This window comes from Pristiophorus japonicus, chromosome 9 (assembly GCF_044704955.1).
Source record: "Pristiophorus japonicus isolate sPriJap1 chromosome 9, sPriJap1.hap1, whole genome shotgun sequence".
NCBI lineage: Eukaryota > Metazoa > Chordata > Chondrichthyes > Pristiophoridae > Pristiophorus > Pristiophorus japonicus.
This window is the reverse complement of record NC_091985.1, coordinates 118945657-119075319: the sequence shown is the minus strand read 5'-3', so window position 1 is coordinate 119075319 and position 129663 is coordinate 118945657. Positions and strand designations below refer to the sequence as shown.

The 129663-nt window shown below is 44.6% G+C and overlaps 1 protein-coding gene and 1 long non-coding RNA gene across 7 annotated transcripts; both read right to left on the bottom strand.

The window, feature by feature from the left end:
- Nucleotides 1-30293: 30293 nt before the first annotated feature.
- Nucleotides 30294-104436, bottom strand: LOC139273194 (aftiphilin-like). Of its 6 annotated transcripts, none has more exons than XM_070889769.1 (9): nucleotides 104276-104436; nucleotides 89741-91776; nucleotides 71721-71869; nucleotides 70923-71049; nucleotides 64447-64503; nucleotides 55866-55997; nucleotides 48144-48204; nucleotides 33355-33478; nucleotides 30294-31460 (listed from the first exon to the last, which is right to left on the bottom strand). In XM_070889769.1, exons 2-9 carry the CDS (start codon nucleotides 91745-91747, stop codon nucleotides 31316-31318), a joined length of 2802 nt encoding a protein of 933 aa, XP_070745870.1. In that variant the 5' UTR covers nucleotides 91748-91776; nucleotides 104276-104436; the 3' UTR covers nucleotides 30294-31315. The 6 variants fall into 6 exon arrangements, with proteins under 6 accessions (XP_070745870.1, XP_070745871.1, XP_070745875.1 ...); XM_070889770.1 differs by lacking the exon at nucleotides 104276-104436 and adding an exon at nucleotides 104205-104263; XM_070889771.1 differs by lacking the exons at nucleotides 30294-31460; nucleotides 33355-33478 and adding an exon at nucleotides 46338-46494.
- Nucleotides 84947-86033, bottom strand: LOC139273195 (uncharacterized). The gene is made up of 2 exons (XR_011595033.1): nucleotides 85367-86033; nucleotides 84947-85238 (listed from the first exon to the last, which is right to left on the bottom strand). It is a non-coding gene; the product is annotated as an uncharacterized lncRNA (long non-coding RNA).
- Nucleotides 104437-129663: the final 25227 nt, after the last annotated feature.

Sequence of the window (129663 nt, the reverse complement as noted above, 5' to 3'; positions counted from 1 at the left end):
TGAGGAGCTCAGTGTGTGTGAGTGTGTGTTTGAGGAGCTCAGTGTGTGTGTGTGTGTGTGTGTGTGTGTGAGGAGCTCTGTGTGTGTGTGTGTGTGTGAGGAGCTCTGTGTGTTTGTGTGTGATGAGCTCAGTGTGTGTGAGGGGCTCCAGTTGTAGGTTCATCAGGTCATTATATGCCTCTCTTCCATCTCATCCTATTCTACCCTGCATTACTGTGCCACCCAACTAGATGATGAAACGCTCATGTCAGTCTTCCTGAATGTGCTGTGTGTAACTGCGATCTTCACAGGTCTCTGGTACTGGAAACCTGCGTGGACCATCCAGCAATCACACTCCTATCGGCTGCTGATCGCCCATGTTTGAGCTGTGGCTCAGTGGCTAGCTCTCGCCTATGAGTCAGATGCCGTGGGTTCAAGGCTCACTTCAGAGACTTGAGCACAAAATTTCAGGCTGACGCTTTATCTTGTGCTCTCTTTCCGATGAGACGTTAAACCGAGGCCCCATCTGCTCTCTCAGGTGGACGTAAAAGATCCCATGGTACTATTTTGAAGAAGAGCAGAGAAGTTATTCCCGGTGTCCTGGCTAATATTTATCCCTCAATCAACATCACAAACATATTATCTGGTCATTATCACATTGCTGTTTGTGAGAGCTTGCTGTGCACAAATTGGCTGCTGTGTTTCCTACATTACAACAGTGACTACACTTCACAACATACTTCATTGGATGTAAAGCACTTTGGGACATATGGTGGTTGTGAAAGGCACTATGTAAATGTATGTCTTTGTCTTTGGAGACTCATCATCACCCTGAGGGTACAGACCCCTCAACTCCAGGCGAGCAGCGTTGAGAAGATGAAGCAGTGTGAGTGAGAACTTGCTGCGGCGATCACTGCACACTCTCCAAGTCTTTAACAAGGAAGTAGGGTCAGTAACCAGCGGACACAGATTTAAGGTGATTTGCAAAAGAATCATGGTGACATAAGAAGGTAAGAACATAAGAATTAGGAGCAGGAGTAGGCCATTCGGCCCCTCGAGCCTGCTCCGCCATTCAATAAGATCATGCCTGATCTGATTATGGACTCAGCTCCACTTCCCCGCCCACTCCCCATAACCCTTTAGAAACACAGGCCCTTCGAGCCTGCACCACCTTTCAATAAGATCATGGCTGATCATTCACCTCAGTACCCCTTTCCTGCTTTCTCTCCATACCCCTTGATCCCTTTAGCCATAAGGGCCATATCTAACTCCCTTATCGCTCAAAGATCTGTCAATCTCCGCCTGAAATATATTCAATGACATCGGGAAAAAAATGCTTTCACAGCGAGTTGTTGTGATCTGGCATGCACTGCCTGAAAGGGCGGTGGAAAGAGATTCAATGAATGGAATTGAGTAAATTTGGGGAAAGTGCAGGGCTAATTGGAAAGTTCTTTCAAAGACTCGGCACGGCTGTGATGGGCCGAATGGCCTCCTTCTGTGCTGTATCATTCTATGATTCTAAGCTGTGCATATTGGCAGTTTTCCTGGATATGGAAAATGCTGATAACAAGGATTGTTATAATATACCACCTCCCAGATTGTTATAATATACCATCTCCCAGCTCAACATTGCCAGCCAGCTGTTTCAATGTATATCAAATTTCCTGAGTCCATCTCACTCTCCAACCAGTATTGTGTTGTGAGTACTGGTGGGGCGATGGTTCCTCTGGGGAGCGCAGCTAGAGTCAAGACCACGGCACAGGGGGAGGGGAGGAAGAAGAATGGAAAATCTAGTGGTAGGGGATTCAATAGTCAGGGGAGCAGACAGGTGTTTCTGCGGCTGGAGATGTGACTCCAGGTATGTTGCCTCCCTGGTGCCAGGGTCAAGGAGGTCACCGAACGGCTGCAGGGAATTCTGGGGGGAGAGGGTGAACAGCCAGAGGTCGTGGTCCACATCGGTACCAATGACATAGGTAGAAAGAGGGATGAGGTCCTACAGGCAGATTTTAAAGAGCGAGGAGAGATTAAAAAGCAGGACCTCAAAGGTAGTAATCTCCGAGTTACTGCCGGTGCCATGTGCTTTAGATTCCTGAGGCATTGGGACCATTTCTGGGGGAGGTGGGACCTGTACAAGCCGGACGGGTTACTCCTCAACAGAGCCGGGACCAATATCCTCGCTGGGGGGGGCGGGGGGGGGAGGCAGGTTGCTAGTGCTGTTGGGGAGGATTTATTAGCTTGGCAGGGGAATGGGAGCCTGAGTATAGATTCAGTGGGGAGAGAAGCAAAGCTGGAATTGGAAAGCAAAAAATAGAAAGTGAATTTGGAAGACAGAGGAAACAAGGGCTAGAAAATAGACAATAAGGAAGTTTGGCAGTGCTAAATGGTATATAAACGGCAATATATCTTGGAGAGTGGTGGAGCCCAGTGAAGGGGTAGGGACCAAAAGCAGAAGCGAGAGAAGTGGAGGTCGGAAGCGAGGAGGAACGGAGGTCGGAAGTGGCGAGGAGTGGAGGTCGGAAGCGAGGAGGAACGGAGGTCGGAAGTGGCGAGGAGCGGAGGTCGGAAGTGGGGAGGATCAGAGATCGGAAGTGGGGAGGAGCGGAGGTCGGAAGTGGCGAGGAGCGGAGGTCGGAAGTGGCGAGAAGTGGAGGTCGGAAGTGGCGAGAAGTGGAGGTCGGAAGCGAGGAGGAACGGAGGTCGGAAGTGGCGAGGAGTGGAGGTCGGAAGCGAGGAGGAACGGAGGTCGGAAGTGGCGAGGAGCGGAGGTCGGAAGTGGGGAGGATCAGAGATCGGAAGTGGGGAGGAGCGGAGGTCGGAAGTGGCGAGGAGCGGAGGTCGGAAGTGGCGAGAAGTGGAGGTCGGAAGTGGCGAGGAGCGGAGGTCGGAAGTGGGGAGGATCAGAGATCGGAAGTGGGGAGGAGCGGAGGTCGGAAGTGGCGAGGAGCGGAGGTCGGAAGTGGGGAGGATCCGAGATCGGAAGTGGGGAGGATCAGAGATCGGAAGTGGGGAGGATCAGAGATCGGAAGTGGGGAGGATCAGAGATCGGAAGTGGGGAGGAGCGGAGGTCGGAAGCGAGGAGGAACGGAGGTCGGAAGTGGGGAGGATCAGAGATCGGAAGTGGGGAGGAGCGGAGGTCGGAAGTGGGGAGGAACGGAGGTCGGAAGTGGCGAGGAGCAGAGGTCGGAAGCGAGGAGGAACGGAGGTCGGAAGTGGGGAGGATCAGAGATCGGAAGTGGGGAGGAGCGGAGGTCGGAAGTGGGGAGGAGCGGAGGTCGGAAGTGGGGAGGAACGGAGGTCGGAAGTGGGGAGGATCAGAGATCGGAAGTGGGGAGGAGCGGAGGTCGGAAGTGGGGAGGAACGGAGGTCGGAAGTGGGGAGGATCAGAGATCGGAAGTGGGGAGGAGCGGAGGTCGGAAGTGGGGAGGATCAGAGATCGGAAGTGGCGAGGAGCAGAGGTCGGAAGCGAGGAGGAACGGAGGTCGGAAGTGGGGAGGATCAGAGATCGGAAGTGGGGAGGAGCGGAGGTCGGAAGTGGGGAGGAGCGGAGGTCGGAAGTGGGGAGGAGCGGAGGTCGGAAGTGGCGAGGAGCGGAGGTCGGAAGTGGCGAGGAGCGGAGGTCGGAAGCGAGGAGGAACGGAGGTCGGAAGTGGCGAGGAGCAGAGGTCGGAAGCGAGGAGGAACGGAGGTCGGAAGTGGCGAGGATCAGAGATCGGAAGTGGGGAGGAGCGGAGGTCGGAAGTGGGGAGGAGCAGAGGTCGGAAGTGGCGAGGATCAGAGATCGGAAGTGGCGAGGATCAGAGATCGGAAGTGGGGAGGAGCGGAGGTCGGAAGTGGCGAGGATCAGAGATCGGAAGTGGGGAGGAGCGGAGGTCGGAAGTGGCGAGGATCAGAGATCGGAAGTGGGGAGGAGCGGAGGTCGGAAGTGGCGAGGAGCAGAGGTCGGAAGTGGCGAGGATCAGAGATCGGAAGTGGCGAGGATCAGAGATCGGAAGTGGGGAGGAGCGGAGGTCGGAAGTGGCGAGGAGCAGAGGTCGGAAGTGGCGAGGATCAGAGATCGGAAGTGGCGAGGAGCAGAGGTCGGAAGCGAGGAGGAACGGAGGTCGGAAGTGGCGAGGATCAGAGATCGGAAGTGGGGAGGAGCGGAGGTCGGAAGTGGGGAGGAGCGGAGGTCGGAAGTGGGGAGGATCGGAGGTCGAAAGTGGCGAGGAGCGGAGGTCGGAAGTGGCGAGGATCGGAGGTCGGAAGTGGCGAGGATCGGAGGTCGGAAGTGGCGAGGAGCAGAGGTCGGAAGTGGCGAGGAGCAGAGGTCGGAAGCGAGGAGGAACGGAGGTCGGAAGTGGCGAGGAGCGGAGGTCGGAAGTGGCGAGGAGCGGAGGTCGGAAGTGGCGAGGATCAGAGATCGGAAGTGGCGAGGAGCAGAGGTCGAAAGCGAGGAGGAACGGAGGTCGGAAGTGGGGAGGAGCGGAGGTCGGAAGTGGCGAGGAGCAGAGGTCGGAAGCGAGGAGGAACGGAGGTCGGAAGTGGCGAGGAGCGGAGGTCGGAAGTGGGGAGGATCAGAGATCGGAAGTGGGGAGGAGCGGAGGTTGGAAGTGGGGAGGATCAGAGATTGGAAGTGGGGAGGAGCGGAGGTCGGAAGTGGGGAGGATCAGAGATCGGAAGTGGGGAGGAGCAGAGGTCGGAAGTGGGGAGGAGCGGAGGTCGGAAGTGGGGAGGATCAGAGATCGGAAGTGGGGAGGAGCGGAGGTCGGAAGTGGGGAGGATCAGAGATTGGAAGTGGGGAGGAGCGGAGGTTGGAAGTGGGGAGGAGCGGAGGTCGGAAGTGGCGAGGAGCGGAGGTCGGAAGTGGGGAGGATCAGAGATCGGAAGTGGGGAGGAGCGGAGGTCGGAAGTGGGGAGGATCAGAGATTGGAAGTGGGGAGGAGCGGAGGTTGGAAGTGGGGAGGAGCGGAGGTCGGAAGTGGGGAGGAGCGGAGGTCGGAAGCGGCGAAATGCGGAGAAAAGGACCAACGAGGAATGTCCTATGAATTCCAGGGAGAGAGTTCGTGTGGGAAGGAGGACAGTGGACAGTAGGAGTATATCTGTATTTGTATAAATGTACTAGACTAATGTAGCGGAGCATGGTCTCTAGTCGTCTTGGACCCCCTTGCCACTGGACCAAGACCTAGCTCTGTCAAGCCCGTGTGGTGGCTGGTGTGCAACGGCCACCCCATGTTAAAGAATTCACGCACAGGCATCTTCCACCGCTTAAAATGAAGTTCGGGACCTGGAATGTCAGGACACTCATGGACAATCCCAGTAGCAACAGAGCAAAACGTCATACTGCCATTGTTGCCTGGGAACTCAGACGTTTTGACGTAGACATTGCCGCCCTAAGCGAGACCCGGTGGGGAGGGGAAGGCCAGCTCAGGTTCAAGGTGGTGGTTACACCTTCTTCTGGAGAGGTAAACTAGAAGAAGAACGCTGCCTCCATGGGATAGGCTTTGCCATAAAAAAATGAGCTAGTTGGCTGGCTCATGGGACTCCCCTTGCATTCGGCTCACCCTAGCCCGGAAACAATGCGCTACAGTCATCAGTGCATAGGCCCCAACACTGGAAGCCACAGACGAGATCAAAGAGGAATTCTATTCTAACCTTGAACAATCCCTGTCCCGAGTACCAACGGCGACAAGCTGATCCTCCCTGGCGACTTTAACACCAGAAGTGGAAAGAACACTGACCTCTGGGGAGGTGTAATCGGCAGAGAACGGTAGGAAAAACCAACTTCAACTGTACCCTCCTGCTGACTAAATCCTTCGACCATGGCTTTGTCATAGCCAACACCGTGTTCCATCAGAAAAACAAGTACAAGGCTTCATGGCAACACCCTCGAGTGAAGGACTGCTCGACTATGTCTTCGTCTGAGCGAGGGACCGCAAGGACGTGCACAGCACCCGTGCCATGACAGGAGCTGACAACTGCTGGATGGATCGCCGCCTAATCCGCTCGGTGATGTCCATCAAAGTTGCCCAAAAACAGCGGCGGCAACAGAAACAAAAGTTCTCTATCAACCTGCTCCCGCCACACATCACTGCCCCACCGATTATCAAGATCCATGACGAGGCCATGGACAACGTGGATCATTTTCCATACCTCGGGAGCCTACTGTCAACAAGGGCAGACATCGATGACGAGTTCCAACGCTGCCCTCAGTGTGCCAGCGCAGGTTTTGGTCGCTTAAGGGATAGAGTGTTTGAAGACCAGAACCTTAACACCAGCACAAAGCTTATGGTGTACAGAGCAATAGTGATACCCACCCTCATATATGCTTCTGAGACAAGGACTATATACAGCAGGGACCTCAAAGTACTGGAGAAGTACTGTCAACGCTGCCTCAGGAAGATCCTGCAAATCCATTGGCAGGATAGGCACAGCAACATCAGTGTTCTCGCGCAGGCCAACACCAAAGCATTGACCACGCTCAACCAGCTCTGATGGATGAGCTATATTGTCCATATGCCCGATACGAGACTCCCAAAGCAAACTCTCTTCTCGGGGCTCCGACAGGGCAAACGAGCCCCAGGTGGGCCGAGGAAACACTTCAAGGACACCCTCAAGGCCTCCTTGAAGAGGTTCATCATCCCCACCGACACCTGGGAATCCCGGGCACAAGATCGCTCAAAATGGAAGAGGATAATCTGTGAGGACGTCGAACATTTCGAGTCTCTTCGCCGGGAGGAAGTGGACACCAAGTGCTTACAGTGGAAGGAGTGCACGACAACCCAAGCACTTCAACAAACCGGCCCTTCAACCAACGGACTTCAACCACCGTCTGTCCAAACTGTGACTGAGACTGTAGCTCCCGCATTGGACTTAGCAGTCATCTGAGAACTCATTTTTAATGTGGAAGCTAGTCATCCTCGACTCCGAGGGACTGCCTATGATGATGATGATATTTCAATGCAAATGGTATATACTTCGCCAGCAGACCCGACCTGGTGGGAAACACCAGCAGCAGCACCAGACATAAGAGGAGCCAGCCACCGCAGGGAGCAGCACGAGCCATCCTGAGAAGGTGACGGAATCAAAGAGGACAAAACCGGCGTCACAGGAACCCAGATCGCTGATTGGTGGCGTATCTTGGAGTGAGGTCGAGCCCAGCGGCGGGGTCAGGACCCAGGAGCGGGAGGCCCGGAGGCCAGCGAGGAGCGGGAGGAGCAGAGGTTGGCAAGGGGCGGGAGGAGTGGAGGTCGGCGAGGAGCGGGAGGAGCGGGAGCCGGTGAGGAGCGGGAGCCGGTGAGGACTTGAGGTCGGCGAGGAGCGGGAGGAGCGGAGGACGGGGAGGAGCGGGAGGAGCGGAGGACGGGGAGGAGCGGGAGGAGTGGAGGTCGGCGAGGAGCGGGAGGAGCGGAGGACGGGACCGGCGCGGAGCGGGAGAAGCGGAGGTCGGCGAGGAGCGGGAGCCGGTGAGGAGCGGGAGCCGGTGAGGACTTGAGGTCGGCGAGGAGTGGGAGGAGTGGAGGTCGGCGAGGAGTGGGAGGAGTGGAGGTCGGGGAGGAGTGGGAGGAGTGGAGGTCGGGGAGGAGCGGGAGGAGTGGAGGTCGGCGAGGAGCGGGAGGAGTGGAGGTCGGGGAGGAGCGGGAGCCGGTGAGGAGCGGGAGGAGTGGAGGTCGGCGAGGAGCGGGAGGAGTGGAGGTCGGCGAGGAGCGGGAGCCGGTGAGGAGCGGGAGCCGGTGAGGACTTGAGGTCGGGGAGGAGCGGGAGGAGTGGAGGTCGGGGAGGAGCGGGAGGAGTGGAGGTCGGCGAGGAGTGGGAGGAGTGGAGGTCGGGGAGGAGCGGGAGCCGGTGAGGAGCGGGAGCCGGTGAGGACTTGAGGTCGGGGAGGAGCGGGAGGAGTGGAGGTCGGGGAGGAGCGGGAGCCGGTGAGGAGCGGGAGGAGTGGAGGTCGGCGAGGAGCGGGAGCCGGTGAGGAGCGGGAGGAGTGGAGGTCGGCGAGGAGCGGGAGGAGTGGAGGTCGGCGAGGAGCGGGAGCCGGTGAGGAGCGGGAGCCGGTGAGGACTTGAGGTCGGGGAGGAGCGGGAGGAGTGGAGGTCGGGGAGGAGCGGGAGGAGTGGAGGTCGGCGAGGAGTGGGAGGAGTGGAGGTCGGGGAGGAGCGGGAGGAGTGGAGGTCGGCGAGGAGCGGGAGGAGTGGAGGTCGGCGAGGAGTGGGAGGAGTGGAGGTCGGCGAGGAGCGGGAGGAGTGGAGGTCGGCGAGGAGCGGGAGCCGGTGAGGAGCGGGAGGAGTGGAGGTCGGCGAGGAGCGGGAGGAGTGGAGGTCGGCGAGGAGCGGGAGGAGTGGAGGTCGGCGAGGAGCGGGAGGAGTGGAGGTCGGCGAGGAGCGGGAGGAGTGGAGGTCGGCGAGGAGCGGGAGGAGTGGAGGTCGGCGAGGAGCGGGAGCCGGTGAGGAGCGGGAGCCGGTGAGGACTTGAGGTCGGCGAGGAGCGGGAGGAGTGGAGGTCGGCGAGGAGTGGGAGCCGGTGAGGAGCGGGAGCCGGTGAGGAGCGGGAGCCGGTGAGGAGCGGGAGCCGGTGAGGACTTGAGGTCGGCGAGGAGCGGGAGGAGTGGAGGTCGGCGAGGAGTGGGAGCCGGTGAGGAGCGGGAGCCGGTGAGGAGCGGGAGCCGGTGAGGAGCGGGAGCCGGTGAGGACTTGAGGTCGGCGAGGAGCGGGAGGAGCGGAGGACGGGACCGGCGCGGAGCGGGAGAAGCGGAGGTCGGCGAGGAGCGGGAGCCGGTGAGGAGCGGGAGCCGGTGAGGACTTGAGGTCGGCGAGGAGCGGGAGGAGTGGAGGTCGGCGAGGAGTGGGAGCCGGTGAGGAGCGGGAGCCGGTGAGGAGCGGGAGCCGGTGAGGAGCGGGAGCCGGTGAGGACTTGAGGTCGGCGAGGAGCGGGAGGAGTGGAGGTCGGCGAGGAGTGGGAGCCGGTGAGGAGCGGGAGCCGGTGAGGAGCGGGAGCCGGTGAGGAGCGGGAGCCGGTGAGGACTTGAGGTCGGCGAGGAGCGGGAGGAGCGGAGGACGGGACCGGCGCGGAGCGGGAGAAGCGGAGGTCGGCGAGGAGCGGGAGCCGGTGAGGAGCGGGAGCCGGTGAGGAGCGGGAGCCGGTGAGGAGCGGGAGCCGGTGAGGACTTGAGGTCGGCGAGGAGCGGGAGGAGCGGAGGACGGGGAGGAGCGGGAGGAGTGGAGGTCGGCGAGGAGCGGGAGGAGCGGAGGACGGGACCGGCGCGGAGCGGGAGAAGCGGAGGACAGGACCGGCAAGGAACGGAGGTGGGAAGCGGCGAGGTCTGGGCCCAGGAGTGGCGGGTGCAGTGAGAACCAGCAGTGAGCTCGGGGCACAGAGATGGGGCAGCATGGGGCCACAGCGAGGTCATGAGGCTGCCACTGCGTCCTATGAATCCCAGAGAGGAGCTGTGGGAAGGAGAAAGGAGTATACATGTGTGTATGTACTAGGCCTATGCAGCGGAGCCTGGTCTCCAGTCGTCTTAGATCCCCTTGCCACTGGACCGACCGAGCTCTGCCAAGCCCGTGTGGTGGCTGCTGTGCAACAGCAACCCCACGGTAAGAGAATCCATGCACAGGCATCTTCCACTCCTTCTTCTTCCACTTCAATGCAAAGGGTATAGGGTATAAGGCAGATGAGCTGAGAGCACTTGGGAGAATGATATTATAGCTATTACTGAGACATGGCTGAAAGGGCAGGTATGGCAGCTCAACATTCCTGGTTACAGGGTTTTCAGACGGGATAGAGAGGGGGATAAAAAAGCAGTATTGATTAAAGAAACAATTACAGCTGTGAGGAGGGATGATATGTTAGAGGGATCATCAAATGAGGCCATATGTGTCAAATTGAAGAACAGAAAAGGGCTGATCACACTGCTGGGAATGTACTATAGATCCCCAAACAGCCCGAGGGAGATAGAGGAGCAAATATATAGGCACATTTCTGAGAAGGGCAGTAATAGTAATGGATTTCAACTACCCTAATATTAACTGGGATAAAATTAGTGTGAAAGGTATAGAGGGAGCGGAATTCCTAAAATGCATTCAGTAGAACATTTTTAGCCAGTATGTAGGAAGCCTAACAAGGGAGGGGGCGGTTCTGGATTTAGTTTTAGAGAATGAAGCTGGGCAGGTGGAAGGGATATCAGTGGGAGAGCAGTTTGGTATGAGTGACCATAATTCAGTTAGATTTAGGGTAGTTATGGAAATAGACAAAGATAGACCAGGAATAAAAGTGCTCAATTGGGGAAAAGCCAATTTTGATAAGCTGAAAGTTGATTTCACCATAGTGGACTGGAAACAACTACTCGATGGTAAATCAGTGTCAGAGCAGTGGGAGGCATTCAATAGGAGATCCTGAGGGTTCAGAGCAAGTATGTTCCCTTAAAGACAAAGGGTGGGACTAACAAATCTCGAGCCCCCTGGATGTCAAGGGACATACAGGGTAGGATAAAGAAAAAATGGGAGGCTTATGATAAGATACCGAGGGCTCAATACTGCAGAAACCCTAGAGGAGTATAGAAAGTGCAGGGGTGCAATTAAAAAGGAAATTAGGAAAGTAAAGAGGGAGCATGAAAAAATGTTGGCAAGGAAAAGCCAAAGATGTTTTATAAATACTTTAAGAGCAAGAGGATAACTAAAGAAAGAGTACGGCCTATTAGAGACCATAAAGGTAATGTGTGTGTGGAGGCGGAAGATGTGGGTATGGTTCTTAATGAATACTTTGCGTCTGTTTTCACAAAAGAGAGGGGCGATGCAGACATTGCAATCAGGGAGGAGGATTGTAAAATATTATATGAAATAAACATAGTGAGAGAGGGGGTATTAAGGGGTTTAGCAGCTTTGAAAGGGTATGTATCCCAGGCTGTTAAGTGAAGCAAAAGAGAAAATAGCAGAGGCCTTGACCATCATTTTCCAATCCTCTCTGTCTACAGGTGTGGTGCCGGAGGACTGCAAATGTGGTACCTTTGTTTTAAAAGGAAGAAAGGGATAGACCGAGTAATTACAGGCCAGTCAGCCAAACCTCAGTGGTGGGAAAATTATTGGGAAAAATTCTGAGGGACAGGATAAATCTTAATTTAGAAAGACATGAATTAATCAAGGACAGTCAGCATGGATTTGTTAAGGGAAGATCGTGTCTAACTTGATTGAATTTTTTGCGGAGGTAACAAGGAGGGTCGATGAGGGTAGTGCATTTGATGTAGTGTATATGGATTTTAGCAAGGCTTTTGATAAGGTTCCACATGGCAGACTGGTCACGAAAGTAAAAGCCCATGGGATCCAGGGCAAAGTATCAAATTGGATCCAAAATTGGCTCAAAGGCTGGAAGCAAAGGGTAATGGCTGATGGGTGTTTTTGTGACTGGAAGGCTGTTTCCAGTGAGGTTCCGCAGGGCTTAGTACTGGGTCCCTTGCTTTTTGTGGTATATATCAATGATTTAGACTTGAATGTAGTGGGTATGATTAAGAAGTTTGCAGATGATACTAAAATAGGCTGCGTGGTTGAATAAGCTGCAGACTGCAGGAAGATATCAATGAATTGGTCAGGTGGGCAGAACAGCGGCAAATGGAATTCAATCCGCAGAAGTGTGAGGTAATGCATTTGGGGAGGGCTAACAAGGCAAGAGAATATACATTAAATGGTAAGACACTGAGAAGTGTAGAGGAACAAAGGGACCTTGGAGTGCGGGTCCACAGATCCCTGAAGGTAGCAGGCCAGGTAGATAAGGTGGTTAAGAAGGCACACAGAATACTTTATTAGCTGAGGCATAGAATACAAGAGCAGGGTCATTATGCTTGAACTGTATAAAACACTAGTTAGGCCAAAGCTAGAATACTGTGTGAAGTTCTGATCACCACATTTCAGGAACCAAGTGATTTCACTAGAGAGGGTGCAGAGGAGATTTACGAGGATGTTGCCTGGACTGGAGAATTTTAGCTATGAGGAAAGATTGGATTAGCTAGGCTTGGTTTCTTTGGAACAGAGTAGGCTGAGGGGAGACCTGATTGAGATGTATAAAATTATGACGGGCCTGGATATAGTGGATAAGACAGACCTATTTCCCTTAGCAGAGGGGTCAACAACTAGGGGGCATGGATTTAAACTAATTGGTAGAAGGTTTAGAGGGGATTTGAGGGACAATTTCTTCACTCAGAGGGTAGTGGGGGTCTGGAACTCACTGCCTGAAAGGGTGGTAGAGGCAGAAACCCTCACCACATTTAAAAAGTACTTGGATCTGCACTTGAAGTGCTGGAACCTGCAGGGCTACGGACCTAGAGCTGGAAAGTGGGATTAGGCTGGATAGCCTCTTGTTGGCCGGCATGGAGACGATGGGCCGAAATGGCCTCCTTCCGTGCTGTAAATTTCAATGATTCTACGAGACCAACATTATGTCAGAGGGGGATTTTCCCATTGGCAGGAATTCCCAGGGCTCAGTTTTCAGTCCACTCCTGTTCCTCATTTATGTCGTTGACATTCCAACATCAGAGCAAAAGATTGGAGCTTGCTCACAGTGTGCCGGTGACATTGCCTTTTGGATATCCGTCACGAGTTGAGAAATAGCATCAGAATAGCTCCAGAGAACCCTGGATAATCCAGAGGAATGGGGCAACCAATAGCGAATTCTGGTGAACCCGCCCCGAAATTCACCGTGGCTGGCATTTTCCAAAAGTAGCACATCGCACAAGATGTGAGGCCTGTGCTGTGGTCAAGACAAATCAAGACCAGCAGACAGCAGAAAGCACTGGCCATAATTTCCCAGAGGAACATTGTTTGGACACGACACACTGACAGGATCACTCTCGGAGCATCAGCCAGGCTGGGTGGATTGAGAGTCCTCAGTGTAAAGAAGCATGGTGTGAGCCCCAGAACTGGCCTCTGACTGTACACAGTGTAAGTTCACCCAGTCCTGGAATAGGGCCATCCAGCCTGGTTCACTGCGAGTCACCCACAGATTTAAAAACTACAAACAATCCAGAATCGAACAACAACGGAAGCAAATCCACCCCCCTGCGCCTCCCACCCATCTCCATCCCGCATTATCTCCACAACTTACCTGCAGACTCCAGAAAATGGGAAAGATTTCGGAGAGTGGAGCTGAAACACCTGCAGAATGCAAGGACTAACCTGTCAGGGTCACTATTATAGAAACAGAAACATAGAAAATAGGTGCAGGAGTAGGCCATTCGGCCCTTCTAGCCTGCACCACCATTCAATGAGTTCATGACTGAACATGCAACTTCAGTACCCCATTCCTGCTTTCTCACCATACCCCTTGATTCCCCTAGTAGTAAGGACTTCATCTAACTCCTTTTTGAATATATTTAGTGAATTGGCCTCAACAACTTTCTGTGGTAGAGAATTACACAGGTTCACCACTCTCTGGGTGAAGAAATTCCTCCTCATCTCGGTCCTAAATGGCTTCCCCCTTATCCTTAGACTGTGTCCCCTGGTTCTGGACTTCCCCAACATTGGGAACATTCTTCCTGCATCTAACCTGTCTAACCCCGTCAGAATTTTAAATGTTTCTATGAGGTCCCCTCTCATTCTTCTGAACTCCAGTGAATACAAGCCCAGTTGATCCAGTCTTTCTTGATAGGTCAGTCCCGCCATCCCGGGAATCGGTCTGGTGAACCTTCGCTGCACTCCCTCAATAGTAAGAATGTCCTTCCTCAGGTTAGGAGACCAAAACTGTACACAATACTCCAGGTGTGGCCTCACCACTGCCCTGTACAATTGTAGCAACACCTCCCTGCCCCTGTACTCAAATTCCCTCGCTATGAAGGCCAACATGCCATTTGCTTTCTTAACCGCCTGCTGTACCTGCATGCCAACCTTCAATGACTGATGTACCATGACACCCAGGTCTCTTTGCACCTCCCCTTTTCCTAATCTGTCACCATTCAGATAATAGTCTGTCTCTCTGTTTTTACCACCAAAGTGGATAACCTCACATTTATCCACATTATACTTCATCTGCCATGCATTTGCCCACTCACCTAACCTATCCAAGTCGCTCTGCAGCCTCATAGCATCCTCCTCGCAGCTCACACTGCCACCCAACTTCGTGTCATCCGCAAATTTGGAGATACTACATTTAATCCCCTCGTCTAAATCATTAATGTACAGTGTAAACAGCTGGGGCCCCAGCACAGAACCTTGCGGTACCCCACTAGAATGCCTGCCATTCTGAAAAGTCCCCATTTACTCCTACTCTTTGCTTCCTGTCTGACAACCAGTTCTCAATCCATGTCAGCACACTACCCTCAATCACATGTGCTTTAACTTTGCACATTAATCTCTTGTGTGGGACCTTGTCGAAAGCCTTCTGAAAGTCCAAATATACCACATCAACTGGTTCTCCCTTGTCCACTCTACTGGAAACATCCTCAAAAAATTCCAGAAGATTTGTCAAGCATGATTTCCCTTTCACAAATCCATGCTGACTTGGACCTATCATATTACCTCTTTCCAAATGCACTGCTATGACATCCTTAATAATTGATTCCATCATTTTACCCACTACTGATGTCAGGCTGACCGGTCTATAATTCCGTTTTCTCTCTCCCTCCTTTTTTAAAAAGTGGGGTTACATTGGCTACCCTCCACTCCATAGGAACTGATCCAGAGTCAATGGAATGTTGGAAAATGACTGTCAATGCATCCACTATTTCCAAGGCCACCTCCTTAAGTACTCTGGGATGCAGTCCATCAGGCCCTGGGGATTTATCGGCCTTCAATCCCATCAATTTCCCCAACACAATTTCCCGACTAATAAGGATTTCCCTCAGTTCCTCCTCCTTACTAGACCCTCCGAACCCTTTTATATCCGGAAGGTTGTTTGTGTCCTCTTCAGTGAATACCGAACCAAAGTACTTGTTCAATTGGTCCGCCATTTCTTTGTTCCCCGTTATGACTTCCCCTGATTCTGACTGCAGGGGACCTACGTTTGTCTTTACTAACCTTTTTCTCTTTACATATCTATAGAAACTTTTGCAATCCTTCTTAATGTTCCCTGCAAGCTTCTTCTCGTACTCCATTTTCCCTGCCCTAATCATAGAAACATAGAAACATAGAAAATAGGTGCAGGAGTAGGCCATTCGGCCCTTCTAGCCTGCACCGCCATTCAATGAGTTCATGGCTGAACATTCAACTTCAGTACCCCATTCCTGCTTTCTCGCCATACCCCTTGATCCCCCTAGTAGTAAGGACCTCATCTAACTCCTTTTTGAATATATTTAGTGAATTGGCCTCAACAACTTTCTGTGGTAGAGAATTCCACAGGTTCACCACTCTCTGGGTGAAGAAGTTCCTCCGCATCTCGGTCCTAAATGGCTTACCCCTTATCCTTAGACTGTGACCTCTGGTTCTGGACTTCCCCAACATTGGGAACATTCTTCCTGCATCTAACCTGTCTAACCCCGTCAGAATTTTAAATGTTTCTATGAGGTCCCCTCTCATTCTTCTGAACTCCAGTGAATACAAGCCCAGTTGATCCAGTCTTTCTTGATAGATCAGTCCCGCCATCCCGGGAATCAGTCTGGTGAACCTTCGCTGCACTCCCTCAATAGCAAGAATGTCCTTCCTCAGGTTAGGAGACCAAAACTGTACACAATACTCCAGGTGTGGCCTCACCAATGCCCTGTACAACTGTAGCAACACCTCCCTGCCCCTGTACTCAAATCCCCTTGCTATGAAGGCCAACATGCCATTTGCTTTCTTAACCGCCTGCTGCACCTGCATGCCAACCTTCAATGACTGATGTACCATGACACCGAGGTCTCTTTGCACCTCCCCTTTTCCTAATCTGTCACCATTCAGATAATAGTCTGTCTCTCTGTTTTTACCACCAAAGTGGATAACCTCACATTTATCCACATTATACTTCATCTGCCATGCATTTGCCCACTCACCTAACCTATCCAAGTCGCTCTGCAGCCTCACAGCATCCTCCTCGCAGCTCACACTGTCACCCAACTTAGTGTCATCCGCAAATTTGGAGATACTACATTTAATCCCCTCATCTAACCCTTTGTCCTCCTCTGCTGAGTTCTAAATTTCTCCCAGTCCCCAGGTTCGCTGCTATTTCTGGCCAATTTGTATGCCACTTCCTTGGCTTTAATATATCCCTGATTTCGCTTGATAGCCACGGTTCAGCCACCTTCCCTTTTTTATTTTTATGCCAGACAGGAATGTACAATTGTCTCTAAATGTCTGCCATTGCCCATCCACAGTCAACCCCTTTAGTATCATTCGCCAATCTATCCTAGCCAATTCACTCCTCATACCTTCAAAGTTACCCTTCTTTAAGTTCTGGACCATGGTCTCTGAATTAACTGTTTCATTCTCCATCCTAATGCAGAATTCCACCATATTATGGTCACTCTTCCCCAAGGGGCCTTGCACAACGAGATTGCTAATTAATCCTCTCTCATTACACAACACCCAGTCTAAGATGGCCTCCCCCCTAGTTGGTTCCTCGACATATTGGTCTAAAAACCATCCCTTATCCTCCTTCACCGTATTGCTTCCAGTTTGGTTAACCCAATCTATGTGCATATTAAAGTCACCCATTATAACTGCTGCACCTTTATTGCACGCACCCCTAATTTCATGTTTGATGCCCTCCCCAACATCACTACTACTGTTTGGAGGTCTGTACACAACTCCCACTAACGTTTTTTGCCCTTTGGTATTCTGCAGCTCTACCCATATAGATTCCACATCATCCAAGCTAATGTCCTTCCGAACTATTGCCTTAATTTGCTCCTTAACCAGCAATGCTACCCCACCTCCTTTTCCTTTTATTCTATCTTTCCTGAATGTTGTATACCCCTGGATGTTGAGTTCCCAGCCCTGATCATCCTGGAGCCACGTCTCCGTAATCCCAATCACATCATATTTGTTAACATGTATTTGCACAGTTAATTCATCCACCTTATTGTGGATACTCCTTGCATTAAGATACAAAGCCTTCAGGCTTGTTTTTTTAACACCCTTTGTCCTTTTAGAATTTTGCTGTACAGTGGCCCTTTTTGTTCTTTGCCTTGGGTTTCTCTGCCCTCCACTTTTCCTCATCTCCTTTCTGTCTTTTGCTTTTGCCTCCTTTTTGTTTCCCTCTGTCTCCCTGCATTGGTTCCCATCCCCCTGCCATATTAGTTTAAATCCTCCCCAACAGCACTAGCAAACACTCCCCCTAGGACATTGGTTCCGGTCCTGCCCAGGTGCAGACCGTCCGGTTTGTACTGGTCCCACCTCCCCCAGAACCGGTTCCAATACCCCAGGAATTTGAATCCCTCCCTGCTGCACCACTGCTCAAGCCACGTATTCATCTGCGCTATCCTGCGATTCCTACTCTGACTATCACGTGGCACTGGTAGCAATACCGAGATTACTACTTTTGAGGTCCTACTTTTTAATTTAGCTCCTAGCTCCTCTCTCCATATCCCTTGTCCATATCCCTTGATTCCCTTAATATCCAAAAATCTATCGATCTCAGCCTTGAATATACTCTTCGACTGAGCATCCATAGTCCTCTGGGGTAGAGAATTCCAAAGATTCACAACCTCTGAGTGAGGAAATTCCTCCTCATCTCAATCCTAAATGGCCGACCCCTTATCCTGAGATTTTGCCCCAGTTCTAGACTCTCCAGCCAGGAGAAACAGCCTCTCAGCATCTACCCTGTCAAGCCTTGTAAGAATGATGTAAGTTTGAATGAGATCACCTCTCATTCTTCTAAACTCCAGAGAGTATAGGCCCATTCTACTCAATCTCTCCGTAGAAGTTAACCCTCTCATCCCAGGAATCAATCTGGTGAACCTTCATTGCACCCACTCTAAGGCAAGTATATCCTTCTTTAGGTAAGGAGACCAAAACTGTGCACAGTACTCACCAAAGCCCTGTACATTTGAAGCAGGACTTCCTTACTCTTGTACTCCAACCCACTTGCATTAAAGTCTAACATGCCAACATTTGTCTTCCTAATTTCTTGCTGTACTGCATGCTAACTCTCTGTGATTGATAAAGAAAGGACGGAACCAACCCTGGTACATCTGGCCAAGGTTAAAAGCAGATGTGGAAGGAATGGGGGGAGGGTTATTGGGATAGAGGCGAGGGGATTGGGAATGGGTGCAGTGTATCAGGAACAGAGGTGGAGGGGAATCACCATTACGGGCAAATTAGAGATCAGATTTTGAATTATAATAATGGTTTGTTTTGCTAATTAAAATGAAGTCAAAACCCCAATAACCAATTAATGCTGCCAGGCTGTGAGGCTACAACAGAAATTGAAAAAAATTGGGTTCGAAAAAAAGAAGCTAGCATTGTTCTCCTTGGAGCAGAGAAGGTTAAGGGGAGATTTAATAGAGGTGTTTAAAATCTGTTTCCAGTGGCAGAAGGGTCGATAATCAGCGGACACAGGTTTAATGTAATTGGCAAAAGAATCAGATGAGATGTGGAAAATATTTTTTACGCACGAGTTGTTGTGATCTGGATTGCACTGCCTGAAAGGCAAGAAGCAGCAGATTCAATGGGAACTTTCAAAAGGGAACTGGATCAATACTTGAAGTGGAGAAATTTGCAGGGCTCCGGGGAAAGGGCAGGGGAGTGGGACCAATTGGCCTCTTTCTGTGCTGTACCATCCTATGATTTGCAACACCGTACTGTCTGTAGGCCTGCAGTAGGTACAGACCTTACCAACACTCAGTCACCAAGAGAATGGTGGCACAGGATTCCTGTCGCACCAGTCAGTGTTACAAATTCCAGACTATCTGATATAAAAAAAGATGTGAAAAAGATAATAAATCCTGGGCCATCTTTAACCAGCTCCCTATATTACCTATTTCGTTAGTGAATACAACGACAGGACTGGAGCCATTTGCGACATTGTTCTGCTTTTTCTTGCATCAGTTTTGTTTTCTGAAGTAACTATTTGTACTATACTTTTCTTTGACAGACAGGCATCTGTCCAGCCCCGCCCTGACTGTACTCCACTTTTCTGACCGACAGGCGACAAGCTCCACCCACCCCCAGCCCGAATCATTCCCTGGTGCGAGAAGCAGGACCTGAGACCCGAGACTCTGCTGATTCCCTCGCCGACTCGCAGGACTCACTCCCTCGCGCCTCCCTCCAGGACTCACTCCCTAGGCCCGAGAACGGCTGCCGGAGATCCGATAGTGGCAGTCCTGGGCCCGATAGCAAGAGAGGCTGGAGGGGGAGGGGGTGGGGAGACGAGTGACAGGCTGGGGGAGAGTGAGAGGCGCTGGGGGAGAGAGAGAGGCTGGGGGGGGGCGGGGGGGGAAAGAGAGAGAGAGGCTGGGGGCGGGTGGGGGGGGGCGGGAGGGAAGGCTGAGGGAGAGAGAAAGAGGCTGGGGGGGATGTGGAGAAAGGCTGGAGGGGGTGGGGGTGTGGTTGGGGAGACGAGAGACAGGCTGGGAGGAGAGAGAGAGGCTGGGGCAGAGAGAGAGAGAGAGAGAGAGGCTGGAGGAGCGAGAGAGGCTGGGGGTGGGGGAGAGAGAGTGAGAGGCTGGGGTAGGGGTGGGGGGCGGGGATCGGAGGGGAGAGAGGGAACTCAGGGAAGACAGATCACGTTCTTCCAACCCCCTACACAGGACATCATTGGACTGGATGATATCCAGAAATCACGACACTGTCTCGATTCACTTCATACCCAATAAACCTGTTAACAATCCGTACACAATGTCCCATCTATGGTGGTGGGGGGGATGCACTTGCGCTGGGGTAAGGCACTTCGGCTGGGGGAGGCATGCAGTTGGACTGGGGTAAGGCACTTCGGCTGGGGGAGGCATGCAGTTGGACTGGGGTAATGCACTTGGGCTGGGGTACGGGGCTTTGGCTGGCCTTTGCTGTCTTCTGGGGAACTCTGTCCTTTGTTGCTTCAGGAAGTCAAAGTGGATTGAGTTAGAATTTGCAAAGTCAGTGAGACCTTGGGATGGGCCGTTCCAGTGACACATTGCTGTAAAACTTCAGGGTGTGGCTTATCCTGCAAGGGGACCAATCAGAAACAAAGGGTGGAGCACGTTGGCCATTTTGGCAGTACAAATAAATGTATCCTTATTTTTCTGAGCAGTCCAGGCTTTCTGCGCCTCTCCCCTTGAGCTCTGAACCTTGGGGCTTATCTGAAAGTATACAGAGAAGGTGATTGTCAGCAGGTGAAAGGGCTATTGTGCAATAGAGGCCATTGTGAAAGATTAATTTTTGAGTTATATTTAAGTACAAGTTTCAGTGAAGCTAAGAGTTAATGGTGTGACTGTTGTTACAGTGGAAGAATATAATGGGTGGCCAGTGGTGCTGGTGGAACTCGCAATTGACTTGGGAGTCGCAGCTTTGGGAACTTTTCTTTAATTTAAATGCTCGCAAGCCACATTGGAAATGTAAGCGTGTGGCTTTCTACATGTTAATCATTCTTGTGTGAAATGTGAGCAAATAAAAAGTGAAAATTGCAGAATTGCACAGTGAGTGAAGTGTGTTGGAAGAGCTGAGGCACAAATGATTCGGTAATATCATTTTGCATTCTGAAGCAAGAAATTTTGTAGATAAAGTGTTCCTGACTTGACTGCCGGTCAATTTGACTGAAATGTCAATAAGAAAGAAAATAAATAATGATTTATTAGTGGGATAAATGCTTTTCTAACAAATACAAAAAGATCTCTGCTCTAAACGTTTTTGTTGGGCATGAACGTGAATCCGGGTTTGGTAGGTTTACAAAGATTTTAATCATTGATGGCCCATTCACTAGTTGTGGTTCACAGCCCTTGTTTCAAAAGTTATGACACCCGAGTTCAACGGCCCACACTTGATCAGCTCCGCTGGGCAGGCCACATTGTTCGCATGGCAGACACGAGACTCCCAAAGCAAGCGTTCTACTCGGAGCTCCTTCACGACAAACGAGCCAAAGGTGGGCAGCGGAAACGCTACAAGATCACCCTCAAAGCCTCCCTGATAAAGTGCAACATCCCCACTGACACCTGGGAGTCCCTGGCCAAAGACCGCCCTAAGTGGAGGAAGTGCATCCGGGAGAGCGCTGAGCATCTCGAGTCACATCGCCGAGAGCATGCAGAAATCAAACGCAGGCAGCGGAAAGAGCATGCGGCAAACCTGTCCCACCCACCCTTTCCCTCAATGACTATCTGTCCCACCTGTGACGGGGACTGTGGCTCTCGTATTGGACTGTTCAGCCACCTAAGGACTCATTTTAAGAGTGGAAGCAAGTCTTCCTCGATTCCGAGGGACTATCTATGACTATGTTTTTATGAGCTTTTGTGGACAAACCTGCTGGAATGAAGCAGCACAGCAGAGGGCAGTGTTGTTTCATTGGATGAACAATGATTCACAGTCCCAGCATTCAAGGTTATCAGATTAGTGGAAAATGGGTCACAATACCACATTACGAATACACTATTATATTTCTAGCCACAAACCACTGCATGGAATTGGCACCAAACCATTGACTTCAGCGCCTTTCACGATCCAAATCACTTTACAGCCAATGAAGTACTTTTTGAAGTGTAGTTACTGCTGTAATGCAGGCCCTGACCTGCGAGGGAACATCAGTGGCAGGTCGGGGCCGTAAAAGGAGCGGCGAGCAGCGGCCATGGACAGCGTGTGGAGGCATGCCACTTCAAGGTACAGCGCGAATTGGTGCAGGAGGGCGACGGCTGTGAAGAGTGATGTCATCAAGATCCAGATCGGTGATTGGAGCATGGGCAGATACAGCAGGAGCGGCGAGGTCGGGGGCGAAGGAGCGGCGAGAGACTGTGGAGGGATGTGAGCGGGGCCCAGGGGAGGCACGAGTTCGAGGCCAGGGGCCCAGGGCCAGTATGGGCCAGCCCACACTGCGATATGTGTGGGCACTAGATCTGTGCAGCAGAGCTGGTCTCCAGTTGTCTTGGGTAATCCTTGCCACTGGACCAAGACCTAGCTCTGTCAAACCCGTGTGGTGGCTGGTGTGCAATGGCCACCACACGTTAAAAAAATCCACACACCCTTCCACCCTTCAGGATGTAGTTGAGGACCTGGAATATTAGGTCCTTCATTGAAACACCTGTGAACTTGTCCTTTTTTTGTCATGGAAGCAAGTCATCCTTGCTTCGAGTGACCGCCAATGATGATAATGAGGGTAGGAAACGCAGGTTCCCACTGATTCTATAGTTCAGTTCCACTCCAGCGAGGAGGTTGTTGAGTGTGAGATGGAGCATTGCAGTGAGGAAGATCGAGATGAGGGTTGGCGCGATGACACAGCCCTGCTTGACCCGGTCCGGACGTGGAATGGGTCTGCGTTGAATCCCTTGGTAAGGATCACGGCCTGCATGTCATCGTGAAGCAGGCAGAGGATGGTGACAAACTTTTGGGGGCAGCCGAAAGGGAGGAGGATGCTCCGTAGTCCCTCGCCTTTGTCAAAGGCCTTTGCAAGGTCAAAGGAGGCCATGTACAAGGGTTGGTGCTGTTCCCTGCATTTCTCTTGCAGTTGTCACGCCATAAAGATCATGTCCGTTGTACCTCCTAGTGTCTCCGCAAGATCCTGCAAATGTCCTGGGAGGACAGACGCACCAAAATCAGACCAGCATCGAAGCACTGATCGCACTCGACCAGCTCCGTTGGGCAGGCCACATTGCTCGCATGCCTGACACAAGACTCTCAAAGAAAACCTTCTACTCGAAACTCCTATATGGCAAGCGAACCTCAGGTGGGCAGAGGAAATGTTTCAAGGACACCTTTAAAGCCTCCTTGATAAAATGCAACATCCCCACCAACACCTGGGAGTCCCTGGCCAAAGACCGCCCTAAGTGGAGGAAGAGCATCTGGGAGGGCGCCGAGCACCTTGAGTCTTGTCGCCGAGAGCATGCAGAAAACAAGCACAGGCAGCTGAAGGAGCGTGCGGCAAACCAGACTCCCCACCCACCCTTTCCTTCAATCCCTGTCTGTCCCACCTGTGAGAGAGACTGTAATTCCCACATTGGACTGATCAGTCACCTGAGAACTCACTTTTAGAGTAGAAGCAAGTCTTCCTCGATTTCGAGGGACTGCCTATGACGATGATGAGGAAACGCAGCAGACAATTTGCGGACAGCAAGCTCCCACAAATGTGATAATGACCAGATAAACTGTTTTAGATGTTGATTGAGGGATAAATATTCGCCAGGACACTGGAGATATCTCCCCAATTCTTCTTTGAAATAGTGCCATAGGATCTTTTACATCCACCTGAGAGAGCAGACGGGGCCTCGGTTTAATATCTCATCTGAAAGAAGCTCCTATGACAATGCAGCACTCCATCAGTACTGCACTGGAGTGGCAGCTTCGGTTTTTGTGCTCAAATCCAATTATTCCTGACTCAGACAATGGTATTACCAACTGAGCCACAGCTGACAATCAGAGATTTGAGCACATAATCCAGGCTGACGATCTAATGCAGCATGAGGGACTAGTGCACTGTCGGAAGTGCTGTCTTTCAGGTGAGATGTTAAATCTCTCAACTAGATGTAATCAATCCCATGTGTAGGCGTCAGCTGTGGCTCAGTGGATAGCATTCTTGCCTCTGAGTCAGAAGGTTGTGGGTTTAAATCCCACTCCATGGACTTGAGCACAAAAATCTAGGCTGACAATCCAGTGCGGTGCTGAGGGAGTGCTACTTTGTTGGAGGTGCTGTCTTTCGGATGAGATGTTGAATTGAGGCCCTGTTTGCTCTCTCAAGTGGATGTAAAAGATCCCATGGCACTCTTTCTAAGAAGAGCAGGGGGGTTATCCCTGGTGTCCTGGCCAATATTTATCCCTCAATCAACATAACAAAAACAGATCATCTGGTCATTATCAGAAGCTTGTTTGTGCGCAAATTGTCTGCTGTGTTTCCCACATTACAACAGTGACTACACTCCCACAGTACTTAATTGGCTGTAAAGTGGTTTGAGATGTCCTGAGGTTATGAAAGGCGTTATATAAATACAAGTCTTTTGTTCTATTGCACCGGGTGAAAATACCGAGATTATTGGCTCAGTGGAGCACTCTTGCCTCTGAATCAGGTGGTTTCAGATTCATGACCCCATTGTAGCATGGGACAATCTAATCTAGGCCAACACTTCAGTGTAGCTTTAAGGCAGGGCTGCATTATCAGAGGTGCTGTCTTGCAGATGAAATATTAAATTGAGGTTCTTGACCAGATGGATGCAAAGATCCCGTAACATTGTTCAAAGAATGCAGAAATCCTCCTGGTGTCCTGGCCAACATTTATTGCTCCACCAAAAAAAGATTAACCAGTCATTAATCTCACTGCTGTTTGTGGGAGCTTGCTGTGCACAAATTAGCTGCCACGTTTCCTACATTATAACAGTGACTACACTTTAAAAGTACTTTATTGGCTGTAAAGCACTTTGGAATGCCCTGCGCATATGAAAAATGCTTTATAAACACAAGGTTTTTTTTTAATTCAAAAGGTTTCAATGAAAATCACCATCTCTTATGGTTTGTTTTGCAAATTCATTTGCAAAGATTGTAAAAAGGATTTTAAAATATGACAACAGTATTCTTTAGAGACAGGGCATTTCAACATCTTTCAATAGAGACACAATGAATGATTTAATAGAGCAATGGAATACCTTGGTCTCGGGTGTTTGGTATCATACCTACTTTCCAGGCGAATAGACACTGCATTCAGAAGTGAATGCGGGCAGCGTTGCAGAATCAGGTTTCTCAACACTGCATCGCATGGATGATACACAGGGAATTGGATGATGAAGAACAGAACACTTGGAATCACAAGCTGAAAACAGAAGTTACTGTTATCAAAAGGGTGCACAGCAGCTTAATGTTTTTGATGCTTGACTCGGACCCCCGAGGTTGTGAATTTAAATTCCAACATTGCAAACTGTGAAATTGAACTCAATAAATCTGCGAATGTGTGAGCTGGCAGCAACATGAAATTCTCTTTTGTTGTGTAAAAAGAAAAGCAATAGATTCATTAATGTCCCTCAGGTAGGCGATCAGCTGGCCCACGTGACTCCACTCCCACGCTCGAAGCCCGCAGGGCAATAAATACCACCCCATGCCCACATCAAAAACATTAAAAAATAAAAATAAGTAGGTATTTTTTCCAGTTATTTAGATTAAAATATGATTATGATTTGTCTATCAATTGGTACAATGTAGCTTTCTCGATGATTTTTTATTCGGAACATTATGCCTGTGCTTGGTCATGTTTATCTGCCCCTTTACTACCTATCTGACCAACCCCAAGCATTTGAACTTCTGCAGATAAGAGACACAATGCCCTTTCTTGATAGTCTGGGATGTGGGGCAGAGACAATCATTTTTTTTCCTTCCATTTCATCGTAGAGTAAAATCAACAGGTGTTCAGGTACAGCCTCCAGAACCTGTCTGGTTGTTGGTCTTACTATAGATGGATAGAAGGAACAATTCTGTAAAGATATATCTAACCGTCTGTTACGAGGCAAACATTCACTGCTGAAGTAAGGCTTATTAAAACAAAGGTGATTGGTTAGCAGTTAATAACTCCATGATGTGTTTCTGGTTATGTCCTAAACTATACCAACAAAACTGAGGCAATATCAGAATGGAATCGGAACCCACTAGAACTGGATTTTTCCAGTTCTACACTCCTATATTTCTAGACTGACTGAAAGTGTAAATTATTTAAATAGAATAGAACACAAGAACATAAGAAATAGGAGCAGGAGTAGGCCATTTGGCCCCTCGAGCCTGCTCTGCCATTTCATAAGATCATGGCTGATCTGATCATGGACTCAGCTCCACTTCCCTGCCCGCTCCTCATAACCCTTTACTCCCTTATCGCTCAAAAATCTGTCTATCTCAGCCTTAAATATATTCAACGACCCAGCCTCCACAGCTCTCTGGGGCAGAGAATTCCATAGATTTACAACCCTCAGAAGAAATTCTTCCTCATCTCAGTTTTAAGTGGGCGGCCCCTTATTCGGAGACTATGCCCCCTCGTTTTAGTTTTCCCCGAGTGGAAATATTCTCTCTGCATCCACTTTATCGAGCCCCCTCATTATCTTAAATGTTTCAAAATGTTTCATTCTTCTGAACTCCAATGAGTATAGGCCCAACCTATCTTCATAAGTCAACGCTCTCAAACCTTCTCTGAACAGCCTCCAATGCAAGTATATCTTTCCTTAGATACGGAGACCAAAACTGTACGCAGTACTCCAGGTGTGGCCTCACCAACACCCTGTACAGTTATAGCAGGACTTCTCTGCTTTTACACTCTATCCCCTTTGCAATGAGGACCAACATTCCATTTGCCTTCCTGATCACTTGCTGTACCTGCAAACTAACTTTGTGTTTCATGCACAAGGACCCCCAGGTCCCTCTGTCCTGCAGCACTTTGCAATTTTTCTCCATTTAAATTTGCTTTTCAATTTTTTTCTGCTAAAGTGGATAACCTCACATTTTCCCACATTATACTCCATCTGCAAAATTTTTGCCCACTCACTTAGCCTGTCTATATCCCTTTGCAGATTTTTTGTGTCCTCACAATTTGCTTTGCCATCCATCTTTGTATCATCAGCAAATAGTCTAGAGTATTCCTTCCAAAATCTTCATTTACCAATTTATTTGAGTTTTGTTTTTACTCTGTGGGACAGATTAATATTCAAAATCCACTGCATACTGATACGATTTCCCTTTATTGATGCTATCCATCTTCCACATTCTACATCTTGAAAAATAGCCACAGAAGGATCACTGCATTTGAAAAATGAAAAATGCTGAAAAACCTGCAATTTAATTAGCACCTTTAATGTAGAAAAATATCCGCAGACATTTCAGAGGCACAAGGTAAAAAAGATGACAAATCAAAGGAGGAGATATGAGGAGGAGTAACCAAAAACTTGGTCAAAGTGATAGGTGTCGGCCATGGCTTGGTGGACAGCACTCTCACCTGTGTCAGAAGGCTGTGGGTTCAAGTCCCAATTCAGAGACTTGACACAAACTCCAGGCCAACACTCAGTGCAGTGTTGAAAGAGGGCTGGATTGTCGGAGATGAGACGTTAAACCGAGGCCCCATCTGCTCAGTCGGACGTAAAAGATCCCATGTCCACTATTTCGAAGAAAAGCAAGGGCGTTCTCCCTGCTGTCCCGGCCAATATTTGTCCCTCAACCAACACTGCTAAAACAGGTTTTCTGGTCATCATCTCTTGGTTATTTGTAGGAGCTTGCTATGCGCAAATTGCCAGCCATATTTCCTACATTACAACAGCAACTACACTTCAAAAGTACTTAAATGACTGTAAAGCACTTTGGGATGTGCTGAGGTTGTGAAACACGCTATATAAATGCAAGTCTGTCTGTCTTTGTAAAAAAGGTGGGCGAATGAACTTGGTGCAGGTTAGGACATGAGCAGCCATAGTTTTGAATGAGCTGAAGTTTATGGAAAGTAGATGGGAGGCCTGGCAAGCATTAGAATAGTCCAGCCCGGAGGTGAAAAATATGAATGAGGGTTTCAGTACCAGATGGGCTGACTAGAGGTGGTGTAGGTAATGTTATGGAGGTAGGAGAAGTCGGTCGTTGTGATGGAGTTAGAGACTCTGGGTTGAATAGAAAGCCAAGGTGACAAACAATCTGGTTATGCCTGAAATAGTGGCTGAGGAAGGGGGTGGACAGACAGGGGAAGGGGAAAGCAGGGGACAGGTGAAGGGAGATGGAGTGGAGGGGGGGGGGCGGAGGAGAAGGGGGACGGAGTGTGGGGGGGGGGGGGCGCGTTGTGGTCGCGGTGAGGGGGGGGGGAGCAGCGGAGGCGCCGGGGAGGGGGGTTGTGGCGGAGAGGCTGGGGGGGAGGGGGGGGGGGGTGGGTGGGTTTCCAAAATTGGCCAAAGATGGCATCAATCCTTCAACTGATCAGCTGGAGGAAATTGCAGCTCATCCACGGACATTTGAATCAACATATTGAACCAGAGGATGGATCGACTGCCTCTAACTTCTAAAAGACACTTGCAGTGTCTTACACTTGCATCTAGTCTACGAGTGTCTATGGTTTCTACCTTTGTGAGCTCCTTGGAGGCCTCATGGGGCACATGAAGTGTCAATGAATGTTTCAATTAAACTGCAAATATTTCAAGCTACTGCCAGATCTTGACATGATTCCAGATTTATTTACTGATGAGGTAACAGCATTAAGAACAATCGTTTGCAAGCCTCCAAGGCCATGAAATTCAAACAGGACAAACAACACAGAGTAAGAAATAAGTGCAAATAGAACAGAGTAGTCAGGGCTCATGGGCTGCACGGGACCCACTGCCATTGGTTTGGATAACCCGTTCTAATCTGTCCACACATTAAAGAGCTCGTCTAAAACTTGGAAATTTAATGTTGGCAGTGACATGCCTTGCTAATGTACTACTGTGAGGGATGTCAGTACTGGCAATGGCACACTTATAACACTCTCCAGTCAGGTTTCTTCTTAGGCAGTGCCCCGGAATCGAGGATGACTTGCTTCCACACTAAGGTGACTGATGAGACCAATGCGGGATCTATAGACTCTGTCACAGGTGGGGCAGATGGTGGTTGGAGAGATGGGTGGATGGGATGCTTGATTTGTCGAACGCTCATTACGCTTTTTGTGCTTGGTTTCCACGTGTTCCTGGCGAAGAGACTCTAGTATTCGATGCCTTCTCAGATGCTCTTCCTTCACTTTGAACGGTCTTGGGCCAAGGATTCCCAAGAGTCGGTGGGGATGTTGCATTTTTTCAAGGAGACTTTGAGAAGTGTTTTCTCTGCCCTCCTGCGACTCGCCTGCCGTGACATAGCACGGAGCACTTGTTTCGGGAGTCTAGCATTGGGCAAGCGGACAATGTGTCCCGCCCACCAGAACTGGTCGAGCATGGTCAATGCCTCGACGCTGATGTTGCTGTGCCTATCCTGCCAATGAATTTGCAGGATTTTGCTGAGCAGCATTGGTGGTACTTCTCCAGTGCTTTGAGGTGCCTACCGTACGTAGTCCATGTCTCTGAAGCATATAGAAGGGTGGGTATCACTACTGTTCTGTAGACCACGAGCTTGGTGCCAGGTTTGAGATCCTGGTCTTTGAACACTTTTCCTCAGGCGGCCGAAGGCTGCAATGGCACACTGAAGGCGGTGTTGGACTTCGTCATCAAGTCAGATTTAGCAGTTAGATGGAGAGCAAAATCCTTCTTTGTATCAACAATCAGTCCAACTTCCATTTTATGTATTCAGAGGATGTCATGCTGTCACGCTTAAACTTTAGTGTGGTCAGGCTACACCTCACGAACCACCTCCGGTTATGGTCACCAAGACACCAGGGAAGCATCCAAGTTATAAAGAAGAGCCACGAGGGAGATCCCTGGCACCAGAGCATTGAGTTATAAAAAAAAAAGTCAAGAAAGAAAAAGAGAGACAGAGAGAGAGGATATACAGCAGTATTACAATCAATTAATTCAGCAATATTTAAGAAACCAATTGCTTGATAAAGCCAGGGATGACAGGCAACTACCTGTGTGTGACATAGGAGTGGGTGCTTGAAATTGTTTTGGTGGCATTGCAATCCTATTGACTTGTACTAAATCATATGGATATTATACAGATATACCAGAATATGTAACACATTTGGGTATTTCTGTATATTATATGACTTCTCTGATATTGTGGGCGAGATTATGGAACTTCTGACCACACACAGTAACTGGATTTTGAGAGGAATGTCTGTAATGATGTCTAACTTGTGTCTAATTACATAAACTGTCAGATTGTTGGGTGATGGGTAAATGAGACTTGGTGCAAGATAGAATATCTCTGCAGCAGAGATTTGGATGAGCTTAAGTCTGTGAAGGGTGGAAGGTGGGAGGCCGGCCAGGAGAGCGTTGGAATAGTCGAGTCTAGAGGTAACAAAAGCATGATTCAGTTGCAGATGGGCTTTACCATCAAATCAAAAGACACATGGAGCTAGTCTGGATAATGAAGTATTCAAATTAAAATAAGTTAGCATGTAATACAGTAATTAGTTGTGCTGGTTTTATAGCTAAAATTCAATCGCTCAGCATTTACATCTAAATAATAAATGATTTTCAAACAGATCAATGCCTTATTTCACAATCCTTCCTTAGTCATCAATGCCTCAAGAAACATGTAGGATTTTAAATACAAGTCTTGAGCTTCTGATCAGTTTGGAACAACGGAGAATTAGGTAAAAAGGTACTCTTGTTTTTTCACCCAAATTGTTCATTCTGGATATAGTTCATGATAAAACTGTAATCCCACCCAAAATGTCTCTTTTGGCACCAACAAAAAGCACAGAACAAGATATTTTCAAATCATTGCTCTTTATTTCTGTGTATTCTAAAAGTAAATTTACATACTACAGTTATAAAAGAACCTGGGCATGCACATCAACCTATTCAGGTTCTTCTTTTATCAGAGTTTTTCCATAGGAATTTCACCAACATTTACAATCCATAGTTATTACTGTACATACAGCCCAAATCACTGCAAACTATGATTATGTCCACCTTATCTTTACACTGTGCAAAATCCTCAATAAACATATAGGTATTAGTGGCAAAATAAAGCAGAAATCATCAGTGAAAGATCAGGTTCACCTTAAGGATCTGTGTAAGACATCTAGATATTGGTCCCTCATTCCCCAAATTAGCTCAGGCTTGCGAGATACAGTATCTTATTCACAAACGTGCTCAGCTGATGACTGTACTGTTATTAGATAGTGGTTTTCTAAATAAACAAGATGTTTTCATCTGAGTGATAGCTTTATTGGTATCTGCTTCTGGTCTATTTTGAGCCGATACTATGTCCGATAGACTACCGGCTACATGAAACATGGCAAACAGCAGTACCAGAAATGCTTACAACTGATGACGTTTCAGCAAGTGGGCTTTGAAATACCCCAAAAAGTGTTCGTGTGTATTAGAACAAATGAACTAGTAACAAACATAACGTGAAATGATTCACCAGTATTTCGCTGCGAGTGAGAATCTGAATATAGTTATCCCAGATTTCCAATGTTTTATGAAAGTCACTGCCAGATTAGCTGACGAAACAGAAATTTATACAACCCAGCGCAGCGAGAGAAAGAAATATAATCTGCAAAAAAAACCTTCCACCTGATATTTACAGATTTTTCTAATATAAACATACTTTAAGGACTTTAGTATAAATAAATATACAACACTATCGTATTAGCTGTACTAGAACTCTCCAGAACTGCCAACCAACAAATCATCTGAATGACTGATTAGTTTTATTTTATTTTGAGAAAGCCAAAATAAGTTTTTATTTTAAAATGTTCATAAAATAAAACTATGATCCACTGCTCAGTCGGCCTTTTCATGAGCGCTTAACAAAGGTGTTAATGTGACTGGAAACATCAGCACCTTGGCATGCATGAACGACAGGTCTGGAAGGCTCGCTATCACCTTGGCAGCTTCCTTACTAAGAACTTCCTCCTTTTTTGGTTTCCTAGAAGAAAAAAATAATTACTATTTTCTACTTTAAATCTGTAGTGTCAATGCAAGGATTACCATAAAAGGGCAACATTACACATTTAATCTGATTATTTAATAAATCCTACAAGAATCACATATTCCTCAACTTTTACTGAAGTTACCATGGTTCTAAAATAAAATAGGATAAAGGCATCACCAAAAAACAACTCTTATTTATCTAGTGCCTTTGATGTAGTAAAACATCTCAAGGCACTTTACAGGAGCGATTATCAAAATTTGGCAGCGAGCCACATAAGGAGATATTAGATCAGATGACCAAAAGCTTCATCAGAGGGGTAGGTTTTAAGGAGTGTCTTATAGGAGGAGAGCGAGGTAGAGAAGCAGAGAGGTTTACTGAGGGAATTCCAGAGCTCAGGGCCTAGGCAGCACAGCCGCCAATGGTGGAGCATTTAAAATCGGGGATGCACAAGTGGCCAGAATTGGAGGAGTGCAGAGATGCGACGGTTGCAGGGCTGGAGGAGGTTATACAGATAGAGTGGGGCGAGACTGTGGTGGAGGAGATTATACAGATAGGGTGGGGCGAGACTGTGGAACGATCTGAAAACAAGGGTGAGAATTTTAAAATTGAGGCATTACCGGATCGGGAGCCAATTTGGTCATTATGCATAGAGGTGATGGGTAAATGGGACTTGGTGTGAGCAGGATACAGGCAGCAGAGTTTTGGATGAGCTCAAGTTTACCGAGGGTTTAAAGTGGGAGCTGGCCAGGAAAGCATTGGAATAGTTGAGTCTAGCGGTAACAAGGGAATGATTGAGGGTTTCAGCAGCAGATCAGCTGATGCAGGGCCGGATTCAAGTGATATTATGGAGGTGAAAGTAGGCAGTCTTAGTAATGGAGAGGATATGGGGTCAGAAGTTCAGCTCAGCCAAACAGGAGGCCACAGTTGTGAATAGTCTGGTTCAGCCTCAAACAGGGATGGTTTGGTGGCTAGGAAAGGGAGTTTGTGGCACGGATAAGACGGCAATGGCTGCAGTCTTTCCAATATTTGGTTGGAGGAAATTGCTGCACATCCAGGACTAGATGCTGGACAAGCAGCATGACAAATCAGAGATAGCTGAGGGGGCAAGAAAGGTGGCAGTGAGGCAGCACTGGATGTCGTTGGTGTTTCCATGGCACTGTGAGGGAAGGACCATGGAAGGGAACTCGGAGGGGACATGATGGAAGAAGATGGTGTGGTGGATTGTGTTAAAGATCAGAGAGAACTCAAGGGTAAGGAGAAAGAATAGCGCACTATGGTCACGGTCGCACAGAACATTATTGGTGATTTTTGATCGTGGTGTTTGGTGGGGGGGGGGGGGCGGGGGGGAAGAGAGGGTGGAGAAGTAACAGAAACCTGATTGAAGGGTTTCAAACTGGAAGTGGCAAGAGGTGAGAGTTGGGTGCCAACAATGCTGTTCCAGTATCTTAGAAAGGAAAAGGAAGTTGGAAACAGAGCTGTGGATAGAAAAAACAGAAGGCAATAAAACAGACACCATCTTCAGTGCAGCTGCAAATACTGGAAATTCATTTGTCTCAATTAGATTTCAGTGGGATCAACTTTCACCCAATATCTGGCTGCTAAGATGGCCTTATAATGCATCAACATGGAATCCACGTTGAAATAAAATTACATTTTCAGACCAATCCTCATTTCAACTATTCACATACAAGATGATCTTCAGACATGAGAAAATAAAAGACACATTTTAAAGTAGCAATTCACTTAAGATTCTATTAAGTTAAGTAAAGTCACATAGATTTGTATGTTAAACATTAATGTGAAAGCATTTTTAATTTTTAATTAGATATCCAACAGATAGATGACAAACTACCTGCTATATAGGATTTCAAAGGATTGGATTTCTTACCTGGTGGATGTGCTTGTCTTCTCTGCTGTGGACATGAGGCGAGCAAATGCATCAGTCATTCGACTGACTGTACTAGAGCCTTCCAGTTTAGAAGTAGTCAATTCATACAATTCTGGGTCAACACCTAAAGAGATACGAAGGAACAAAATCAGCCCACTCCTCTAACAGCCACACAGAGCTCAACTACATGGTTACAAATATAGCTGGAAGCCCAAAGCTCAGATTTCTGTAAACATCTGAAATATTTATATAAAACCAGGGAATTGAGTCCATATTTCAATCCATATTGTATAGGTGGTAACATAATCTAGCTGATGTTTCCTATAGCACTAGCCAAGTCTTTATTGAGCATTTTAAATGACGACATTTCGCTGTGCATTACATAAAACAGATTCTCGGTAAAAGTGCCACAATTTTGGACAATGAAAGTTAAGATTGTCTTACAAGGAATCTCTTACAAAATCAAAGTTGTTCTTTTTCCTCTCTCTCGCCCCTATAAAGGTATAAACACTCCTGTTTATGTTAAATAGTTGTCATAATAAAATTTAAAGTTTTGGTGCAGCCATTTTATAATATCAGACATAACAGGAATTTACTAAATGTTTTAAAATTGGAGGGCTTGATGAATTTTTCACATTTTCCATATTCTCACTGCTGGGACTAACATGGACAAATGCATACTCTGGATAAATTTTACCTCTAGATTTCTGAAGTGACTAAAGAAAACTACAGAAAGTTAAAACGACTGCAGTCAGTGAAAACAAAATAGAATCGCTCATTAGAAAATGGGTCAACTAAGCTTAGAATAGTGAATCAGAAAGAATGTAAGGTGGTAACTTTTATAGGTTTGTCAAGGAAAATTAGAGTTATGGAGAAACCAGGATTGTACTGTCAGACTAATATGAAGAAAAGTCTAACAGTTGGAAACAGCAATGCTACAAACCACAATTACTCACATGAAACATGCCAAATCTCAGCCCATCCTATTGGCTAGGAAAGGATATAGAATGACCAAAAAACAAAATTTAAAAGCAGCAAAATATTCAGATCCACAGAATTCAATAACTGAATGCTAATAGCAGCAACTGGAAATAATCCGGCATTTGCAAATGTGACAGTCAAATGAAGTCATTGCAGACATTTTGTGCCATGTGTAGAAAATTAAAAACACAACTTAGTGTTTTAAACCTACAAAACTGCTGAGGTTCACAATATTTCAAATCATGTCGCCAAAATACTGCAAAACCTATTTTTTCTGGGACTTTACAAGCACAATTTGGCAAATGTACTAATCCACAGAATGCTGTCTAATTATATTCTTGAATATCTAAAAGTCTGTAGCTCTCATGTGTACAAATAATTTCACTAAATCTCAGTGCATTGAATGGCACAGCATGCTCGAGGGGCCATATGGCTACTCCTATTCCTTATGTTCTTATGAGTTACGGTTTCAGCTTCATTAAATCATCAAAGGGCAAACACAGGCAAACAAATGTGAAACTGACAAAAAAAAACATTTAGACTAAACCCTAAACTCGAAACGTACCCAAGATGTTCATTAGCAAAGTTGCAGAAATGCTTTTTAAAAAGTTAAAATAAGAACACAAGAACATAACAATTAGGAATAGCAGTAGGCCATAATATAATAGGAGCAGTAGGCCATACGGCCCCTCGAGCCTGCTCCGCCATTTAATACGATCATGACTGATCCGATCATGGGCTCGGGTCCACTTCCCTGCCCGCTCCCCGTAACCCCTTATCGGTTAAGGAACTGTATATCTCTGTCTTAAATTTATTCAATGACCCAGTTTCCACAGCTCTGAGGCAGCGAATTCCACAGATTTACAACCCTCAGAGACAGCCCCTTATTCTAAGATTATGCCCCCTAGTTCTAGTCTTCCCCATCAGTGGAAACATCCTCTCTGCATCCATACAGCCCCTTGAGCCTGCTCTGCCATTCAATATCATGGATGATCTTCAAACTCAACTCCACTTTCCTGCCTGTTCCCAAATCTCTCGATTCCTTTAAAGTCCAAAAAGCTAGCGATCTCAGTCTTGAATAAACTCATTGACTGAGCATCCACAGCCCTCTGGGATAGAGAATTCCAAAGATTCACAACCCAGGGTGAAGAAATTCCTCATCCCACTCTTAAAAAGCTGACCCCTTATCCTCTCCAGCCAAGGGAAACAGCCTCTTAGCATCTATTCCCCTCAGAATCTTATGTTTCAATGAGATCGCTTCTCATTCTTTGAAATGTTATTGGAAGAAAGCACTGAGGGCAAGGACACGTCTATCATTTAACAGACTCCAAACCAGCAAAGATCTTGTACAAGTAGCTTCTTTTAAAGAAGAAATTATGCAATGTATATTTCAACAGATTCTTTCAGTTCCTCAGCGAGTGAAGGCATCATTTGGTATTATACGGAGTCATATGGATCCAAAACGTCCCAGATTTTATCCTCAATATACAGTGAGTAAGTTGATCTAAGACAGGGTGCTTGCAGATATGTCCGGGTGCTAAGTAGGGGTGGATAGAGACATGTTTAAACTTTTACATTGGTGGAATGCGGTTTCTTTTGTGCCATACGCTTGCAAGTATTTGGCGTTATGTAAAGGAGGCCATATTAGGATCTGTGAAATTTAAAAGTTTCCCTCTTTCCTGATTTATGATCCACTAACTATTCCCCTGCCACGCACAATTTTCCTGCAATATACATGAAAAAATAACCTAATTATAATCCAGTTTATTTCTTCATGTGCTAGTTAATATAAGACCCAAAATTACCACCATGTTCAAAATGGTTATCAACCAACCCCACGTTATTAAATGTAGGAGGGGGTGTATGTCCAATAAAAAGATTGTAAACAGTGGCCAGTGCCACACAGTAATTGATCCCTGACCCACCTCATGGCAGTGGGCATTGCATTTTTAAATCAACTGGCAATTAAAGTTACCACTCAAAAGGCCAAAGATTAGCTTACTGACATGGCAATGTGTTGCTTATATACTAACACAAGTGGACAGTGCTATAACACCCAACAGAGATAAACTTTTGTTGACATCTAGAAAGGAATGTGGGTACGGTTTGGCTATATGACAGAGGTAAATGACCAAGCTAGAAGTTACTATCTCATATTGGCATCTCATTTACCAGTCAAGAGATCCGGAATTCAGACCAAGCAAATTATAGCTGACTAAAGTACCATGGTTGTTCAAGCAGGTAAATATTGGGCATTAATTCTCAGCTGTGGTTTAGTGGAAGCTGTGCTGTAGGATTAGCCCAAAAAAAGGCCAGGGAAGCTCAAGCCCAAAATTAGCAAGGCAGAAGCGGAACTTCAAGATCAACTCCAAAATTGCAGATTATGGCAAGACTGGTAGAAGATGGATAAACTTGCTTCAGCATTCGAAATCCAAGATCATTACAGCAACCTAATACACGAAGTCAAGTTCAGATAGAAAAAAGTTTAAATGTTTCCTTCAGAAGCTTGCAGTTGCTTCTAATTCGCCACAATTTCTATGAGTTCGACACAACTGCAGCATGAATAGCAGTCCATTGGCAGTGGGTTACTAGTCTGTAGTTTCTAGATTCTAATTTAATCCCTTATGGATCAGCAGAACGTGCTCTGCTTTCCATTTGGATAAGACTCGTTAAGTATAACTAGGAAATAAATTTGTAGATCTGAAGACACATCAAATTCAAGTGATGTGATATACTGCTTCAATTTTTCACTAGCAAAGTACATTTTAGTAGAGTTCCCAGACAGGCCACTTGACCTCCTGTAAACTTTTAGAACATTTTAGTGTTAGCAAATAGCTGACTGACTTGCTGGCTGTCAACATTAAAAAATTAAGGTGACATTTGAATACTCTTGAGCAGCACTCTGGTGCGTGCTTTCAGCAATGCAGCATCAGTGGAATCATTCAGCACTGCTAATTCACACCAGTTTCAAGCTTGCATCTGCAGTGTAATACTGTCATCAATCCCATTAGAACAGAATTACATATAGACATATCGTTCACAATCATGTGTGCTCAAACATTCAGCAGCTATTCATTTCAGCCTTCCGTCAACATTTTAATTTTTGTTTTTAAATTCATTCATGGAATGTGGTGTTGCTGGCAATGCTGGCATTTATTGCCCTATTCATAGTTGCCCTGAGATTTTGGTACAACTGAGTGGCTTGCTTAGTCACTTCAGGGGACAGGTAAGCATCAATGATGCTGGTGTGGGACTGGAGTCACATATAGGCTCAGGCTAGTTAAAGACAGGTTTCCTTCCCTAAAAGACATTAGAGCACCAGTTTGGTTATTACCACAAGCTGACAGCTTCATGGTCACTTTTGCCAATGCCAGCTTTTTAAAAAAACTGAACTCAAATTCTCAAACTGCCATGGTGTGACCTGATTAGTGCAGGTCTCTGAATTACTAGTCCTGTAACATAATCACTACAATTCCAAAATTTACAACAGTAACAGCTCGAAGAACAATTTGTCACAATCATTATTGCATTTAATGCATCCCAACATGAAGATAACTAACTGTATTTAATCATGCTGAATACCAATAATAATGTTTCAGCAAGTTAATAAATGAAGAAGAAACATTTGATCCACTGGAAATGGGATTCTGAAATGAATCTTGGATAACCATTTGCAGGGAATTTATCAGTGCAGTTGCAGGCTGGAGCCATTGCACTATTTCCAATATAAAGCACAAAATAATCCAAGCACCTCATTTTTGATCCTCATTTGAAGCATGGGTTCCAAGGTCATGTGGTATTTGAAGCAGTATAGAAAAACAATAAATACTGGTCCTACTTCTGGAAGTGAAGAGAAAGAGAAAGATTGTGCTTTTTCAATACCAGTATAGATTGTGTGGCCATCCATCAGGCACCTCAGCACTAGAATGGAAATGGTGCAAAGGCACAACAGATGTATAAGCACCGTAAAAAATTCATCCAGCAGTCAGACCGCTGAATAAATTATGTTTTTGCACCATGGCAAAAGCTAAATTAGTTTCGCTGTTGAACAACAGTATAATTCTACTCTTTAATTCCAATTATCTTTGTTAATAATTAATCAGCATGTCTGAAATCATTGCTGTTAATTTTTTTTTAAATCAACCAATTAAAAAATTTGAATCACATTTGAATTTATTTTTATCTCACAGTAGTTATATTTTAGTGCGAGTAGTGCTTTACTTCTGTAATCAGAGATTAAACAATGTTAATGATGGCGTCAATCATTGTACATTTAACTCCCTTGCATGGATCAAAAATCAGTAAATTCTCCAAAATGCTATCCCCATGGGAATTCACTATTGAAATATTATTCAAGAGAAGAGAAACAGGAAAGTAAAAATAAAAACAAAGACAGCATAAAATATTTGTTTACCATGGGTTGATTTTAAAAATGAGGGCTGAGTGATTAGACATGGTTTTATGAAAGGGAAATCATGTTTGACAAATTTGCTGGATTTCTTTGAGGATGTATCGAGCAGGGTGGATAAAGGGGAACCCAGTGGATGTGATGTATTTGGATTTCCAGAAGGTATTGATAAGGTGTCACATAAAAGGTTACTGCACAGGATAAAAGTTCACGGGGTTGGGGGTAATATATTAGTTAGCCAATCCTCTATCCATGCTAACAGAAAACAGAATGTCGGGATAAATGGGCAATTTTCAGGTTGGCAAACTGTAAGTAGTGGGGTGCTGCAGGGTTCGGTGTTGGGGCCTCAACTATTTACAATCGATATTAATGACTTGGATGAAGGGACAGAGTATAATGTAGCCAAGTTTGCTGATAAAGATGGGTGGGAGAGCAAATTGTGAGGACACAAGAAATCTGCAAAGGGATATAGACAGGCTGTGAATGGGCAAAAATTTGGCAGATGGAGTATAATGTGGGAAAATGTGAGGTTATCTACTTTGGCAGAAAAAATAGAAAATCAAATTATAATTTAAATGCAGAAAAATTGCAAAATGTTGCAATACAGAGGGACCTGGGTCCTTGTGCATGAAACACAAAGTTAGTATGCAGGTACAGCAAGTAATCAGGAAGGCAAATGGAATGTTTGGAATAAAAGCAGAGAAGTCCTGCTACAACTGTACAGGGTATTGGTGAGGCCACACCTAGAGTACTGCGTACAGTTTTGGTCACCGTATTTAAGGAAGGATATACTTGCATTGGAGGCTGTTCAGAGAAGGTTCACGAGGTTGATTCCAGAGATAAGGGGGTTAACTTAAGACAACCGATTGAGTAGGTTGGGCCTATACTCATTGGAGTTAAGAATGAGGTGTGATCTTATCGAAACATATAAGATAATGAGTGGGCTCGATAAGGTAGATGCAGAGAGGATGTTTCCACTGATAGGGGAAACTAAAACTAGGGGGCATAGTCAGTCTCAGAATAAGGGGCCGCCCATTTAAAACTGAGATGAGGAGGAATTTCCTCTGAGGGTTGTAAATCTGTGGAATTCTCTGCCCCAGAAAGCTGTGGAGGCTGGGTCACTGAATATATTTAAGGCGGAGATAGACAGATAAGGTAATAAAGGATTATGGGAGCGGGCGGGGAAGTGGAGCCGAGTCCATGATCAGATCAGCCATGGTCTTATTAAATGGCGGAGCAGGCGCGAGGGGCCAAATGGCCTACTCCTGCTCCTATTTCTTATGTTATGATTGCTTCTTTGAATTGTTAATCTTTCTTTTGCGACAGGAAAATCTGATAGCAATATTTTAAATAGTTTTACCTCGCTGCTACCTTTAATCATTTCTTTCAGTTAAAATCAGCAAACTAAAATTAGAAATGCTTCAAGGAACCACGAGGAAGATTGAATTTACAACCTTAATAAAAAAATGTTATTGAACTTTCTCCCTCCATAAAATTTCCTTACCTGAACTGTAATCAAACTAGACAATTCTAGCCCAGTCTAGTAGGATGTGTGTATGTTTTTTTTAATGTAACTGCTGGCATAGATCCAGAATGAATGAGGACTTGTAGTGCCCATGAGAAAGGACTCTAAAATTTCAAAGCAGCACAAGGAAGATACTGAAAGACTGGTGTACAGCAGGCAGTAGACCCGTGACTGATATGAATTCACCATTTGTACATAGCACCACTAGAAATAATTCATTACAGACTAGTCTACTGAAGTTTAGAAACAGTCACATTTTAAGATGATTAATAGTGAATGTACTAAACTTGTTTTATGTTGGAATAGGAACTGGGAACTAACTAAAACAGAAAGCTTTAAAATCAGTCTGAGGGCTCTCTTCCAGCATAACACACACTGAAATGTGAAGGAATCTTGGCTTTTGCCATTCATTAATATCCATAAAGAGAAAAATCTAAATCACAACTAACTTTTAAAGTAAATATCTAGTTCCAGTCGCTAGATATTCTGTAATTTTATCAGCAGTGAAGAAAAAACATATGTTGAGTGGAGGCTTTCCATTCACCCGATTGCAGCCATTAGTTCGTTTGGCGAGATAATTTCGAGCCACCAGGCATTATGTTTTGAGAAGCCAGTTAACTAAAAGGCATAGGGAGCTAGAAATAAACTTTTGAGCATCTTTTGATTTTGTTTTATAATTGATATTTGCTTTGATTGAACAGAATAGAAAAGTGTCAATCAGTATCTCTCATTCAGGTTTTAGAAACAGTTGGTGATACAAGTACAAAAGGGGACAGACTCCCCCGCTCCTGTATTTAATGGTAAATATTACAACCATCTCCTTAAAGCAGTTAGTGGCTTTGGTCCCTTGAAGACGCAGTGCATAAATGTATTAGATTACATGGCAATCAGCAATACAGAGCAAAAAGGTCCTCAGTTCAATCCAGGTCACTGGTGAGTTATTGGTTTCAACTGAGGGTGGTTGTGGGTAGTTACAATTTATCTCCATACTGGGCAGAAGAGGGGTGAAAAACACAGCCAGTTACTGCTACTGATTTGTTACCTGCTGGTGAAATAGTCAAGAAGAAAATCTGGCTTGACTAATGCTCCCCATGTGCATATAAACTGCCAGCACTCACTGTTTATATTCACACATGGGGAATGACTAAGTGATAGCGATAGTGAGCTGGTTTAGTGAAATTACTCAAACTTCTAATTTACTATCATATAATATTCCCTTAAACCAAGCACTGCAAAGAAACCAGAAATAAAGATGAACACATAATTTTGTTAAAAAAATCCACATTTTGTTTCGGTACTGAAGACCAATTTATCAATTTGCCACTTTGTACTAAGTAATTATATTGGACTATGTTTCCTAAACACGATAGGCTCAATTTTGGCCCACCACTTTTTTCGGCCGTTGTCGTGCCGCCCCAGCCCAGAATGAATGAGGACTTCTAGTGCCCATGAGAAAGGACTCTAAAATTTCAAAGCAGCACAAGGAAGATACTGAAAGACTGGTGTACAGCAGGCAGTAGACCCGTGACTGATATAAATTCACCATTTGTACATAGCACCACTAGAAATAATTCATTACAGACTAGCTACCTTCACGGGCCATGAAGGTAGGACTTACTTCAATTTTTTATTTGTTATTTAATTCTTAAAACTTTTTGTTTGCAAGGTTTGGTGGTTTGTAAGGCTTGGCACTTTAGGTGCAGGTCCTCTCCACTTCTTTTATTTTTGTAGTTTAAGCTTCCATGAATGCTTCTGTTGTGTAGTAAATTAACTTTACGAAGTTTGTCATATGATGTCCTGTATAGCTGATTGATCTTATTCACATTCTTTAGTCATTAAGTTTCTTTATTAGTGACCAAATTAAATTTTAGGGGCTTTTGAAACTCACTCGGCCAGGGCTAGGGGCAGACAGGAGAACTGATAGAAATCATCCAGGTAGGAGCACCATCAGTTCTCCTGCCCGCCCCTATCCCAGGTCGAATGGCCTCCGATGTACCTACCTGCACTGATTTCTTAACTCTCCACAAGGGTTTTCTAAAGTGGCCACGTACGCTAGCCTAAGTAGATTAGGAGTAACTGTTAGCTGGCCAAAGTTGCCTAAATGGCCAAAACTGGCCTAAGTGGCTGGTAACGCCCCCTTTTGAGAAAAAAAAACTAAACTAAAAAAATCGTAACTAACTCACTTACACTGGCGCAAACTAAATGTGCAAAATGGGGATTTTTAAGATACGCCAGAAAAATCAAGTTACTCCAAAAAAAAACGGAGCAACTCCTGACCAAAATTGAGCCCTATGATAGTAACTTCAGACATTGTGTGCTTATTTATGAAGAAACATTCCTTTAACATAAAAGGTTGAATTTTAAAAACATGTAAATATTGCTATACTGACATCATTGCCCACGACTTTGAAGTATCTGAATGCACTTCATTTCAACACTTATTTTATACATAACTCATATCTTCCCCACAGATGTTTACAGAATATTATGACCACCAACTAGAGCTGTAACAAAGCTTTAAGGCTTTTTTCCATTCTGCAGGACGTCAAAGCTGAAAGATCAGTTTCTAAACCCAATCTCAGTTTACACTGGATTATCACTGTCCAATATCTTCCAACCCCAGGATTACTTCCCTCATGGTCATCCTCCCACCCCACTTCTTCCATGTAAATATCTGGATTAAGAAGGGTGCTCTGAGGCTTGGAGATTTCACGGTTGTGGCAATTAAGCAACTTCAAGACCCTGCTTTGTTACAGCCCTATAGAAGTGATGATAAACCACCACTATTATTGCAAGCCATTGAACTGAATGCTGCAAGCCAAGCATTGCAGCATTGCACAAAAGGAAGCCCTTTTCTTTGAACAACAGTCCCCAGCATTTGAAACGTCCATATTTAAAACTGTCAGTCACTTTTATCGGTCAAAATGTGATAACCATTAACATTAATACATTAACGTCAGTGTCAGAGTTGTCGGTTACAGCGTCCCGAGAGCCCCCTTTATTTTGGGCAGAAGCAACTGTGTTTGCTCATTAGATCGCACCACGCGCACATCAGGTGCATTGAATGTAATAAAAGAGCCTTGAGGCAGAATTCACTTCCTTTAGGCTTCCAGTTTTTTGGTAATAGTCCAGATGAGAGCCAATACTTAAACAAATTCACTGAAAAGCGCTGAGACATTCCGATAAACTGACAAGTCACTACATAAATGCAGGAATATCTCTTCTTTCTTTAGATGTTTTTAAGCAAAACAGTGCTGCAGTCGTTGAAAATACAAATTGACTTTCTTGTAGTCATCGGCAGGTTAAGAATTGACAGTAAGAAATGCCTTACAAAATAGTACTAGAATTTAACTCAAATAATCTTAATTGAAAGGAAATGTACTGGGTAAATAATTTTAAATGTTATTAGTGCTGCCATACCGGCCATCACGTATAGCAGGAAAATCGTGTTTGCACAAACGCGCCCACTAGAAGTGGTGGGGACTGTATATCTAAAGATAAAGCAACCAGTGCAGAGGTTTGTAAAATAATAAAGAAAACTATTACATGCAAGCAGAGCCATACAAATCCGCAAGTTGTGGCAAACAGAGGTGTGACACATGACTTCCCATGAAACCACTGTGTATTGAAATTCCAAGATGCCAAAGTAGAATAAAAGATTAGATGTGTGCTCTCAGTTTTCCTTAAAGCAGACGGGTACAACATTACTGCACACAGCGTCTCAAAAAGGGAACGGGGGAACAAAATCTATTTAGCAGCCAAAATTACAAGATACATTAAGAATTAAAGGGGCTGGATGTGCCCCAAAGAGAGTGTGTGTACATTCATCAAATAGAAATTCTGATGTGGATTTCTTAGCAGTCACGAGTGGAGAGGGATACAGAAAAGTAATCAGAGATGGCATTAGCTGTGATTGAGACGATGGGAGTAGAGAGGCCACATGTTCAATGCAAAGTGCAAAAGAGACTGCCATGAGCAGCATCTTGAATCAGCTATGAAGCTATTACAAAAGACTACCTGCATGCTAAACACAAAAACAGCAGGCTATAGACAGAGCTATGTAGTCCCATAACCAACAGATCAGAGGAATGCTCTGTAGCCCTGCAATGTCCAGTCACAAATAGTGGTAGAAAACCAGGCAACTAACAGTAGGAGGCTCTATGAACATCCCCATTCTCAAATCAAGATGCAAATACAAGAGACAAGGCTGAAGTATTTTCAAGCATCCAGCCAAAAGCGCCAAGTGATGATCCTATTTGGCCTCCTGCTGTGTTCAGCCATTTTGGTTCACCTGGCAATAAGCTGCTCAATATACTGGACACAGCAACGGTTATGGGCCCTCAATGTCCTGACTATGGTGCTGTAGACCTGTGCACCAGAGCTAGCTGCTCTCCCTAGCCAAGCTATTGCAGTACAGCTAGGAGACTGGCATCTACCAGACAATGTGAAAGATTGTCCATATATGTCCTATCCACAAAATACCATAATTCTATCCTGGCTGATTAGTGCCCTATCAGCCCTTCTCAAACATCAGTCAAGTGGTGGAAGAAGTAATTAATATTGTCATCAAGCAACACAAACTCAGCAATAACCATTCACTGATGCTCAGTACCACCAGAACCATTGCAGATCTCATCACAGCCTTGATCCAGACAGTCTTCAGCATCAAGAGAGCATTTGACTCAATATGACCCAAGGAGGCTGAGCAAAGTTGGTCAATGGGGTGGGGTGGAGGGGGGAGGAGTTCAAAGGGAAACCCTCCAGTTGCTGAGACATACTTAACACAAAGGAAGATGGTTGTGTTTGTCAAAGATCAGTTATCAGAGTCCCTGGACATTACAGGAGTTCCTCGGGAAAACATCCTCAGATCACCCATCTTCAGCTGCTTTATCAATGACCTTTCCACTGTCATAAGGTCAGGAGTGGGGCTGTTCGCTGACAATTACTGTGTTCAGCTCCATTCACAACTCCCCCGATAATGAAGCAACTCATACCAGCCTACAGTAGGACCTAGATAATATCTAGGCTTGGGCTAATAAGTGAGAGATAACATTCACGCCACTTAGCTGCTGGATAATGTCTAGGTCAATAAGAGAAAGCCCAGCCATCTCACCGTAGACTTTCAATGGCACCATCAACATCTTGGCAGGTTACCAGTGACCAGAACCTGAAATGAATCGGCCGTATGCACGCCATGGTACCAAGAACCGGCAATGGTTGGGTAATGTGCAATGAGTGGCACACCACCTGACCCCTCCACCATCTAAAAGGCTCAAGTCAGGAATGTGATGAAATACTCACCACTCGCCTGGATAGGTGCAGCCACAACAACACTCAAGAAGCTCGTCACCATCCAGGACAGAGCAGTTTGCTTGATCGGTGCGCCTGCCACTGGACTCAGTATTCACCCTCCTCCGTCACTGTGGCTGCAGTATGTATGGTCTACAGGATACAATGCAGCAACTCATCAAGGTTACTTCGACAGCAAATCCCTCACCATTGATCTCTACCACCAAGGACAAGAATAGCAATGCCTGGCGACCACCATTACCTGCCAAATTCTCTCCCAAGTCACATACCATCCTGACTTGGACAGATATCCACAATCCTTAGATGTTTTATCAGCATCCTGGAATTCCCTACCTAACACTACTGTGGAAGCACCTTCACAACAAGAATTGCAGCAGTTCAAGGAGAAAGCCCATGATCATCTTTTCAGGACAACTGAGGATGGGCAATAAATGTGACCTAGCCAGCATCATCCATATAACGAGAACACAAATTTCCCACAGATTTGAAAGAAAGCTAAGTTTATCCAATTTCATTAGTCTTACATGAAATACATTTCCAGAGTGATTGGACTTTAGCTGCATGAAAATATTGCAACACACACAAACATGTACAAAGAGCTAAACACTATTCTTTTAGATAAAATGACTGCAGAAAATATTATGTAGGTTTTGATTTGAAAACTAGCAGCACTTTAAATCATTCTACTTTTTAAGTTGGAAGAAAGATATTGTTGCCTTAAATAAGAAGGTTCTGATGTCAATCAGACGAACATAGTTTTGTTCATGGGAGAAAAGTCATGTCACCACAATATTAGAAGTACAACAGGCTGCAGTTAAGACATTCTGCTGACCTGGAATTGTGGTACTGTTGCTAGAGCTAGTGTCATCCACGGGCCCAAAGAAATCGAGGTTCAGAACAGTGGAACCTCCGTTAGCTTGAGATTCAGTAACCATGTTGGTAGGCAGTCATACAGAGGATAAGCCAGGGGGAGGGGTTGATGTGTAAGAAGGGGGCAAGACACAAACTTCAACATGCAGGTTATCATTACTACATACTTTAAACATAAGCATCCAAAATAGTTTTAGGATTAATAAGCCAATAGCTAAATAAGTTAACAAGTCAAGCAGCTTTACAATCAATATTATTTACAATACACAGGTAATACACACTTAATTTTGTTGTTAAAAAAGATGAAGGAATGCCCTTTCTCCAACGATATAGTTGACAAAGAATTTTCATTTTAAAAAAAGGAAAATTATTTTCTACTTTATATGAGAGGTTGACAAACAAGTTACAAACACAAAGAATCAATTGTAAAAGTAAGCAGGAAGATTTGACTGGAGTAGTTAATGGACACCAAAACAATAGAGGCGCTCATCCAGGCTTCCCTTCTATGGTAGACAAGGAATTTGTGGGACTGGGCTTTGATCTGATGCACATGATTAACCCTTGGAGTACTGCAGGAAGGCTAATAAAATAATTTCTCATATGCTAACATACTCAATATACTAATTTAAGATTTCACGGATCTATATGTTCAGCTACACAATACTTAGAAACTTATAAAATGTCAGTTGTCATATAGTTGGTCATAGACAACCTATGAAATTCAGTATTCAAAGGGTTAAAAGCACAGTGCCAATTTCAGATGAACTTCATATGTAAAGTCAAGCCGAATGTTAGCATGCTTTTTTAAATTATATTTTATAATAAATACAATACACGCACAGAAAGCTCGTTAGCTTAAGTGTGCTAGATACTATAACTGATGTCGAGTATCATGCAACATTCAAAAGCAATCAACATTTTTATCAAATTAGTTAGTAGTCTTATTCCATTCGTTACAGTAAATGTAATCATAAATCATTGCTTGGGCAGCTGCGCAATTAAAAAGAAATGTAGATCATAAAATAGGAGTATCCTAGGGACATGAAACAAATTCTGACATGTTAATTTCAAAGATTTGATAAGTTAACACTGCACTTTCTGCAGTTAGAATAAATTTAATATATTATAAATTACAATTTAGTGCAATGCTAGAAATGTATCATTGAAATTGCCTTTGTTCAGTTAATTAATTGAGCTTTTCTATACATCTAAAAAATGCACTGCCTTTGAGGTAGGCAAAAGTTATTTTTAAAAACTGAATAAATATTGCAGCTCTCCACCTTAAAATATGAGGCTGTTAACAGGAAATAACACTTCAAAACTTGAGATAACACTGATCGTTAATGCAATTACAAAATCAGCTGTTTTAGGTCATACAATTTAGTACATCAATATTGTGTCGTTTTGTACGTTATTATAATCGAGTGAAAAAGTTAATAAATTGTGAAAGCCAGCCAGTAGACTTAGGGGTGCACTATTAGCCTTCTAATGCTCACCTATTACCATTTATATTTGTGTAGATGTACTTATGCAATTAAGACCAGTACAGGTTAGCAAAGCAAGGCTAAAAGGAAGCCTGGATTTCCAGTGAGAAAGAAATGGAAAGAAAAAATAATTAGCAGAGAGAAGTTTGTCTGAACTTGGTAGATTTCTTAACTCTAACTCTGGTGCTAGAGGCTCTACGCAGGGACGTACCATCAAGAGGATTAGTAAGGCCACTGCTACTCCAGTCAAACTGGACAGGCGGGACGTGTTCCTAGGGAGAAAAGAAAACATTACATTACATTACTCTAAAGTGTGACAATAGGAAAAAAATGTCTTCAGCTGCAAAATGAATATCAAAGCAGATAGTTTTGTTGAGTATTTCTTAACTCTACTGCAATTATCCATAATGTTTGACTCTCAAAAAAAGTTTACAATATGTTAAACTAAGATACTGCTCTCGAAAGCAGTGATGAAGGAGCCAGCTCAGTAAACAACTCCAGGTGAAGTCCCTGTCCATGAGTCGTCAGACCAAAAAAAAGTGGTAGGTTCTGCTCCTGGTTGGTAGTGAGTTAACTGATTTCAATCAGGGCACAGTAACTCTGTGGGGGAAAAAATCAAGATTCCTGCTCCTCGTCATTATGCAGTAACCTTTGCTGGGTGTGTGTGTGTGTGTGTGTGTGTGTGTGTGTGTGTGTGTGTGTGTATGGGTTCAGTTGTGATGCCCTTTACAATTGAATCGTTGCCACTCAGTGTCAAGACTAATACATGAATGATGGTCACTTGGCTGAGGTGCAAGAAAAGGGAGATTAAGAAAACTGATGGAAAAAGTTCTTCACAACCCCTTCTCAAAATACCTGGGGGCATATTACACATCGTTTTGGAATAGGAACCCTTTCGGCAACTCTAATTCCTGACTTCTAAAACAAAAACATAAATTGCTGGAAACATGCAGATGGTCAATTAGCATCTGTGGAGAGGACAGACAATGCAACGATTCAGATGCAGATTTTTCTTCAAAACTAAAAAAATAAGAGCTGGATAGAGGTATTTAAAGAAATTAATGGGATGTGGGTGTCACCATCAACGTCAGCATTTATTGCCCATCCCGAACTGCCCTTGAGAAGGTGGTGGTGAGCTGCCTTCTTCAATCGCTGAGTCTTCGTGGTATTACAATCATTTTGGATGCAGACAGATCCACACCCAAAACATTGAATTGTCGCTTTTCTCCACTGATGCTGACTGACCGGCTGCGTGTTTCCTGCATTTTGAGTTTTTGTTTCAGATTTCCAGCATTTAAAGTAGTTTTTAAACTCCTGCTGTCTCCCAGCTATATCTACTATACATATTACATGACTACTGTTTTCCATTGCTCACACTCACCAGCAGCAGAAATTATTTCTCTCATCAGTGACTGAATGCAAGAGAAATTTCTAAAGAATGGTGTGGACGATGCAGTCAAAATACATCTCCTTCAATCACTCAAGCAATGAAGCAAATGGAGATCATAAAACATCAGTAATGAAAGTCAATCTCAAGGTTTTATCTCGTGATCTTACAAAATTCGAGAAGAACAGTCACATCAAAATGAAAAAAAAACTTCTCGCCTGTGCTGGGTGTGATTACTGTAATATGGTGAAGTAGCTGGAAAAACAGCTAGGTGAAGTGGCTCAGATGGTACACTGATCAATGTGCTGGTGGAATAGTATGCAACTCTAATTCCCACACAAAAATGAAGAGTGAGAAGAGAAAGCAAGTCAAGTTGGGATTTCCCATGCACCCATCAGCCACTTGCAGGTTGTCTCCTTGTATAGGTTGGGTATAGACAGATTAGTTACTTTGATTGATCTTTATTCTTAGAATGCAAGCACTCTTAACACCGCAAGAATTCTATTGGTCCTGGAGAATCACATTAGGCAAACCTGTCTTGTTACTCGATGCCTTTTATACAGGGCAGGAACAGCCATGAGATGGGAATAGAGCATGCATTCAACCATCCATTTAATTAAACTTTAGTTGTTCAAAGACTTACCAAGGATCTTTGTTCCGTAGTAAATGAATAACTGGCTGGAGTTATGGTAGTGTTCGGTGTACTTGATAAAGCTTTTGAGCTCTGCGAGCATCTAGGCAATCCGGTAATTGCTAAAAATGACAGACAGTGATCTCGTCCTAAGAACTATCCAGAGAACTACACATTATGGGGTTGGTCTCTAATGAAGACGCACAATTCACCTGCTGATGCTACTAATAATCTTACCGAATTTTAAAATCATATGAACTCATTGGTTCAAACAAAAATATTCAATAATGTTTGTAAATCTAGATTACCATCCTAATTTGGGATTAACAGAGGTCCAGCTGGGCATAATTTCCACAAAATCCTATCCCTCCTCGTCCCTCCCGACCTGTCTGCAGCCTTTGACGTGGTTGACCACTCCACCTCCTCCAACGCCTCTCCACCATCGTCCAGCTGGGTGCGACTGCACTCGCCTGGTTACACATTCTTATCTATCTAATCGGAGCCAGAGAATCACCCACAATGGCTTCTCTTCCCACTCCCCCATCGTTACCTCTGGTATCCCCAAAGGATCTTTCCTTGGCCTCCTCCTAGTTCTCATCTATATGTTGCCCCTTGGCGACATAATCCGAAATCATGGCATCAGTTTCCACATGTATGCTGACTACACCCAGCTCTACCTCACCACCACTTCTCTGACCACCCCACGGTCTCTAAATTAACGCACTGCTCGTCAGACATCCAGTACTGGATGAGCAGAAATTTTCTCCAATTAAATATTGGGAAGACCGAAGCCATTGTCTTCGGACCTCACTACAAACTCCGTTCCCTAGCCAACGACTCCATCCCTCTCCCTAGCATCTGTTTGAGGCTGAACCAGACAGCTCGCAACCTTGGTGTCCTATTTGACCCGGAAATTAGCTTCCAAGCACATATCCGTGGCATGACTAAGACCGCCTATTTCCACCTCCGTAACATTGCTGGTCATTGCTCATCCGCTGCTGAAACCCTCATCCATACCTTTGATACCTCTAGACGTGACTACTCCAACGCACTTCTGGCTGGCTTCTCAAGTTCTATCCTACGTAAACTTGAGGTCATCCAAAAATCGGCTGCCCATGTCCTAACTCGCACCAAGTCCCGTTCACCCATCACCCTTGTTCTCGCTGACCTACATTGGCTCCTGGTTAAGCAACACCTCAATTTCAAAATTCTCATCCTTGCCCCTCCCTAGCTCTGTCATCTCCTTCAGCCCCACAACCCTGCCGCAAAATCTTTTTGATACTATAACCTTTGTTAGTCAATGTCCTTTGAGAGCCCACTAGAGTATTACTACTGAGAGGGACAGGTTCTTTACATTCATTGCCATTTCTCAATAACCAAGCAGAGTGGAACATTCCTGGATTTGGGTAAAAGACACTAGCTGAAACATCAGATCCTGTGTGTCGGGGAGTGAGAGATTTCAGGGCAAGGGATAGAATGACTGAGAATCATGTCCATCATGGCCTACATGTGTATTCATAATCACGATTTCTGAAACATGGGAGCAGGGAAAAAGAGAAAGGTATCGAGCAACCTCATTATGCATGAAATTTAAAGATCATCCAACTTCTAAGTTCGCTTTGCTTTCATCTTGGAACAAATGCATGGAAGCTGATTGTTGCCCAGAGGGGTAAATATGTCCATGTCCAAGTATCCCTAAATCTTGGAATATTTACTGAATGTTCTCCGGATAAATTTTCCACTTGCGAAGATGCATGCTGAAACGGCTGAGAGTGGCTGCAGTATTCTTGTATATTTCTGTCAAATATTGGGCAGAAAGTGCTATTTTCTGGTTGAGACACCAAAAGCCAAGTAAACTGCACCAAGGCACGGCCAAAAGCAAGTATATCTTCGCTTGTTTAAATAGAGAACAAAGCAGTATTGTCCATCTAGACATGCACGGACCTTTCTTAACCTTTTCCAAGTCACACACCATCCTGACGGCAATGTATGCCGTTCCTTCATTATCACCAAGTCAAAGTCCTGGAACTCCCTCCCAACAGCACTGTGGAAGCACCTTCCCACAAGGACCGCTGCAGTTCCAGGCAGCAGCTCACCACCACCTTCTCAAGGACAATTAGGGATGGGCAATAAATACTGGCCTTGCCAATGACACCCACGTCCCAGGAATGATTTTTTTTTTTTTTAAATAAAAGGAATTTTAGAAATGACTCCATCAAATCTACAAACCTCAGTTCAAGGGAGTGGATATGCCAGCTGGACTGCCACCTACATACTCTGCCTTGGACCAGATTCTCCTGGAGGTGGACATCCCAACCCACTAGAAAAGCATTTAAACTATAGAGGGCTAAGGAAAGACATCATTCTCTAGAATGCTATTTTCTTGCTTCCACCAGAAATTATCACAAACCAATGCTGCAGTGGTCCTTACTTGACTGGGGATGCTATAATTTCACTGAACATAAGAACATAAGAAATAGGAGCAGGAGTAGGCCATAGGGCCCCTCAAACCTGCTCCGTTATTTAATACGATCATGGCTGATCCGATCATGGACTCATGTCCACTTCTCTGCCCGCTCCCTTATTCTCTTATCGGTTAAGAAACTATCCATCTCTGCCTTAAATTTATTCAATGACCCAGCTTCCACAGATTTACAACCCTCAGAAGAAATTCCTCCTCATCTCAGTTTTAAATGGGCGGCCCTTATTCTAAGATTATGCCCCCTAGTTCTAGTTTCCCCAATCAATGGAAACATCCTCTCTGCATCCACCCTGTCAAGCCCCCTCATAATCATACTTTTCGATAAGATCACCTCTCATTCTTCTAAATTCCAATGCATAGAGGCCCAACCTACTCAACCTTTCCTCATAAGTCAACCCACTCCTCTCCGGAATCAACCTAACGAACCTTCTCTGAACTGCCTCCAAGGCAATTACAGTGGAGCATCCCGAATCCGCCAACCTCGGGACCGAGGCCGAGCCGGTTTTCCTGGACTTCATAACGTGTTTCTGACATCCGAAATACATGAGGACAAGTTAGGGTATTTCCAGATTTCGGAACGTCAGAAAAGGCCGTGGGTGGAGGGGTGGGGGGTTGCTCTCCGAGGAGCTGTTTGGGTTGCCGGCTCCGTCCAGGAGGTCGGTGGACAGGGCCCAGCCACCGTGGAGGTTGGGGTCCCGAGGTCGGGCAGCAGCAAATTTGCTAGAATTCTTCGAGGATGTTAACGAACAAGGTGGATAATGGGGAACCAGTGGGTGTGGTGTATTTGGACTTCCAGAAGGCATTTGACAAGGTGACACATAAAAGGTTACTGTACAAGATAAAAGTTCAGTGTTGGGGGTAATATATTAGCATGGAGAGAGGATTGGCTAACGAACAGAAAACAGTCGAGATAAATGGTTCATTCTCGGGTTGGCAATCAGTAACCAGTGGAGTGGCACAGGGATCAGTGCTGGGACCCCAACTATTTACAATCTATATTAACGGCTTGGAGGAAGGGACCGAGTGTAACATAGCCAAGTTTGCTGACGATACAAAGATGGGAGGAAAAGCAATGTGTGAGGAGGACACAAAAAATCTTCAAAAGGACATAGGCTAAGTGAGTGGGCAAAAATTTGGCAGATGGAGTATAATGTTGGAAAGTGTGAGGTCATGCACTTTGCCAGAAAAAAAATCAAAGAGCACGTTATTATTTAAATGGAGAAAGATTGCAAAGTGCTGCAGTACAGCAGGACCTGGGGGTACTTGTGCATGAAACACAAAAGGTCAGTATGCAGGTACAGCAAGTGATCAGGAAGGCCAATGGAATCTTGGCCTTTATTGTAAAGGGGATGGAGTATAAAAGCAGGGAAGTCTTGCTACAGTTGTACACGGTATTGGTGAGGCCACACCTGGAATACTGCGTGCAGTTTTGGTTTCCATATTTAAGAAAGAATATACTTGCTTTGGCAACAGTTCAGAGAAGGTTCACAAGGTTGATTCCAGAGATGAGGAGGTTGACTTATGAGGAAAGGTCGAGTAGGCTGGGCCTCTACTCATTGGAATTCAGAAGAATGAGAGGTGATCTTATCGAAACGTATAAGATTATGAGGGGGCTTGACAAGGTGGATGCAGAGAGGATGTTTCCACTGATAGGGGAGACAATAACTAGAGGGCATAATCTTAGAATAAGAGGACCACCCATTTAAAACTGAGATGAGAAATTTATTCTCTGAGGGTTGCGGATCTGTGGAATTTGCTGCCTCTGAGAGCTGTGGAAGCTGGGACATTGAATAAATTTAAGACAGAAATAGACAGTTTCTTAAATGATAAGGGAATAAGGGGTTATGGAGAGCGGGCAGGGAAGTGGACCCGAGTCCATGATTGAATCAGCCATGATCGTATTAAATGGCGGAGCAGGCTCGAGGGCCATATGGCCTACTCCTATTTCTTATGTTCATATGACCTCTGGAGCAGTCAAAGGATCTATCCTTGGCACCCTCCTCCTTCAACTACATGCTGCCCCTTGACCATATATATGCTGACAACACCCAACTTTACTCTCCACTCCCATTTCAATCCCTCCATTGCCTGTGTGTTAGATTGCTTGCTTGACATCCAGTTTTGGATAAGCCACAATTCTCTCCAGATAAACATTGGTAAGATCAACTAAGATTGTCTTTGGCATCTGCCACAAATTGTTACCTTCAAACTCCACTCTTCCAATGTTCTCTTGGTCAGCCTGCCAATATCCGTAAACTTCAGATCCAAAATTCTGCTGCGCTCCAAGTCACACACACTCATTACCCACAATCATTGATCCATTTGGCGCACAGGCAACCATGCAACAAATTTAAAATTCTCATCCTGATGTTTAAATTCCTTCATGACCTCTTGCCTCCCTATCTCTAACCTCCTCCGGCCCTACAAACATCCTTCCACCCCAAACTCTCTGTCCTTGGCTTTACCCTTTTATAATTGCCCCCTCCCCTTGCTCACCATTGACCATGCTGTCAGCTGTAGAATTCCTGGTACTAAACCCCTTCACTGTTCCACTTCCCTCTCCTCCTTTGAAATCCTTCTTAAAACTCACACCTTTGACCAATGGTTTGTTGGCCCTCCTAATATCTCCTCCTTTGGCTCAGCACCCATTTGTTTGATTACTCCTCTATAAAGCAGAGTTTGACATTAAAGGTGCTATATAAATGCAAGTTGTTGTAGTTCTGATAAAATTGAGACCATTATTCTACAATAATGCTAAAGCAATTGTATTTATAATGACCTCATTTTTAAAAATAAGGATCCTATATAGATTATTTAAAATAAACTTGAGAAACCATGCAGTTCAATTTAAGGTAAATCTTTCTGATATACTTTGTTCATGAATAGAATGAACTAGCACTCCATCTCCTCTGCCCTGTTATCCTTGATTCATAATGCAAATGAATTGTCATACAAGATTGGTATACAGCAAAAATTATTTACTTTCATCTTAATTGCTTTGTGGGGTGGCAAAAAGTGCCACCGGAATTTTTAATACATCACACAAGCTCTCCACATGTTCAGGTTTCCAACCTCTGCCTCATTACTATGCAGAGTTCTCAAATAAGCTATTTCCCCAAGAGGACAGAGAGTTGGATGATCAGTTACCCAAATCATTCTCGCCGTCGGCTACAAAAAACAGTTACTTTCTTACCAGGGGAAGTTTGTGATACAACAAAACTTCAGAAAAATGGTGAGATGGAAAGAATAGGAAGAGAACTTTACATATTTTTATTAAAAGCTAAGCAGCAGACAAGCTGTAGGGCAAAATGATCCTGGTCAATCTTTCTCCCTCAACTTACTAACTGGTAAATAGAGTTATTTACAAGCAAGAGGCTATAAATGGAGATATATATAATTTAATTGAGGAAACAGAATGGTGCTTTATCATTACCTGGGTTTGATCAGATGTAGAAGTACTCATCTCTGAGGGTGTAACACTTGCGGTTGGTGTCTGACCTATTGAAGCTATCTTCTCTGCAGCTGATATTGGTTTTACTGGTTCTTTGGTGGGTTCCAACATGCCCTGAATCAACACAAAATTAAGGTACATAAACAAAGTATACTTTGGCAAATACTGTGATTATATGCTCCTGGCAAGGAGCCTCACTTAGTGGAAGTGCATAATTGGGAAATTGTACATGCCCAAGCCCATGATTTTCTGTCCAGCAGCATAGATGCAAAGTAGCTGTGCAAACAATTTCCCAATTACGTGCTCCCTACATGTGAGAATCCATGGCCCCAAGTTTCGGCCCGCGCCGAAAACGGCACACCTCCGAGCTGGACGCCTGTTCTTCGCACCTAAAAGTGTACTAGAAAAAAACTTTGATATTCTCCAGTTCCTCGGAGCTCGATCTCAGCTTGGCACGGCGCGCTCTTCACAGCAGGGGGCGGAGCCAAACACTCGCGCCGATTCTGTAAGTAGTGGGGGGCGGGTCCAATTTAAATGAGCCAACGTGGTGCCGGCAACCCCGCGCGTGCGCGTTGGAGCGTGCGCGCAGTGTCAAACAAACATTGGCACTCGGCCATTTTTAAAAGGACTCGGCTGCCTTCGTGCCACTGACGCCTCCCCTTAAGAGTGGCCGAATGGCCTCAACCCCCTTGAAAAGCTGCGTGCCTCCGGTGTTGATCCTTCGGCTGCCGGCCAGCCACCAACAGAATGAAGGCCTGCCTGCAGCACTGCAGCTCAGCTCGAAGGCTGCTTGCTGCCGCTGTTGGGGCTGCCGTCGAGACACTGACGCCACACCCCTGCCTGTCTCCAACATGAAAGGCCTGCCTGAAGCACAGCAGCTCGAAGGCCGCTCGTGTTTCACACAGGTAGGAACATGGATTATTTAATCTTTTCTTTGCTTATAAATTTTTATTCAGGTTGGATTTATTTGTATAACATTTGTAGAAGTATAACTAAGGATTGATTGTAGAATTTAATGACTCTCTTCCCCCCCACCCCCCATTCCCTACGCCTGATTTTCTAAAGCGTAGACAAGGTTTTTTCGAGCGTACAAAAATCTTCACTTACTCCATTCTAAGTTAGTTTGGAGTAAGTTTTCACTGCCGAAACTTTGAAAACAGGTGTAAGTGGCTGGACACGCCCCCTTTTGAAAAAAAAATTCTGTTCCAAAGTGAAACTGTTCTAACTGACTAGAACTGGAGCAAATTAAATGCCAAGAATTTGAATTTCTAAGATATTCCGTTCCAAACCAGTTGCGCCAAAAAATCAGGTGCAACTGAGGCCGAAACTTGGGCCCCAAGTTAGCAGCGTGCAGTTGCAAGATTTACCTTTTAAGTTCTCACCAAATGAATACAAGTATTAGTAACAAATGAAAGATATACTGGGTTATCTGTAACACCTATGTAAACAATTTTCGATTTCCCCAACTACCGATTCCAGAAAATCCATTGAACACTGCACTCTTTAGATTGTAACACATTGGGCTCAATTTTCCCCAGTGATTTGCGCCGTTTTTTTTGGAGCAGGCTGCTTTTTTTGGCCTAAGTTAAAAATCCACAGTTTCCCCAATCAATTTGCACCAGGGCAACTCCATTACAGTTTTTTTGTTAGGCAAGTTTTTTTTTCAGCCAAAGGGGGCGAAACCTGCCACCCGCACCAATTCTGGCCAGTTAGGCAAGTTTGGCCAGCTGAGTGTTACTCCAGTTCTGTTAAGGCCAGCGTATGTGGTCTTTGCAGAAAAACCTTCCGGAGAATTAAAGAAATCGCGCAGGTAAGGAAATTGGCGCAGGTAAGTGCAGCAGATGCCCGGACAGCAGCAGCAGCAGCAGCAAAGGTAAGAGAGAGGGAAAGAGAGAGAGAGAGAGAGAGAGAGAGAGAGAGAGAGAGAGGTGGGGTGGAAGGAAAAGAGAGATGCTGAGGGGAAGCCTTGAGTGTAGTTAGATGCGGGGACTGGGAGGGAGGAGGCTAGTTGGCCTGGGATGGGGCGGGGTAGTGGATCGGCAAGCCCTTCGGCCTGGGTTAGGAGCGGGACCGGTAAGGCACTCGGGGCCAGGGATCGGACCAGCAAGGCACTCGGCCAGGGTTAGGAGCGGGTAGCGAAACCGGTAAGGCACTCGGGACTCCAGGGGAGGGGGAGAAGATCGGACCGGCAAGGCACTCGGGGGCTGGGGGGGGGGGGGGAGAAAGAGACTGGGACCAGCAAGCCCTTCGGCTAGGGCTAGGAGCGGGGACCAGCAAGACATTCGGGGCTGCAGGGGGGGCGGGAGCTGGACCGGCACAGGCAAGGGACTTGTGGTAGGCTAGGGAAGGGAAGGAGACCGGCAAACCCTTCGGCCAGGGCTAAGGGCAGGACCGGCTTTAATAATTGGAGGCCAGTTGCTGCAATATATTTTAATGTGTTTTTAACTCGAGCTCCTGACGGTCCGCATTGCGGAGTTGGAGCGGAGGGTGGATTCACTCTGGAGCATCCATGATGCTGAGAATGACGTGAGTAGCACGTGTAGCGAGTTGGTCTTACCGCAGGAGAAGGGTCCACAGCCAGATAGGGAATGGAAGACCAGCAGGAAGAGTAGTGCAAGGAAGGTAGTGCAGTGGTCCCCTGTGGTCATCCCCCTGCAAAACAGATACACCGCTTTGAGTACTGTTGGGGGGGGGGGGATGACGCATCAGGGGAGGGCAGCAGCAGCCAAGTTCATGGCACCGTGGCTGGCTCTGTTGCACAGAAGGGCAGGAAAAAGAGTGGGAGAGCGATAGTGATAGGGGATTCAATGGTGAGTGGAATAGATAGGCGTTTCTGCGGCCGCAACCGAGACTCCAGGATGGTATGTTGCCTCCCTGGTGCAAGGGTCAAGGATGTCTCGGAGCGGGTGCAGGACATTCTGAAAAGGGAGGGAGAACAGCCAGTTGTCGTGGTGCACATTGGTACCAACGACATAGGTAAAAAAAAAAAGGGATGAGGTCCTACGAAACGAATTTAAGGAGCTAGGAGCTAAATTAAAAAGTAGGACCTCAAAAGTAGTAATCTCGGGATTGCTACCAGTGCCACGTGCTAGTCAGAGTAGGAATTGCAGGATAGCGCAGATGTGCAGCAGGGAGGGATTCAAATTCCTGGGGCATTGGAACCGGTTCTGGGGGAGGTGGGACCAGTACAAACCAGACGGTCTGCACCTGGGCAGGACCGGAACCAATGTTCTAGGGGGAGTGTTGGCTAGTGCTGTTGGGGAGGAGTTAAACTAATATGGCAGGGGGATGGGAACCAATGCAGGGAGACAGAGGGAGACAAAAAGGAGACAAAAGCAAAAGACAGAAAGAAGATGAGGAAAAGTGGAGGGCAGAGAAACCCAAGGCAAAGAACAAAAAGGGCCACTGTACAGCAAAATTCTAAAAGGACAAAGGGTGTTAAAAAAACAAGCCTGAAGGCTTTGTGTCTTAATGCAAGGAGTATCTGCAATAAGGTGGATGAATTAACTGTGCAAATAGATGTTAACAAATATGATGTGATTGGGATTACGGAGACGTGGCTCCAGGATGATCAGGGCTGGGAACTCAACATCCAGGGGTATTCAACATTCAGGAAGGATAGAATAAAAGGAAAAGGAGGTGGGGTAGCATTGCTGGTTAAAGAGGAGATTAATGCAATAGTTAGGAAGGACATTAGCTTGGATGATGTGGAATTTATATGGGTAGAGCTGCAGAACACTAAAGGGCAAAAAACATTAGTGGGAGTTGTGTACAGACCTCCAAACAGTAGTAGTGCTGTTGGGGAGGGTATCAAACAGGAAATTAGGGGTGCATGCAATAAAGGTGCAGCAGTTATCATGGGTGACTTTAATATGCAGATAGATTGGGCTAACCAAACTGGAAGCAATACGGTGGAGGAGGATTTCCTGGAGTGCATAAGGGATGGTTTTCTAGACCAATATGTCGAGGAACCAACTAGGGGGGAGGCCATCTTAGACTGGGTGTTGTGTAATGAAAGAGGATTAATTAGCAATCTCATTCTGCGAGGCCCCTTGGGGAAGAGTGACCATAATATGGTGGAATTCTGCATTAGGATGGAGAATGAAACAGTTAATTCAGAGACCATGGTCCAGAACTTAAAGAAGGGTAACTTTGAAGGTATGAGGCGTGAATTGGCTAGGATAGATTGGCGAATGATACTTAAGGGGTTAACTGTGGATGGGCAATGGCAGACATTTAGAGACCGCATGGATGAACTACAACAATTGTACATTCCTGTCTGACGTAAAAATAAAAACGGGAAGGTGGCTCAACCGTGGCTATCAAGGGAAATCAGGGATAGTATTAAAGCCAAGGAAGTGGCATACAAATTGGCCAGAAATAGCAGCGAACCCGGGGACTGGGAGAAATTTAGAACTCAGCAGAGGAGGACAAAGGGTTTGATTAGGGCAGGGAAAATGGAGTACGAGAAGAAGCTTGCAGGGAACATTAAGGCGGATTGCAAAAGTTTCTATAGGTATGTAAAGAGAAAAAGGTTAGTAAAGACAAACGTAGGTCCCCTGCAGTCAGAATCAGGGGAAGTCATAACGGGAAACAAAGAAATGGCAGACCAATTGAACAAGTACTTTGGTTCGGTATTCACTAATGAGGACACCAACAACCTTCCGGATATAAAAGGGGTCAGAGGGTCTAGTAAGGAGGAGGAACTGAGGGAAATCTTTATTAGTCGGGAAATTGTGTTGGGGAAATTGATGAGATTGAAGGCCGATAAATCCCCAGGGCCTGATGGACTGCATCCCAGAGTACTTAAGGAGGTGGCCTTGGAAATAGTGGATGCATTGACAGTCATTTTCCAACATTCCATTGACTCTGAATCAGTTCCTATGGAGTGGAGGGTAGCCAATGTAACCCCACTTTTTAAAAAAGGAGGGAGAGAGAAAACAGGGAATTATAGACCGGTCAGCCTGACCTCAGTAGTGGGTAAAATGATGGAATCAATTATTAAGGATGTCATAGCAGTGCATTTGGAAAATGGTGACATGATAGGTCCAAGTCAGCATGGATTTGTGAAAGGGAAATCATGCTTGACAAAACCTTCTGGAATTTTGTGAGGATGTTTCCAGTAAAGTGGACAAGGGAGAACCAGTTGATGTGGTATATTTGGACTTTCAGAAGGCTTTCGACAATGTCCCACACAAGAGATTAATGTGCAAAGTTAAAGCACATGAGATTGGGGGTAGTGTGCTGACATGGATTGAGAACTGGTTATCAGACAGGAAGCAAAGAGTAGGAGTAAATGGGTACTTTTCAGAATAGCAGGCAGTGACTAGTGGGGTACCGCAAGGTTCTGTGCTGGGGCCCCAGCTGTTTACATTGTACATTAATGATTTAGACGAGGGGATTAAATGTAGTTGTGAATGTATGTGGAAGAATCATGAAAGGGTTAATAAAATGGTTCTAGGAATCAATAAGAAAATAACAGACAGACTTGGTTTCCCGTGAGAAAGTAGTGGACAAAGTAGCTTGTGTGACTATCACTGATAAACAAAGGTTTATGGCCATGACTTGATAAGGTGCACATTTGCTTCGCGTGATTAAGCCAAGCTATCCTAAAACGTAGGAGGTTTTGGTGTCCCTGAGCAATTCTGCTTGTTGCAATTCCGCTCGTAAAAGCATAAAGTGTTCTAAAGATAAACAGGCTGTCAATTCATGAAGCCCTAGTAACACACTGTGATTGATGAAGCAGGCCATACCTCCTTTGGTTTGTAAGAATAAAAGGGATGCGTCTGTGAGGATAGGCAGACCTTTTGTCTGCCTGCCCCGGAATCTGTAGACTCTGTGCTGGCAGTTTGGTAACAGGTCCGAAGCTGCTTCAATAAAGACGTAAAGATTGAAGGTATCTGACTCGATTATTGTCGAATGCAGCTGACCACCCGAACTAGGACTTAACATAGTATCTCCAAATTTGCGGATGACACTAAGTTGGGTGGCAGTGTGAGCTGCGAGGAGGATGCTATTAGGCTGCAGAGTGACTTGGATAGGTTAGGTGAGTGGGCAAATGCATGGTAGATGAAGTATAATGTGGATAAATGTGAGGTTATCCACTTTGGTGGTAAAAACAGAGACACAGACTATTATTTGAATGGTGACAGATTAGGAAAAGGGGAGGTGCAACGAGACCTGGGTGTCATGGTACATCAGTCACTGAAGGTTGGCATGCAGGTACAGCAAGCGGTTAAGAAAGCAAATGGCATGTTGGCCTTCATAGCGAGGGGATTTGAGTACAGGGGCAGGGAGGTGTTGCTACAGTTGTACAGGGCCTTGGTGAGGCCACACCTGGAGTATTGTGTACAGTTTTGGTCTCCTAACTTGAGGAAGGACATTCTTGCTATTGAGGGAGTGCAGCGAAGATTCACCAGACTGATTCCCGGGATGATGGGACTGACCTATCAAGAAAGACTGGATCAACTGGGCTTGTATTCACTGGAGTTCAGAAGAATGAGAGGGGACCTCATAGAAACGTTTAAAATTCTGACGGGTTTAGACAGGTTAGATGCAGGAAGAATGTTCCCAATGTTGGGGAAGTCCAGAACCAGGGGTCACAGTCTAAGGATAAGGGGTAAGCCATTTAGGACCGATATGAGGAGAAACTTCTTCACCCAGAGAGTGGTGAACCTGTGGAATTCTCTACCACAGAAAGTAGTTGAGACCAATTCACTAAATATATTCAAAAGGGAGTTAGATGAAGTCCTTACTACTCGGGGGATCAAGGAGTATGGCGAGAAAGCAGGAAGTGGGTACTAAAGTTGCATGTTCAGCCATGAACTCATTGAATGGCAGTGCAGGCTAGAAGGGCTGAATGGCCTACTCCTGCACCTTGTTTCTATGTTTCTATGATGCAATATGTTTTAATGTGTTGCGAGCTGGCTGTACGTTTCACTTTGCAGCCTCAGCTCGCATTGTGTCCCCGGTTACCATGGCAATGCGATCTTTTTGGCGCAGATCAAGACTCCAACTCCAAAACTAAAGGACAGGTTAGGCCACGCCAAAATTATGAAATCCAACGGGGAAACTTAGAACTTTTTTTTGGGGGCATACTTGGGCCCCCAAAAAACGGGCGTAACTCTTCAAGTACGCCAAAAAAAAGCTTTGGGGAAAATTGAGCTCATTCTTTGTAAAAAGCAGTAGCAGAATTATAAAAAAAACAATTTTAGCAGGCATCAAGTAGACCCATTTGTGCTGGTGTCGGAGAGTGGTCCAAGGATGGAGCACCATCACTGCAGATTGCAATGCTACCTGTATCGGCATGGATGATTTATAACCAATGGGCCAATTTCATTTCACTGTGTCGATGAGCTGGATGAATGTTTTTGGAATGATGAGTGACCTGTTTTAATTTACTGATAAGAACAGAGCTAATAACAATTTGGTCACAATCTATGAGCATTTAAGAATTGCAAACTGAATTTGAACAGAATTCAAACTGCAAACGTATTTTTTTTTGCTTTTCAAATATTAAGAATTTGGGAATCAAGCAATTCCAGAGCAAGAATGACAATCAATTTCCACCCATGCTTTACTGTGTGCATAGCTAAGTAAACCACAGAATCGGTTATCAATTATCATGAATATTCTGGAAATCAGCTCATATTAAATTGAAATCCACCGTAAAGAATGGATAGCTTTACATAAACATGGTAAGCAAATCTACTTTACACCAAGAAGCAATTTACACAATGTGATATTGGCACTTACTGTGCTGTTAGTTAAGTCATTTTCTTTGTTGACAGCAAATCTACCTTGAAGTTAGAGTGTTAAGAGGGTTTCTGCATTTGATTTATTTTAACACTAGCAGACACCCGTAAAACATTTGTGGTCAAATTATTATCTTTATTACAATAGTACTAGTTAGACCGTTATCATCTTTTGTCGATAGAATCACCACTGATGTCCATCCTCCCTCCGACCCGCACCCCCCCCCCTCGCCCGCCCTCCGCCTCTCCGACCCGCGCGCCCATCCCCCGACCCGCGCGCCCTCTCCCTCGCCTCCTTACCCACCCACTCTCTCTCTCTCTCTCTTTCCCATCCATCCCCTCCCCCTCTCCCCCCAGCAATGCACTGAGAGGCCCTGCCTCCCCCCCCATGCCCATTGGCCCTGCCACATCCACTGCTCCTCCTCACTGGAGCAGACCCAGCATTAAGCAAAGTGCTAAAATTTGTGCCATCGCTCACCATCCCGATTGGTTGCAAGGCCAGGCGGGACCCGATCGCCCATTGATCCCAACTCAGTCCATGTGCTCCCAGCCACCGGCCCCTTCCCCGCCTCAGGACAGACAAATGACAGGTATTATAGATTTGAAACACCAATCAGATGAAATTTGTTGCGTCTGCTGCAATATGTTTGCCAAAATGTTGTATTGTTTAGGAAATCAAAAATCATAGAAACGTATAACTATACAGCACAGAAGGAGGTCGTTCTGCCCATCGTGCCACCATGTATACAAGCTAAAATAAAGCTGAGTAAAATGAAATAGTAAAGCAACTGTACAAAAGTTGGACTTACCAGACCAGATGCATATGCAGGAACTATGACAGGCTGCTTCCTCTGCCCTGTAAACAACTTTTGAAACAGAAACAATTCTAATCATATGTGTCACTTTATTAATTATAGTATGAAGAGAAAATATCAAAATGTAAACATTTAGGAAAGGAAGTATATTGAATCTCATCAAGCTGATGCATAAACAGCTTTCCAATTCTATGACTGGCTATGTGAAAGCTTCACAGATTTCTTTTTAAAGTACAACCTTGCTCACCTATAAATTGCTAAATTGCATTAGCTCTGTGTCAGCTTGGCTCAGCTGATGGCAGTTTTTGCACTCAATTGTGGGTTAGAGCTCTATGCGGAGTTTGAGGTCATAATTGAAGCTGAAACTTCAGTGCAGTACTGATGAACTATTGTACTGTCAAAATGATCAAACTCCAAAAGAGATGTTAAACCTGAGTCATAACTACATGTTCTTCTGGTTAATGGCAGTTTTCAAAGACAAGAGAGCTTAGCTCAGAAACTGTAAATTTCTATAACTTTAATTTGCTATTACTTATTAAATTAGTACCTAAACCAATTAAGTAATAAAACTAAAATAATGAATAAAAAAATAGTTAATAAACTAATCAAATAAAGAGGGTTAGATAGACATGCAGGGCAGGTGGTGTGCTGTAACTGTGGCATCTGGGAGTTTGTAGATAGCAGTGATCCCCAGCAACCACATCTGCAGTAAGTGTCTGCAGCTCGAGGAACTTCGGCTCAGAGTGGTTGAGCTGGAGTACAAGATGCAGACATTGCAGGGCATAGGAAGGGGAAGAGTTACCTGGACACTTTGTTCCAGAAGGCAGTCACACCCTTTAGGTCAAATAGCACTTTAAAATTATTCAATGGTCAGGGACAGGAGGGTGTGACTGCGAGTGAGGCAGGTATGGGGCCCCAGGAGGTAGTGATGGAGGAGCCTCAGCCCTTGACTGTGTCCAACAGATAACAAGGACTTGCTGCCTGTATGGATGAGGGAAAAAACTGCAGGGAGGATGTGCAAACTGACCATGGCACCGTGGTACATGCCATTGAAGTGGGGGGAGTGAAAAGGAATGTGGTAGTGGTAGGCGACAGTATAGTCAGGGGGATAGAATCTGTTCTCTGCTGCTGTGACAGGGAGTTCCAGAGGTTGTGTTGCCTACCCGGTGCCAGGGTTAAAGATATCTCCTCGCGGCTGGAGATGAACTTGGAGTGGGAGGGAGAGGATCCAGTTGTCATGGTCCATGTAGGAACCAATGACATAGGTAGAACCAGGAATGAGATCCTGCTGAGGGAGTTTGAGAAGCTAGGATGCAAATTAAAAAGCAGAACCTCAAAGGTAATAATCCCTGGAGGAAGTGGTTTCAGTTCATGGGGCACTGGCACCAGTACTGGGAAAAGAAGGAGCTCTTCCGTTGGGAAACCAGGCGGGGACCAGCGAACTGAATAATGAGGGCAGTAGACAAGGCTTTAAACTAATGAAGCGGGGGGAGGGAGGTTTCAGGAAAGTAAATTTACAAGCAAGAGAAATGTCAAGACTCTAGAGCAGAGCAGAGTTTTAGGTAAAAATAAGCAGAGTGGGTCAGGAAGGGACAGAGAGAGTAACAAAGGTAATAAGGCATCAGTGACTACGATGACAAATAGAAATAAGTCAAAGCATATCAATACACGAAGCATTCGCAACAAATTAGATGAATTAAAATGCAGATAGAAATGAGTAAGTTTGATCTAATAACCATTACGGAGACGAGGTTGCAAAGTGGCCACTGTTGGGAACTAAATATTCCAGGACACTTAACTTTCAGAAGAGATATGGAAGCAAAATGGAAATGGAGGAAGGATAGCACTGATAATAAAGGATGGGATAAAGACTGTAGAGGGAAAGGATCTTAGCTCCAAAAATCAAGTAGTATAATCAGTTTGGATAGAGCTGAGAAACAGCAAGGGGCAGGAAACATTGCTGGGAGTTGTTTAAAGCCCCCAAACAGTAGTTTTGTAGAGGACAAATTTATGGAATGTATACAAGATTGTTTTCTAGATCAGTATGTTGAGGAACCAACTAGGGAACAGGCTATTTTAGATCTAGTATTGTGCAATGAGAAAAGGTTCATTAATAAGCTTGTAGTAAAGGGGCCTTTAGGGAAGAGTAATCATAATATAACAGAATTTTATGTTGAGTTTGAACATGATTTAGTTAAATCCGAAAGTAGGAACTTAAATCTAAATAATGCAAACTACATAGGTATGAGGGGTGGGTTGGCTAAGGTAGATTGGGAAACTACATTCAAAAGGTATGAGGGTAGACAAGCAGTGGATAGCATTTAAAGAATTAATACATAATTTACAACAAATATATTCTTTTAAGGAACAAAACCCCTCCACAGGAAAAGTGGTCCAAGAAGTTAAAGATAGTATTAGATCAAAAGGAAGAGGGCTTATAATATTGCCAAAAATAGTAAGCCTGAAGATTGGGAGGATTTTAGAATTCAGCAAAGGAGGACAAGAAATTGATAAAGGGGAAATAGAATGTGAGTAAACTGGCGAGAGACATTAAAAACAGACTGTAAAAGCTTCTATAGGTATGTAACGAAGAAAATTTTTTAAAAGTAAATGCGGATCCCTTACAAGCTGAGACAGGAGAAATTGTAATGAGGAATAAGGAACTGGCAGAGAAATTAAATGACTACTTTGTGTCGGTCTTCATGGAAGAAGGCGCAAAAAACTTGCTAGAAACCGTGCGAGAATGAGGAACCGAAAGAAATTAGTAAAAAACTGATACTGGAGAAATTAATGGGACTGAAAGCCGATAAATCCCCTGCACCTGATGGCCTACATCCTCAGGTTTTGAAAGAGGTGGCTATAGAGATAGTGGATCCATTGGTGGTCATCTTCCAAACTTCCATAGATTCTAGAATGGTACCTGCAGATTGGAAGGTAGCAAATGTAACCCCACTATTTAAGAAAGGAGGGAGAGAGAAAACAGGGATCTACAGACCAATTAGTAGTAGGGAAAATGCTAGAATCTATATCATCATCATCATCATAGGCAGTCCCTCGAAGCGAGGATGATTTGCTTCCACGCCAAAAAGGAATGAGTTCACAGGTGTTTCAATGAAGGACCGAATATTACAGATCCAGAACTACATCTTGGAGGGTGGAAGATGCCTGTGCATGGATTTTTTTTAAAAAAACGTGGTGACCGTTGCACACCAGCCACCACACGGGCTTGACAGAGCTAGGTCTTGGTCCAGTGGTAAGGATTACCAAAGACGACTGGAGACCAGCTCTGCTGCACGGACCGAGCGTGCACACATATTGCAGTGTGGGCTGGTTCGTGCTGCCCCTGGGCCCTCGCTTCTTCTGGGCCGCAGACTCACGCCTCTCCTGAGACCCGGTCACGTCCTTCTACAAACTCGTGCCGCTCCTTCGCCCCTCCTGCTGTGCCTGACCGCACTGCAATCAGTGACCTGGCTTCGCAGCCGTCGGCCTCCTGCGGTGGTATGCCGCCGCACGCTGCTCCCTCTGATGGTCCCGACGTGCTAATGGTCTTGCAGGCCGGGACATCGCCGGGCCGCCGCACGCTGCTCCCTCTAGTGCAGCTTTCAATCTATTATTAAGGATGTGGTAAAAGCCATTTAGAAAATAATAAGATTGGGTAGAGTCAACACGGATTTATAAGGGAAATCACGTTTGACAAATCTGTTTGTTTTTTGAGGTTGCAACTAACAGAATTGATAAGGGGGAAACCAGTGGATGTGGTGTATTTGGATTTTCAGAAGACATTCGATAAGGTGCCACACAAGAGCTTATTAAACAAAATTAGGGCTCATGAGATTGGGGGTAATATACTAGTATGGATTGAGGATTGGTTAACGGACAGAAAACAGAGAGTAGGAATAAACGGGTCATTTTCAGGTTGGCAAGCTGTAACTAGTGGGGTAGCGCAAAAATCAGTGCTTGGGCCCTAACTATTCACAATCTAGAACAATGATTTGGATGAGGGGGCCAAATATACTATATCCAAGTTTGCTGATGATACAAAGCTAGGTGGATGGGCAAGAACATGGCAAATTGAATATAATGTAGAGAAATGTGAAGTTATGGTAGGAAAAAAAGAGAAGCAGAGTATTTTTTAAATGGAGAGAGATTGGGAAAAGTTAATATGCAGGTATAACAAGCAATGGAGAGAGAAAATGGTATGTTGGCCTTTATTACAAGAGGATTTGAGTATAAGAGTAAAGACGTCTTACTGCAATTATATCCTTCCTGGGGAGACCACACCTGGAGCATTGTATATAGTTTTGGTCTCTTTCCCTAAGGAAGGATATACTTGCCATAGAGGGAGTGCAGCGAAGATTCACCAGATCGATTCCTGGGATGGAGGGAGGGGGGGATTGTCCTATGAGGAGGGATTGAATAGACTAGCCTATATTGCCTAGAGTTTAGAAGAGTGTGAGGTGATCTCATTGAAATGTACAAAATTCTTATAAGGTAGATGCAGGGAGGATGAATCCCCTGGCTGGTGAGTCTAGAACCAGGGGTCAGTCTCAGAATAAGGGTCGGCCATTTAGGACTGAGATAAAGAGAAATTTTTTCACTCAGTAGATTGTGAAACTTTGGAACTCTATACCCCACAGAGGGCTGTGAATGCTCAGTCATTGAGCATATTCATGACAAAGATCAATAGATTTTTGGATGTTAAGGGAATCAAGAGATACAGGGATAGAGCAGGCAAGTGGAGTTGAGGTAGATCAGCCATTCTCTCATTGAATGGCGGAGCAATCGAGGGGCCAAATGGCCTATTGCTGCTACTATGTACATAGGATATACGGCAAAGAAACAGGACATTTGGCTCAACCAGTTCACGCTGGCATTTATGCTCCACTCGAGCCTCCTCCTGTCTTTCATCAAATAAATGTATCAGCATAACTCTCGATTCCCTTTTCTCTCATATGCTTGTCTAGCCTCCCCTTAAATGCATCTATACTATTCACTTCAACGACTCCCTGTGGTAGCGATTTCCACATTCTCACCACTCTTTGGGTAAAGAAGTTTCTTCTGAATTCCCTTTTGGATTTCTTCGTTACTTTCTTATATTGAAAGGCTCTAGTTATGCTCTTCCACACAAGTGGCAACATATTCTCTGTATCCACTCTCTAAACATTTCATAATTTTAAAGACCTCCATTAGGTCAACCCTCAGCCTTCTTTTTTGAAAAGAGACCCAGCCTGTTCATCCTTTCCTGATATGTATATCCTCGCATTTCTGGTATCATCCTTGTAAATCTACTCTGCACACTCTCCAGTGTCTTAATATCCTTTTTATAGTATGGCGACCAGAACTTTACGCAGCACTCCAAGCGTGGTCTAACCAAGGTTCGATGCAGGTTTAGCATAACATCCCTACTTTTCAATTCTGTACCTCTAGAAATAAACCCTAGTGTGCTTGGTTTGCTTTTTTTAATAACCTGTTTCGCATTTTTTAGTGATGTGTATTTGTACTCCGATCGCTTCATTTCTCTACTCCACCTAGACTCGCACCCTCCAAGTAATGTGACCTCCCTATTCTTCCTACCAAAATGTAATACCTCACATTTATCTGTGTTAAACTTCATTTGCCAATTATATGCCCATTCTGCAAGTTTATTAATGTCCTCCTGTAATTTGTTGCAGTCCTCCTCAGTATAGACTACCTTCCCCCCCCCAAATTTGGTGTCGTCCGCAAATTTAGAAATTGTGTTTTTGATTCCAAAGTCTAGATTGTTAATGTACATTGTGAACAGTAGTCCCAGCACTGATCCTTGTGGAATATCAATACCCACCTTCTGCCACTGAGAATAGCTACCGTTTACCCCTACTCTCTGCTTTCTATCTTGAAGCCAGCTAGCTATCCATTCTGCTACTTGTCCCCTGACTCCGCATTCTCTGACCTTGTTCATCAGTCTATTATGGGGTACCTTATCGAAGGCCTTTTGAAAATCTAGATAAATTACATCTATTGCATTACCATTGTCTACTCTCTGTTACCTCTTCAAAAAATTCAATGAGGTTGGTCAAGCAAGACTTTCCCTTTTAAAATCCATGTTGACTATTCATTATTATATTTTTGGTTTCTAGAGGTTCTATTTTTTCCTTTAGTAGGGATCCCATTATTTTTCCCAACACCACCAAAAAAATATTAACCGATTGTTCTTCTCATTGCTGTTTGTGGGACATTGTTTGCAGAATTACTCATTTGCCCATAACAGTCAGGACACTTCATGGAATGAATCATATAAAACAAACAAAGAGTCATTTTAACACGAAAAGGAGCTTGCATAAACACAAACCTAATTTTTCAGCTGTTTACCTCAAAAGGAAACAATAGGTTCCAAGCAGGCCACAAATGATGTGTTATGCTGTGGTTTATTGCACAATAAACAATTCAATGAAATGCAATTCCTACTTTTCCCCCCAAACCCCATAACTTACTATGTTTCTGGTATCAATTCCCAGGGAAATCAGAAGCTTTTTGTTGCTGTGGGAACCGCCCCACTGGTACCTCAGGCCATGAGCATCTTCCACATCTTGCAGCTCAGTCCACACAGCCAACAACTCCCTGTACAACCCACAAGAAATCACAAGGCTGATATTCAGCACAACACAATACATGACTCAGCAGGTTAACCATTGCTTCTCTTAAGTATTGCATTTACAGTAGATCTCCAACATACTTGTGTTGCAGATTTTATTTTATATTCATTTTAGCGTAGATTATTGGATTATTCAAAACAGCATAGTTTTTGCTACAGTACACAAAGAACATTTTGGTTGACATACAATTATAAGAAATTTATCAGCTCAATTTATATCTAGCCTTTATTGGTACAGGTTGAACCTCCCTTATACCTGATGGCGCAAGCACAGAACTGCAACATGAACAAATTGAAGTCTTTCCTCGCTGCCAATTCCCGCAATCGCTGGCCTGACCCAGTGATCTACCCCCCCCACCCTGCTTCCCCCCCATCATGATCTCTCTGCCGCACTCCCAGCCCCAAGCCAGTCAGCCCCGATATCCCCTTGCTCAGTAGCTGTACCATCCAATTTAACATGACCACCCCTCATCCGGAAAAATCCCTTATCCAGAACAGGTCAGGTCCTGAAGGTTCCAGATAAGGGAGGTTCAACCTGTAACAAGATTAATCACCTTCAATGCATTTAGTGAAGTTTGTCCTAATTTATTCAAACCGAATCCTCAGCCTCATGCATATATACTGTCTGCAGCCTTACCCATTGTTTGCCTTGACCTGCTCTCCCTCCTCAAATCCAGACTGCAGCAATTGTCTCAGGGAAGAGATTTCTTCTTCTGTTACCTTGAGCACAGGCACTGGAGGAAAACATGTTTGGAAAACTCGCTCCAGACGGTTTAGCAGAGACACCTAACAGTAAACAGGCAACAGCAGGCATTAGTTTTAATTTTTCCTTTTTTCAGTTTTAAAAAGTGCAACAAAATACATCTAAATCCAATTGAGAAGACTGGCTACCTGTAGGTCCTCCAAGATTATACATCTGTGACCAAGACAGTATGATGAGTCACCATCAGTGCAACCCGTTTGGTTATCTCTTTCCCTCCCTTTCCTCCATTCCAAAATAAAAGCCTAGCCTACACTCAGTATTTTCTCAGCAGAGAGGACACTTCCAACAGGTTAACAGCCAACGAATTTGTCTCAGCATCCCTGGGCTACAATCAGTTCATATTAAAAAAAGACAAAATGATCAGCCACAATTTGTGTTGACTGCAGTGAAAATGACATTTTCTGGAAGTAGGTGAGGAAGGGTGCACAAGTGAGTGACAGTCTGCTTTGAATCTCTCCAGGCTCACACGTGAAGAATGGTTACTCGAGTGAGGTCCAAAGGACTACGGCCACCTGTAGCACTTTACCTCAGTATGCATCACCAACTCTAGGGTGGGTCTGGAACCGTACCCCAACATATGTCTCCGCCTCCAGGGTGGGGATGAGAAGGGGGGAAATTGTGGAGTTGAATAAGCAGAGTCAGACTCCACAATTCTTGTGCAACATTAGTTTCCCTTCTTCCCACTACATTCTGAGCAAACATCATTTTCATTACTTCAAACACAATCGAGGGCAGGCTTTATACAGCTACGATGAGGATGTAGTAGCATTCAGAAGCGCAACACCCAGCAGTAAAACACTGAGTGAGCACAAGCCACGCATCATGAAGTGAGCAAATAACCCATAAGCATATGCCAGTGAGTCAACATCTTCTACACACTACCTACATTTTTTTTTAAAATAATGATCTGCTGTACTCCAAATTGTACAAATAGCATTGTGTTACTGCAATACAAATACTTTGAATGCAGCAAGTTGGCAGAACTACAGAAGCATTGCTGATAACAGGTGTCAATTCACCCATGGTTATGATCCTCCCTTTCGATTCTTTTTAATTGTATTCACAAGTTAATTATGGTTGTGAAGGGAATCATTTGCCCATCTTAATTCATCCATCCAGATGATGTAATCCCCACACCACTTGCAGCCTGTTTCTTAAATGATTCCAGGGTTTACGGCTCCAATACTCTAGCAGGGTCCCTCTCTGATTTTTGCTGTATTAAGGGTTATGGCACCAAGGCGGATAGATGGAGTTAAGGTACAAGATCAGCCATGATCTAATTGGTGGAACAGACTCGAGGGGCTGAATGGCCTCCTCCTGTTGTGAAGAAATTTTTCCTAAATTTGCTTTTTACTAGTATCAACTATGTAAGTATAAGAACACAATATGGCATGTCGAAGCTGCTCCTCCATTCAATATCATGGCTGATCTTTGACCTCAACTCCACTTTCCCACCCAATACCCATATCCCTTTATTCCCTTAGAGTCCAAAAATCAATCGATTTCAGCCTTGAATATACTCAACGACTGAGCATTCACAACCCTCTGGGATAGAGAATTCCAAAGATTCACAACCCTTTAACTGAAGAAATTTCTCATCTCGGTCCTAAATGGCCAATCCCTTATCCTGAGACTATGACCCCTTAAGTTCTAGATTCTTCCCATGACATACTCACAATTCAAATATATTTAAACTTGAATTGTAATGAAAATAATACATTACATATATATTTACATCAATAAAGGGTGAAAACTACCTACCACATTATTTTTAACCAAAAGTTACATCAATTTTACAGTACAGAAACAGGCCATTTGGGCCAATTGGTCTATGCTAATGTTTATGCTCCACAAGAGCTTCCTCCCATCCCCTTCATCTAACCCTATAAACATACCACATTCTGACCACTTGGCAGTGTGATTTGTTCTCGCTCACTGACAGTCATCTGAATTAAGTGAACATGAAAGTACAGGGAAAATGAACGGTTTGTGACCTTGTGTGGTATATTATGGAATTTCAGACAAAGGTGAAACTGTTCATTCAGCAATACAACAGCCAAGACTTTACTCACGTCCCAAATTTGCAGTAATATGCAGCTGACCATGATTTTGAGAGATCACTATGCTGCTTGGCGTCAAAATTTGCAGGGGGAAAATACTGAGAAGAGATTTGTTAATTGCCACAGTTTTAGTCTGACCGTTCAGTTCAAGAAAGATCAATTCCACGTTGACATTGGGAACTTGCAAAATCTAGTGGACAGATGTGGACGGTAGATGGATCCACTAATGCAGAAGTGAATACATGGCCAAGACCCCGTCTACCCTGAAAATGTAGCAAAATGTGGTTAATATACAGTTTGTGAATTCCCAACGGGAGACTGTGTTCCGCATTTAGCTCAACTTGGTTGTGCGAATCAACATTCTCAGCAATCACTCTGATGAAGCCAGCTTACAACTGTTGGACATAAACCTAGGGCTCAATTTTTCCTAAGCCTGTTTTCCAGCATATTGTCAGTTAGGCCCATTTTTCTAGGCCAGAAACGCGGCAGAAATATTTTGCCAAAGTTTCCCCAATGTATAATTCAAATTTGGCGCCGTGCAGCGTGTCCAGTCACCTCACGGGGGGGGGGGGGGGGGGGGGGGGAAGAGCCTGCTGTCTGCGCTGAACAATGATACTGCACATGCGCAACAAAATAATTGACGTATTTGATGGTATATCAATGGACGCGTATGCACAGTACAGCTCCGGGTTGGCAATCGGCCATTTTTAAAGAGGCAGCTGTGTGTGTGAGAGAGAGAAGGAGTGGTGTGAGAGCATTGGAAAAATCGGATCTGCAGCAATACAAGATGCAACGTGGTGCAAAGACCAAGAATTTCTTGCAGGATGAAGTGGAGGCACTAGTTACTGTAATTGAGACCAGATGGCAGGAGCTGGCCACCAAAAGGGGTCACATAAAAGTTCCACCCAAAGAAATGAAGAAACGCTGGAACCAAGTTGCAGAAGATTACTGTGCAATGGTGATCACGAGATCTGGAGGCCAGTGTAAAAGTGGCAGGACCTTGGTCAAGTAGTTTGTGCAAGTAATATTTTCATTTATTCAATGGCAGGTAGAATGCTCTCATGCAGGATGAACACGACGCGATGCATGTCGTCACGAGCTGTACATTAATGGTGTGGAAGCCTTTTCTGTTCCTGTACATCTTGAAATCCTCCAAAGATGCTCGCAAGGCGATGTGGGTACAATCAATGCAGCCCTGTACCTTTGGGAAGCCAACAATCCTGGAGAAGCCCACAGTCCTGCCACACATTGCTTGGGCGGGCATGGGGAACTTTATGTAGTCATTCCTCCGTGCATATACTGCAGCTGTCATCTGCTGAATGCAGACATGTGTTGCATGTTGAGAGATAGCGCATTCATCCCCCAGTTGTAGCTTGAAATGATCCGGAGGCATAGAATGAAAGTGCAACTGTAACCTTCACTTCAACTGACAAAGCAGTCCTCCTGATGCTTCTAGGTTGCAGGTCTGCTTTCACCAACTCTCAGATCACAATTACAACTTCTTTGCAGAAACACAGCCTTCTGACACAGTCTGCATCACTCAGGTGCAGGTATGAATGCCTGTCGCGATATACCCAAAGTGGATAAGGCCTCCTGCCCAGCACCCTATGGGCTCTGATGTTCCTCATGCAATGACGTTGAATCAATTGTCTCCTAAGTAGTACCATCATGCAGAAGGCTCGCTCAAGGTATGGCATTATCAGTATTGCCCCAGAATTAAATGTTACCTTTGCAAGCTCAAAACGGTAGGAAGGCAGGCAGGACAGGTTCTTTGTTCTCTTTCCCCAAGGTCTATATGGATGGACCACACCCAGGTCTTGTGACTTCTCCCCTTCTCCCTGCCCCCCCCTCCCCCAACTAACTGCAGTCTTGTGACTGCTCCCCCACCCAAACTCATTGCAGTCTTGTGCCTAGTGCAGCAGCCTTCCGATCGTCACCTCCCTCCCCGGGCGCAGTGCAGAAGCCTTCTGATCGGCACATCCCTCATCCCTCCCCGGATTTCAGTGAAGAAGCCTTCTGATCGCGCGCCCCCCCCCACCCCGAGCCCGGGCATGGGGCCAATTCTGGCGGCCGGCACTACAACCCCCCTCCAGCCCTGCTTGAAGACGTTCGGTTATGGCGAGAGTTTAAAAAAAAATTAAAACTTCAGAAATCCAAGCAACTTCCATGTGCTCCGTTGAAAGGTTAAAAAAAAGTTGAACTTTAATTATTATGGATGTTTCAAGTGTTAGAGACTCCCTCCAGAAACTTTGATGAAAAACAATGGCATCTTTCAGCACCAATTTCAATGTGCGTTGCTTTCTGTTAACTCACCAGAAGGTTTTTCGGGAGTGGCCAGATACACCGACCTAGAATAAAAACATTTTGGGCAAACTGCGAAAAATGCTGAAAACTGGCGCAGATATGAGGGAACGTCAAAAATCGTTACTAAACCAGTTACGCAGGCGCAGATTCCAGGTGGAAACTTTGAATTAAATAATTCCGCCAGAAGAAAATGGCGCGCGCCAAATAAACAGCGCAAATGACCCGGGAAAATTGAGCCCCTAGAAGTTGCACTAAGATGTGCTGTGTCTGATAAATTAGTGCCGGAATTCCAAACGTTGAAAAAAAGATGCAAAATGATAGAGGTTGGTTAAGAAAATATACACATAAAGTACATTTATCTGTATTGTGTCAGCGCATGGTGCATGTGGCTAAAACAGTGTTACCAGAGTCACATCTGTGGCTAGTCAGTGATTTCTATTTGGCAACACTGCTCTAGGTAGCATCACAAGCTTCTAGAATCTATGTAATTAAGCCTGAAGTAAAGCATAGGGTATTACGATGGTGTGCCGAGGCTAGAAACAAACTGCTGCAAGGGATTACTGATTTTGTGCAATTTAGGTTTTAACATTAGTATTTAATTGCATCAGTGACATGGTTTAAATGTTTGTAAAGCTAAAATGATGTCTGATAATAATTCACTAGTAATGGAAAACTAACACACTGTACAATAAGTGAACATGCAGGTCAAATAAAGGACAAGGCTGCACAACATATTTTGTCAGCAACAATGGCCCAGAATTTGCAGTGGGTAATGACGGCGAACTGTCAAGCATTCACCATCATTACCCCTCTGAAACTGATCGCAACTTCAGGATTTATCGAATGTGCATCTAAACTCGAAAATCCTTAAGTTGGGGTCAATCATTCACAGCTCCGACACTACCTGCACTGTGAACCACCCCCCCCACCATCCCAACTCTCCTGCTTCCCACATGGCTGACAGTTTTGATTGTTCATGATATTTCAGCTTCCACCTTACCACGCTATGAAAGTCCCAATCTTTATTTTGTTCTCTAATATTTTTTTTTTATAAAAGTCCAAATAAAAGCTGCTTTTCATTTCCTGGTTTGCTGTGAGAAATCTTCAATGTGACTGGCTGCTTAGACAGTTTGTTAATGTCATGGAAATCCCCATGACAGAGCAATGCAATCAATTGAATGTCATAAAAGGCAAACTTCTTGCTACAAAAATTGAGATATCTCGGTGGCCACTTTCTTCAGGGCCAGCGGCAAGAGCCTTTGCTACGTCGCCGACTGCAAATTACAGGCCATAAAGTGTCAGAATTCCTTCAACCAACCAATTATCCTCAATTCCTAGATATAGCCCAGTCTTCATTACCAATCAATCACAGTTTCAACCAATGACAAAAACGATAGTCTACTATTGCATGCAGGTATATATATATTTTTTTTTTTAAATGAACCATTATAGATTATAAATTCTGGATCACCACTACAAGCTAACAAGTATAAACCTCTTAGTTTGCCCATAGTTGACATCATCGGAACATATTAACAGGGTTACGGATTTGTGCTACATATAGCAAGTCTCTTCAGTTTGTTTGTTTAAAAGGACCTTATTGATTTAGTCAGGTGTTCATTTACCACTTAAATGATCAAAGCAAGACTGCTCAAATTAGGAATAATAATGATCATCTTCAGGTCCTGCTCCAGGATTTAAGCACATATTCTAGGTCAGGGGTGTCTAACTCATTTTATATGGTGAGCCAAATCCAATACCTTGGCACTTGGTGCAGGTCACATTCAGCAAGTGTTTTTAAAATAGAGAGAGATAAAGCTAGACCATAGTGGTACTTACTTGCATTTAGATTTTATTTCCTACATTGCAGTAACTACAGTTCAAAAGTACTTCATTTTCTGTAAAGAGCTCTGGGACGTGCTTAAATCATGAAAAGTGCTATATATAAAATTCCAACAACCAGTGACTGCGCACTAAAGGTGAATGAGTGTCCATGCATGCACCCAATAAAAAAAAGGCACCAAGCAATCAATCATCGCTTTCAATGGCTGAGCAAACCTAGTCAGAACAGGGAAAAAGAGAAAAGGTGATAAAATAGCCATTTAAAAAAAAAGTAATGTACTGGTCCTTGGAACCTCCAGCAAGATGCTGGGCCAACAATCAGTTACTTATCACAATTAACAGAATTAGAAAATTTCGCATTCGCAGACAGCCCACTCCTAAAGGGAAAATCAGAGTTAGTTGGCTCCATGCACCACGCAGTCAGTGGCTTCTATTGAAGTTACAGCCAAGGAACAGTCCATCGGTCTCACTAATTTAAAGGGGTGTTGTACAAATGTTTTACTAATTATATACACATTATAAACAACTTATGAACAAAGCTGCAAGATCAACAAATTAGTTACATTTATAGCTGTATCTCCCTGGCCCCCTTCAAAATGGTGAAGTACATTCCAAACCTTGCTTGCAATCAGCCTGTGCAACAGTGAGAAGCTCGACTACAAATCCTCACTCACCACAGGTGAATGAGAAATTGACAGTCCATGCATCTAATTCGAGGTTTTCAACGGCTTGACGATATAGGTTAGCCAAACAGTGCTTCCTGTCCAAATTCAAATCCCATCAGCAGCAAGGACAGCCAGTAGGTTTGGTCTATAGGCTGGTTGAAAGTGGGCCATATGCTTGCCACCCCTTACCTAGGTTAATCTAGTACTGAGCAAGCACTGTCAGAAGTTCCAACTTTCAGATGATATATTAAATCAAGTCCTTTGAATGCCAGTTCAGTTGGATGTAAAAGATCCCACGGCACTATTTGAAGAGGAGCAGAGGAGTTCTCCTGGTGTCCTGGACAATTATGCCTCGACGAACAGCACCAGAAACAAATTAACTGGTTAATTTGTCTCATTGCTGTTTGTGAGACCTTGCTATGCACATATTGGCTGCAGTGTTCTCTACAAAACAGTGACTACACTGCAAAGGTAATTCATTGGGTGTGAAGCACCCGGACAAGGAGGAAGTAAAAGGGTAGGTATCTCCTTCCACGTTCAACGGATCATCCTCTGTCATTTCCCCCACCTCTGGCCTGATCCCATCAAACATCTTTCCCTCCCCTTTCAGCATTCCGAAGGAACCGTTCCCTTTGTCACACCCCGGTCCACTCCTCCATCACCTACGTGCCTGACAATACCCCCGCCCCCCCCCTATTTTCCCGTGCAAGAGATGCAACACCTGCCATTTTACTTACTCCCTTCCCACCGTCCAGGGCCCCAAACACTCCTTCCGGGTGAAACAGCCATTTACTTGTACTTCTTGCAACTTAGTATACTACATTAGCTGCTCGCTATTCAGGCTCCTCTACATTGGGGAGACCAAATGCAGATTGGGTGACTGCGTTGCAGAACACCTCCGTTCAGTCCACAAGCATGACCCCAAGCTTCCGGTCGCTTGTCACTTTAATTCTCTGCTGCACTGCCACTCTGATCGCTCCGTCCTCTGCCTCTTACACTGCTCCAACGAAGCTCAACGCAAGCTCGAGGAACAGCACTTCATCTTTCGTTTAGGCACTTTACAGTCTTCCAAACTCAGTACAGAATTCAACAATTTCAGATCATAATTTCTATCCCCATTTTATTGGACGGCAGCTGTTGATTTCACTATTCCTAGTTACAACTCTTCTAGACCCAACTTTTGTTTCTTTACTTGTCCCAATACCATCTCATTTTGTTTTGCACCATCATCCCTTTCGTCTTTTAAACTTTCCACCCTATCACAAACCTTCCTTTTTGTTCCTTGCTCCCCTCCCCCTTGCCCTGCACTTGCTTAAAACCGGTTATATAGCTGTCTTTTTCCAGTTCTGACGAAAGGTCATAGAGTTAATGTTTCAGGTCAGTTTCACTTCACACAGATACTGACTGACCTGCTGAGCATTTCCAGCATTTACTGTTTTTATTTTAGATTTCCAGAATCCACAGTATTAAAAATTCTGGAAGTTGTAGGTACAAATGCAGGCTGGAATCTGTATCGGTTACCTTGTTGAGTTTCTGCAGCCGAGATTGATGGTACAAAGAAGCACCATGAACTCAGCACAAATCAGATGGGAAAACATAACTGGAGACATTTTGAACACAATGTGCTGGTTAGGTACATTTAATCATTTTCTTTTAAATTTTGATGTCTATTATGTTACAAACCTCATTTGCAGTATGGAGTACTCAGCTTGGAGGACAAACAGATGGCAGGCAAAAGGAATGTTCAAAAAATGAGGCGATTTGATTTGGTTCTCCTTTCTGTTAACTGTAGATATGTCTGACTGCTCATTCTTTAAATTATCTTTATTAAATATCATTTTAGGTCCTTATTAGTAGTTTTTGTTTTTCTTCGTGCTTGATTCGTACATTCTCTACATCTTCCTTTGTTGCTATTTTGTGAATATGAAATTTGAGCCACACAGTTGTAAGAGACTTGCTATCAAAATGTGATACAGGAAGTGTGATGTAACGGACAGATTGCATGCTAAGTGCAACATTTGTATATAGTAGCAGATCTCTTGGGCATTACTCAGTCAAAGGATAAGTTCTCTCTTACCTGTCTATCACCTTTGTGCTGCTTCTCTCTGCCTGCCTCCCCTCCCTCCCTCCCTACTTCCTTCTTTCAGCTGGGAGGTGGTGGGTGGCATGAGGAAGGGAGCCGTGGAGGGCAGTAGGCCACAGTTCCCAGTGACAGGTGCAGGGCACTGACTGAGCAAATGATCAGACCAGCGCTATAGGCTGGTGAGTCAAAGTTATCTCACAAGCTGCCGGCAGCTGGGGGAAGGGAGAAGAGGGAAGTATGAAAGCCCTGTTTTATGTAATGCTGTTTAGTAACACAGGATTTTGTAAAGCAGGAATGTCTGCTATACCACCCCCAGGATTCCAAGCCCCCACAAGTTGCTGCACCCCTCCCCTGCTAAGACCCCAAGCTCTCATCTACCGCTACACTCTGCACAATGGTTGTTAATCCCTTCAGGCCAGCACTTTCCATGACCCGAGACCCAGCCCAAGTTCCTACACCCACACTACTAAAAGCGAGTTACTGCTGTGGGGAAGAACATCTTTACATTTGTTAAGTACTTTATGCAATTTAAAAATTGGTAATTAATTTTCCCCTCCGTGATTTTCCCTACTCTCCATCCCATCCCTCTACTTTCCATTACCCCACCTGACCCAACCCCTCCAACTCAATCTGCTATTTCACTTTTACTGCTTAGAACCAGGAAATCAGTGAACACAAGACAGTGGATCAAATGGAGAGGCACCATGGGTGATGGCAGAATCACTAGTGAGGAAAGGTATGGGCAAGACCCAATTGCCACTCAGATATAGCCAGGTTTTGGGGCAAAGAATGTTTCAGAAGGAGAAAAAGGAGATCATAAACTTGCAGGGTAGAGGGAAAACCTAACGGGCTATAAATGACTGGGGCAAGAGAGGAGACTGGAAACAGTGGGGATGAGAATGGTTTGTAAATGAGTAGAAAAGAGCAAGGGGATCACAGCAGATAGGGGGAACTAGTGGTGATGGAACACAACAACTCCACTGGATAGAACATTTCTTTAATTTTAAAAAAACTCACCTGAAGGCTGTAGTGACCCGCGCTTACTATGCAGACGGACATAGGTCTCAAAGATAAGTACAAAACAGCACCACCTACCTTGGAGACCAAGTAGTGCAGGACTCGATAAGAAGTAAAATCAGAAAAACATGACCAAAAACATTACAAGACCTAAGCAAAGGAAGTATAGACTTCTAATATACAATGGATGTATAATTAGTGGTTTTCCCATTACTCTCAGGAGTTGAAGGATATGCTATTTTATAACAATGAGTCAATCAGATTTAGTACAGACTATTGATATACAATGACAGAATTAAGTCAAATTGCAATTTTAATTGCTTGGCATTCTTGGTATTTTACTGCCGTTTTAGTGATAAGAGTTCTGCAATTCTGCTCATTTTTCCGTAACAACTATAAACCACTGGCCTTGATAATTATTGCATGTTCCATTACCTTTCTATTCAAGTTTTATCTTTGTTCAACAGCAAGATGATAGGCAAGGTGTAGCATACACATGGTCTTTAGGCCAAGGTGGCGGGGGCCCCTGAACTTTAGCAGTACTGCAAGGTGGAAGGGTTCTGCAGTTCATCAGCATAGAATGAAACAACATCTTGGCGTTTAACAGCATCGGAAGGGTCCTGGGTCTGGCAGCACAGATGATTGTTGCAAGGTTTTCCAGCACAGCGAGCAAGAGGTACACAAAGGTATGCTGAGATTTAGCAGTACAGGAGTCCTGGAGTTTTATGGCACTTGGATTTGGAAGCAATGGGGAAGGGTACCTGGTGTTGGCCAAACCGGGAGGGGTAATGCATAGTTTGACTCACAGGGCGATAGAACAACTTTGTTAGGAGTCTCAAAGCTTGATAGTCAGACTTTAAATTTGTAAAAAGATTTCCACAGACAGTGAATGACGTATTTTCCTTAATATAGATTAATTTCCTTAAACAAAAATTTTAACTTTCAAATCGGAACAATGTCAGCAATTTTTGCATCGTTTGGATTGGGGCCTGTAAACAACATCCTGCAGAATGTCCTGTATTGCTATCAAACATTTCCAGAATTTACCTAGAAAACATTTACCTCAGATAATTTAGTGTTTTTTTTAAAAAGGAGATTAAAATCTAACAAAATGGTTTATGCTACCAGATAGTTACAGATGCATTAAAAAAGTAATTATTTCACACGGTTACAGCAGGAAATTGAGGCTAACTAGAGGCCATCAATATAAGGTAGTCACCAAGAAATCCAATAGGGAATTCAGAAGAAACTTCTTTACCCAAAAAGTGAGAATGTGGAACTCGCTACTACAGGCAGTGGTTGAAGCAAATAGTATCGATGCGTTTAAAGGGAGGCTAGTCAAGCATATGAGGAAGATGGGAATAGACGGCTATGCTGATAGATTTAGATGAGGAAAGATGGTAGGAGGATTGAGTGGAGCATAAACCCTGGCATGGTCTGGTTGGGCCAAATGGCCTATTTCTGTGCTGTATATCCTATGTAACCCTTTGAATTGGCTCCAATTCCGCAGCCAAACAGTGTACTTAACAGTTGTGGATCAGCATGGAGGTGTGGATATCTGAACGGAATATATGGAATTAAGGACAGTAAAGTAAACGGGATATATGAAAATGTATAAGCCATGGAAGAATAGCTGGGAGAATGTCAGATTGCAAATAGTGCAACATCAGCATAGCTAACAGTCTGTCTCAAGGTTTCAAGTCACTAATCCTGCCAATAATATATAATTGTAACATGAAATACATCTGCAGAATTGCAAGGTCTCAGTAAATAGTCACACCATTAGATTGAAACATTTAGAGGCAATACTTGAGCTTTCAAGAAGAACATCTCGTATAGATTGACTAATGAGTGGCTGAGTTAGACTGTCAATCCATTTGTATTTTGTTATCTGATTTCAAAACTGCATAACTGTTAACGCTTTACGATGTAACTTCACCTATCCGTAGGGAGTGTGTACGCTCTATCCAGAGAGTATATCTTCTGTCTGATAGGTCTTACTGGCCGGTAATAAAGACTGCTTTGTTCAAAGCACAAGAGGTATTCGACTCAGTAATTTTACTGAACCAGATTGAAGTAAAAGAATCCAGGAATTAACAGAGGCAGGTTACCAATAGTGTTCCCCATGGATCAGTGTTAGGCCCACTACTTTTCACTGGTTTTATTAATGACCTGGTCAGTAGGTTTGCCGATGACAGTGATTTGTGCCAGGCTTAAAGACTATAGAAAGATTTAGATGCACTACAGGAGTGGGCTAAACAATGGCAAATGGCTTTTAACCTAAATAATTGCAGTGTCATGCACGTAGGTAGGACCAACACAGAATATGCCTATTTACAGGGAACGATACTGAAAGCAGTTGAGAGAGAAAAAGATCTAGGTGTTATTGTGCACAGATCACTGAAGGTTCACGACCAATAGAGAAGCCATAGCCAAAGCAGGATATCGGGCTCTGTTAATAAAACCCTTCAGTACAAATCAGAGGTCATCATTCAGTCATTGCACAGGTTGTTGGTTAGTCTGCATCTGGAGTACTGTATCCAATTTTGGTCACCTCATGGTGGGTTATATAATGGCCTTGCAAACAGTTCAGAGGAGAGCTATGTTAATAATTCCAAGCTTAAAGAACCTTAATTACTCAGACAGGCATAAAGAGCTGGGTCTAGTTACTTTAGGGCAGTGTAGACTTAAGAGGCAGCAATAGGTGGTCTTGGTTGAAGAGAATGAGGCATAGCAATGCTTGAAATGGTTATGCGACAGATGACTAGATGAATTGTACACCAGGTATCCTCAAGTTGTTGAGCTTCTGACCTGACAGGAAAGCGGTACAGAGGTAATGATCAGCCATGATCTTATTAATTGGTGGTGCAGGCTCAAAGGGCCGAATGGCCTACTCCTGCACCTATTTTCTATATTTCTATGAAGGTGGAGATTGCATCAGAACAACAACAGGGGTGGGAAACAGTGACTGATGGAAATTAGGGCATTAAAGACAGTGGCAAGGGAATAGTTTACACATGTTGGCAGCAGCAGAGATGTCGTGATGGATAAAGGTCTAGATGAGAAGGAGTTCGAAATTTGAGGGCAAATTCAGCACATAGCGGACGCAGGAATGAAAACCACCAATCATGAAATATAGGTTCAATTTAATCAATAAAGAAACAGGAGACACAGGAAAGTGTTACAGGAAGTAAATGTTACTAGATAGGAAGTGTGTACATACAATTTTTAATACAGATATATAAAAATATATCTATTATATATTAAAAACAGCAAGTGGTCTCAGGATGACAAAGGTATTGCACCAGTAGGTAGTATTGTCAACCGAACATTACGTGACAAATTGCAAACAATGGAGTACCACATCATTATGCAACAGCTCAAATGGTACTCAACATTTGGCATGGAAAGAAATCATCATCTGTGGAATCAAAAACAAAATGTCAAATGAAGCTGCTAGTATTTTTGATCCAACTGAACAATCGCAATATGTTAAGTCTTTAAATTAAAAGCAAAAGTTTAAAAAAAAAACACTGTGCTCACAAATACCTAAAGTATTTCAGTCCATGGAGGAAAAATCCTGAAGCGGCAGAAGCAGCTAAGAATCAAGGACAAGAACAAGGCTCAATGGAAATATACAGAAGACAAAAGTATAACAAAGCTGATTGTTGGAGGAAAATAGCATTTGCAGAAAGTGCTTAAACTATCGCAAATGGACTTAAGTGCTGAATTCCAGCAAACAAACAATTCATTGAGCAGGAGAGCCATTTCTCACCCAACCACAAGCAAGTTTTAAGCTCCATCACTTGGTAACTATTCACCCCCACCCCCAGCTGTGCAAGTAATTAGCCCTCCAACTCTTCCCTTCAAGAAAGTATTGGGTCCCATCCCCTGCTGAACAGGATTTTGGTCACCTCTCCCCCAGCTCCGGATGAACAAGATTTCAGCCCCCACCTTCACCCTCCTAATGAACAAGTTTTCAACCCCTTCTCTTTTCTCAGTCCTCGGGCAGAACCTATCCATCCCACAAAATAAACAGAAATGGAGCACCGTCACAAACTTTTAGAGGACGGAGGATGGACGATAGCAAGTTCCAGTAGCTAGCTGTGCAAAACTCATGGACCTCCCCATCGCACATTAAGTCATGGACTGTATTCATCTCCTCCCTCATGCCATCGCTGGCTCAAAATCCCATTCACCACAGGCTACACTTACAACTTACCCCTCCCCTTTGACTATTTCCCATTCCAACCCACCCACTAATCCATCCATTCCCCCCCCACCCCACACCACAGACTGCAGTTCCCTTTCTCAGGCTACCCCGGCCCTGCTTCAGTTCCTCTCTTGTAATCCTCCAACTACATTTTCCATCCACAGCCCTCCCCCATAGGCTAGATTTCCCCTCCTCCGATGGCTGGCTGTCCTATGTCTCAATCCCCTACCTCCACTGATCTTGGTTCCCCCTTCCTCAGGGCTCTTCGCATCTACCCCTCCCCTTCCTCATTCCTCACCTTGTTTGATCTGATTAATTCAAATTAACCTTGACAACCCATGCACACCACCAGGGCTGATCGACTGCTGTGTGCACACGCTCACAAAACAAATACACAATCGGTATTATCGAAGTGAATTTTAGAGTTTGACTTTTTAATTACTCTTTGATAAGAATGTCAAAAGCAAAGGTTTTGTAGAAATCACCTTTGGCAGATACAAAGTCATGCCAATTATTCTGCTTTACAGACACTAGATGTTGTCACTGTGATATACTACATCTGGTGACAGTAAAAAGACTTGGGCTTCCAATAAGGATGCTTATGCATTGACTTCTCCCTGGTCTCCAAAGATATAAATCACAATGTATGCTTTGACCTTGTTTAGATGAGGCACAGTGCAGCAAATTAACAAAACCATATGACAGGAGATTGAGAAATGTGATAAGTGATCCTGGATTGAATGGGCACAGAAAGGAATAGAATTATTAAAAAAATAAAAACACAAGAAAATTATACCATTCCCTGGAGTACATCATATTAATTCAGACCGTCATAAAATTATTAGGGTACAGTAGTGTACTAGTAACCCAGAAAGCATTAGTTGAAATCCCAGTTTGTGAATTTGAATTCATTTTTTAAAAATCTGGAACTAAAAAGCTGACGTCAGGAAAAGGTGCCCCGTCGGATTGTGTTTAAAAATCCAACTGATTCACTCATGTTCTTCAAGGAAGAAAACCTGCCGTTCTTACCTGGTCTGGCCCGTGTGTAACTCCAGTCCTACACCAACATATTTGACCTTGAAATGAGATTTCGGCCACAGAACTAAGACCGTCTATTTCAACCTCCGTAACATCGCCCGTCTCCGCCCCTGCCTCAGCTCATCTGCTGCTGAAACCCTCATCCATGCCATTGTTACCTCTGGACTTGACTATTCCAACGCACTCCTGGCTGGCCTCCTACATTATACCCTACGTAAACTAGAGGTGATCCAAAACTCGGCAGCCGGTGTCCTAACTCGCACCAAGTCCCGCTCTCCCATCACCCCTGTGCTCACTGATCTACATTGGCTTCCGGTTAAACAACGACTCGATATCAAGATTCTCATCCTTCTTTTCAAATCCCTCCATGGCCTCACCCCTCCCTATCTCTAATTTCCTCCAGCCCCCCTTTCTCCCCCCCCCCCACCCACCCCACCCCAGTGAAGCGCCTTGGGACATTTCACCACGTTAAAGGTGCCATATAAATACAAGTTGTTGTTGACTCTTAAACGCCCTCTGAACTTATTTGTACTGGATCAAACTGCTACGAAGAACAAGAATAAAAATGGAAGGGTCACTTGGCTGCTACCTAGGATCGAATCAGAAAATGAAGGAGGAACCACCACACAGTTCTCATGGAGATCAAATCTCATCTTCACATTGAGGGCACATTCCACCTTGCGATGAAGATCTAATCTAGCAACTCAAATCTGGGCAGCAATGGAGGCCTGTGGGTCATCAGCAGAATTATTTTCTACCACAATCTGTAACCTCATGGCATAGCATATCCCATACTCCTCAGTCACCTTCAAACCAGATAACCAACTCTGCTTCAATGAGTACAGAAGAGCATGCCAAGAGCAGTACCAGATATACGTGGAACCAAGGTGCCAACCTGGTGAAAATACAACACAGGACGACATGCATGCTAAACAGCAGTAACAGCTAAGCAATCCCATAATCAACGGATAAAGTCAAAGCTCTGCAGTCCTGCCACAGTGTGAATGGTGGTGAACAGTTAAGCAACTAACGGGAGGAAGTTCTTCCATGAACATTCCAACCAGCTTCAGCCAGAAGCACCGAGTGGATGATCCTTCCCTGCCTCCTCCTGAGGTCCCCACCATCATGGATGCAAATCTTCAACCAATTCAATCCACATGAAATCAAGAAACGGCTGAGTGCATTAGACACAGCCAAGTCTACGGGCCCCAACAACATCCCAGCTGTAGTTCTGAAGTCCTGTGCTCCAGAATTAGCCACGACTCGAACCAAACTGTTGCAGTACAGCTATGTCATGGGCATCTACCAGACGATGTAAAAAATTGCCTAGGTATGTCCTCTGTCCACAAAAAGCAGAACAAATCCAACCCAGCCAATTGCTGCCCCATCAGCCTACTCAGCAAGTGTTAAAAACAGCTGAATTCCAGAGATGAGGTGAGAGTGACTGCCACTGACATCAAGGTAGCATTCAATAGAGTGCGGCATCAAAAAGCCCCAGTAAAACTGAAGTCAATGGGAAAACTCTCCACTGGCAGGAGTCATACCTGACACAAAGGAAGATAGTTGTGAGTGCCAGAGGCCAATCACTTCAGCCCCAGGACATCGCTGCAGGAAGTCCTCAGGGCAGCCTAAGCCCAACCATCTTCAGTTGCTTCATTAATGACCTTCCCTCACACACAAGGTCAGAAACAGGGCTGTTTGCTGATGGTTGCAAGTGTTCAATCCATTCATAATTCCTCAGATAATGGGGCAGTCCATGCTACATGCAGCAAGACCTGGAAAACATCCGGGCTTGGGCTGACAAGTAACATGTGTGTTACTTGTTTAATTACCGCCCCATGACATTCAATGGCATTACCATCGCCAAGGCCCCCACCATGAACATCCTTGTGGTCACTATTGACCAGCAACTCAACTGGACCAGCCACATGAATTCCATGGCTACTAGAAGAGGTGGTCAGAGGCTGGGTATTCTGCTGCGAGTGGCTTAACTGACTCCCCAAAGCCAGGCAAGTACGATCTGCTAGACTGATAAATTCTACAAAAATGTTTGTGGTATAATCAGCATCATTTCCATAAGTTTAGAGTTACCAATTTGTAACATTTCAGAAGATTTCACCCACAAACATTACAAGCACAATGTTATATGTTGCCAAAATTCAGGAGATTTCTATTGGTTCAAATCGCAATTTGTATCACAATAAATTGAGTATCCACTGCACACAGGGAGCAACTTATCCATTCACAATTTTATAGCTTAAATAACTTGATAAAATTTAGCAATGAAGTTATAGATATAACATGTTGGCACTCCAATGTAGCGTCCCACTCAAACAGGCCAATCACTACTGTCAAGCAGAAGCCCAGCACTTTCCCACAGGTAGATAGATAAAACTGAAGAATGATCAGTTTTAGGTTTCTGTCAAACACTACCTTGCAGCCAGTTATAAAGCAAAGCTTTTAAAAGGTCTTGGGGCAGGTTGCTTCCCTACCCTCTTAACCCCCGCACTGCATTCAAAAGCTGAAAAAAGGTAAAGGCAGAAAATGCAAAATAAGTTTTAAAAGTTTAACATTTCTAGGGCGTATGGCTGTAATACTTTGAATCAAAAATTCTGTGAGTGGTTGATTAATGTATCATTTATGAACCAACATACAACATCATCAAGACTTACTTGTGACACAGTTTCTTCAAATGGACTTGTGCTCTTAATTCTAGTCATTTCTTCAATGGGTTGAACAGGAGTAGTGGCCTCCCAGCCAGTCAACTGTGTGCTACTGGAAAGGGCAGGTTCTGTCCTACTGCACTGATTCATTTCTTCTTCATAGGCACCAATAGACTGCTCTTCACCAAAAGCTGCCCATGACGTACTTTCAGCCACTGAATCCCCAAAAGCATTCCACTCAGTGTCTTGTCCATCAGATGAAAAGTCTTCATCACTTTTGAATCCTGCAAACTCAGTCCCATTTTTAGTTTGCTGAATAGACCCAAATTCTCCAAAATCCTCATCATCGGACTTTGTAACTGTTGCGGTAGTTCCATGCTCACTAAATCCCATGTCACCTTTGTGATGAACAAGTTCTGGCACCACATCTTTTTCTGCTGGAGATTCAGAAAAATTAGCAAATGTTTGTACCGAGTCAGTGCTCATGTGACCAAAGTCACCAAACTCATCTTGGACACCAGCTTCCTGAAACGTAGCAAATTCTTCTGTTGTCAACTTTGAGGCAATCTTGCTGTCAGAGTCTACAGGATGCACATCAATTGTGCCAAAATCATCTTCCGCAGCATTAGAATTCAACACTGGACTAAAAGTAGAAAAAGCACCATCTAGTGAACAATTGCTACTTGAAATTCCAAAATGATCAGAATCATTCTCCTCTGTCCTTTTCAGATCAGTGGCCTGAAGCTCTTCAATTACTGTATGGTCTTGTTCAAACGTAGACTCTCTACATACAATACTGTCTGTAAAAACACCAAACTCCTCTTCCTCACAGATGCACGTTTCCAAATCTGGTTCTAGTATATCTTGTTTTTTACATTTTGATAGATCTGTATCTAATCGGATCTCAGTACTTTCTGTGGTAGTGGTTTCTTTTACTATGTCCAAAGATTCATGAACTAACTGCTGAGCATTTTGATCCCTAGTTTCAATGTGTTCCATTGATTCTGACAAGTTCCAGTCATTATTAGGAATGCTTGCGTCAACTGCAGTACTAGGTTCAGAGGAGTGGCACTGGGTGTTGTCTACATCTGTGTTTGTACCATTCGCGTGTTTACAATCTGAAGCAACACATTTACCTTCTGTTGGTTCTCGTACAGCTTTCAGCTTATCACCATCCATTGCAACGTTCGAACTGAGCTGAATATCTGGCAGTTTCCCTAAAGCTGAATGATTGCCAGCATTATGCTCTGCTTTTGGTGGTGCTTTGCTGATAGTGGGCAGAGACCTACTTGTTTTTTCTTCTGTTAAATTGGTAGACACTTTAACATTTGAAAATGCAGAAAACTCAGAAAAGTCCTCAATTGAACTAGGCATGGAGTTTGAAAAGAGTTCAGTGATGTGAGCATTTATAACTTTTTGTCCCTTTTGATCACTTGTGTTGTCCATATTTTCTATTCCCCGAGAGTATGTTGAATCTATTGTTGGGTACCCATTTGTTAGAATCTCTGGGTTGGTCTTGCTGCCATTGCAGCACTCTTCCTGCTCTTCTGGTTCTAAATCTATTGTACCAATATCCTTGGTCAGGCTATCAAGTCTATCAGTTACTTCAGATTGTTTTATGGATTCTGTTGTTTGTTCTGTTGTTGTACAATCGAAAACACTCCTTGAAGATTTGGATCGAGTTACATCCTTATCGGTACTTATAGACATGTCATTTGACATTCCTTCTGCAGGTCTCGAGAAGTCTGAAAGAAAACCTTTGTCCTCACTGGCACCTGCTGAATGAAAGTCAGCAAACCCATCTGTATCACAGGAGTATTCATGGCCAGGCATAAAATGGTTCTGTGGCATAAAGTTCTCATCGTGATCTTCCAAATCAAAGTCAGTATAACCAAGGGTTGAAGTACCAACTCCTGAAAAACCACCAAATTCACCAAACTCATCTTCATCAATTTCAGTCCCATCATCTAGTGGCGGTGGTGAAGAAGAATACATTCTAATAACGTCTGGTTCCATGATGTTTCCTCTTAGTCAGTTCTTTTTACCTACAGCAAACAAGAGAGGTTAAGTTAAGAACACTTGAAACCTCACATTTCAGGTAAACTTATTATTCAATAATCATTGCTAACCAAAGCTGTGTCATACCTCTTGAAAGCATTCTGACAATTAACTAAGTCATACTAATCTTCTGGAATATTTTTCCCATGAGAGCAAACATGATTGGGAATTAACTTTCCATTTAAATAAACTGGTCCGCTTCTGCCTTCAAAATAAATAAAATATGACCGTTACACTATAAACCTCTTAATATTAATACTAGTTGATCTTTTGTGGAATTTCACACAGGGAATCAAGACCAACTCTAGTCTTCAGGTGAAGCAAGGTTAAAGGGCAATAACTTAGACAAAAGCATGCACATACAATTTAGTCACAGTTTTAAGAAATGTTGATTTTATCTAATATTTTCATTTATATTATTTATAAGCAAACATAATATGGGTAACAGGGAAGCTGACTTGGCTTAACTTGATATAACTAAAAAGACCTACAGAAACCTGGACTAATTCTGTTTAAAATTATGGAAAGCTATAGATTGAACTGAATGAAAGAAATTCTTCAGAGAGAATCACAACAGCACAAAGTATAAGAGATGCTGTTTAAGTGTCAGGTGTGACTCAGTGGGCAACACCCTTGCCTCGGAGTCAGAAGGTTATAGGTTCAAGTTCTGCTCCAGGAACTTGAGCACATAAATCTAGGCTGACATGCCAGTGCAGTGGTGAGGGAGTGTTGCACCGTCGAAGGTGACGTCTTTCGGATGAGACGTTAAACCGTGGTCCCATCTGCTCTCTCAGGTGGACGTAAAAGATCCCATGGTAGGAGAGTTATCCCGGTATCCTGGCCAATATTTAACCCTCAATCAACACAACAAAAACAGTTTATCTGGTAATTATCACATTGCTTTTTGTGGGATCCTGCTTGTGTGCAAATTGGCTGCTGTGTTTCCTACATTACAACAGTGACTACATTCCAAAAGTACTTCATTGGTTGTAAAGCGCTTTGAGACATCCGGTAGTCGTGAAAGACACTATATAAATGTAAGTCTTTCTTTTTTTCTTTATAGAACTTCAACATCCCTGCATTCATGGATTTTCAGTCCCCAGAGCTGCCTGCAGTTTGTCAATTCCACTCAAGGTGGAGGTGGAGAGCCCTGTAAAAGTGGAGCATCTTGTTTTCACAACCAAGTTCCAACATTATCAATCTTGCTGCACCAGCACACTTCCAGTTGGCTATATGCAGAACAATACCGGCAGCAGAGCTCATGAAAACCACCCACAAGGTCAATATACAAATGATGGTAGGAGATAACTAATTGCAAACAGTGGAATCAAAATATAAACTTAACGAAGTGATGACAAATGATTTTATATACAGGCGGATGCATACATTTTTAAAAAAAACTAAAGTTAAGGGCATACTGGGCGCAAGAAGATACCCATTAACAAGACTGGAGCAAGGGTTAAATGAGACTATAAAGCCTGCAAATGAATTTGATGTGACCTGAAGCTTTTAGAGCATTACTAATTAACTAAAATTAGGATTAGCAACAGTAAAAATTGTGCAAAAACATGATCTAATTTGAGTTTACAGGCAGTAATTAAAATATAACCAGTTAGCACAACACTGGCCAATTGCTCAATTAACAAAATAAGTTCCAGAATATCTTAAATTGCTCTGCCCACATTATTTTACATGAAGTTCTTTGATTTCTGCTACGTTGACTATGTTGCTAAGGAGGTGGGAGACAATATTACAAAGCTGTATAATGTTCTAAATTCTGCAAATTAAAATATCGATCAGTAAGTAAACAGTGCAAACTGCACACTTCAAGAAAATCCACACATCAGAACAATTCAACAGCTCTGCCCAATGTGTTAAATTTGGCATTTCAATTTATTCAATGCTGGTCATTTTCAACAACAAAGTTAGGAGATTAAACTAAAATAGTTAACTCCAGGACTTATTTGTTGAGTGTCAGTATGCTTGAATTCCATGATACTCTACTCCTTTTAACTGAACATACTGAAATGTTAGCTAAAACTGCAAAACCCAGTCTTAGAGATGAAACCTCAAATGTTAACAGAAATGTATTCCATAATTTTCGCATTATTAATCTGGACTAGACCGACAGTATATATATTAAATTTTTACTATAAATTACTAAATTCTAGTGCCTTTTCTACTGTTATTACAATATGGTAGAACATGAACAGAATTGGATTCCTCTGTTGGCCCAGATGGTTAAAGTAGTGAGTAACTGAGCTATTAGTTACTCACTCTTGATGAGGAGATTCAACACTGCCTCCAGTGCACCAGCGCAGCCTTTGGCTGCCTGAGGAAAAAAAGAATGTTCAAAGACCAGGCCCTCAAATCTGCCACCAAGCTCATGGTCGACAGGGCTGTAGTAATACCCGCCCTCCTGTATGGCTCAGAGACATGGACCATGTACAGTAGACACCTCAAGTCGCTGGAGAAATACCACCAACTATGCCTCCGCAAGATCCTACAAATCCCCTGGGAGAACAAACGCACCAACATTAGTGTCCTCGACCAGACCAACATCCCCAGCATCGAAGCACTGACCACACTTGATCAGCTCCGCTAGGCAGGCCACATTGCCCGTATGTCAGACACAAGACTCCCAAAGCAAGCGCTCTACTTGGAACTCCTTCATGGCATACAAGCCAAAGGTGGACAGAGGAAACGTTACAAGGACACTCTCACAGTCTCCCTGATAAAGTGCAACATTCCCCACCGACACCTGGGAGTCCCTGGCGAAAGACCACCCTAAGTGGCGGAAGTGCATCCGGGAGGGCGCTGAGAGCATGCAGAAAACAAGCGCAGGCAGCGGAAAGAGCGTGCGGCAAACCTGTCCCACCTTCCCTTACCCTCAACGACTGTCTGTCCTAGCTGTGACAGGAACTGCGGTTCTCGTATCGGACTGTTCAGCCACCTAAGGACTCATTCTAAGAGTGGAAGCAAGTCTTCCTCGATTCCAAGGAACTGCCTTTGATGATGATGATGATGATGATGGAGGAAAATCTTTACTTCAATGTTGGGCTTGTACGGAGCTAGTTGGTCCCAGCCAGGTGATAGCAGAGGTGGTACAATTTGCCTCCATACCCCTGAATTGGGATCAGGGAGGGGGGGAAAAAGTCAGCCAAAATTTGTCCTGATTGCGATCCAACAACCCTTGTTAGAATTGCACATGTATACAGTGGTGAGGGCAGGATTGGGTTCAGCTTAATACCCCTATTGGCTCCATATCCTGCATACTTATAGGCTCACACATTAATAGTGTCCACATGCTAAATCCTAGCAAGGATGCAACACCTTCAGGAGGAATGGAGGGGAGAGGACTTGGGCTGGGGGGGGAGGGAAGAAAGACAACATAACTAGGGTACTTACAAGATATTAGACACATTCTAAATTATTTACACCTTTGTTTGTATATTTTAAGCTTACCTAAGAAAAATGTTATACCAAACAAAGAGGGACCGTGGAATCAGAAATTACAGAACGAGATGGATAACATATGTAAACAGACATAATGCAGGTGAAATTTAACGCAGAAAAAATTAAAGTGCTACATATTGTAAAGAAAATTAGACCACACGCATACTTCATGAATACTTGAGGATGAAGGGAAGAGATAACAACTTGCATTTATATCAAGAATAAACTGACTTTATACAGTTCCTTTCACTTTCTCATGATGCCCCAAAGTGCTTCACAGCCAATGAATTACTTTTGAACTGTCGGCCATGTAATCTAGGGAGAAACAACCACCAATTTCCACACACAAGGCCCCACAAACAGCAATGAGATTAACACAGAAAAGATGCCCAAGAAACTTGGGCGCAAGCAAAATAAGCATGCTGAGCCAAAGGAGATAGCAGGAGGACGAAAAGCTTGGGAAAAGAAATGGGTTTTAAGGAAGGTTTTAAAGGAGGTGAGGGAGATGGACAGGCACAGAGATTTAGAGAGGGAATTCCAGCGCATGCGATCTCGATTGATGAAGGCACAGCTGCCAATGGTGGGAGGGGTGGGGATAGGGGTTCTACAAAAGGCCAGTTAGAGGAGCAGAGCGTTCAGGTGATATGTAGGGCTGGAGGAGGAGGAGGAGAGAGAGAAGGGAGGGGCAAGGCCAGGAATATTTTAATATTTACTGTATGTATTTTACAATGCACTAATTGAAAATTCTGGATCACTCATTTGTACTCTCTATGGGCCTTACATTGCTGTTTCAATTCTGCATACTGGAATAATTCTGTAGCTCTTTATCATGTAAACATAATACCTCAGACAGCAGGATTAAGTTTGTACATTTTGCAAAATCCCAGGTAAATAAATAGAATATTGTTTTTGTGATGTACAAACTATCTGCATTTATATACTGAAAATTCTACTTAAATGAGGAAATTACAAAAATATTTACAACTACCATATTGAGGTAAATGAGGAAGGTGAACTAAACCAAGACTCAAGGGACATTTTCAGGGCTCAATACAAACTTAGGTTATCAGCTAAAACTTTACAGCAACTGCACCAAGTAAAAAGCTGATATGATGATGTCTATCTGGTAAATAATGGAAAAAACAGATGCACCGTACTGTAATCCTGCACTGGTTTCCTTATGCATTATTGATTTGGGTGTTAGATGTCCCTATACTAACTCAGGACATGTTTTAACTGAGTACAAAATTACTATTTTCTTCAAAGTTGTTGCATTGAATGTGGTTGAGGGTATAGGCATGCAAGATGTTCCCAGGCTTCTGCCAATGTCACTCAGATACTTACTGGAAAATACTGATTGTATTCCAGTTACAGGTCCCTCTTGATTGCCCTCCCACGTGGGGAGGCTTCTGCTGAAGGTCCCACAGCCTAGTATATAAACTGAACCTATGTTCCAACACACTGTGGCACCATGCATTTGGTGCACCAGTACTTTTAGTAATATTAGTAAATTAGCTACACTTTTGTATTGTCATAACTCACTCCCTCTTCACAAAATAAAGGTACTGCCCTGTAAAATATTTTGAGATTGAACCACGGAGAGAACTTTCTACAACTTGTTCATGATCCAAACATATTGGACACGATAAGTAGCATTTATAAAAAATACATCAAGTTCATTTTTCTTCCTCAAATGCAATGTGGAACAATTAATGGATCCATGTTAAAATATGTAAAAAAATTATACTGTATATTTAATGTAGAAAAAGGTCTAAGGTGTTTCAAAGAGGCGTTCAAAGAAGGAAATTTTAGGGGTAATCAAAAGGTTGGGTTTTAAGGAAGGTCTTAAAGGGAGAGAGTGAGATGGAGAGGTGGATGGTTTTAGGGAGAAAATTTCAGAGTGTGGGACCTAGGCAGCTGGGCCAGCACTGAGCCCTGCGGTTAATGGCTGCAGAAATGGTGATGAATGGAGAACCAAAGGCTATTTAAAAAGAAACTCAACATGCAGAGTCAAGTGATGGATAGGCTCTTACTACTGTACTGGATTCGGGTTGCAACAAAAAATTTAGAATGCATTTTAAAATTAGGTAACAAAGTTTGCAATGGGAAACAAAATATGCACACATCCATTTGATTTGACCAAGCAGTTTCCATCTACTTTTAATATTTTCAAAGTACAACTTCATAGCAGAGAATGATGGGTACATAGTGATGAGGAGCCAGGAATTAAGAAATTCAGATGATATCATAAACCACAGCAGTAAAGCCTTCATCTATATCGTTGTAATGACATTCTTTGTGACTGTGACAAAAGTAAACTATTCCTCCTCGTCCTTCTGGAACTGTCTGCAGCCTTTGACACAGTTGACCACTCCATCCTCCTCTAACGTGTCTCCACCATCGTCTAGCTGGGTGGGACTGCACTCGCCTGGTTCCATTTTTATCTATCGAACCGTAGCTGGAAAATCTCCTGCAACGGCTTCTCTTCCCACTCCCCCATCGTTACCTCTGGTGTCCCCAAGGATCTATCCTTAGCCCCCTCCTATTTCTCATCTATATGTTGCCCCTTGGCGATATGAGAAAACAGAGTCAGTTGTATGCTGATGACACCCGGCCCGACCTCTCCACCAATTCTCTCGACCCCTGCATGGTCTCTAAATTGTCAGATTGTTTGTCCGACATCCAGTACTGGATGAGCAGCAATTTTCTCCAATTAAATATTGGGAAGACCGAAGCCATTATCTTTGGTCCCTGCCACAAACTGCGTTCTCTAACCACTGACTCCATCCCTCTCCCTAGCATCAATCGGAGGGTGAACAAGACTGTTCGCAACCTCGGTGTCATATTTGACCCAGAAATGAGTTTCCGGCCACATCAGCAGCATAAATAAAACCGCCTTTTTCCACCTCCGTACCACAGCTCTTCTGCTGCTGAAGCCCTCATTCATGCTTTGTTACCTCTAGACCTGACTACTCCAACTCACTCCTGGCTGGCCTCCCACATCCTACACTATGCAAACTTGGCGTCACTCCAAAACTCAGCAGCCAGTGTACTAACCCGCACCAAGTCACGATCACCCGTGCCTTCTGATCTAAATTGGCACCCGGTTAAACAACGCCTTGATTTCAAAATTCTCATCCTAGTTTACAAATCACTCCATGGCCTTGCCCCTCCCTATCTCTAATCTTTTTCAGCCTCTCAACAACACAAGATGTCTGCACTCCTCAAATTCTGCCCTCTTGAACATTCCTCATTATAACTGCTCAACCATCAGTGACCGTGCCTTCAGCTGTTTGGGCCCCAAGCTCTGGAACTCCCTCCCTAAACCTCTCCGCCTCGCTTTCCTCCTTTAAGGTGCTCTTTAAAACCTACCTCTTTAACCCAGCTTTTGGTCATCTGCCTTAATTTCTTCTTGTGGCTCGGTGTCAAATTTATCTGTTTTGTCTTAATACTGCTGTGAAGCGCCTTGGGATGTTTTACTACGTTAAAGGTGCTATATAAATAAGTTATTCTTATTATTTATTCATTCCCAGATATTTATGCTTTTCATATATAAATATTTGTGGACATTCTGGTTCTTTTCTGCTAGCAGTGGATATCCTGGTGCACAAAAAACAATGTGCTGTGTAATTCATGCACAAAGACATCCACACTAAGGGTTACAAATAACATTGATTGAATGATGACCTGCAATTAACTGACCATATACGTGAGGTCCATAATACGTAGTACAATCTTATACATGAAGATATTGTGCAGGTTGCATGTGCCATTATAAAAGGCAGTGAAACTGAACAGAATTTTATACAACCGGTCATATTTAGAACTGGGGGGTATAAAATTAAGTAGAAAAAAAAGTTTTCATAACCATGCAGACCCATTATGAAATACTAGTTTTCTCTTCAGAGAAACCAATCACTACCTTTAATGTAATGTCATACGAAAGGCCTATCAATACTCACCCTATCATTCAGATGGTGCGTCCAACCACTCGTAGTGCTAACTCCTAGCAAGCAAATGAGGGGGGGGGGGGGGGGAGAAACATGGCCAATTGCAGGAAAGATTGCGAATCCACAACTCCACAAGCAAATTGCAACAAATCATTATTACCCACGTCACACGACTCTGCCCATTCAACCCCAAAATTGCTTGTCCGACATCCAGTACTGGATGAGCAGAAATTTTCTCCAATTAAATATTGGGAAGACCGAAGCCATTATCTTTGGTCCCCGCCGCAAACTGCGTTCTCTAACCACTGACTCCATCCCTCTCCCTAGCATCAATCTGAGGGTGAACAAGACTGTTCGAAACCCAGGTGTCATATTTGACCCTGAAATGAGTTTCCGGCCACATATCCACGGTGCAACTAAAACCACCTTTTTCAAGCTCCGTAACGTTGCATGCCTCTGCCCCTGCCTCAGCTCTTCTGCTGCTGAAACCCTCATTCATGCCTTTGTTACCTCTAGACTTGACTACTCCAACTCACTCCAGGCCGGCCTTCCACATTACCTAAACTTGAAGTCATCCAAAACTCAGCAGCCTGTGCACTAACTTGCACCAAGTCAAGATCATCCATCACCCCTGTGCTTTCTGAGCTACATTGGCTCCCAGTTAAACAACGCCTCGATTTCAAAATTCTCATCCTTGTTTACAAATCACTCCATGGCCTCGCCCCTCCCTATCTTTTTCAGCCTCACAATCCCACAAGATGTCTGCGTTCCTCAAATTCTGGCCTCTTGAACATCCCTCATTATAACTGCTCAACCATCAGTGGACGTACCTTCACCTGCCTGGGCCCTAAGCTCTGGAACTCCCTCCCTAAACCTCTACGCCTCTCTACCTCTCTTTCCTCCTTTAAGATGCTCGTTAAAACCTACCTCTAAACAAGCTTTTGATCATCTTCCTTAATTCCTTCTGTAGCTCGGTGTCAAATGTATCTGTAACACTTCTGAAGCGCCTCAGGACGTTTTACTACGTTAAAGGCACGATAAAATAAAAGTTATTATTAATATATTACATCAAATTCTACAGGCCATTCAACCCACTGAAGATTGCAGTTATGTATGATCCATACATTTAACTGGTAAACCATATCACAAACATTATTATAGTTACTGCTTGGGTTTAAATAAATTGCAAATCCTCTGATCTAAAACATAATGCCCGATTTGAATTTCTACAGACAGCTGAGAGTAGTTGTACCAGGAATAATTATTTACGGTTAAATGGTGTATAGGGGAAGTGGACTATTGTGTCACCAATTGTCCACAACTGGAAACCCAGCTGTGTAATGCATGAACAATAAAGTTGAAGGTCAGTCACAGCAGTCAGGTCAGCAGTTTTGACAACACAAGAACACTCGTGACTTTTTGCACCACTGGCTATACCAAGGAGGAGAATACATTTGTCAGCAGTTCTACAGTTCTCAATCCATTTCTGTAAGAAATTAATTTGACTAAGTTCATGATTTTGCAGAGGAAGAGTGTTGCCCAACAATCTTACGATGCATTGAGATGACCATTGTTGGTACGGCATAATTCTTAGATTGTGGTTTCAAGACACTGCACTATACCACTTGCAGGAACACTTTCATAATCAAAGCAGAAATAACTAAGTAACTTCACGCAAAAATTAATTTCATTCCAAATATTCCAAAAGGTACCATTTCCAATATCAGAAAACCATCCAATGCAATGCTTACCATAGTTCTAACCGCACACATCATATTTAAATTGCAAAATGTTGTAGAATAATGCACAAAGACTCAGCATGTTTGTGGATAACTATTAAACTATGTAACTCGTTTTCGCAATACTTAAAAAAAAATAGCATTGGACAAGAAGCTGTGCAGCTCTGAACTCTTACCCAATGTACGGATTCACATTTTGTTTTTCTAGTTTCCATCTCAGTTTGCCATTTTATAACTTCACTAAAATTTCTGTTCTCGTCACTTTTTTTTCCCTGCACAACCTCTTTCTCAACCACCACCACCCCACCATATTCCACTTTATTTTTTTTCCCCTTAGTTTGCTCTGCCAACTATTTTTTCCGATTCGCCACACCAGGAGATCTACAAACAATATGGACAATTTTAGCTAAGGTTAGGGTTGTCATAAGATATTCTGCTTAATTCTAAGCCCAATACACCTCAGGTGCTTTTACATCATGGTGAGAAGTGATAGCCCTAGTTGACAGAGCAAGAATTTTGAGCCGATGGATGAAAACATTGTTCAACACATTCAAAAATCGCCTGGAAAGATCACATTTCAAATATGCAGCTATGAATCAGGCATATATCATTAAATGTACTAACTGTGTCAAATAGATTTTTTTTTAAATTCCAATAGCACAAAAAAGCTTTAATGTCCTTACACTCATTTTATGTAAATTTCAATATTAACAGAAATAAAACTGCTGTAACTGAACAATCACACGACACAATCCCACTTTTCTGACAAATGTTATTTTTCTAGTATGGTCCATTAATTCAACTGGTTAACAAGTTACTGCAAATTTCAGTACAGGCAAACGCAAGTGCTGCTCCTACAACTGCAAACGGAACTTTTTCCAAATGTAATAACCCTAAATACTGTGGTCTCAATAAGGCAAAGTGAATGATCAGTGAGCAGCTATGATTTTGACTGTAACGAGGACTTTCATGTAAAGCTATAGCCTATTACTTGCACAACAAATTGCACTACATGTGGTCAATAAGGAAATTCTGAAAATTTGTCATGGGATGTTAGACCCTGCCAATCATTTGTCCGACTGAAATATTTGGCACTTAGAAATCAGAGGTTGCACTGGCACTTCTTACTGGTTTTATCCAGAAATCTTCGAGTTGTGTTTGCTTAATCAGCAATGAGGATCCTGCTTACAAACACCTAAAATCTGTACATTGCTGAGATATGCAATAACAAAGCCTGCAGAATTACCAGCATCACTTCCATAATCTTTCCTCCCCACCCCCAGAAAAGCTCACAAACGCCTGGAATTCCTCCAACAGTGATCACCACCCACTGCTTATTCAAATCACAGTAACCAAATACCATATTGATGTCAAACTGCTGAAGGAAGGAAGGGAGAAGAACGCTGTATTCCATAGCCCCAAACACTATACCAGCTGACACATCCTCACAGAAGATGCAGTTTGCGCCAAACTACTAGAGCAATAGCAGAGGAATCGAAAAGTTAAAAAAATTGCAAGTACTGTTTTTGTTTGGGCTAAAAAGAGAAAGAAGCACTCTATTTATCATTAGAAACGTTTAGATCGTTTTTTCCATCATCCATTTTGTTTAAAAAAAGAAACAAAGTTTAGATTATTTCTGCATCGAGTATGTTCTTCACAATGCAAAATTCCCCTGAACACTGAAAAAAGTGTCTCTATTATGGAAACTGGTACTTTGAATACCATTGCCAAAAACTATTAACCTAGTCGCTATACTGCCAACTGCTTTCAGAGTAATTTATTAACTAAGCAAGGAGCGCAAATGCTTATGGTTACTGTAGTTTACAAAGATGTATTGCTGTTCTTCTGTATGCCTCACCCCTCTATCTCTAATCTCCTCCAGCCCCACAACCCTCAGACCTCTGTGCTCCTACAATTCTTGAGCATCCACAATTTTAATCACTCCACCATTGGTGGCCGTGCCTTCAGCTCCCAAGGCCCAAGCTCTAGAATTCCCTCCCTAAACCTCTCTGCCTCTCTTTCCTCCTTTAAGATGCTCCTTAAAACCTACCTCTTTGACCAAGCCTTTGGTAATATCATATGGCTCAGTGTCACTTTGGGACATTTTGCTACATTAAAGGCACTATATAAATACAATAGTTGTTCAAAATCTGAGTGCTAAAAGGCTTCACGCTTCACTAAACTGTTAAAAATCATAATAGTACTTCATTAGCTGTAAAGCGCTCATTAAAAGGTGCTATATAAATGCAAGTCTTTTTTAAATTGAAAAAATGTGATGAGGTGTCGTCAATATAATCAAATGTAACAGAAAAATGCCACCTTCTCCATGGCAAGAAATGATTCAATGAAATGATAGTAGTATTTTAAGGTTAGTTTTAACGTTGTTCCTCATTTGTGCAGAAGCAGAAGGCTTTAGAAGTATAAAGACGACATTACAGGTGTATTGATCAGTGCGCTATTTAGGCACTTAATTAAGCTTACAAACTTTTCCCTGAAACCAATATTTAGAATATTTCTTCCAACTAAAAATCTGATCAGGAAAAAAAAAATGAGGTACTACAAACACCGTGCAAATATTTTTTTAACCGATAACTAAGCTTTAGAAGCTTGCAATACACTATTGACAAGTTGGATCACAAAAACCTTGAAAACAACTCATTTTCAAGGTTATTTTCCTTCTCTCACTCACTACCAGTGAGCTTATGGGCATTATACAATTTAAACTGGTGGTAACTGAAAATACTTTGGGTGTTATTGTCGCAATGTTACTCGTTATTAAATGGCACGCTCCAGATATTAAATATTACAGTCGACACCTTTAACTGGCAGAGAAATGGCACAATTAAAAGGTCAAGCCCACAAAGAAACGATCCTATTCTTAGAAAAGGTGCTTTAAAACAGCATATGGAATGAGCAAGGTGCCGTGAACAGCACTGGAGTCGGGGGGGAGGTTCCGAACGGCAGGCTGAGGATCAGAGGGCAGAAGCGGGTCACAGTAACCGAGAGGGTAGAGGCCGGGGTCCCAATAGCTGGCGGCATGTAGGCCTCGATAAGCTGCGAAAGTCTTTCCATGTAATGGGTAAATCATTATTATTATGATGATGATGAAGTAGCTGGACAGTTAGGCTCTGGGCTGCTGCTCTCCGCGAGGGCTTTCAAACCGACGCAGCGGGGAAGCGGGAGCTAGGCCCCGGGGAGTTTAAATTCACAACCGTCACACAGTCCGGCCTGGGCCGCACAGCGCAGGGACAGGGGGTAGGCCGCACTCACCGCCCGGCTCCAGCCCAGCCCGAGCCGCGGGGCCGGCACTTCCTTCCACTCCAGGAAACTTATGGCCTTACCTCAGGATGGCGGAGCCCGCCGCCTCACATCGCTCTGGATTACCCGGGAAGGGAGGGAGGGCAAGGTTATCTCGGTAAATGACAGCCCATTTTTCTTTTTTTTTTAAACCGTCTTCCTCAGCGACTCCGTTCCGCTCCGCTCAGCCCCGCCTCTCCGTCACCACCGGCCCCCTGATCCCGCCCCTCTGTGACGTCCCGGCTCCGCCCCACTGGAGGCACGCGCATCGTCCCGCCTACTGGTGACGACCCTGCTCCGCCCCCTTCCGGCCAAACTTGCGGCAATCGCGCTTTCCGCCCACAGGTGATGTCACACGCGATCCCGTCTGCGGCGTGCGCACTTTCCGCCCGCCGGTGACGTCATAGCCCCGCCCCCTCCAGCGTCCTGAACACCTTGTATCCCGCCCCTCCAACCTGCAGCGCGCACCTTCCGCCGAGTGTTGATGTCACAGCCCCGCCCCTCCCACCTGCAGCGCGCGCACCTTCCGCCGAGTGTTGATGTCACAGCCCCGCCCCTCCGCCCATTGGCCCGGCCTCTCCAGTCTGCGGCGCGCGCACCCTTCATCCAGAGTTGCTACGAAACCACTAAGTGATGTTTCAGCATACAAAAGCAAAATACTGCGGATGCTAGGGAGGGAGTTCTGACGACGGGTCATCGACCTGGAATGTTAACTCTGTTTCTCACTCCACAGATGCCCCCTGACCTGCTGAGATTTCCAGCATTTTCTGTTTTTTATGTCAGAATGTTGTTCCCATCAGCAGGTAGGGGTTGCCAACCTTCCCGGATTGGCCTGGAGGCTCCAGGAATTATAGACTAATCTCCAGCACACTGCTGCAGCAAAAATCATTCAAAGCAATTGTTTTTTTCATTTTCTTTCATCACTTTGGGTTATTAATTATAAAAATATCAGAGATGGGTAAAAAAAAAGGCGGGCAGGGTCGATGACCGAGGGGGTGGGAGGACACACTGAGGAAGACTTAAAAAAAAATGGGAGATCACTTACTGAGAGAACAACAACAACTTGTATGTATATAGCACCTTTAACGTAGTAAAACGTCCCGAGGTGCTTCACAGGAATATTATAAGACAAAAAAAAAGAATTGACACCGAGCCACATAAGAAGAAATTACAGCAGATAAAGAGGTAGGTTTTAAGGAGCGTCTTAAAGGAGGAAAGAGAGGTTGAGGGAGGGAGTTCCAGAGCTTTGGGCCCAGGCAACAGAAGGCACGGCCACCGATAGTTCAACAGTTATAATCAGGGATGCTCAAGAGGGCAGAATTTGAGGAGCACAGATAGCTCAGGTGAGTTGTGAGGCTGAAGGAGATTACAAGATAGGAAGGGGCAAGGCCATGGAGGGATTTGTAAACAAGAATGAGAATTTTGAAATCGACGCGTTGCTTAATCGGGAGCCAATGTAGATCAGAAAGCACAGCTCTGATGAGTGACTGGGAATTGGTGCGAGTTAGGACACGGGCTGCTGAGCTTTGGATGACCTCAAGTTTACGTAGGGTAGATTGTTGGAGGCCAGCCAGGAATGCATTGGAGTAGTCAAGTCTAGAGGTAACAAAGGCATGGATGAGGGCTTCAGCAGCAGAAGAGCTGACGCAGGGGTGGGGATGAGCAATGTAACAGAAGTGGAAATAGGCGGTTTTGGTTATGCCGCGGATATGTGGCAGGAAGCTTGTTTTAGGGTCAAAATGACACCTTGGTTGCGAACAGTCTGGTTCAGCCTCAGGCAGATGCTAGGGTGAGGGATGGTATCGGTGGCTAGGGAATGCAGTTTGTAGCGGGGACCAAAGACGACAGCTTCAGTCTTCTCAATATTTAATTGGAGAAAATTTCTGCTCATTCAGTACTGGATGTCGGACAAGCAGTCTGACAATTTAGAGATCGTGGACGCCGTGTTTTTGGATGATGTTGCCAAGGGGCAGCATATGGATGAGAAATAGGAGAGGGCCAAGGATAGATCCTTGGGAGACACTAGAGGTAACGATTGACAGTCAAGAATCGTCCAATTGGGTAACAAAGCCTGGTCGCTCTTCAGTTAATCATGGGAAGGCTGGGCACCGCAGGGATGGCCGTGTTGTGCCACCAATGGCGGGAGTGTGGGGGCGGGGCACCGCTGGGATGGCCGTGTTGGGCCACCAATGGCAGGAGTGCGGGGGCGGGGCACCGCAGGGATGGCCATGTTGGGCCACCAATGGCAGGAGTGCGGGGGTGGGGCATCGCAGGGATGGCCATGTTGGGCCACCAATGGCAGGAGTGCGGGGATGGGGCACTGCAGGGATGGCCGCGTTGGGCCACCAATGGCAGGAGTGCGGGGGTGGGGCACCGCAGGGATGGCCGCGTTGGACCACCAATGGCGGGTGTGGTGGCGGAGCACCGCAGGGATGGCCATGTTGGGCCACCAATGGCAGGAGTGCGGGGGTGGGGCACGCAGAGATGGCAGTGTTGGGCCACCAATAGTGGGGATGGGGCACCGCAGGGATGGCCATGTTGGACCACCAATGGTGAGAATGCGGGGGCGGAGCACCACATGGATGGCCATGTTGGGCCACCAATGGTGGGGACGGGGCACCGCGGGGATGGCCACGTTGGGCCACCAATGGCAGGAGTGCGGGGGCGGAGCACCGCAGGGATGGCCGTTGGGCCACCAATAGCGGGAGTGCGGGGCGGGGCACCGCAGGGATGGTCATGTTGGGCCACCAATAGCGCAAGTGTGAGGGCATGGCAGTTGGAGGTGGAAGGTCATGTGATGAAACCTCCGCGAATACATCCAACCAGAGTTGGCAACCCTCTCAGGAGGGCGGCATTGATTAATGTAGAACAGAATGTTCAGCTCTAAAAAAGAAGGCACCAGAAAAAAAAAACTAGGTGTTAATGATTCTCTGCTGTTGCAAATGAAGAGAACAAAAACATCATTGAATCAATCATGTTCCTGCATCAGATACTTAAAAAAGTTAATTTTCATATTTAATATGTGGGCAGAGAGAAACAATATTTATTTCTGTGTTACCTGTTGGAGCTATAGCTGGCAAGTTAATTGACTTCTGCTGTTGTCCTTATTCCAGTCTAGGGTATGTGTTGAGGATGCTATATCAACAAGGGCATCAAAAATAAAATATCATCATGGCACCCTCATCTAATGTGTGCTCATTAGAAACAAAAATAATATTTGTTGTCCTAAGTTAAACTGGTATGTAATAATAAAGTAGTGAGTAAGAAAAGGAGCAGAATATTCCTGCAGAGTACATTAATGGATTCACCACCATTTGGAAATCCTGCTTCAGTACCACCCAATGTTTGCATTTTCACTTCGAGGCATATCACAATTTCAATTTGCAAATGTGTACTGTGGAAACGTAGCATCTGATGTAAGCCATGCATTAGATGTATCATTTGTTTTATATCCAGTATTTTCTGAAATACACAACTCCAAAATGCACTGCTGGCACACTAAGAACTAGATTCTAATGTTCATATCCGCAGGCACCCCTGGATCTGGTGTTACCTCAGCCAGTGCTATTACTGTCACAAAAAATGGAACTCATATGGTGAGTTCGTATTCGAATTTACGTCATTTTGTCTTCCATTGGCGCAGTCATTAGTTCATTAATGCTGCCTCTGGGAATGAGTGGAAAATCAAATGTCTGCTGGTATTGCTTTTCCATCAAATGAGTCCTGATTAATATTAACAGGGGCATCACTCATGGGGAAAATCCTACTCAATGTTAATATCTGTCTGCTGTTATTTGAACTTGCATCAAATTGAGTGCGGTTCATAAGTGTTGTGTGTGCAATAACTGTTAGACTGAGTACTGTTTAACTCCAAGAGGTATGACCTTGGCTCTGCTTTATTAAGGCCTAAAGTGCCTAATATACAAAATGGCTGGCCTTTTATACTTGGGCTGCACACATGTGCGTGCAGCCCAATGGCCTCCAACAGTGACGCCATCGAGTGGCTAGTGATCCCAAAAGTACATACATGACAATACCCCACTCTGAGATATTAACACAGTCTTTTACAAATTGAGACGGTCTGGTGTTTTACGCTCCCGTGTTGACCGTCTCGGTTCAACTCCAGCCTTGGGTGAGTGTTCAGAGTCTGTTGTGACTGGTGGCTGGGTGGCTGACCTGGTGAGAGTGGCAATGGCCATGTCAGGGATTGAAAGTCCCGATTCACTGAGTCCTCTGATGACTGAGAGTAGGTTGGTTGGTCATCGATTGTCTTTTCCTCTGACTGTTCCGGTTCATCTGTGTGCCGCAGCTTTGTCTGATCCATATGTTTCCTGCATGTTTGCCCATTTTTGAGCTTGACAATAAATAACTCTGTTGCCCTCCTTGGCCATGACAGTACCAGCGATCCACTTGGGATCCTGACCATAATTCAGAACATATACAGGATCATTTACAGAAATATCGTGTGACACAGCTGCACGATCGTGATACTCTTGCTGACTTTGTCTTCTATATTCAACATGATTATTCAAGTCAGGGTGTACAAGAGATAGCTTGGTCTTAAGACCTCTCTTCATCATTAGTTCAGCAGGCGAGACCTCGGTAAGCGTGTGTGGTCATGTCCTGTAACTAAGCAGTATGCATGACAGGCGGGTCTGCAGTGACCCTTGGGTTACTCGCTTTATACTGTGCTTTATGATTTGGACAGCACGTTCTGCTTGCCCATTGGATGCAGGTTTGAACGGTGCTAACCTTACATGTTTGATACCATTGAGTTTCATGAACTCTTGAAACTCCTGACTGGTGAAGCACGATCCATTGTTGCTAACAACGATGCCAGGCAGACCATGTGTCGCGAACATGACACTGAGATTCTCAATGGTAGCTGTGGATGTGCTGGATGACATGATTATACACTCTTCGAATATGCATCCACCACAACTAAAAACATCTTCCCCAGGAAGGGACCTGCAAAGTCTATGTGGATCCTGGACCATGATTTGGACGGCCACGACCACAGACTCAACGGCGTTTCCACTGGTGCTTTGCTGAGCTGCATGCAAGTGTTGCACTGATGCACACATGATTTCAGTTCAGAGTCAATTCCCGGCCACCATAAATGAGACCTGGCGATGGCTTTCATCATTACAATGCTGGGATGTGTGCTATGTAGCTCACGTATAAATTTCTCTCTCCCTTTCTTGGGCATAACAACACGATTGCCCCACAGTATACAATCCGACTGAATAGACAGTTTGTCTTTGCGACGAATGTAAGGTTTGGTCTCATCGCACATTTGCTTGGGTATGGCAGACCAATCACCTTTGAGGATGCAACACTTCGCCACCGATAAAATCAGGTCCTGGCTGGTCCAGGTCTTAACTTGTTGAGCCGTGACAGGGGTTCCTTCACTCTCAAAAGCATCCATAACTAACAATAGGTCCGCCAGTTGTGGCGTTTCCACCTCCGGTATGGGCAACGGCATACAGCTGAAAGCATCGGCACAATTCTTGGTGCCAGGTCTACGACAAATTACATAATCATAAGCGGATAATATCAGCGCCCACCTCTGGATGCGGGATGAAGCATTCGTATTGATAGCTTTGTTTTCAGAGAACAGTGAAATGAGCGACTTGTGATCTGTCTCCAGTTCACACCAAAGACCAAACAGGTACTGATGCATCTTTTTAACCCCATACACAGAGGCTAGTGCTTCTTTCTCTATCATGCTGTTTCCGCTTTAGACAAACTTTTTGAAGCATATGTGACTGGTTGAAGTTTACCCGACTCATTAGCTTGTTGGAGTACGCAACCAATTCCATATGACGAAGCATCACAGGCCAATATTAAACATTGCCATGGGTCATAATGTAGCAGCAACTTGTTCGAGCAAAGCAGATTAGTGGTTTTCTCAGAAGCTCTGTCTTGAGTTGCACCCCACACCCAGTTGTCGCCTTTTCTTAGCAGCATGTGCAGTGGTTCTAATAAGGTGCTCAATTTAGGTAGTAAGTTATCGAAGTAGTTGAATAGACCCAGGAACAAACGCAGCTCCGTCACATTCTGCGGCTTGGGTGCATTCTTGATGGCCTTGGTTTTCGCGTCTGTGGGCCTGATGCCATCAGCAGCAATTTTCCTCTCCAGGAATTCGACTTCTGGTGCCATGAAGATGCACTTCAAGCGTTTCAGTCTGAGTCCCACTTTGTCCAGATGATATAGAACCTCTTCCAGATTGTTCAGATGTTCCTCGAAGTCACAACCTGTGATCAGGATGTCATCTTGGAACATGACGGTTCTGGGAATGGACTTCAGTAGACTCTTCATGTTCCTCTGAAATATTGTTGCAGCCGAGCGAATTCCAAAAGGGCACCTGTGATGAATAAACAGTCCTTTATGCGTGTTAATGCACGTAAGTCTCTTCGACGTCTCGTCCAGCTCCTGTGTCATGTAGGCCGACGTCAAGTCCAGTTTGGTAAACGACTTCCCCCCGGCTAGCATTGCAAACAAGTCATCAGCCTTCGGTAACGGGTACTGATCCTGTTTCGAAACCCTGTTGATCGTAGCCTTTGTAGTCTCCACAGATTCTGACTGTGCCATCACTTTTCAGCACAGGAACAATGGGGCTGGCCCATTCATTAAATTCAACTGGTGATAGAAACATAGAAACATAGAAAATAGGTGCAGGAGTAGGCCATTCGGCCCTTCTAGCCTGCACCGCCATTCAATGAGTTCATGGCTGAACATTCAACTTCAGTACCCCATTCCTGCTTTCTCGCCATACCCCTTGATCCCCCGAGTAGTAAGGACCTCATCTAACTCCTTTTTGAATATATTTAGTGAATTGGCCTCAACAACTTTCTGTGGTAGAGAATTCCACAGGTTCACCACTCTCTGGGTGAAGAAGTTCCTCCGCATCTCGGTCCTAAATGGCTTACCCCTTATCGTTAGACTGTGACCTCTGGTTCTGGACTTCCCCAACATTGGGAACATTCTTCCTGCATCTAACCTGTCTAACCCCGTCAGAATTTTAAATGTTTCTATGAGGTCCCCTCTCATTCTTCTGAACTCCAGTGAATACAAGCCCAGTTGATCCAGTCTTTCTTGATAGGTCAGTCCCGCCATCCCGGGAATCAGTCTGGTGAACCTTCGCTGCACTCCCTCAATAGCAAGAATGTCCTTCCTCAGGTTAGGAGACCAAAACAGTACACAATACTCCAGGTGTGGCCTCACCAATGCCCTGTACAACTGTAGCAACACCTCCCTGCCCCTGTACTCAAATCCCCTTGCTATGAAGGCCAACATGCCATTTGCTTTCTTAACCGCCTGCTGCACCTGCATGCCAACCTTCAATGACTGATGTACCATGACACCCAGGTCTCTTTGCACCTCCCCTTTTCCTAATCTGTCACCATTCAGATAATACTCTGTCTCTCTGTTTTTACCACCAAAGTGGATAACCTCACATTTATCCACATTATACTTCATCTGCCATGCATTTGCCCACTCACCTAACCTATCCAAGTCGCTCTGCAGCCTCACAGCATCCTCCTCGCAGCTCACACTGCCACCCAACTTAGTGTCATCCGCAAATATGGAGATACTACATTTAATCCCCTCATCTAAATCATTAATGTACAGTGTAAACAGCTGGAGCCCCAGCACAGAACCTTGCGGTACCCCACTAGTCACTGCCTGCCATTCTGAAAAGTACCCATTTACTCCTACTCTTTGCTTCCTGTCTGACAACCAGTTCTCAATCCATGTCAGTACACTACCCCCAATCCCATGTGCTCTAACTTTGCACATCAATCTCTTGTGTGGGACCTTGTCGAACGCCTTCTGAAAGTCCAAATATACCACATCAACTGGTTCTCCCTTATCCACTCTACTGGAAACATCCTCAAAAAATTCCAGAAGATTTGTCAAGCATGATTTCCCTTTCACAAATCCATGCTGACTTGGACCTATCATGTCACCTCTTTCCAAATGCACTGCTATGACATCCTTAATAATTGATTCCATCATTTTACCCACTACCGATGTCAGGCTGACCGGTCTATAATTCCCTGTTTTCTCTCTCCCTCCTTTTTTAAAAAGTGGGGTTACATTGGCTACCCTCCACTCCATAGGAACTGATCCAGAGTCAATGGATCCCTTCACTCTAGAGTCTGTCCAGTTCGATTTTGACCACCTCCGTCATCATATACAGAACTGCCCGAGCTTTATGGTGGACGGGTCTTGCACGTGGATCTGCACCTTGGCTCCCGTGAAGTTGCCGATGCCTGGTTCAAACAGCGAGGGGAACTTGCTCAGTACTTGGGCACATGTGTCTTTCTCCGACGACAACGCCTTGATGTCATTCCAATTGTAAATGATTTTTTTCAAGCCAGTTCCTGTCGAACAGCGTTGGGCCATTGCCTGGAACAATCCATAGCGGTAACTCGTGAACCGCATCATCATACGACACTTTAATTGTGGCACTGCCAATCACTGTTATGAGTTCTTTGGTATACGTGCGCAACTTGGCTTGGACTCAGCCTGGGCCTCACAGCCTTAGTATCCCACAGCTTGTCGAATGCCCTCTGGCTCATTATTGATTGACTCGCCCCCATGTCCAGTTCCATCGATACCGGCACCCCACTAAATTTCACGTTGGTCATTATTGGTTTGCTTAGTTAGGAATGAGTACAGTCCATACATTTCCACCTCTGGTATCTCAGATTGCATATCCGGATCCGTGCTAGTCTGACCATCATCCTCCATGTGGTGTGTCGCAGCTCACTTGCTCATCTGCGGACTCTTGCGCTGGAGATGCCCCACTCTCAGACAGCCTTTGCAACTATATTGCTTAAATCGGCACTGCTGGTGCCAGTGATTTCCCCCACAATGCCAATACAGAGAAATCCAATGCATTCCCGCTGGCGGACTTTGGGCAGCCACAGGTTTCGCGTACGCAGTTGGGTAGGCCCTGCCATGTGCTGCTCTGCCGAACGCCGAATCAATCATATTTACAGTACTTGCCGAGTTTTGATTTTTCACTGATATCTGCTTTAGACTTCTATCCGTCGTCATGAATGACTGAGCGATCGTGATGGCCCTGTTCAAGACCAACGTCTCCACCGCCAGTAGTTTACGCAGGATCATCTCGTGGTTGATGCCGATTACAAAGACGTCCTGCAGCATGTCTGCCAACACAGCCCCGAACTCACATGGTCTCGCTACATGTCTCAGGTGGGCAACGAATTCCGCCACATTCTGGCCCCCTGAGCGAACGTGCATGTAAAATCTGTATCTCAAGATGATGATGCTTTCATCTGGCTTAAGGTGGTCCTGTACTAGTGTACACAATTCTTCATACATCTTCTCTGTGGACTCACAGGCAGAAGTTTGTTCTTTATCAGACTATAAATTTTTGGACCACAAACCGTGAGGAACACCGCCCGGCGCCGATCTGCGTCGCCGATTCCTCCATTTTGTTGACCATGAAGAACTGGCTCAAACGGCTCACAAAATCTGCCCAATCTTCTCCTTCTACAAATCACCCCAACAATCCAATTGTGTTCATGTTTGCATGCAAAGGTTCTTGTTGCCTTGTCGCCAAATGTTGTGTATGCAATAACTGTTAGACTGAATGCTGTTTAACTCCAAGAGGTATGACCTTGGTTCTGCTTTATTAAGGCCCAAAGTGACTAATATACAAAATGGCTGGCCTTTTATACTTGGGCTGCACACATGTGCGTGCAGCCCAATGGCCTCCAACAGTGACGCCATCTAGTGGCTAGTGATCCCAAAAGTACATACATGACAAGTTCTTGATTGGACAGACAAATTAAATACAAGACGAAAAATTATGTCGTGCATAATATTCAACAGCTCTCAAAATAATATTTAATCTCAAAGGAAAGGGGAAAAATGACTTTTAACTAATTTGCTCCCACTCAATATTCTCCTTTTGCAAGTCAGTCATAAAATATAATTGGCAATGATTATGGGGAATTCTGCCACTCTCACTGTTCCACCATTCTGACTGGTGGAGATAGAATTCAGTCAGCAACAAAGAGAAAAGTTTCTTATTTCTTACACCCTCACGTAATCTGGAGGCAAAAGTTGGTTATTTATTCTTTCATTTGCCAGGACAAATTGTACAATTCCTTAAGTCAATGAAAGTTTCTGCAGACCTGCAAATAGAAATGATTTCCTCTGCTGCGGGGTGGCCAGAACAAGGGGGCATAACCTTAAAATTAGAGCTAGGCCGTTCAGTGATGATGTCGGAAAGCACTGCTCCACATCACACAAAGGGTAATATAAAGCTGGTACTCTCTTCCCCCAAAAAGCTGTTGATGCTGGGGGCCAATTGAAAATGTCAAAACTGGGATTGATAGAGTTTTGTTTGGCAAAGGGTATTAAGGGTTATGGAACAAACCGGACGGTCTGCACTTGGGCAGGAACAGAACCAATGTCCTAGGGGGAGTGTTTGCTAGTGCTGTTGGTGAGGAGTTAAACTAATATGGCAGGGGGATGGGAACCAATACAGGGAGACAGAGGGAAACAAAAAGGAGACAAAAACAAAAGACAGAAAAGAGATGAGTAAAAGTGGAGGGCAGAGAAACCAAAGGCAAGAAACAAAAAGGGCCACTGAATATAAAAGGGCTGCAGGAGGGGTAAAAACTAAAAATCATGGTTTAAAAACTAGGATGAAAACACTCTACCTAAATGCACGCAGCATTAGAAATAAAGTAAATGAGTTGACGGCACAAATCATTACAAATGAGTATGATTTGGTGGCCATTACAGAAACATGGTTGCAAGGTGGCCAAGACTGGGAATTAAACATACAGGGGTATCTGACGATTCAGAAAGATAGGCAAGAAGGGAAAGGAGGTGGGGTAGCTCTGTTAATAAAGGATGATATCAGGGCAGTTGTGAGGGATGATATTGGCTCCAATGAACAAAATGTTGAATCATTGTGGGTGGAGATTAAAGATAGTAAGGGGAAAAAGTCACTGGTCGGCGTAGTTTATAGGCCCCCAAATAATAATTTCATGGTGGGGCGGGCAATAATCAAGGGAATAATGGAGGCATGTGAAAAAGGAACGGCAGTAGTTATGGGGGATTTTAACCTACATATCGATTGGTCAAATCAAATCGCAGGGGGTAGCCTGGAGGAGGAATTCATAGAATGCATACGGGATTGTTTCTTAGAACAGTATGTTACAGAGCCTACAAGGGAGCAAGCCATTTTGGATCTGGTCCTGTGTAACGAGACAGGAAAAATAAACGATCTCCTCGTAAAAGATCCTCTCGGAATAAGTGATCACAATATGGTTGAATTTGTAATACAGATTGAGGATGAGGAAGTTGTGTCAGAAACGAGCGTACTATGCTTAAACAAAGGGGTCTACAGTGGGATGAGAGCAGAGTTGGCTAAAGTAGACTGGAAACAAGAACTAAACGGTGGCACAATTGAGGAACAGTGGAGGACTTTTAAGGAGCTCTTTCATAATGCGCAACAAAAATATATTCCAGTGAAAAAGAAGGGCGGCAAGAGAAGAGATAACCAGCCGTGGATAACCAAGGAAATAAAGGAAAGTATCAAATCAAAGACCAATGCGTATAAGATGGCCAAGGTTAGTGGGAAACTAGAGGATTGGGAAAATTTTAAGCAACAGCAAAGAATGACTAAAAAAGCAATAAAGAAAGGGAAGATAGATTACGAAGGTAAACTTGCGCAAAACATAAAAACAGATAGTAAAAACTTTTACAGATATATAAAATGGAAAAGAGTGACTAAAGTAAATGTTGGTCCCTTAGAAGATGAAAAGGGGGATTTAATAATGGGAAATGTGGAAATGGCTGAGACCTTAAACAATTATTTTGCTTCGGTCTTCACAGTGGAAGACACAAAAACCATGGCAAAAATTGCTGGTCATAGGAACGTGGGAAGGGAGGACCTTGAGATGATCACTATCACTAGGGAGGTAGTGCTGGACAGACTAATGGGACTGAAGGTAGACAAGTCCCCTGGTCCTGATGAAATGCATCCCAGGGTATTAAAAGAGATGGCGGAAGTTATAGCAGATGCATTTGTTATAATCTACCAAAATTCTCTGGACTCTGGGGAGATACCAGCGGATTGGAGAGCAGTTAATGTAAAGCCTCTGTTTAAAAAAGAGGGCAGGCAAAAGGCAGGTAACTATAGGCTGGTTAGTTTAACATCTGTAGTGGGGAAAATGCTTGAAACTATCATTAAGGAAGAAATAGCGGGTCATCTGGATAGGAATAGTGCAATCAAGCAGACGCAGCATGGATTCCTGAAAGGGAAATCATGTTTAACTAATTTACTGGAATTCTTTGAGGATATAACGAGCATGGTGGATAAAGATGTACCGATGGATGTGGTGTATTTAGATTTCCAAAAGGCATTCGATAAGGTGTCACACAAAAGGTTACTGCAGAAGTGTTGTGGAAAAATATTTCCGAGACTATATAATATATAAAGAGAGGTTTATTAAATCGGAGACAAAGCTTTGGGAGAAGTGTTAAAGACCCCTGTCTTTGAACCATCTTCTCAAACTGTATCTGCAGTGAAGTCCTTTTATCTTACAAATTACGTCACTTTACAACACATGCTTTAGCACTACAAAGCTGTTACTATCGAAGACTAAGCTTTTGATATTAACCATCCTGCACTGTGACAGGGCAGTATAAACAAGTGCAGGCTTTTGACACCGGTTTAAACAAACATTCTCAGCACTAACTCTCCAGTGTTCATTATCTCACATTCCAATCTGCATCAACTCAAGGCCAGCATGCCTTAAAGTCTAACTGTTTAAAGCATAATCCCTTACAAAATTCATTTAAAGGGGAAAATAAAACAAATGTTTGGTCCCGTATACAATCAAATATATGTCCAAAAATCCGCTCCAACAATATTCCCCCTTTTGGTCTTGGAGGATGTTTACGAAATCCAGATGACCACAATGATAGTAGCATATATTCGTCCTTTGGGGTATGTTACTTCCCTGATGTTCCGTCTGTCCACCTTGCCTGTAGCTCTAGGCTACCCTTCAAAGATAGTGGTCGGTGTCATTGTCGTCTGTTTCTTCATCCTTGGTGTCTTCAGGTATTTCCATCAGGTGTGCTTCTTCTTCAGTGATTACACTGGCTACTGGCATCAGTCGAGCCATCATAACTTTACAGCAGATATTAAAACACCCGATAATCAGACAGCAAGTAATTATTATTACAACCAGAATAATTACTCCATGCATAAGATAGGACCCCCAGGATCCCCCTAACAGCCAATCAAATCAGCCAGATCCTCCTGCTGTCGTGGATAACTTCTTTACCTCCCTTCTTATGTGATCAGCGAGGTTGGTTATGTTTTCTGAATTATCGGGAATGTAAGTGCAAAATTCAGCTCCAATTAAGGCACATTGTGCGTATGGCTACCATTTCAGCCATTATGCCCTCCATTGCTTCAGCAGTGTCGTTAACTATCTGTTCCAGTACCCTCTCTAGGTTACGTAATTCATCAATGGTGTGTCCTATCCCGAATGGGAGCATCATGACCCCAAATAGCCTCTCTACCGGGGTAAGATCTCGTCTTAGTCGACCTGATGTCTGTACTTCTGCTAAAGTACGTACCCGTCTGACAAAAGCGACCACATATCCCAAATAACAGGACCCCCTCCAGTTCTGAGGCAACCAGGGGTAGGCCTTATGCCCGCACACAAAATAAGTGCCATTGTATCTGTTAGATTCGATCCCAATCTCTCTCTCAGCCTCCGTCGCCACCTAATCTTAGGGTCCCAGTCCTGGCTACTTGTCTGATTCTTCAAACCCTCTATTTCAAAGAACCCCTGGTTTGTTGTTTCGCTGGCTATTATGTTCCACCTGGCGAGGTTAAAGTATCCTGCTACAAAACCTGTTTCCTCACCGGTCAGGTTTCTAGTGAAACAAATGTCAGCGGTGGGCCTTCCAACTCCTGAGGTGTTGGTCAAAACCAGGAACGGGGGTCGTACCGACCTATTGTATTCCGGCTGATACCATCCGTCAAATGCATCCAAAAGGTAACCCCCCAATCTCCACGTTTCTTTATCCCCACTCTGGTTCCAAGTATCATTTACTTCCCCTGTACCGTTTTGCTGCATTACCCACTCTGCTACTTCCGAGATGTTAAGGGAGATTGACCTGAAAGGGATGCCTCCTTTGCTATGTATGGGGATGTGCGAACATACCCAGCAACTAGAAAAGTTCTCATTTTGCGCATAAACATAAGACATGTACAAAAAGGTATTCACATGTAACTCTCGTTTCGGTCTAGCTAGCAGGCCGGACCTAACACGAACTATGATAATCGCACCGATCGCAATATATAGTTTCATCTTATTACTCTATAATTAACAAATAGTCAAAGGCAAAATGGCCGTATGGCTTGCTTGAAGAATCTCTCGCTGTCAATCTGTAAATAGACAAATAACAACAACTAATACGTGTGCTAAACGGCTGGTTCAAAAACCTTAAGCTGGGTCCAATGCTTCCATTGTCCGTTCCCTTTAACATCGATGCAGGCACAAGTGTCCTTGCTGATTATAACCTCATACGATCCCGGTTTTCCCGGGAGGACCCTTACCATAACGCGACTTCCCGCCAACGGGACTTCAGGGAGCTTTGTAAGCTCTGCTTCCGCGTCTCTTTCTTCCTGATTGTCCCTAACTAATGATGTTCTCTGGTAATTGCATCGCCCTTCCTGTCATTAGTTCATAAGGAGTTAATCCAGTTGTCCGGTTTGTCGTGGTTCTTAACTTCATCAATATAATGGGTAATACTTCTGTCCACGTTTTTCCTGACGTTTGCATGCCCTTTGCCAGTGCGTTCTTAAGGGTACGGTTCATGCGCTCTACGATCCCAGAACTCTGCGGGTGGTAGGGGATGTGGAATTTTTTGTTTTATGCCCATCAACTGGCATATTGTTTTTACAATTTTTCCCGGTGAAGTGGGTGCCTTGGTCGGAATCTATTTGAAGAGGCACTCCCCATCGGGGAATCACCTGCTCGGTCAATATCCTTGCCACTGTTGAGGCAGTGCAATCACGTGTGGGGAAAGCTTCCACCCACCGGGTAAATTGATCTATAATCATTAGGCAATATCTTTTTTCCTTGGGATGGGGGCAAAGGACCTGTGAAATCAATTTGTACGTGTTCCCATGGCCCCCATGGACGGGGCTGGTGTCCCATTTTAATTTTAATGGGCCTGCCTGGATTATATTGTGCGCACGTAACGCATCGATGGCAATGTTTGGCAATATCTCTCCCCATCCCTTTCCAATCATCAATCTCTCCCAAGACTCCCGGTCATGGCCTCTCATCCTGAATGAGACAGGCCATGATGCAACTCCAATAAGGTATTCTGTATGCATTCAGGCGCCATTACCTTGTCGTTTCGTCTCCAAACGTTATCCTTCCCTTGCGTTGCGCCCTGCTTTGTCCACATACCTATTTCCTCCTCAGAAGTGTCCTGGTGTAGTTTCTGCTTTCTGTTCGTCTTGGGCCCCAGCAGCACTGACTTAATTTTAATAATCATTATCAATGGAGAGTGTTTTTTACCTCTTCAAATTCTTTTTTTTTCAATTAAACCAATATCTTTTTCACAGCTGATATCAACTGGTATTTAGTAAGTTATGTCTTTATCCACCCCTTCTCCCCCATGCTGTCATATAATCGTGTACTACCCCAAATGCATATCTACTGTCCGTATAGATATTAACAATCATATTCCAGTGCCCGGGTAAGGGCTACCAGTTCTGCCACTTGAGCTGACGACCCCCCATTAATTCGCCCTGATTCGACTGTCCCTAGATCCTGGTTAACTACGGCCCATCCGGTACGAAGTAGTCCCTCTACGTATTTTCATCAGCCGTCCACAAACAAGGTTTGTTCTGCGGTTTGAAGGGGGGCGTCTTTTATTCTATCCTCTTCCATATCCTCACATACCTCTTCGCAAAAGTGGGGTTCCCCTTCACCCATCATACCTACTGCGGGGTTGTTTCCTACATCCCTAATTATGGTTACCGCTTTGTTAGGTGGTAAGAGGACTGCTTCCCACTTTGCCCATCTCATATTAGATACGGTTCTCAGTTTTCCTGTGTTTAACATTTTCTAAACTGCTAAAGCTTACTGTTTTAGCCTTTTTCAAAAGTCCCTTTTACACCTTCACAGATAGCTCACCACTCGCCCAGGAGTTTGACCTAATCCCTGAAGGTATTTCTAAATTTAAAACTCTTTTTTTTTACTGAGCTAGAAGCTTTCGTGTCAAGGTTTTACACAAAGGAAAATGGGAGCGTTTTAAAAGGCATTCTTTATCTCATTCCTGGACTAAATTTATGTCTTTCAACCCAATTGCATGTTTTCTTTCGACAAGTAAGTGAGCGTGTCAAATTCTTTTTTTTTTTACTACCGGGACCATGTATTTTTATCTTTTACTCAACAAACCTATCCTTTGTGCATTTCCTAGCTCCGTAACTTATCATCCGAATATATCCACACCTTCGTTTCTAACTTAAAATGTAATACCATAAGGTTCACAGTTTCTTAAACTTCCCACATACAGGACAACACTACGAAGGGTTTAAAAAAAAAACATTTCACTCTGTTTGGAAAGAGTGGGTGGAGCTAAAACAGGCAGGCAACTCCACACCTTCCCAAGCAGGCTTTCATTCATTCCACAGTCAAAATCACTCGAGTACTCTCTTCATTCAAAATAGACACTCACAAAAGTCTCTCTTCATTCAACAAAGCTTATGTCTGGATCCATATGTCACTTAAGATAGTCACTATCAGCTTTTTTATGGCATTACGTAATTACGCAAGTTACAATTAATGATAGGAATGGCATTACGTAATTACGCAAGTTACAATTAATGACAGGAATTAATTAATGACCTGGGCAGCCCGCGTTTTACATTCCCTTCCTTACCTTCCATGTTCGCCAGTCACGGACGTTTCCCTTTGTTTCTGTAATACTCACGGCCACGACTACTCTGTGGAGACCCTTTGTCTTCGCAACAAAGCTAGCGTGTTTCCTTACCACCGGAGTTTTCGGCTCTAGGTTGGATCGATCAGTTCCCTTCCGCACCGACCTTATTTACTAAAGGGACAACTCAAACTGGTTAGTCAGCCTCTTCCCGCTATCTCTTTACTCGTATCTTATACACTATCCCGTCGTGCCCGTACACTTCTCTTTTCAGTCTCTAACACCAGATTCCAGATACTGTCTTAAATGATCACGTCTGACCAGACAGTATCCTGTTCGTGACGCCATTTTGTTGTGGAAAAATATTTCCGAGACTGTATAATATATAAAGAGAGGTTTATTAAATCGGAGACAAAGCTTTGGGAGAAGTGTTAAAGACCCCTGTCTTTGAACCATCTTCTCAAACTGTATCTGCAGTGAAGTCCTTTTATCTTACAAATTACGTCACTTTACAACACATGCTTTAGCACTACAAAGCTGTTACTATCGAAGACTAAGCTTTTGATATTAACCATCCTGCACTGTGACAGGGCAGTATAAACAAGTGCAGGCTTTTGACACCGGTTTAAACAAACATTCTCAGCACTAACTCTCCAGTGTTCATTATCTCACATTCCAATCTGCATCAACTCAAGGCCAGCTTGCCTTAAAGTCTAACTGTTTAAAGCATAATCCCTTACAAAATTCATTTAAAGGGGAAAATAAAACAAATGTTTGGTCCCGTATACAATCAAATATATGTCCAAAAATCCGCTCCAACAAGAAGATAAAGGTACGCGGAGTCAGAGGAAATGTATTAGCATGGATAGAGAATTGGCTGGCGAACAGAAAGCAGAGAGTCGGGATAAATGGGTACTTTTCCGGTTGGAAATCAGTGGTTAGTGGTGTGCCACAGGGATCGGTACTGGGACCACAACTGTTTACAATATACATAGATGACCTGGAAGAGGGGACAGAGTGTAGTGCAACAAAATTTGCAGATGACACTAAGATTAGTGGGAAAGCGGGTTGTGTAGAGGACTCAGAGAGGCTGCAAGGAGATTTGGATAGGTTAAGCGAATGGGCTAAGGTTTGGCAGATGGAATACAATATTGGAAAGTGTGAGGTCATCCACCTTGGGAAAAAAAACAGTAAAAGGGAATATTATTTGAATGGGGAGAAATTACAACATGCTGCGGTGCAGAGGGACCTGGGGGTCCTTGTGCATGAATCCCAAAAGGTTAGTTTGCAGGTGCAGCAGGTAATCAGGAAGGCGAATGGAATGTTGGCCTTCATTGCGAAAGGGATGGAGTACAAAAGCAGGGAGGTCCTGCTGCAACTGTATAAGGTATTGGTAAGGCCGCACCTGGAGTACTGCATGCAGTTTTGGTCACCTTACTTAAGGAAGGATATACTGGCTTTGGAAGGGGTACAAAGACGATTCACTAGGCTGATTCGAGAAATGAGGGGGTTACCTTATGATGATAGATTGAGTAGACTGGGTCTTTACTCCTTGGAGTTCAGAAGGATGAGGGGTGATCTTATAGAAACATTTAAAATCATGAAAGGGATAGACAAGATAGAGGCAGAGAGGTTGTTTCCATTGGTGGGGGAGACTAGAACTCGGGGGCACAGCCTCAAAATACGGAGGAGCCAATTTAAAACCGAGTTGAGAAAGAATTTCTTCTCCCAGAGGGTTGTGAATCTGTGGAATTCTCTGCCCAAGGAAGCAGTTGAGGCTGGCTCATTGAATGTTTTCAAGTCAAAGATAGATAGATTTTTAAGCAATAAGGAAATTAAGGGTTACGGGGAGCGGGCGGGTAAGTGGAGCTGAGTCCACGACCGGATCAGCCATGATCTTATTGAATGGCGGAGCTAGATGGCCTACTCCTGTTCCTAATTCTTATGTTCTTATGAACCAAGGCGGGTAAATGGAGTTAAGATACAGATAAATGGCGGAACAGGCTCGAGGGGCTAAATTGCTTATTCCTGTTCCTATTATACTATTCCAGCTGCTACCTTGATGTTCTCATAAATATTACTAAAACATTTTACAGTAGTCATTATTTCTGATATAAATTGTTTATTGTTTAAGTTTTGTTTGTTGGAGATAAAATCTCTGCAGAATATGATCAGAACATTGGGCAAATCTTTATTCATTGCAAAGGCTCTCATTGTGCATTACTCCATATGTTATGTAAAAATTCAATTACTTTTTCTCTTGTTTGCATAGGTATTAAAAAACTGTCAAGATATGAGAGGTGACAGCGGATAGACAGCCCGCTATGAATCCGCCTTCATGTCAGTTTTCCAAGTGCCGGGTCTGTCTGAGCTTTACAGACCTGACACCAAGGGCCCAAGTTTCCACACGATAAAAAACGGGCGTCCCTCCGAGCTGGGCGCCCGTTTTTCGCGCCTAAAACGACGCCTAAAAAGAAACTCGCGATTCTGGAGAGCCCTGCAGCTCCTTGTCTGTTTGGCGCGGCGCCCAGGGGGGGGGCGGAGCCTACACTCGCGCCGATTTTGTAAGTGGGAGGGGGCGGGTACTATTTAAATTAGTATTTTTCCTGCCGGCAACGCTGCGCATGTGCGTTGGAGCGTTCGCGCACGCGCAGTGTGAAAAAAACATTGGCACTCGGCCATTTTTGTAATTCTTTGTAGCTGTTTAATTTTTGAACATTTTTTTAATAAAAGCACATTGCCATCAGCACATCAGCACTTGCAGCCTTCTCACTGTCTCCTCCCCCCTCCCCCGCGGGAAGAACGGGCGCCTCCCCCCCCCCCCCGCGGGAAAGAACGGGCGCCTCCTACGCCCCCGCGGGAAGAACGGGCGCCTCAGGCTGACTGCAGAATTCTCCCTGGCTGAAGCACTTTCACACAGGTAGGAAGATGGTTTATTTAATCTTTTCTTTGCTTATAAATGTTTATTCAGGTTGGATTTATTTGTATAATATTTGTAGAAGTATAAATAAGGATTTATTGTAGAATTTAATGACTTCCCTTCCTCCCCCTCCCCCCCCACCTCATTCTGGACGCCTAATTTGTAACCTGCGCCTGATTTTTTAATGTGTAGACAAGGTTTTTGCAGTTCTACAAAAATCTTCACTTGCTCCATTCTAACTTAGTTTGGAGTACATTTTCACTGTGGAAACTTTGAAATCAGGCGTCAGTGGCCGGACACGCCCCCTTTTGAAGAAAAAATTCTGTTCCAAAGTAGAACTGTTCTACCTGACTAGAACTGCAGAAAAAAAAATGTGGAGAATTGCGATTTCTAAGATAGTCCGTTCTCCACCAGTTGCTCCTAAAAATCAGGTGCAAATCATGTGGAAACTTGGGCCCCAAGTGCCGGGGAGCCAACTGACATAGTTAAGAGCTTGTTAAAAGGTACTTAAATAGCATTTTACCATCTACTTAGCATTTTTCTAGCTTTTTCACCAGTTTCCCGGCGCTCGGGATCACATCAGGGAAGTAGGTCGGGTTTTCAATCATTGAATCACAGAGGTTTACAGCACAGAAGGATGCCATTTCGGCCCATCGTGTCCATACCAGCCAACAAGAGGCTATCCAGCCTAATCCCACTTTCCAGCTCTAGGTCCGTAACCCTGCATCCACATCAAGTGCACATCCAAATACTTTTTTTAATGTGGTGAGGTTTCCTGCCTCTACCACCCTTTCAGGCAGTATGTTCCAGACCCCCACAACCCTCTGTGTGAAGAAATTTCCCCTCAAATCCCTTCTAAACCTTCTACCAATTACTTTAAATTTATGCCCCCTGGTCTTGATATTGTGTTCCTAACACAGATGAGGCTGCACACAGGGAGGTTAAAGTAACAGTGACCTCAGTCTTTATTAAGACACTCCAGAGTGAGGAACAGGCCTTCGGGGCCGGCTTATATACAGTGCTCCCAAGGGATGCTGGGATCCCTTGGGACTTCAGGGAATGCGCTCCCTGGTGGCGGAACATGGGAGTGCATGCTTTACAGATACACAACATCACTCCCCCCACAAAGTCAAAGTGAAACCTATTTACAAGGTGAAGCAGTCGGGAGTCTTTCCCTAATGGACCGCCTCGGTACAAATGTTTGTTCTGGTGTGTTGGCTGTGCCCTCGCTGGGCTGGCGTGTTATTGGCCCTGCAAGGCTGCTGGGTGAGCCTGGCCTTGCTGGGCTGTTGGACGTGATGGGTTCGACTTGCTGGTCCGGGGTGGTGTTGTTGATCCTTTGGGTGTGTGTTGTGGGCTCGAAAAAAGTGGTGTCTGCTGTGGGTTGTTTAGGGCAGTCAGTGAACCGCAGCCTCGTTTGGTCCAGGTGCTTTCTGCAAATTTGTCCATTGGCTAGTTTCACTACAAACACCCGACTCCCTTCTTTAGCTATCACCATGCCCGTGATCCACTTGGGAACATGTCCATAGTTTAGCACATGCACAGGGTCATTCAGATCAATTTCCCGTGACACAGTGGCGCGACCATCGTTTGCATTTTGTTGCTGCTGCCTGCTCTCTACCTGATCATGTAGGTTGGGGTGAACCAGCGAGAGTCTGGTTTTAAGTGTCCTTTTCATGAGTAGCTCAGCCGGGGGCACCCCTGTGAGCGAGTGGGGTCTCGTGCGGTAGCTGAGCAGGACTCGGGACAGGCGGGTTTGGAGTGAGCCTTCTGTGACTCGTTTAAGGCTCTGTTTGATGGTTTGTACTGCCCGCTCTGCTGGAGGCTGGTTTAAACGGGGCCAAGGTGACATGTTTGATCCCATTGTGGGTCATGAATTCTTTAAATTCGGCACTAGTGAAACATGGCCCGTTGTCACTGACCAGTATGTCAGGCAGGCCGTGGGTGGCAAACATGGCCATCAGGCTTTCAATGGTGGCGGTGGCGGTGCTTCCCAACATTTTACATTCAATCCATTTTGGAAAAGCATCTACCACCACCAGGAACATTTTACCGAGAAACGGGCCGAATAGTTGACATGGATCCTCGACCATGGTCTGGAGGGCCAGGACCACAAACTTAGTGGTGCCTCTCTGGGCGCGTTGCTCAACTGAGCACACACGCTGCATTGCCGTACACAGGACTCTTAAGTCAGAGTCGATACCAGGCCACCACAGGTGGGATCTGGCTATCGCTTTCATCATTACTATACCCAGGTGTGTACTGTGGAGATTCGAGATGAACATCTCCCTGCCTTTTTTGGGTAGCACTACGCGGTTACCCCACAACAGGCAGTCTGCCTGAATGGACAGCTCGTCCTTTCGCCGCTGGAACGGCTTGATGAGCTCTTGCAACGGGGATGCTGGCCCAGCTCCCATGCAGTACACATTTTATTTTACTAGGGATAGCAGAGGATGTTGGCTGGTCCAAGTCCTAATCTGGCGGGCCGTGATTTATCATTTTCAAACGCTTCCATGACCATCAACAATTCTGCGGGCTGCGCCAACATCAACAAATTTGCAGGCTGCGCCATTTCCACCCCAGTGATGGGCAATGGTAGTCGACTGAGAGCATCCACACAATTCTCGGTGCCTGGCCTGTGGTGGATGGTATAGTTATACGCTGATAGCGCGAGTGCCCACCTTAGTATTTATCCCCTTGTTAGGGATATGAGGGGCTTGTGATCGGTTTCCAGCTCAAATTTGAGGCCAAACAGTTACAGATACATTTTCTTTACCCCGAACACACACGCTAATGCCTCTTTCTCAATCATGCTGTCGGCCCTCTCGGCCTTAGACAAGCTCCTGGAGACATAGGCGACAGGTTGCAACTTCCCCGCAATGTTAGCTTGTTGTAATACACACCCGACTCCGTACGACGATGCATCACATGCTAGCCCAAGTCTTTTACACGGGTTACATAGAAACATAGAAAACATAGAAAATAGGTGCAGGAGTAGGCCATTCGGCCCTTCTAGCCTGCACCGCCATTCAATGAGTTCATGGCTGAACATGCAACTTCAGTACCCCATTCCTGCTTTCTCAACATACCTCTTGAGCCCCCTAGTAGTAAGGACTTCATCTAACTCCTTTTTGAATATATTTAGTGAATTGGCCTCAACAACTTTCTGTGGTAGAGAATTCCACAGGTTCACCACTCTCTGGGTGAAGAAATTCCTCCTCATCTCGGTCCTAAATGGCTTACCCCTTATTCTTAGACTGTGTCCTCTGGTTCTGGACTTCCCCAACATTGGGAACATTCTTCCTGCATCTAACCTGTCTAACCCCGTCATAATTTTAAACATTTCTATGAGGTCCCCTCTCATTCTTCTGAACTCCAGTGAATACAAGCCCAGTTGATCCAGTCTTTCTTGATAGGTCAGTCCCGCCATCCCGGGAATCAGTCTGGTGAACCTTCGCTGCACTCCCTCAATAGCAAGAATGTCCTTCCTCAGGTTAGGAGACCAAAACTGTACACAATATTCCAGGTGTGGCCTCACCAAGGCCCTGTACAACTGTAGCAACACCTCCCTGCCCCTGTACTCAAATCCCCTCGCTATGAAGGCCAACATGCCATTTGCTTTCTTAACCGCCTGCTGTACCTGCATGCCAACCTTCAATGACTGATGTACCATGACACCCAGGTCTCTTTGCACCTCCCCTTTTCCTAATCTGTCACCATTCAGATAATAGTCTATCTCTCTGTTTTTACCACCAAAGTGGATAACCTCACATTTATCCACATTATACTTCATCTGCCATGCATTTGCCCACTCACCTAACCTATCCAAGTCGCTCTGCAGCCTCACAGCATCCTCCTCGCAGCTCACACTGCCACCCAACTTAGTGTCATCCGCAAATTTGGAGATACTACATTTAATCCCCTCGTCTAAATCATTAATGTACAGTGTAAACAGCTGGGGCCCCAGCACAGAACCTTGCGGTACCCCACTAGTCACTGCCTGCCATTCTGAAAAGTACCCATTTACTCCTACTCTTTGCTTCCTGTCTGACAACCAGTTCTCAATCCATATCAGCACACTACCCCCAATCCCATGTGCTTTAACTTTGCACATTAATCTCTTGTGTGGGACCTTGTCGAAAGCCTTCCGAAAGTCCAAATATACCACATCAACTGGTTCTCCATTGTCCACTCTACTGGAAACATCCTCAAAAAATTCCAGAAGATTTGTCAAGCATGATTTCCCTTTCACAAATCCATGCTGACTTGGACCTATCATGTCACCTCTTTCCAAATGCACTGCTATGACATCCTTAATAATTGATTCCATCATTTTACCCACTACCGATGTCAGACTGACCGGTCTATAATTCCCTGTTATCTCTCTCCCTCCTTTTTTAAAAAGTGGGGTTACATTGGCTACCCTCCACTCCATAGGAACTGATCCCGAGTCAATGGAATGTTGGAAAATGACTGTCAATGCATCCACTATTTCCAAGGCCACCTCCTTAAGTACTCTGGGATGCAGTCCATCAGGCCCTGGGGATTTATCGGCCTTCAATCCCATCAATTTCCCCAACACAATTTCCCGACTAATAAGGATTTCCCTCAGTTCCTCCTCCTTACTAGACCCTCCGACCCCTTTTATATCCGGAAGGTTGTTTGTGTCCTCCTTAGTGAATACCGAACCAAAGTACTTGTTCAATTGGTCCGCCATTTCTTTGTTCCCCGTTATGACTTCCCCTGATTCTGACTGCATGGGACCTACGTTTGTCTTTACTAACCTTTTTCTCTTTACATATCTATAGAAACTTTTGCAATCCGTCTTAATGTTCCCTGCAAGCTTCTTCTCGTACTCCATTTTCCCTGCCCTAATCAAACCCTTTGTCCTCCTCTGCTGAGTTCTAAATTTCTCCCAGTCCCCGGGTTCGCTGCTATTTCTGGCCAATTTGTATGCCACTTCCTTGGCTTTAATACTATCCCTGATTTTCCTTGATAGCCATGGTTGAGCCACCTTCCCTTTTTTATTTTTACGCCAGACAGGAATGTACAATTGTTGTAGTTCATCCATGCGGTTTCTAAATGTCTGCCATTGCCCATCCACAGTCAACCCCTTCAGTATCATTCGCCAATCTATCCTAGCCAATTCACGCCTCATACCTTCAAAGTTACCCTTCTTTAAGTTCTGGACCATGGTCTCTGAATTAACTGTTTCATTCTCCATCCTAATGCAGAATTCCACCATATTATGGTCACTCTTCCCCAAGGGGCCTCGCACAACGAGATTGCTAATTAATCCTCTCTCATTACACAACACCCAGTCTAAGATGGCCTCCCCCCTAGTTGGTTCCTCGACATATTGGTCTAAAAAACCATCCCTTATGCACTCCAGGAAATCCTCCTCCACCGTATTGCTTCCAGTTTGGTTAGCCCAATCTATGTGCATATTAAAGTCACCCATTATAACTGCTGCACCTTTATTGCACGCACCCCTAATTTCATGTTTGATGCCCTCCCCAACATCACTACAATGTTTGGAGG

What these genes read in the sequence shown, in the direction of transcription:
- LOC139273194 (XM_070889769.1), bottom strand. Translation starts at nt 91,747, where the DNA reads ATGGAACCAGACGTTATTAGAATGTATTCTTCTTCACCACCGCCACTA. An exon ending in TTGAAGAAACTGTGTCACAA is followed by an intron (nt 71,870 to 89,740) that starts GTAAGTCTTGAT and finishes GTTTACTGTTAG; the next exon opens with GTGTCTCTGCTAAACCGTCT. An exon ending in CAGGTCAAGGCAAACAATGG is followed by an intron (nt 71,050 to 71,720) that starts GTAAGGCTGCAG and finishes TGGGTTGTACAG; the next exon opens with GGAGTTGTTGGCTGTGTGGA.